Raw genomic sequence first — 144,179 nt, 5'->3', positions numbered from 1 at the left:
GTTAAAAAACAGTAAGTGTGATCATGGAAAATTAGAAAATGAAGACCTATGTAATGCTTTGTTTTACTAAAGGGAGATCATACTAAATGTGTTGTTTTGAAACTTATTTTCAATTTACTATCTCCATGTCAGTATATTTCCTTCTTATCAAGTCCGTAATCAGATTTCCCAGTCTAGGGCCAGGTTTCACATCTGGTTGTTATATCCTTAAATCTCTCTAAAAACAAAAAACAAAACTAACCCAGTCTCCTTTTTCTTTTCATATCACTAATTTAATTGAGAAGACAGGGCTGACTGTCCCACAGGGTATCTTAACTTCTAGATGCGTCTGGTTACTTCCTCAATTAATTTGTTCATCTGTCCCTCTGTTTCCTGTTAACTGGAAGTTAAATCTTAAGGCCCGAGAGATCCAAGTTAGACATTTTTGACTGGAGTATATGATAGGTTATGTATTTCTTATTATAACTTATCAGGAGACACAATTTCTGAATGAGACAGAAGTTGACCACTCATTTTTAGGTAATGATCATCTGATCCCCTCATTATAGAGTTTCATCTTTTTCTCCTTTCTACTAGAAAACGATGTGTTTGGTGTTAATTTGCACAGTGTGAATCTCTAGGTCATACTAAACATATACCTGCATATAACACTTGCCCAAATCACTAATTTTGTGAGGGATTACATAATGCTAGTTTTCTGATTTTTAAAAAAATTTCTTCTACGTTATCTGGCCTGTAAAATAGGGTACTTTATTGACTGGGGTTGTTGGTTGTTCTGAGTAATAGTTGCTGCTGCAAAGGCAAGATAAATTCTTTCACTTAGTTAACAATTTGCACCAGCTCAGAAGATTATCTAAATTTTTTTCTAGCTTTTTCTTTTTTGAATATCATTGTAATAAACTCATGGATTCTTATTGATTCAGTGTGTTTGAGTCAACTTCAGTCATAATTCTTAACAACTTAATAGGGAAGGGAAACTATCAGGCTGATTCCTGTGTCTTTTTGCTATGATACTACATTTTTAAATTATGGAAATGTTTAAACATAAAAGTTTAAACATAAATGTATAGAGAATAGTATTGTGAACCTCCAATATACCAGTCATTCTCCACTTTAGAAATTATCAGTATTTTTCCAATTTTGTTTTATCTCTTCCCTGCTGCTTTTTCGATCTCTGGATTATGATCCCATTAATATTCTAAAGTTTCCTTGTTTTCTGGCATGGCAAGCTGTCCCAGCACTAGACCTAGAGTCATTCATTTGTCTAAGAAACCCTATTGCTTTTAGTAAGGAATGGTATCAGATAACAAAATCTGGGTATAAGGGTTATTGAAAGTTTCTAATTTTAATTTTTCTTTACTTTCCCATCATATGCCTCTTTATAATGGTAGCCTTGTTCCATAAACAGGGCTAGTGTCTTTGAGTAGTGGAGAAAGGGCACTTCTCAAAGAGGGACAGAAACCTTTATATTTTCATTTTAATTGGTCAAAATGTTAGACATATCTGACAAATTACTCAAATGTTGACAAATATGTGTTTTTAATGAAGTATTTTTTTAAATAAACATTTAGTGTTATTAGTTTGCCTCTACCACAATATAAAGAAATTCTCAATTTATAAATATATGACTTCTGAAGGTTCGCTTGTAACATACTTTGGTTTTTTAGCATTCGACACATTTTCTCATATTAATAATACAGATGATAAAATGTATTATTGGGTTTCCAGTTTTTAAAATCTGTGTATGATTTTCAAGATGGGCCAAACTCAAATCTTTGCCTCCTTTCCATCTTGATGCCCCACTGAAAGGTATAGAAATGAGAAATGAAGAAACCAATAACAGTAAATAGGAGGGCTACCAAAGGATGATAGTTGAGCAGATTTCTGGATCTCTGTTCAGGTATCTGAAGGCACAACTGGACCCTCTCCTTACCTCCCCATACCTCTCTCAACCCTGCAGTTGGACTATAGATAGCTGGAGACAATCCCAGGCAGAACATCAGGCAGGTTTTCTTTAGGGAGATTGGCAAAGGCTAAGGCTTCTAAAGTGCATGTTATGTCCCCAGAACAAAAGAGAAAAAGCTGTCTTCATTTTGGCATTTAGAAGGTCTGATGGCTCCCTACCCACTCACCCTGAAGGAATACTGCCAGTAAGCTTGTGCCCAGCCCACTAAGAGCTCCCTCTTTTTATCCCCCTCAGGTGATCAATCTAGCCAAAAAACAGACCATCTTCACAAAAATAGGGGAAATTTATGTTAGCTAAGGAGTCATTCTGTCTTAAATATGAGTGTATCACCAAAGATCACCAGGCATGAGAGGAAAACTCATGGCATGAAAAAGAGACTAAACCAGAAAAATTGCCAGTGGAGAAAACAGAAGTAATCAGGGAGAACTTTATGTACTCAGAGATCCAAGAAGATACTACATTCATTAAACAAGAATAGGAGGATGCAAGTTTTAAAATTGAAAGGGGTACAGCAAGTGTTGAAATAGAGAATCAAACATCCTATCATGACACATACTCAGAAAACTGCAGAATTCCTAGGATAAACAAAAGATCCAAAGAGAAGTCATGCACAGAATGACAAGTATCAGACTGAAATCAAACCTCTCATGAATAAACTTTTAATGCTTTAAGACAGTAAAGTATTGCCTACAATATTTCAAAAGAAAATAATATGCGATCAAAGATTCTATATCCTGCCAAACTATTAATCAAGGTGAAAGCAGAATGAAGTTGTTTTCAGATATTGAAGAACTCAAAGTTTATCTTCCCTTGGTATTAAAAGAAATGAGTGAATTACACGTTCACCGTTAACTTTCTTGAGAAGCAGAAATTCTGTGTTTAGTTTTTTATCAAACATTTTCATTTTTAAAAAAAATCTTATTGCTGCCAAAAGGATTTATTGAGGGGAAAATGAAAAGGGGGGATTACCAACAATAAGTAGTTGTGGATTTACACCATACAATAAATTACAGAACCGCTGTGGTAAACAGCAATTAGACCGATACCTTTATTTTCAGCAGGCTAAAATATTCCATACATTGCACATACAACTAACCCATAATTTCCCATGTTTCCTAATGATCCCAACAACAGGCAACCCAGAACTAGCATTGCGATCACAACTGGCTGGTACACCATATGGCCAACAAGGGCAACAACAAAAATTCTTCTCCCATCAGGCCTGAAATGACACGATCTGGCTTAAATGTAAAAGCACTATTTGGACTGCTATATTGAGAATAGACTTGGGGGTGGAGTAGTAGGGAAAGGGTAGAAGCAGAGAGACCAGTTTGGATAGCACTGCAGTATTCCAGGTGGAAGATGACAGTGTCTTTGACTCACTAACAGTGGAGTTGGTGAAAAGAGTCAAATTCTGGTTATAATTTGAAGAAAGAGATAACAATTTCTTGACTGATTGGATATGGGGTGAGCAAGAGAGGAGTCAAGATTTTTAGTCTGAGCAATAGAAAGGGAGGAACAGGTTGAGGGGAAAGATTAGGAGTTAAGTTTTGGATGTTACTTCAGAATTTCAAATTTTTATTTGACCTCCAAGTAAAGATGTTAGTTACTTGGGTGTGTGTATCTGCAGTTCTGAAGAAAGGTCTGGCCTTTTTTATTTGACCTCCAAGTAAAGATGTCAGTTACTTGGGTATATGTATCTGTAGTTCTGAAGAAAGGTCTGAGCTGGCAATAAAATTTGGGGATAGTCAACATATAAATTGTATTTAAAGGCATGAGATTGGGTGAGATCACTTAGGAATCAATAGAGATAAAGAGGTCTGAAGACAGGACCCTAAGGCACTTCAGCATTGAAGGATCAGGGAGATAAGGAAGGCTCAATAAAGACAGGAAGAACAGCCAGTGGGATATAGGAGAACCAAGAGAAAATGATGCCCTAGAAACCAGGGGAAGAAAGTGTTTCAAGAAGGAAAGAGGCACTGACTATTTTATGCTGCTAAGAGGTCCAGGAGGATGAGCACTAAAAATTGACTTAGATTTGGTGACATGGATGTCTGTGATTTCCTTGAATAGATCTGTTACACTTTTTCAGACAGCTACTAAGGTGTTAGGACATAAGTACTTTAGTTGTTTGGACCTAACTACTTACAGGTATTTTGGGGGAGCCTGGGGGCATTGTGAAAAATTACTGAACTACCAAGAGGGTCATAAGCTAAGAAAGTTTGGGCATCTCTGCTTTAGAGGATTATGCTGAGCATTTTACCAAAGGGGGAGCATCTCTTACCTTTTTGGGGGGCTAAAATGCTTGGGTTAGTAATTTTAAATCTGATGAGATTACATGCAGAAAATAAAATTGTCCTAATGTGGTTGTTCATCATTTAAAAATAGCCTAATCCTGTGAAATGTCAGTAGTACATATCTGCATTAATTTTTCTTCTTGCTTCCATAGGTATGGTCTGAATATGCGTTGCTTGGCAGCTCGGGTCAGCTATAAGACTTTGATTATCATCTGTGCACTCTTCACTTTGGTCACAGTACTTTTGTGGAATAAGTGTTCCAGCGACAAAGCCATCCAGTTTCCACGGCACCTGAGTAGTGGCTTCAGAGTGGATGGATTAGAAAAAAGAGCAGCAGCATCTGAGGGTAACAACTATGGGAACCGCATGGCCAAACAACAGTCTGAGGAGGCACTCCCTCAAGAGCAGCAGAAAGCACCCCCTGTCGTTGGGGGCCTCAGTAGCAATGGGGGAAGCAAGGTGGTAGGGCTCAAATATGAAGAAATTGACTGTCTCATAAATGATGAACACACCATTAAAGGAAGACGAGAAGGAAATGAAGTCTTTCTTCCATTCACTTGGGTAGAGAAATATTTTGATGTTTATGGAAAAATGGTTCAGTATGATGGCTATGATCGATTTGAATTCTCTCATAGCTATTCCAAAGTCTATGCACAGAGAGCCCCTTATCACCCTGATGGTGTGTTTATGTCCTTTGAAGGCTACAATGTAGAAGTCCGGGACAGAGTCAAATGCATAAGTGGAGTTGAAGGTTGGTATCTGTCTGCTCCACGTGCATTTTTCTAGCCTGATTGTGGTAAGAAATAAGAAACTGTAGGTGTTAATTATACAGCAAGTACAAGCTTATTGTCAAGAGACCTTTCATTACTCAGACTTAGCAAGGAAGAACAGGTTAAGTCTGAACCTAGAGCAGCTTTCTAGATGGTATGATAGAAGGGGCTACAATAAGATCATACCTGAAAAAATAGAATTATTCCATTAACCTACCTAGAACCTAAAATTCTCATCAGTAAGGTCAAGGTACAGCATCTCCAGAAATTTTGTGTTGAAATATACAGTTATTATCCTACGAGAGGAGAGGAGAAAAGGAGAAAGACCATCCAATGGACCTATCAGTATACCAACGGAGTCTTGTTACTTGATTAGCTGGGTGTCATTTTTAGAAGGAGGTTTCAAGTACTTAAGACAATCTATAGACATTGTTTTCTCTGAACTTGTACTGAACTCCTATAGTCTGTCACTTACTTTTATTGTCTTTAAAACCTGGGACAGTGGGGGTTCCTTATGGGTATAATTAGTATGCTTTGGGAATTGCTTTTCAAACCTAGAGTTGATCAGAAAGCCAAATTGAATTTGACTTTAAACTACATCATTTAAATAGGGGAAAGAACTTAATGTGTTTTGAGATTGCTTGGTTTGTGTTTTATTTCATCTCCCTCATATTGTTACAAAGTGATATTAATATCTTAATATTTCTAAATCTGTGTTGAAACAGCTTTTAACTTAATACATTTTTGCTTTGGGAAGAAGTTTGTGCTCAGTTGTTGACTCTGAGTGTTTTTCAGACTCCCTAAGGTTTACCCATCTCTGTGAAGTTAACAGTGTGTTTATTCATTAAATTGGAAATTGGAGTCTACGTCTTCTGATGCAGGAGTTTTTTTCTCTTTTTACCATTTAATTATATATATATATATATATATAAAATAATACGTTTACCAAATGTTTAAAAGAAGGAAGGTGGCCAGGTCATCTATATTTTCACTAACTCAAGATAATTATTAACATTTTTGTATATCCTCTGGAGGTCTTTATGTACTTAACTATGTCTTTAACATAAGTACTTAACTATCTTTTAACATAGTTCTTATGATACGTATTATACAATGATTTAGGAGAGTAATAGTTTGTTAGAGACTTCAAGGATACTCATGGTCATACTTTTGTTTGTTTGTTTTAGCAATTTCAAAAAATTTATCGAAAAGTGCTTAGATTCTAAAGAAAAATTAAAAAGCACCCATAACAACTCATAATATTTTGATGTTTTTTCCAATCTTTTATTCTTGTAGATGTAGATTTTTTAAGCAAATTGGGATCATAGTATATAATCGGTTTCGTATTTTGTATTGTTTTCACCTAACATATTATGATTATTTCCACTTGTCGTTGAATATTTTTTGTACATATTAATGACTAATAATACATATTAAGGACATGTTGTGGTATGTGTAATATTTGGGAGCCTTCCTGTAGTTGGACTCTTAGGTTATTTTCAGGTTTTTTGCTGTTATAAATAATGTTGTAGATACTCATTGTTAATCTCCATTTGCTATTTTAATTTTATTCTCAGAGTAGTCTGTTTCTACTCTGAGAATATAATTAATTGCCATGTCAAATAATATCAACTCTTAATCTGTTTTTGCCGAACTGCTTTCCAAAAAGGTAGAACCTACTGATGCTTCCAGTAGCAGAGTGTGAGGGTGCTCGTGTCACCTAACTCTTGCCATCATGGAACATTGTTTTTTAGTCTTGTTTACAAAGGTATCTCATAATTTGCTGTCTTTAACAACTAGTGAGGTCAAATATCTTTTTCATATCCTTTAACCATATCTTCATGTTCTTTACCCCTTTTTCAAATGTGATCAGTGTTTTCTAAAAAAGTATCTGTGTGAACTCTTATTTATGTAGTAAGGGTAGGAACACTTTGTCACATTTGTCAAAGATATTTTCTTCCATTTGTCTTTTAATTTTACTTATGATTTGTTAGTTTTAGAAGCTTTTAGTTCTATTTACTAAACATGGATTTTTTGGCACCTTTGTACCTCTTTTTATGCTTAGAAAGGCACTTGTCACACTGTGATCAGCTCTTTACTTATATTTTTTTTACATTTAACTTTTTTTAGTCCATCTAAATTGATTTATACTCGTATTTTGGCAAATGGTACAAGGTCAGGGCCTAATTTTAGATTTTTTCCCCAACATGTATTGAATAATTTCCTCTTTTCCCCACTGATTGGTGACACAGTCTTTTATCATTATACTAAATTCTTATGAGTACTACAGTGTGTTTCTGGCTCTCTATTCTGTTCCATAGACCAGCCTCAATTCTTAATGCCAGTTGCACATTATTGTGGTCATTACCCATCTTTAATGAGATTATATAAATTTACCTTTTATTGAGTGATAATAACTCTATTTGAATTTGTGGGAGGGGGAAATTTCCCTTAGAGAAAGGATACAGATGTTAAAAAGTTTATCTGTAGCCTAGGTCTCTTAGCCTGTATGGTCCCTAAATTCTTAAACATTGTTTTGAAACTACATCAAAACACATATGATTTTGTAGGTTTCTAGACTCTGCTGTGTCCATCAGATGCTTGTTAATTTACTTTAAAACTATAAATAGTTTCTCTCTCAACACATATATGATTTAACAGTACAATATTCTGTGCAATGTCGTATTGTAGTTCTCATGTAGGAAATTACTAAAATAAACACTAATACCACACATTTAAAATTTTGCTTAGACCTTTACAAGAGGTAATCCATTATTGAATTATTTTATGAATTTATGGTTAAATATACAACCTTAATTCATGTTTTTAAAAAAGAAAACTCCTTGTTCTCAAGAATTACCTTCTGATAAGAAAGATATGAAAAAGAATTTCAAACTGTGTTTATATTTTAAGTTGCATAGTCATAACTGGCTTCTTAAGCAAACTCTTTAACCATCAGATAATATACTAGACGAGGTGAGTATGTAGTTAACTAATTTTAAGTTCAAATATTTATGAAAATTTCAGGATTGATATTTAGAGTGAAATGGTGGTGACATTATCTACATTCACCTATATTGGCCAAAATTTGAATGTGTGAAACAGGTCTATGAAACATGACATTTGTAGCTATGAGCAAAAGTAACGTACATAAAAAATCAGTCCTTAAAAGATAATTTACAACATTGCATTGCTGTCTGTCAACAAATAATTAATGAGTGAATTAATTCATGTGAACAAATATTTAGTTTTGTTTTTCATATCTGGTTGATTTGGTGCTAGTTTCTAGTAACTATGAAAGCAGAATAATAAGGAAGCTCAAAAGTTGGCTGATAACAGTATAATAAGGAAGCTCAAAAGTTGCCTATAAACCTATAATATTCCCCAGAAGTAAAACAATGGGGAGTAGTATCCAGAATAGGCTGTAAATGTCTGGACATAATTATTCATTTTGTTTCTCTATTTTATAGGTGTGCCATTATCTACACAATGGGGACCTCAAGGCTATTTCTACCCAATCCAGATTGCACAGTATGGGTTAAGTCATTACAGCAAGAATTTAACTGAGAAACCCCCTCACATAGAGGTATATGAAACAGCAGAAGACAGGGACAAAAACAGCAAGCCCAGTGATTGGACTGTGCCAAAGGGCTGCTTTGTGGCTAGTGTGGCTGATAAGTCTAGATTCACCAATGTTAAACAGTTTATTGCTCCAGGTAAGTTATGTATTTTTTGTCTGCTAATTTTATGTTGATTTATGGCATCTGCTATTTCCTTAACATTTTAATATGGCTTTAAAAAACAAATTAGCAGACCCTTTATAGTACATATATAAAGAAATAAATGGTTTCACCCAAGTGAAATCCCCTAAAGAAGGAACAGCTAAAAAATCAAGGTTACAAAAAGGAATATTTACAGTGTGAAGAGCCAGGCCATAGATTGAATGTTAAGATCCATATTACTGCACGGTATGTACCTCCCTCTAGGGATCTAAATCCCATAGGAGTGAAGTTCCCTGGTTCATTTTGATATTTTAGTACAGTATAGTTTAATTTTTAAACTATTTTGCATTAAGGTTGAAATTGGGTATTTTTTTTTATGAAGAGAGCCTTCCTTTCCTTTGCTAATTTTTTTACCAATAGCTTTTTATTTTTTCAAGGTGATACAGCATTACCAAACAGGCTGCTTCCCATATTGAATTTTGTAAATGTACAAGATTATCTCAAACTTCATATAAAACCATTTTCATTAATAAAATCAGTTATAAAATCAAATTAACTTTATGCAACATTTCCCCTTTCACTAAGACAGTCATATTAATTAGAATGTAGTGTATTTTTCTGCATTAATCAATATCCATGAGAATTAATGAGTCCACTACTTAAAAAGACAATGAAATAGTTTTTAGCACCTTAGACTTAATTTTCTATGGGGAAGTGTTGTGAAGAACAGAGCTTATTCCCTCTCCCACCAACCTCATAACGGTAAATAAAGAGAGGAAAGATTGTAAGATGTCTTCTGTATTCTCTCCTTGTCTTTTACTGATGACTGTGTAATTCACAGACCTTGAAAGCTACAATACAAATCTACTCATTCTAGATGGCCTTAAGTAATGGATTTATGAGTACTTAGTGAAGTACAAATAAAATAATGGGTGATCTTTAATTTTTATTCTGTGACTAGAACTTCTTTTCTCCCATGGCATTCTGTGGTATTCTAGTACATAGAGCATCTTTGCTTATTGTCAAACAACAGGCTTGGCTGGGTGAGAAGTTATAATGAAATATTTAAGAATATTTAGCTTGTGACCTGAGAGGTTATTGCAGCAGGAAATGATTAGACTAAGCAAAAGAACATTTGTTTTTGGCTATACCCAAGAAGGTTATTTTTGTACTAATTAATGTCTGGATTAGGGTAGAAAACAGCAGCCCTTATCTTGATCTCCCCTAGTGTCCGGGAGGTTTTCTAGAGCAATTTTTTGAACTCTATGCTATTTAGAGTAACAGATTTCATTATGCACTTTGGGGTACCCTGTGTAATAACAAAAGATAGGTCCCTACATCTAAGTAAGGGATCGTTACCTTAACCCTTTATTCCATAGCCAGTAGCTGGAAATAGAACTACTTCCTAAGGTGGTTTTCAGTATATGGAAGAGGGAAATCTGTGGCAGCCACTTGTCAGTGAGACATAGATATTCAGAGTTGGAACTCCCAGCTGGTGGAAGTGTGCTAGCTGGAATGGGACACAAGTTTTGATATCCTGACTGTGCCTATAGTTGTATACTATAAAAGTATAGGGGAGAGTGAGTTGGAGTTACACCGGAGTCATTACTCAGAGCAGAGTGGTAGAAGGGAATCGAAGAGGTGAGACTTTTGTCAAAGGAAAGGTATGAGGGATGAGCCTTTTTAGAGGATACAGATTTTGTGGGAGATAAATTCAGAGAATCACTGTTGAGAAGAAATTGGGACTTTTATATAAAAGCATAGGCCTAAGTGAGGCAAGGCTCTGGAGGACCAGGGGCTGAATGATGTTGGCTTTTTTTTTTTTTTTTTTCTTTCTTGGCCTTGAATTTTTAAGGGAAAAAAGTCATCTGAGTAAAGAACCATAATATGGGTCTGCAGCATATTTTTTATTGTTTTATTTGTTGAATAATGTTTTGTTCCTCTTCCTAATTTTAAAATTAAATGAGTTGAAATCTTATGCCTGTCCTAATCTAATAAATTAAATTAGCTTTCACTTTCCCAGAACATTCTTCATTTCATTTGTATGACCTCACTTTCATCTTTCTCTGTAGCTCTTCTTTCTCGGGCTTCTTGTGAGCTTCTCTTCTTCTGCCTGACTCTTTTCTCTCTTAGTGTTGCTCAAAGTTCTGAGTAAGGCCTCTTCTCACTTTACATAATAAACCTGTTGATTAAATCAATTAATGATAACAGTTTTTGTTGTATGTGAAAACACTGATTTAAAGACTATTCTTTTTTTCCTAGCTTTATTGAGGTATAATTGACAAATAAAATTGCATATATTTAAGGTGTACATGTGATGCCTCGATATACGTATATATTGTGAAATGATTACCACAATCAAGTTAGTTAACACATCCATCACCTCACATAGTACTCGTGTGTGCACGTGTGTGTGTGGTGGTGGTGGTAAGAACATTTAGGATCTCCTCTCTTAGCACATTTCAAGTATACAGTACAGTATTATTAACTGTAGTAACCATGCTGTACATTAGGTCCCCAGAACTTATTCATTGTATAATTGAAAGTTGGTTCTCTTTGACCAACACCTTCCTGTTTCCCCCAACCCCCAGCCCTGACAACCATCATTCTACTCTCTGTTTCTATGAATTCAACTTTTTTAGATTCCACACATAAGTGGGGTCGTATAGTATCTGTCTTTGTCTAACTTATTTCACTTAGTAATGATGCCCTCAAAGTTCATCCATGTTATCGCAAATAGCAGAATTTCCTTCTTTTTTATGGCTGAGTAATATTCCATTGTATATATGTGCCACATTTTTTTTTATCCATCACCAGACACTTAGGTTATTTCCATGTCTTGGCTATTGTGAGTAATGCTGCAGTGAACATGGGAGTGCAGATAGCTTTTTGAGATACTGATATCATTTCTTTCAGGTATATACCCTGACGTGGGATTGCTGAATCATATGTTAGTTCTATTTTTAATTTTTTGAGGAACCTCCATACTTTTTTCCATAATGGCTGTGCAAATATACATACCCACCCAAAGTGCACAAAGGGTTTTTTCCCTCCACATTCTTGCCAGCACTTGTTATCCCTCACCTTTTTGATGATAGTTGTCCCAGCAGGTGTGAGATGATATCTCATTGAGATCTTGATTTGCATTTCCTTGATAATTAGTGATGTTGAGACCTTTCCATGACCTTTTGGCCATTTGTGTCTTTGGAAAAATGTCTATTCATATCCTTTGCCCATTTTTAAATCAGATTATTTGGTTTTTTTGCTATTGAGTTGTATGAGTTTCTGATATATTTTGGATATTAACCCCTTATCAGATATATGATTTGCAAATATTTTCTCCCATTCCATAGGTTCTGTTTTCATTTTGTTGATTGTTTCTTTTGCTGTGCAGAAGGTTTTTAATTTAATGTAGTTCCACTTTTTATCTTTGCTATTTTTGCCTATGCTTTTGGTATCAAATCCAAAATATTGCAAGACCAATGTCAAGACTACTCTTAAATATTTATCATCCTTTGATGCCTAAAGTCACATATCCCAAAAATAAATGTAGTGACTCTTGGGAAAAACTGCTCAGAGAGAGAGGGTCACGAATTTCAAACAATAGAAAACCCAAAACTTTCTATTAGTAGATTTGAAGCAGGGGTCTCCAGATAGCATAATACTTCCAGTAGCGCTCAGAACCTTACTTGGTTTATTTCCAAATTGGTTGCCACAGCTATCCCATTGGCTACCATTCAGTGTTGACAGATTGTTTAACTTCCTCTGTATGTCTGTAAAATGGGAATTAAAAGGCCTATCTCATAAGATTGTTGTGAGGACTATGATTGTGGGTTGGTTAGTTTAAATTGAGGGTTGTTAGTTTAAATTGAGGATTCTCTGTCACTTTTCCTATGTGACTCAGTAACCCCCTCTGCTGGTTTTAGGAAAATTAATAATGGTTTTTTAAAAGAGTTATATATCCCATGACATTTTTCATTACTGTGTTCTTTAGACTGATCTGTTATATTGACATAAGGTGATTGATTGAACTATATTATTTCATTAAATTTGTATAAATAAAGTGAAAATTAGAATTGAGTTCTGGGAGAAAATGGGTGTTTCAGCTTCCTCCCGTTTGGACTTCCAAAGATGGATCATTGTCATCCAGTTTGGCCAGAATAGATGTCATGGTTGATAATATTGTCTGATGAATGAAGCATTACCCTAAGAGTGAAAAAATAAGTAGCACTCAAATAGTCTGCTCTGCAAATATAACTTAATCTTGAGTGATTCATAAGTCGATTCAAAATTCTACAGGTTTCTGGGATGAAGAACTGAGCTTCAGATTCTAATTCACTATAGATGCAGAAAAATGCTAGTTAAGAGAGACCCTTCCCTTGATTATTCTCATGAGGATGCCATTTCTAATATCATTTGTCTTTTCCACAGCCTTTAAACTTGGGTCCAGAAAACCTGGATCTACCACTCTAGATCCCTCCTCTACCACTAATTAGATTTTGGCCTTGGGCAAACCATTTAACTTTGCAAAGCCTGCATATCTTTATCTCTAAAATGGAAATAATAATTCCTGCCCTACCAGCATCAGAAGATTATTGTAAGGATCAAATATGATAATACATGTGAATATGTTTTGGAAATTAAAGATCAAAATAATCATATTTTCCTGTAATATTTTAAAATTTTTACTGTTTATATTTTTGTTCTTATTTTTGCTGCTACTGCTGCTGTTTGATTTTAATATGCCCAGTTTCTTTTTTTGGTAGATCTTGATGAGAGCAATACTGAGAAAGTCATCTTTCTGAGAGTCAACCATCATTATACTATAGATATACAAGAGAAATTTACTATGTAATAATAATTTGTCAAATAAAACAGCTCTTACTATTTTATTAGCCCATGAAGCCAGTGGCTTCAGTATAATAATACTCATCACTATCATTTGTTGCTATGTTCCATGCCATTATTTTTTTTAATCCTCCCAATTACCCTGCAAAGTAATTGTATCTCTATTTAACATGTAAATAAACTGAGACTCAAAGAGATATATCTCACCAGACTTCTGAAAGCTGGTGGTAGAACAAGAATTCAAATCTAAAGTTTTTAATTCCAAAGCCTATGCTTCCCCTTTGCCCCCCACCATCCCTCACTTTTTGCTATATACATGAGCCCATTGCTTAATTTCCGGAAATTTTATTCACAATTCCAACAAATATCTGAAAACTTTTCATTTTCAGCATCAAATTAAGAACATGTATTATGGAGCCAGACTAGACAACCTGGGTTCAACTCTTTGTACCTTGGACAAGTTGCTTATCTTCTCTGTGTCTCATCTGTAAACTGGAGGTAGTAATAGCACCTACTCATGTAACTGTTCAGTGGATTAAATAAGTTCATATGCCTAAAGCACTTAGAACATAGTAAATAGATATTAAATGTTAATTAAATAAAAAATTGTAAGTTCGTGTACAGACAGTCCCCGACTTTATGATGGTTTGACTTATGATTTTTCAACTTTACAATGGTGCAAAAGTGGTATGCATTCAGTAGAAACTGTACTTTGAATTTTGAATTTTGAATTGTGATCATTTACTATAAAAATTTTTTTATTATTATAAAATAGGCTTTATGTTAGATGATTTTGCCCAACTGTATGCTAAGGTAAGTGTTCTCAGCATGTTTAAGGTAGACTAGGCTAAGTTGTGATGTTCAGTAGGTTAGGTGTATTAAAAGCATTTTAAACTTAATATTTCCAACTTACAATAGGTTTATAAGGACATAACCCCATTGTAAATTGAGAAGCACCTGTATAACCATTTTTGCTTTCTTGCCTCTCTCTTGCAATATTATGTGCAGAGCCAGCTTTTGGCTATTTGTTTTCCTTTTGCAGAATGGGTATACTAAAATAGTCATTGATTTTTGATCAGCCAGTGTTAGATCTAGAAAAGACAGTTCAATCCACAGTACCTTAGCCATTTGCTCTTAATTCTCTAATGTCAACTAGCTAGGGCCAAAGGTAATAGCTTTGACCTGATGCTTACAAGCCATCATGAACTCACCAGTTCTGTCATTTATTTATGGTTAATTTAGTAAAAAGTTTTGAAAAAAGATCGATATACAAAATATTCAAGTGTTAATTTTGTATGCTCAGTGGTTATTGAGGATGAATTGCAATTAAATTTCAAATACAAAAGCACCTTTACTCTAACCAGCCTTTGTTGGTATATTCTCTTCTACAGAAACCAGTGAAGGTGTGTCCTTGCAACTGGGAAACACTAAAGACTTTATTATTTCATTTGACCTCAAGTTCTTGACAAATGGGAGTGTGTCCGTGGTTCTAGAGACCACAGAAAAGAATCAGCTCTTCACTGTACATTATGTCTCAAATACCCAGCTAATTGCTTTTAAAGAAAGAGACATATACTATGGCATCGGGCCCAGAACTTCATGGAGCACGGTTACCAGGGACCTAGTCACTGACCTCAGGAAAGGAGTGGGTCTTTCCAACACAAAAGCTGTCAAGCCAACCAAAATAATGCCCAAGAAGGTGGTTAGGTTGATTGCAAAAGGGAAGGGATTCCTTGACAATATTACCATCTCTACCACAGCCCACATGGCTGCATTCTTCGCTGCTAGTGATTGGCTGGTAAAGAACCAGGATGAGAAAGGTGGCTGGCCAATTATGGTGACCCGTAAGTTAGGGGAAGGGTTCAAGTCTTTAGAGCCAGGGTGGTACTCTGCTATGGCCCAAGGGCAAGCCATTTCTACATTAGTCAGGGCCTATCTGTTAACAAAAGACCATATGTTCCTCAATTCAGCTTTAAGGGCAACAGCCCCTTACAAGTTTCTGTCAGAGCAGCATGGAGTTAAAGCTGTGTTTATGAATAAACATGACTGGTATGAAGAATATCCAACCACACCTAGCTCTTTTGTTTTAAATGGCTTTATGTATTCTTTAATTGGGCTGTATGACTTAAAAGAAACTGCAGGGGAAAAGCTCGGGAAAGAAGCAAGGTTCTTGTTTGAGCATGGCATGGAATCCCTTAAAGCCATGCTGCCCTTGTACGACACTGGCTCAGGAACCATCTATGACCTCCGTCACTTCATGCTCGGCATCGCTCCTAACCTGGCCCGCTGGGACTATCATACCACCCACATCAATCAGCTGCAGCTACTTAGTACCATTGATGAGTCACCAATCTTCAAAGAATTTGTCAAGAGGTGGAAAAGCTACCTTAAAGGCAGCAGGGCAAAGCACAACTAGAGCTCACAACCAAAATCATATTTCAGCCTCTGCTGTACACAGAAACTACAGGCTCTGTCTCAGCAGAGCATAGGCACATTTTAAAAGGTGTGTACTAGGTTTTTGTGGACTGTATCAAAGTGATAAGTAATCCTTAAAACCAGTCTTCTGAAATAATTGCATTCCATGAGTTGGGTGTTTAGAAATGTGGGTGGCATTTAGAGAAGAAAGTGATGAAGTCAAGGGCCTGAACAAAGGTGTTTAACTTTGCCTTGCTTGTTACCCTGTACAGTTCCACACTTGGTCCAGTCACTCTCAGTTTGGGAAAGATAATGGTAAGTGGCTATCACCAGCCAACTGTCTGGCACTTACCTGAAAACTTAGTATGGAGCTCTTTTGAAATGTGATTATCTATATTTATGTTGAAAGCAGACTTTTTAAAAATTAATGTGCTATAATACAGTACATTCGTACTTGTAGCTTGGATAGAGGACTCTATTCAACTTTTTTGAAAGGTGTTTCTTTTCTATAGATTAATTTCTTGGGAGCAAATGAGCATTTGTTGCATTTGTTGAATGTGTTCATAGGAGAATATTTTGAATTATGATTTTCTTGAAATGTGTAAATTAAAAACACAACCAGTGTTCAGGCTTCACAATTATATTATGTAAGCACAACTAAAATGAAACTTGTTGACTGCACAAGATATTACAAAAATGTTATGTTTTGTGAAACTTGATCTACTATCAGTAAGAGTTTGATAATCAGTCTATCCCTCCTCCACCCCCATTGTGATGGTTTCTTCTTGTCACTATCTTGAATTTTGTATTTTATTTCAGACTACACTTGAGAGTTTTGCTCATTTTGTGGGGGGGACATTATTTGGGAAATTTATTACAAACTTAAATTTGAGAAGGAGCTAATAAGTTCCCCAACACTCTCTTTTAGGACTTTTTTTACCCTTTAAAGAAAAATACTAGGTCAAATATTACATACAAGAATCCATAGAGGATTTTTTTTTTCCTACCCAGATGATCACTCTTGATTATCAACTTTCCAAACCATGGATATGTGTGGTTTTTTTCTTTGAAATTTAATTTTAAATTATTCCAGTTATTAGATAGAAGAGATGCTATTGCATTTGCTATACAGTGTAATCAGATTTTTATTTAGGTTCTATATACTTCACATAAACAGATTTTAGAGCCCTCATACCATGGGCAGTGTCTGCTATAGGGCTTCAGGCATTTGGTTAAAACCGAGGGGGATTGATTTTGCTCTGGCTTTTGTTTCAGGGTATGACAATACACTAAATTAATACTATGACTTAAATAGTTTGGAAATATGAGACCCCGCACTTTCAGAGAACTGAATCTTACGAAAACAATGCTGTTTGTCTGTGACCTATATCAAGTGCACATTTAAGAGCCAGGTGAGTTACCTGCCTACCCACTATATCTTAATTGAATTCAGCCTGCCACCCACTACTTAGCAACCAGAAAATACATACATATATATGTATATAATATATATGTAAATTATATATATTAGCATCAAAGGGGGCAGGAGTGAAGAAGATGTAGATCTGCACTAAAGACAATATTAAACTGGCCAAAAGTAAGCTCAAACTTCCAATTTATGTGACCACAACTTTTACTTTTCCCACAACAAAAATAGTTGTGGGTTATTAGAATTTCCTCTAGCTTTTGACCTTTGTAGTTCTTATACTTTAGATGTCTCAGCAAGAATATTTGTACTCCCTAATTTTGATTTTCAGTGCCAATGTTCAAAATAAACTTTCTCCAATCTGGGAACCTTTTTTACTTCATATTTGTTATTATTTAGAATGGTCCAGACTTCTGCTTTGTGTTTACATGCTGGTCTTCAGATTAGGGGAATCAATGAAAACAGTATGGTACTGCTTCTATGGCAAATATCAGTGCCTTAACAATGTGGCTGTCGTTTTCCACTGATAAAAGACCTTTTGATCTAGAAATGGCATTGCTACTTCATTGCTGTTGGTTTTATACTGCCTTCCACATTGCAACAGCGACTTGATTTGTCTTGTGGTCCTAGAATTTTCTAGAAGAATGAATTGAACCTGCAGTAGCATTGTCAGTACAGACCAGTGATTCTGAAACTTTAGGATGCCTCAGAATCATCTGGGAGCTTATTGAAATGCAGATCCCAGATACACAGTAAATCTGCCTGTGAAGCATGATAGTCTGCATTTTTCGCAAGCATTCAGGTGATGCTGATGCAAGTGAGCTGGGGGCATATGTGGACGAACCCTGCCAGAGAATATCCATTGCATTTTTGTCTCTAGACATCTACAGAGTTTTGTAGGGTTTTAAATCATGTAAAATGTTTACTTATTCTGAGTTTAGAATGGGGAGGGCTTATTTTGTTTCTTTAAATTTTTCTTTGTTTTGAGATTACAGGTATTAGTGTTTTCCCCACTTGAGTTAGCTTTGGTATTAAATCTATTGCCACTTTATTTGTAACACCAGCCAAAAGTTTCCAGATGAAGGTCAAGTTTGACTCTTCAGGAGTTATTGTACATAAAGGCTTCATCCAAGAACCATCCAGTGTGTGTGAGCAAATGCAAAAATGACACACAAGCACAACTCTCCAGATGTGGCAGTCCTTTTCCTTTGTCAGTGCAAACCTTCACTGAAAGCTGCTATTTTCATCCTTCTTGTAATTGTTTTCTTGTTTCTCTTCCACTGTTTGTGTGAGTTATATACTATGTGTTAAATATGCAATAAAGTGTTTACTGGATGCCCTTCTGAAGGGTAGTCCTTTATAAAGCTGTACAGACTTTGCAGTTTAAGCACAATGTGCACATGTTAGTTTTATATACAGCAGAACTTCATTTTTTGCAGATGGAAAGTTATTTTGTTTCTATACAAAGTAAATGGGTTGTTTGTGCTTAATGTAAAGCCGCTTTATAAAACTGTAAAATAAAGTTTTTATCTTAAAAGGAATATACGTGGATATTTCTCTTCTCTAATTATTCTAAGACTATTTGAGCCCAGCAAGCAGATTTCTGACCATCATTTCCTCTTCAACCCATGACAATTAGTCAGGCAACAAATGTTGTTCACTAAAAGCACACCAGACCCTGTCAGAAAAATGGGGAACAAAGAGTACAGCCTATGGGCTTTAATCCTAAGGAGGGTTAGTCTACAAAGGGGAACACAATATACACAAAACAATTTCAGAAAAATAAAATGTTAAATTGTGTAGTCAGAGAATGTGTTATGGAAGAGATAGCACATAAGCTGGGGCTGCAGGGGTAGAGACAAGGTGGAGAAAGAGGAGGGAGTGACATAAGCAACAACAGGAATGCCCAGGCCAGATGAGGATGCCCTTCCCTGTATTAATGCAGGCTGCGTAACCTTTTTTTATTTAGATTTATTTGAGAGTTTGTTTCTCATATGTTCTATACTCACCTCCTTTTCAGAACAATAAGCCTTAATGTTTTTTTCCCTTCTCAGAGAGAAATGATTTAGGCTCTCAAACACACAAAAGCAGAGACCAATCTGGCTTTATGTTATGTTCATTGCACATTATTTTTTTATTATAAACATTCTGCTCCATTTATATAAAGGAATTCTAATTGATCACCAGTCAACTTTTCCCAGCTGATAGACGCACAGATTTTGACTGCTATTCAACATTCTTGGCAGTTATTTCTTCTCTACCATCCTCAGCTGGAAAATATCCATAAGGTTGCAAGCAGTCTTGGGCCGAATGAAGTCTCTGGCTGTTCTTGCTTTGATTTTGATGCTTTTATAGCCAAACTGAATACATTGGCCATTCTGCCTTAGAACACTGAACATCTCTTATTTGTCTCCCCATTGCCTTTGAGAGGGGGCCGACCTCCATACTACAGAGGACTTTTTCCTCAGAATGCCCCTTCCTATCCACAGGGCTGACAGCCATTCTGTGCCATGTGACCTGCTCCTATGGCCATGACTGTTAGACTAGGGGTGAGTCCCTCATTCAAGCTGGGATAATCAGTCTTCTCCCCAGGAATCCAAAATTATGATGAATAAAAAAACTGAAGTAGATACAGAGTGAAAAGCAGAGGTGAAAAACACAATCTTAACGGTACTCCAGGCCCTGGATCCAGTGCTTGTCTGAAGCCAGCTGTATTCCTTTCAGATCCATGAACTACCACTATATCCTTAGGATATATTCCCTATGTGTGCTTAAGTTGTCTGGATTTGGTTTCTGTTACTTGAAATAAATGAACTCTAATAAATATAACTTCCATTACAGAGATAAACATAGTGTCAATTCTGCATTTTCCTCCAATCAACGGCTGTTTTAGTCTACTAGGGCTAATAACAAAATAACAAAATACCACGTAAAATAACCACAAAAATAACCATAAAAAAAAATACTACAGTCCGGGTAGCTTAAATAACAGAAGTTTATTTTTTTATAATTCTGGAGGCTAGAAGCTCAAGATCAAGGAGTTTGCAGGTTTGGATTCTTCTGAGACCTCCTTGGCTTGCAGATGATGCCTCTTTGCTGTGTCCTCACATGGTTGTCCCTCCATCTGTGTTGTCTGTGTCCAGATCTCTTCTTATAAGGTCACCAGTCATATTGGATTAGGGCCCACTCATATAACCTCATTTTACTTTAATTAACTCTTTAAAGGCCCTATCTTCAAATACAGTCACATTGTGGGGTAGTTGGGAGTTAGCACTTCAGCATGTGAACTTGGGAGGACACACTTCAGCCTGTAACAACCATTCTTCCCCCTAAAGGCACAGAAACTGGACTATCTGGGGTTGCCATTTAATTTGATGGTAACCAGCAAAAGCCAAAATTTAAGAGATCTTTAGAGAACAACCGTTGGGCAGAAATCTGATGTGGGACTCAGGAAACAGATATCCCTGGCTCTGCCATTGGAGTTTCAAGAATTTATTTACTCTTTCCCTGCATGTGCTTCAGTTGCCTCATAGTACTGTCCAATAGACAGAACACATTGATCTCAAAATTTTTTTTATAAGCAAACAAAAGGTAACCACTACATTTAAAAGAGTGATGTTAAAATTACAGACACCAATATAAGCTGCTAGATGTTTATTCTTACCAATGTACCATTTCCATTAGCCCATTCTGAATGTAGAACTCTCAGATATTGAAAGAAAACACAAAAGTATAGATACAGTGTATATAAAAATTGCAAATTGTGAGATTTTGTTTATTGACAATTTATAATCCCAAATCTGCTTTATTGTATCTGTTACAAATAGTCAACCATATAGGGATAAAATACTGATTTTCATTATACCAACTCATTAAGGATGTCAGATTGAAAATGGATGTGAATTTAAATGTCGTGTTGGTGATGAATTTGAATGTTTGCTGCTCAATTTCTGGTGAAAAGAGATACATTTACCATCTGGTAAAGATGATTGATAACTTGCATGTGTATGCTGCGTTTCCTGAATGTTAAATAGTGACAATACTATGTAATTTTGCTAATCCTTTTCCTGGAGCAGAAGGATTTTGCAAAATGACAGGACTGCAAAGGAAGCCATTGAGGAGCAGTAGCAGAGAGAACAGCAAAACGGGTATAAAGAAACCCCATGAAGGATCAGAAATAGAGCTGCCCATCAACTGGTGTTAAACACAGTTTAGATAGGATGTTATCAGGCAACTCCAAAGCTCATTGCATCTAAACTTAAACAGGAAAAGCTGGTGCCCCTTCCTGGGATTTTGCTCTGTTCTCATCAGCACTTAGTGAGACCACTGAGATAAGAACGGTTGCTCCATTTCAGTTCAGAAAATCTAGTAAAGAGTGTCTCTTTGGGGACCAGAGAAGGAAGTAAATCTCTGTGGTGGGGTGAGGGTGAGGTCTTGTTTATAAGTAAACACATGGCAAAAGTGAATGATTTTAATTGAATGCCTGTTATTCTATCTCCTTTTTCTTTTTAACACCAGTTAAATGAAATCTCTGCCATTCATTTGAATACAGTGGAAGGTCTCAAACAAATTCCTAAGTCCTATCAGTTACTCCACAAGGTAATCTAGAGGAGAGTATCTATCTTCTCAGCTCCTGCAGACGACAGAGGCACTGTCTCTATGTGGAAACATCCGCCAGAAGAAACTACCTGTGCAACTTCTTGTGAGCTTGAATAAGTTGATTCAGAGTTCTTAGTGTCCAGGCACAGCAAATTATGGTTCTGGGTTGGTGTTTCTTGCTAACCTGTGTTTAGGAATAGGGAGAAGGAACAAGCACCATTTAGGTGCTCTTCAGACTAAATCTCACTTCCTACCCACTACCACTCTGGAAGCTAGACTCTGGAGGTAAGTGAGAAAACAACACTGCTTACGTAGCTTACTTGAGGTCATGCAGTTCTTTTCACTAAATATTTATTGGGCGCCTTCCTACCCATCATGTGCTACTGCCAAGAGCAAAGATGAGATCTGTCCCTGCCCTGAGTCATAAATAGTCGATATCAGGAATTGAGTCCACAGCTGACTGGCCTGGAGTGTTCCTCCCTCAGGTAGGCTTTGGGTAGCTCTCCCTTTCCAAAATCACAGACAAAGCATTGGTGGTAAAATCAACAGCTAAAAGTGTCTGTCTGAGTGCCCGCAGTGGTTTGGGCTCTTGCAAAAGGACTCTGCATGTGAGGAGGGGTCTTCAAAAAGTTCATGGGAACTTTTTTTTTATTATCCTTTAATTCTATTTTTCCATGAACCTTTTGCAGAACCCTCATATTGTGTCCAATCATTTTGACAATCTTTGGAGAAAGCATTATGTGAACTGTACAGATTAAAAAACAAACTCAGAGAAGTTAAACAACTTGCCAGAGACCATTCACTTATTTGACAGATGAAGGTCTTGAACCAGACATGTCTGACCCCAAACTCCATGCTCTGAACCACTGTCCCCAGGCAGTAACCAGGATCCACTATCTCCTGACTCTGCCTTCAATATCCTACACAGTAGGCTCAACTAGGGGTGCAGATCTCAGCCCCAGGCTCTCACATTCGCCAGATGAGAAAATGAGCCCATTTCGTCTGCTGACTCTATATCGGATCTGCTGAAATTGGTTCTTGCTCTACTAAATGATTAGAAGAGCTCAGAAGCAGAGGTGGGAAGTTTTTTCAGGAATGATTCTTCTTGATATGTGCCCCAATTCCTCAGCTTCCATTTAGGTTTTGATGATCCACCATTAAAGCCCCTCTATCCTCTCTCCAGCGTCCTCCTGCTGTTTGCTGTCTTCCCGAAAGGACTTCTGAAAAACTACATATATTATAGATTAACGTGTAAGTAGAGAGTTTGTAAATATGCAGATATACACATGTATGCATAAAGGTGCAGATTCACAGGGAGCAGTTACTGGGCACTGTGCTGTCTACAAGGGATGCCATGACGAGTGAAGACTAAGTTCCTGCCCTCTGTAAGTGCCTGAAGTAACAAATTTGGGAGGTTCACATTTTTTATTCTTTGCTATGAAAAAAAAATATTTCAAATATTACAAATTCTAAATTAGAGTTTGAATTAATGAGATTCTAAAGAATCTTCCTACATTATACTTTTTAGAGTCCTTTTATTATTTTATTTTATCCTCAGAGTGATTCTGAGACTAGCCAAGTGGACACCTCATTTTAGTGGAGGAACAGATGCTCAGTTATGTGGTGATAGTCTGAGGTCAACATACTGGTGACAGAGCCAAACTGAAACCCAAGTCCCAGGACTTGCCGTTTAATTCTCTTCATTTTGGTGCTTTTAGATCTTATGAGAATCTGGAAAGGAGCCCCCAGAGATGGTTTTATCTAGTATGCACTTGGGCCAGGCCACGTCTTGTTACCTTCAGCCCTAGGCTTGGCATGGAAGGCGTGGGGAAGGGGGGCACTTCTCTCTTGTTTCTGTTTCTCTTCAGATATCAGTTCTCCTCTATCTCATTAGATCTGAACTCTCACCAGCAGTAGCAAGGAAGTGACTGCAGGAAACCACCCAAAGGTCTACATGTTGCCTGGTTTAAAGCTGGGTTTTTATTTAAAGAAAATACATTTTAAGGGGGAAAATACTCTATCTTCAGGTTCCAATTATTTCATAAACTTTAAACAAGATAGTTTTACTTGTTCCCAAGAAAACCCAAGCAGGGTACTCTTATACCCCTGAGAAACTCCTCATGATTTACGTCCATGGAGCCCTGAGAAGGGCTGCATCATATCGAGGTAGACTCTGACCCACTGCTCACTAGCTGTGGCATGTGGAGCCAGTAACTTTACCTCTCCACCCCTCAGTGACTCTCCTGGCTATGTCAACAGGGGATTGCAGGGGCAGAAGTGGAAGTGGGGAGCCTGGTAAGGAGACCATTGCTGGAGCCCTGGGGAGAGGGTTGGTGGGGTGGTGAGAGGTGGCTCAACTAAGGATTGTGGGGCTGGTGCACTGGCTATACAGGATGAGGGATAATGAGGAATCAAGGACAAGGTATGGGTGACAGAAGGGCCACTGTCTGAGATGGGAAATCTGGACATTTCCACAGGGGTTTCCTAAAGCCAGAGTCCCCTCCTGGGCCTAAGAGCAGTGCCTTTTAAGGGTATTTGAATGTATGCAGAAGAAAGAGAATTTGGGATGTGTGTATGTGTGTGTCACACTACAGAGGACACTTTGTTCACCGATGGACTTATCATTCCTGCCACCCTGCAAGCCAGTGTGCATGTAGCCAGTGAAGTCATCATTTTAGAACAAACATTAGATGTTCAAAACTCTCCAGTGGCTTCCCAAGGCTTGAAAACAGAATCCAGCTGCTTCCAAGGACAGTGCAGATGTGAGGGAGGCAGTTGCAGCCACCAGTGCTGCTGCCACCCCCACAAGGTAACCCACTGCCACCAAGGACACTGCAGATGCCACAGAAGCAGTTGCAGCCACTGCCACCACTGTTGCTTCCATGAGGTAACCCCACTGCCACTGTGGACACCACAGCTGCACCGGCTGCCACTGCAGACACTGCAGCCAAGCAGGAGGCTGCTGTAACCACCACTACTGCAGTTACTACCACCACTGGCACCACCAGGCAGCCACCATTGCTGTGCAAGCAGCACACTGCCACTGCAGCCACTGCTGCCATGTGGACATCCTGCCAAAGCCACCTCCACAACCACTGCCACTGCAAGGATGGCCTGCTAACACAGCAGAAGCCGCAGCAGCCACTGCTACTGTGCAGGTGGACTGCTGACCACTCAACTGCAAGAATTTAGGGAAACTCAATGAGATACGAAAAGACACAACACAATGAACTGAGCAAAACTATCAAGGATATGAAGGAGGAAATTCACAAAGAGATTAATACTTTAAAAAAGAATGTAGTGGAACTCTTGGAACTGAAGGAGTCATTCAACAAAATAAAAAACACAACTGAGAGCTAAAGCAGCAAGTGAGACAAGCAGAAGAAAGAATTTCTAATCTTGAAAACAGTCTGTTAAAAGTAACGCAGGCAGACAAAAAAATATTTTAAAATGAAGAAAATCTGAGAGAGAGAGCAGACAGCCTTAAGCACACAAACATCCAAATCATGGGTATTCCTGAAGGGAAGGAGAAAGGAAAAGGCATTGGGAACATATTCAATAAAATAATAGCAGAAAACTTCCCAGGGGTAGGGAGAGACATGGACCTCCAGATTCAGGAGGCTCAAAGATCCCCAAACAGATCAATCCAAAAAGGTCCCTCTCTCAGACATGTTATCATCAAACTGGCAAAATGCAAAGACAAAGAGAATCCTAAAAACAGCAACAGAAAAGCATCAAGTCATCTGTAAGGAGGTCCCCATCAGACTAACAGCAGACTTCTCAACAGAAACTCTATAGGCCAGGAGAATGGAATGATATATTCAAAATACTAAAAGAAAAAGAAAAGTTCCAAGCCAAGAATACTATACCCAGCAAGGTTTTCCTTCAGAAATGAAGGAGAAATAGTGTATTTCCCAGACAAAAACTACAAGAGTCACCACTAAACTACTAGCCCTACAAGAAATCCTCAAGAGAGTCCTGCATCTGGAATCCAAAAAATGATAATCACTACCATGAATACACAGAAAGAACAAAACACACTGGTAGAGCAAAAATGCAAATGAGAAAGAGAAAAAAACTTTCCTTCAAAAATGAACAAACACCAAAGACAAATAATTAAAGGAAAAGAAAGAAACAAAAGAAATTTAAAACATCCAAATGAAAATTTATAAAATCCAGAAGTGAGACAATACCTTTCAGTAACAACTCTAAATGTAAATGGATTAAATTCCCCACTCAAAAGACACAGACTGATCAAATCGAAGGTATACCTGTTCCCCAATGTTCATCAGAGCACTCTTTACAATAGCCAAGAGTTGGAACCAGCCCAAATGTCCATCATCAGATGAGTGGATACGGAAAATGTGGTACATCTACACAATGGAATACTACTCAGCTATAAAAACAAATGAAATACTGCCATTTGCAACAACATGGATGGACCTTGAGAGAATTATATTAAGTGAAACAAGTCAGGCACAGAAAGAGAAATACCACATGTTCTCACTTATTGGTGGGAGCTAAAAATTAATATATAAATTCACACACACACACACACACACACACACACACACACACACACATACAAAAAAAAAAAAAAACGGGGGGGGGAAGAAGATATCATAACCACAATTACTTGAAGATGATACGACAAGCAAACAGAAAGGACATTGTTGGGGGGCAGGGGGGGAGGGAGAAGGGAGGGAGGTTTTGGTGATGGGGTGATGGGGAGCAATAATCAGCCACAATGTATATTGACAAAATAAAATTTAATAAATAAATAAATAAATAAAAGACACAGACTGGCTGATTGGATTAAAATGCTGGACCCAAGTATATGCTGTCTACAAGAGACTCACTTCACATGTAAAATCACACACACACACACTAAGAGTGAAGGGATGGAAAAATATATATACCATGCGAATGGAAATCAAAAGTGAATAGGAATAATTATTCTCATATCAGATAAAATAGACTTTAAACCAAAAACTATAAAAAGAGACAAAGAAGGCCACTATATAATGATAAAAGGATCTATCCAACAAGAAGACATAACAATCATAAATGTATATGCACCCAACATTGGAATGAATGCCCAGATATATAAAGCAAGCACTATTAGACCTAAGGAAAGAGATAGACCCAATTATGGTAATAGTTGGGGACCTGAATACCCCTCTGTCAACATTGGGCAGATCATCTAGGCAACAAATCAACAGAGACTCTCAGGATTTAAATCACACTTTAAACCAATTAGACTTGACAGATATCTACAGAACATTTCATCCAACAACCACAGAAGATACATGCTATGGATTGGTTGAATTGTGTCCCTGCAAAGTGCTTTTGTTAGAGGCTTAATTTCTACTGTAACTGTTGAGGGTGAGAAATCTTATTATGGTAATTGAAAGGTGGGGCCTCAAAGAGGTGATTAAGTTGACAGTTTAATGGTGATCCTGGGCATGGTTCTGGGGGCTTTAAAAGGAGAGCACTTGAGGAGCTTACTCTGCTCTGCCATTCTGCCATGAGTGACCCCTAGGTCACTGTCACCACCAACAAGGCTCTCACCAGATGTGTTCCCTGGATTCTGGACTTTCTAGCCTCTGAAAGTATAGGTAATCATTTTCTTATAAATCACTCAGTTCCAGTTATTTCTGTTATAAGCATCAGAAATGGACTAATACAATACATGCTTCTCATCAGCACATGGAACATTCTCCAGGATAGAACACATGTTAGGTCACAAATAAAGCCTCAACAAATTTTTAAAAATTGAAATAATTTCAAGTATCTTCTCAGACCACAATGGATTAAAATTAGAAATAAATTACAAGTGAAACTCTGGAAACTGTACAAACACATGGAAATTAAACAACATGCTCCTGAATGACATATGGATCTGAGAAGAAATTAAACAAGAAATCAAAAAATTTCCCAAAACTAATGAAAATAAAGACACATCATTACCAAAATCTGTGGAACACTGCAAAAGAAATACCAAGAGGGAAGTTTATTGCAATACCCACTTACATCAAAAGAATAGAAAGATTTAAAATAAACAACCTAATGCTACACCTCAAAGGACTAGAAAAAGAAGAACAATACAATCCCAAAATTAGTAGATGGAAAGAAATAATTAAGATCAGAGTAGAACTAAATAAAACAGAAACCCAAAAAATGATACAAAAGATCAATGAAACAAAAAGTTGGCTTTTTGAGAAGATAAACAAAATAGACAAACCATTAGCTAGGCTAGCAAAAAAAAGACCCACATAACAAAAATGAGAAATGAGAAAGGAGACATTACAACTGATACCACAGAAATACAAAGAATCATGAGAGACTATTATAAACAACCATACACCAACAAATTTGAAAATCTGGAGGAAATGGACAAATTTCCTATGGACAAAATTCTAGGCAAATTTCTACCAAGGGCCAGCCTGTGGCTCACTTGGGAGAGCGTGGTGCTGATAACACCAAGTGAAGGGTTAAGATCCCCTTACTGGTCATCTTTAAAAAAAAAAAACTACCAAGACTGAACCAAAAAGAAATAGAAAACCTGAACAGACCAATAACAAGCAACAAGATTAAAGCAGGAATTGGGAGTCTCTGAACAAAGAAAAGCCCAGGACCAGATGGCTTTAATGCTGAATTCTATCAAACTTTTAAGAGGAATTAATACCAATTCTCTTCAAACTATTCCAAAAAACTGAAACAGAGGCCATTCTGCCAAACTCATTCTATGAGGCCAACATAAACCTGATACCAAAACCAGACAATGACTTAACAATAAATGAAAATTATAGACCAATATCTTTGACAAACATAGATGTGAAAATCCTCAATAAAATATTAGCAAATAAAATACAGCAACACATCAAAAAAATTTTACACTGTTGAAGTGGGATTTATCACAGGGATGCAAGGATGGTTCAACATACACAAGTCAATACATATGATACACCACATCAAGAAAATTAAGGACAAAAACTGTATGATTATCTCAAAAGACTCAGAAAAAGCATCTGACAAAATTCAACCTTCCTTCATGATAAAGACTCTCAGCAAAGTAGGTGTAGAAGGAAAGTATCTTAACACAATAAAAGCCATATATGACAAACCCACCACCAATACCATCATGAATAGGGAAAAGGGGGAACAAGACAAGAAAGTTCACTCTCACCACTCCTATTTAACACAGTATTGGAAATACTAGCAAGAGCAATCAGGTAGGAGAATGAAATAAAGGGCATCCAGATTGGAAAAGAAGAAGTCAAATTGTCCCTGTTTGCAAATAACATGATCCTATATACAGAAAAACCTGAAGATACTACAAAAAAAAAAAAAAAAACTCTGAGTTGATGAACAATTTCAGTAAATTTGCAGGATACAAAATCAATACACAAAAATCAGTAGCATTTTTATAATCCAACAACAAACTAGCAGAAAAAGAAATCAAGAAAGCTAGCCCATTTACAATAGCCACCAAAAAAATAAAATACCTAGGAACAAATTTAACCAAGAAGGTGAAAGATCTCTACAATGAGAACTACAAATGACTGTTGAAAGAAATTAAAGAGGACACAAAAAGATGGAAAGACATTCCATGCTCTTGGATTAGGAGAATTAACATTGTGAAAATGTCCATACTACCTAACCAAAGCAATCTATAGATAGATTCAATGCAATTCTCATTGAAATGCCAATGACATTCTTCACAGAAACAGAAAGCACAATCCTAACATTCATATGGAACAATAAAAGATCCAGAATAGCCAAAGAAATCCTGAGCAAAAAGAATAAAGCTGGAGGCATAACAGTACCTGACTTCAAGTTATACTACAAAGCTATAGTAGCAGCATGGTACTGGCATAAAAAAAAGACACTCAAACCAATGGGACAGAATAGAGAACCCAGAAATCAGCCCACAAACTTACAACCAATTGATCTTTAACAAAGGTACCAAGAACATACATTGAGGAAAAGACTGCCTCTTCAATAAATAGTGCTGGGAAAACTAGACATCCATATGTAGAAGAATGAAACGAGACCAATACCTCTTGCCATATACCAAAATCAACTCAAAATAGATTAAAGACTTAAAGTAAGAACTGAAACTATAACACTCCTAGAAGAAAACAAAGGGGAATTGATTCCGGAAAAAATGACCCTAAAAGCACAGGCAACAAAAGGAAAAATAAACAAATGGGATTATATCAAATTAAAAAGCTTCTGCACAGCTAAAGAAACAATTAACAGAGCAAAAAGACAACCTACAGAATGGGAGAAAATATTTACAAACTATGCATCTGACAGAGGATTAATATCCAGAATATACAAGGAACTCAAACACCATAACAGTAAAAAAACAAAGAACACAACTAGAAAATGAGCAAAGGAGATGAATAGGCATTTATTAAAGGAAGATATATAAATGGCCAACAGACACATGGAAAAATGCTCAACATCACTCAGCATTGGGGAAATGCAAATCAAAACCACACTGAGATATCATCTCACCCTAGTTAGACTGGCTATTATCAAAAAGACAGAGAGTAACAAATGCTGGTGAGGGTGCAGAGAAAGGGGAACTCTCCTACACTGTTGGTGGACTGTAAATTGGTGTGGCCATTATGGAAAATGGTCTGGAGATTCCTCAAACAACTGCAGATAGAATTGCCATATGATCCTGCACTTCCACCCAAAGGAATGGAAATCATCATGTCGAAGGGATTCCTGCACCCCCATGTTTATTGAAGCTCTATTTACAATAGCCAAGAGTTGGAATCAATCTAAATGTCCATCATTGAACGACTGGATAAGGAAAATGTGGTATAGCTACACATGGAATACTATTTTGCTGTAAAAAAGAATGAAATACTGCCATTTGCAGCAACATGGATGAGCATAGAGAAAATTATGTTAAGTGAAATAAGCCAGGCACAGAAAGAGAAATACCGCATGTCTTCACTCACAAGTGGGAGCTAAAGAAATAAGCAAATGAACAATAATAATAATAATAATAATAAAAGATACAACAATCACAATACGTTGAAGTTTCAAAAGAAGAGAACAGAACTCAGGTTACCAGAGGTGGGAAACGGGGTGGGGGTTAAGGAAGGAATTGGTAAAGGGCCACAAAAAATGATTATATTGTGTAATGTTGAATATACTAATTATCCTGATTTGAACATCACATATTGCACACAGGTATTGACATTCAACTCTGTACCCTACAAATATGTACAATTGACTACTTTACAACTAAAAGAAAACAGAATCCATATTCCTTAGCAGACCTGGGAGGCCCTCAGTGAACTGTCCCCTGCCCGACCCAGCCCTCATTTTTAGCCTTTCTCCCATCATTCAATGGGCTCTGTTCTGAGCACTTCTTGGACTGCCAAGCTCCAGCCTTGGGCCTTTGTGTTGCCATTTCTTCTGCCTGGAACTCTGTTTCCTGATTCTTCATGGGGCTGGCTGCTTCTCATCATTCAGTCACCAACTCCAATGTCCACTGCTTGGCAAGGTCTTCTCTGACCACCCATCTAAGGTAGCCTCCCAGGCTTGCCTTATCAGCACCTTGCTCTATGGACTTGTTCGCATGTGGGTTACCTGTGCACTGCCCCTCTTCCCCCACTGGAATGTAACCTCCTTGAGGGCAGGGGTTTGACTCTTGGTACCACCTTATCCCTGGCACCAGCACAGAGCCTGGTACATAGAATGAACTCAATAAATATTGGTCAGTTGGTTGGTTGAATGAATCAATGAATAGAAGATTCAAAGAGGGAAGAGGGGACTGGGAGCTAGTTTTCTCTTCACAACACGTTGGCAGAATTCTTTACATCCTGTAGCATCAGTATACCAAGGAACTTGGAATGAAGAATCGCAGGCTCCATCCCAAACCTACCGAATCAGAATCAGCATTGTACCAATATCCCCAGGTAATTGATATGTACGTTAAAGTTTACGAAGCATCTCCTAGTGCACTGATTCTCAAACTTACCTGCACGTTGGAATTGCCTGAGGAGTTTTTGGATTGGGGGAGGGTTGTTTGTTCTTGATGGCTAGCCAGTAAGGAGATCTGACTGGCCAGACCAATATATATCTTTGGCGGGGGGGAGCTGGCCAGTAAGGGGATCTGAACCCTTGATCTTGGTGTTAGCAGCACCTGAGGAGTTTTAAAAAACACTGATGCTGGTAGGGGGTGTTGATAATGGAAGAGGCTACGCATGTGTGAAGGTGCAGGTATAAGCGATATCTCTGTACCTTCCTCTCAATTTTGCTGTGAACCTGAAACTCCTCTAAAGAATAAAGTCTTAAAAACAACAACAAAAATACTGGTACCTGGGCCACTTCCCTGAATTATTCTGATTTAATCTCTTCTTGGTATGGCCTGGACTACTCAGCTGATTATAATGCATAGTCAAGGTTGAGAACTAGCTGGTGTCTAGAGTTCTTTCCTATTGAGAAGCAGAGAACAAAGATGGCCAGGGCAGAGGCTTGATGAGGGTGTGATGAGAAGAAAGGTGTTTGTTTGCCCTTCTTAATTATACTTGGGCACCTTTCTGTTGGTTCCAAAGGTGCTCTGGGCCCTGTTTTCCTCCTCTTCAAGGAGCTCTCTAAAGGGAGGGCTGTGTCTCCTCTACCAGACTAGGGCATCACCCAGGGTGGGGACTGAACCCTGTCAGACTGGGACTGCCCCAAAACTTCTTCTCATTTTCCCTGTCTCCCCCAAAACAAGCCTGTTCCCCAGAGTTCTCAGCACAGAGTTCTCTGGTGGGTGCTTTGCCAAGGAGGTGTGTCAGGGTCAAGATGAGCCCCAGACCCACGTGTGCATGTGCACGCACACATGGATGCACACACATGCACTGTGCACTCTGCCCACCCCCTCGTGGAATCCAGAGCTCAGCCCAGGCATGGTAGGTCCAGCAGACTCTCAGGCAGAAATTGCAGGAAAATAGGGTTAGCAGAAAACCAAGAGAAGTCAGGAAAATCACTGGAAATGAGTGTTTGCCCATGAGGGAACCACCCAGAAGAAATGCCCCAGCTATCCTTGGGTCTCAAAGAACAATTTCAATTCTCAGTTGAGGGAAAGGCATTTGGGTCTGAGGACGGGACTCCTGCCCCATCACCCAACTCCACCTCACAGGCCCCTCCCCAAAGTTAACCTCATCCCTAACCTCAACCTCTGGCTAGCTACTTCCTAAAACAAGAGACTCAGACCTGGGCTGAACCATGATTCCAGTTAAAATGCCAACTAAACTGTAAGCTGTTTTCATCACCTACACCCTGGTGTAAGTGGAGTAACCAGCTCCTCTCTTGAGAGTGGTTTGCTGGGCGGCAGCACAGCCGGCAGGCCCCAGGGCCAGGGAGGGAGGAGGTGAGAGAGGTCTTCATGCGACACACCAGCCTAGCCCCGTGACCCCACTCACTCCCACCTCCAGGATGCAATTCTTGTCTCTCTTTCTGGCTCCTTGTCCTCCAAAGCTGCCGATTTATGGGTGGAAGAAGTCATTAACTGGAGGCTTTCTCTGTGCTCTGCACAGCCACCTTAAATCAATGTGCCCAGTCCTTTACTGACAGCCACAGCGCCTACCTGCATTGTAAGCAGATCTCACAGCATATTAATTTTTTAAAATTACTAACTGAATTAAAATAGAGAGGAAAAGATTACCAGAACTCAGCCCTGGGTCTCTACTTTGCTGATTGTACAAGATTCCTCCAGGGTCTTGCAAAGACCTCTGCCCCACCCAGCTAGGCCTCTTTCAGGAGGAAAGGGAAGACCCTTTGGAGAACTCCATGAAAGCCAGGGACTCACACCAGAAAATGCTCAGGGAATTTTAGATATGTTTCATGGCCTCGTTGTCCCTGCCCACAATTTTGGACCTCCATGTGCTCTGAATTTCATCTTAAGTTCAGGAAAGGGTCCGTGAACCCCCAGTGAAAAAATCACTATATTTTTTATATTTAAAAATACAAACACAAGCCTTCAGAATCCAGGCAGGTGAAATATTGTAAATACATAATTGGGTCAGTGGGTGATAAGGAATGGTGGGGACTGTGGCTAAACTGAAGCATTTAAAATCATTTCAAAAATTAAGTTATTACAAGATAGACCAAACAAAGTATATCTTTAGACTAGATTTAACTTATGGGTAAACTATGTATCATTTATAATTTTCTAGGTATTTGTACTTGCCCCCACCCTCCAACTGATAAGCGATAGATCTACCTAATATCTAATTCTAATCATTTCTGCAGCAGCAGGAGCCTATTTCTCCTTAGTCTTACTTGATAAGAGTTCTCTTCATTCTTTTCCTCCATGCTATTGCCAGTTCTTCCAGGGATCTGCTTAGCTCCAAGGCTCAAGTTAAACAAAACTTCTTCCATGAAATATTCCTGACAGCCCCACATGCACAATCAGACCTACATCCCTCTACGCTTCAGTTTCTAACCACGGGTGTTCTGGGACGGCCCTACAGTGAGCCATGTTCTGGGCTACAGTGCGCTCCCTGAGTCCTCTCTGACTCAGTCGTCAACACCCATTCCCGAAGCCAATGGCTCTCAACTAGGGGTTACTTTGCCCCTGGGGGACATTTGGCAACATCTGGAGACAATTTGGAGGGAGGGAGCACTACTAGCATATAGTAGGCAGAGGCCAGGGGTGCTGCTAAACATCCAGCGATGCACAGGACATCCCTGCACAACAAAGGATTATCCGGCCCAAATGTCAATAGTGCAGAGGTTGAAAAACTGTCCTGAGCTGGCCTTGGATAAATCCCTTGAGGGCGCGGCTGTGCCTTGGTTAATGCTGTACTCCCAGGACCTATGACATAGGGTCTGGCATGCAATAGGCACTCAATACAAACATGTCGGTGGGGTTTAACGGCAGAGGGGTAGGTCTAAAGAGAAAGACCCACTCGTAGCCCCAAATAGCTCTTGGCTGAGTCAGGGAGGCAAGCACGTGCACAGCAGGCTCTCCTCAACTGCAAATAACGCAGCCGAGGTCGAGCAACCATGAAGCAAGCATGCTCTGGGAGGGGTCACTAGAATAAGAACAGAAATGCACCTCGGGTTCCTTGAGAGGTAGAAGATTCGCTGCGAAGATGTGTATGAGTGGAAACACAGGCCCTGGGAAGAGCAGAAGGGCCATGGGAGACTGAGCTGGGGGCATCACTCTGGCACTTTCCATTAAGAAGATGCAGACACAGCCCTGTCCTTCTCTCCACCCTGCCCCGCTACACCCCCAGGTCCATCCAGACGTTTCTACTTAGCCTTGACCTGGGACCCTACCAGGGCCAATTTATCCCTTAGCCACAGTGCTTTTTAGGGATCCACAAGAATGTTTTAATTTTAATTTCTTTTTAGAATCAGAAGAAAAAAGAATATAATAAAGCATATTATTATAAAAGAATATAATAAAATAATGAATCTAGCCTGAATTGTATTCATCTTTATGCCAATGCAGTCACGTGATGTAATTTTTAATGTATTTTTATGGGGAGAGGGAGCCACAAAGGCACTTGCCCTCATCCCCCACCCCAGTCCTCTCCACTGCTCTCAGGTTTAACTTCCACCACGGCCCTGCTCTCCAGGTTTCTCAATGAAACTTCCACAGAGAATTCACTGGAAATACTTTGAATACAAACATGTAACTCAGAAGTACTCTGACTTTGATGAATTTTCCTTGGGAAAGGGTTTTCCGGAATAGACTCTGTTAAGTCAATTTAATTCCTTGATCAATTTTCTATAAAGCTCAGTTAAGCTATTTTCAATTTTTTTGCTTTTTCATTTCCAATTGATGGAAACTATTTTCATTGGGACCAATTCTTTTTCACTTAAATTTTACATCAGAAATTTGGTTCATAGATCAAATTTTTGTCAATATCACATTTCACTGATGATAGCTTCTGCCTTGTTGCATTTTCTTTTGTGACCTTTATTTCTACCAAGCCCGTTTTCCAGGGTCAAATTTTGTTCTAAAATTTGTCAAGAACATTTGATTCGTTCATGAGTTCTAGGAGATAACAACTTATCTAATTTAGCTATTTGTTTTTCTATGCACTGGATAAAATACTTTAGAATTTGAACTGTTTCTTATCTCAAACAAAGAGAAAATTGTGATTACATTTACAAGATGGTGGCGGAGGGCAATGCTGGAGGGGAGGCAGAGGAGGCAGGACAGAAGTGTGGCAGCACTGTTAAGTTGTTGAATGCACACCGGAGGTCAGAATGTCCTGGGGAGGATGGGAGAACTAAGCGGTAGGATCGAAATGTCGTTTTCTGTTTTAGCTCATCTTTGTGTTCTATGTCTTATGTCACAGGTCACTTGACCGCCCTTGGGTCCACTGTGGGTAAGGAGGAATCCTGTGGTTTAAACTATGACTGCCTAGAGCTGCCACTGAATCAAGCTGGAGCAAGCCAGTGTTCCTTAGAAAGCAGGTGAGGCAAAGGAAGAGAGAAAGCAGGTGTCTCCGGACACAGGAAGAACAGTTTCTATCTGCACAGTCCTCTGCATGTCATGAAGCACTCCATGTACATTATTTCATGTGATTTCTAAACAGCCTTATAAGGCAGGCAGGATCACCTTTGATTTATTGATAATGGAAGAAAATAAGACTAAGAAGGTGGGGCCTTTTGTTTCAAAACCAGTGGTTTTCCCATTATGCCTCACGGCCTCTCGAGAAAGGGAGTGAAGCTTTCAAGTGGGCAGAGGTCTGGCTGGCTCCTAATGGCTCTGGGGCCTGGAACAAACGTACAAATTCATATAAATGGAGGGCTACTTACCACTTGTCTAAATATTTAAAAGTTATTAATCAGGTGTACAAGCCCTTAAAAGAAAATGTTTTCTCCTTCTACCTTTACAAATATACTTTCATAATGACAAAATTGAAAAATAGCTGTTTTCCATGTGACCGAGAACCGGTTTTTATATGACTGAAAGTTAGTAAAATTTAATCCTTACTATGTATGTCTGAGAGTTCTGTTGATGGGCTAGTGATGTTTGAATGAATAAAAAAAGACATGTAAGTTATCATTATTCACTTATTTCATAAAATGTGTGTCTCCCTTTATTTCAATATAGTTGCTAATTATGTTGTTACAGTAACGATTTTTACGAAAATTGTGTTCTTTCAGCAGAAGTGCCAAATTGGAGGATATTTCTTGAGTCATTGTTCTTAAACAGTTTTTCATTAAATTCAATTCTCTGAGACAATAGCAACTGGAATTATCAATATATTCCTTAAAGCAGTACTTAGATTCAGAAATGAACCAAAAATTTTACATATGTTCAAACTGTATAATGAGCTTATATATAACTTATTATCACAGAAAGCATTACAGAATATTCTGATTTTTCATGTAAATTTCTATCACTTATAGTTTACAGTATCTCTTAAAGTACTATTAGCTTGGTGCTACTCAGAATGCCCATCCATAAATGTTTGTTACTGGTCTGTGATGAGATAGGGAGGTTGTTAAGGAATGTGTCCCTAAGTCCACTGTTCAATTAAGCCTCTATTTTTTTATAAAAAGACTTTCTCGATGAAGGAAGCCATATGTTGATTTACATTCTTTATGTAGCATTAAGAATCCAGGTAGCATTTCTTAAGTTCTTCTACATTTTTCAATGCTGGGGTATTATAATGAAAACCAAAAATACCAGTATTTTGTTCATTTGTTCAAATTTCTTTTCAACTGGGACTCTGCCTTCATCTATAATGGCCAGAAAATAGTCTTTATAAACAGGACTTTTTTTTTTTTTTTTTTTTTTTGTCGTTTTTTCGTGACCAGCACTCAGCCAGTGAGTGCACCGGTCATTCCTATATAGGATCCGAACCGTCGCTGCGCTCCCAGCGCAGCACTCTACCGAGTGCGCCACGGGCTCGGCCCTAAACAGGACTATTTGAAGGTGAATCTTCTTCTTAGTAATCATATTAGTGTTTCGTTTTTTCTAATTTCCTTACATTTATTGTAATATCACTTTTATTTATATTCGGGTTCTTTCAATTTACTAAAAAAAAAAAAAAAAAAAAAAAAAAAAAAACCATTTTCTCCAAACGTTTGAAATATTTTCAGACCTTTAAAAAAATGACAACCAATTTAGATCTGTTTGTTTTTTAAATTACCTTTTGCTAACAGTATCAATGGCAAGCAACACTTTACACCAAATAATTATGGGTAGCACAAATTTTAAAAATAATTTCATGTTCTGTCAAAGCCCGTGATTTTCTCATATGAGGATGTTTTGCTGTTTCACTGAACTCTTCTAGTCATCTTGTATCTTGTCCAAATACACCTGATTACTTTAAGAGCATTTGGCTGGCATTCCCATCAACTGTCTGCGAGTGGTTGTAAGGTCAAATTTGATGTGTTTCATCAGGATGTTCTATTTTGGGACCGATTCAGAAAATATCATATATAATCATTGACTATTCCAAAGGATGGCATTGTATGGACACAATTGAAGCCACATTTCCTAGTATGAATTGAAACCATGCACAGAGAATGCTCCTGCCTTTTTGGCCAAAATTCTGGCTCATACACTTTTTTCTATATAACCGTGTCAGTAGTATCCTCATAGGTTTACCCTCAATAATTTTTAAAAATCGATGGCTATAATTGAAAGCTGTTTATTCAGTTTCTCACTTAAAACCTTTACTTTTTATAAATACTGTAAAAACAATGAAATACTCCTTAATTTTGACTTTTTCTTCGTCTGTAGTTCAAAATTCATACAACAAATGTTAGTCATTCAACATGGCTTTTGTTCCTGATGCAATCTGATTGATCTGAGTAATATTTACAAAAATTTTATGTAACATTTCTTCTCTTGCTTTTCACCTACCAGATTAAAAATTTCATATTGAATTCTACATCCTAGATAGTTATTTGTTTCATTTTTTAAAAATCCATTTTACATGTTTGGCTATATGAGCACCATAATTTAAGGTTACTTCTACTAATCTTAGATTTTATTATTTTGTTTTCTGTACTTGTATATATTATGCCATTAGTGCCTCTTCCACCCCAAATAAAACATGTTTGGCTGAACATAGGGCATATAATTTTGTTCTTTTAAGAACACTCCATCAATACTCCCTATCCTTGTTTACTTTTCTTTATTGAAGACCATCCATAGATGACTATTTAGCCCCTTTTTCTACTTCTATGTGTGTTTTGGGGGTATTGTGAAATCTATTCACCTTTGTTGTTGGCAGTTTTAAAAATTTTAAGCAGGCTGCCTCTTTCAAGAGTTTCTATTTCGTTTTCTTTTTAACCTTTTTTTCATAAAATTATGATTTTTCATAATTTTACAATTGCTTTTTCTATTATGATCTCTATGTGTACTCATTCTCAATGATCCAAGTGATTAAAAACTAAAATTAATTATACTCTGAGTATAACATTTGAATATATTTTATCATAGCGATATAAATTAAATCAATTGTAAAAATTAACGTTGTTGAAAATGTATGTGAAAAATAATTTTATTTTTTCCTAAAATATTAAAAAGTATCTATTAAATGTAAAAGGTAAACTACAAATTATAAATAATAAATAACAAAACTTAAAATCAAAATTACTTAAATAAACCTGGAATTCTCAATTTACCTTTATGAGAATCTTATCAAATATTTCGTAAAAATAAAATCACCGTGATTCTAACATTCAGCGCCCATCTATTTGGCAAAGTATAGAACCTTTCCTGATTCCTGATCATGTTTGCTGAAGAATAGCTGTTAGCATTTATTAAGTGCTTGTTATGTGTTCTAACAGCCCTGTGATACCGCAGGAGACGGCCTGGGGAAGGCTGATAGTCGGCCCCAACCCACCCCATCCTCTACCAGGTTCTTGACTCCAATACAGGTAAGAATTCAAGAGCAAAGTCACAGTAGCAAGTAAAAACAGGTTTAATACAGAGAATAAGAAATACAGACTTCACAGGGAAAGTGCGGCCTAGCTCCAGAAACTGAGCAACAGCTGTAGCAAGTATGATATAAACGTAAGAAATAAACATTCACAGACAAAGTCTGGACTGGCTCAAGAGTGAGCACAGCCTGCAAAAGGCACATTTGATACAAAAAGTAAGACATATACATCTCAGGGAAAGTGCAGGTGGGCTCCAGGAGAGTAAGCAACAGACCCGCCTTCTTCCTGGATTCAACTTTTATAGCTTTGCTACTGTACATATTCATGCTATCTAATGACTATTCGACTAAAGGGGTGGTTCCCAGTTATGTAATCTGGTCTTGAACATGCTCATTGGTCAAATTCTACCACATGCACTGAATACACTTAGAATATTCTAGGTGCCCTCTAGCACCTCCAGTGGAAGGACATTCAAGGGATCAACTCGATGTTACCAAGCATTCTTGGCTACGGAGATTACACAAGTGCTTCCTGTGGTCCCGATCTCTATGTATTGGTGCCAAAAATAGGTGCTAGAGGCCACCCTAGCTTAGGACTCAGAGGCAGGGCTTGAGTCCTAGGGGAATGGTTTGAGACCCAAGGGACTGGCCTGAAACCAACCCCTGAGGAATTGAGCACCTCTTATCTCACTATGAAGTAGGAGGGATTGTTCACTTTTTCAGAGTGGAAAACAAAGAAACTAAGGGCTTGGGGTATCCTCAGGTAGTGAGGGAGCAGAACCAAGATATGAACCAGGTTTTTCTGACTTAGTAGTCTCACCCTAGGAAAAGTCCACAGGGAGGGCCCCTGACTGTCTTTGGGCAGGGAGGTGGCCCCCAAACTGAGGGTTTTCTCTGTCTTAGCACGGATGAAACAGCAGCTATCTCTGGGTCCTTTGTGTTTTGAGGCCGGGGGCCCTGCAGCACCCTGGAGGCTCTAGGGAAGGGGGGAGGTTAGGGCGGGATTGGAGTGGGCCTGGGGCAGCAGCTGCTATTGAGCACAACCGAGCCTGCAGCTGCATCCAGAATGGCACGCAGGCGCCACCCACAGGGCAGTGGGGGCCCCAAGCGATCTGCTCGCTCTCAGGGAAGATCAGCCTGAAGAGGAGTGTGGACAAACCAGCCAGGAGAGACCTTCCTTACTCTCCCCACCATCTTCTCTGTTGCTTTGTCCCCCATGGATTTGTCACCCTTCTTCCCCTGTGTGATGGAGCCACAAAGGATTACTCAAAGCCCATCTCTTCTGAGCAGTGAGAAGCCCCGTAGTGGTTATCTTCCCCGGAATCCTCAAGTGAGAGGCATCCCTTCCTTGCAAAATTAACACTGAATTGGGGTTTTCTTCCTGCATTTATTCTTCAGCCCAGGAAGTTACAGCAAGAGACATAGGTGAGGTTATAGTTTAACAATATAGGCTGATAACTTTCAGTGAAACAAGTCAGATGACATTCCATTAAGGCAATTAAGTGATCCATTAACAAAAGCTTGATCTTAGCAAACATTCCTTTTCCCTTTACAGCTTCCCAGTATCTATACATATCTTTATCTTAAACCAGAGACTTTATAGCCTGAGGAAAATTTCCTGTCCTTTGCAAGGTCAATATTTGAAACTGCAAGGCTTTGGAAAACCAGGTCCTGTGAAGTACATTTGCTTTAAGAATCCTCTACACTTCTCAGTTATCCCTTTCACTTCCTCCCCTGGCAGAGGGAAAGTTCTTTCCAGTGTCTAACTACAGTCCCTCTGACTACGATGGAAGCCCTTTTCACAGCAGAGGAATGAAATAGGGCAACCCCCAACATTTTTTGTAGCTGCTTCCTCTGGTTTTCAGAGATAGGGCTTCCTGGAAGTGGATCAAGGAGCTCCTGTCCCATTCAAGTCAGCCTGGCCTCTCCACCCACGGCTCTAGCTCAGACCATTTCCTTGCTTTAGGAAAGCTCCTCGCTTTGTATGTAACTGGAAGTGTGTGCATCTCCAGAATCCTGTTACCAGATTATACCCAGAACCCAGTAAGGTCAGGATTGTTATTACCATGTTTCAGATGAGGAATCTGAGGCCTGGGGAGATGATGTGACACATTCCAGAGAGTCAAGGCAGGCTGGAAACAGAGTGGAGATCTCAGATCTTCATTCTGTCCCCAAAGGATTTCATTTGCTTCTGTGGCATCAGCAAGGGCCAAGACACCCACATCACTGTGTCTGACCTAATCCATTTTCACAAGCTCCAAACCCTTGCTCATTCACCCATTCATGCCAGAGGTATTTATTGTGTATCTGTGGCCAGGCACTGCTCCAGGGCCTGGGGACCCAGCAGAGACTACAGCAGCAAAGGTCCTGCACTCAAGGACCTGACATTCTAACCGAGGAGTCGGGCAATAAACACATCCACAAATAAATGAGCAAGTTAACTTCAGAACCTTCATTTTAACAAGATCCCCAGCACAATTGAATGCTCATTAAAGTTTGAGACCCATTGCTCTATGCCATTTGTTCTTGGTGTGGTCCCCAACCAGCAGCTCAGCATCTCCTAGGAGCTTCTCCTAGAAGTGAAGCTTCTTAGCCCCAACCCAGACCTGCTGAATCAGAATACCTGTGAGGGGCCCAGCACCTGTGTTTAGCACACCCTCCAGAGGATTCTGCCATGTCTCATATAGGGCTACTCAAGTTTAGGGCTTCCCATATCAAGATCCTTAACTTAATCACATCTGCAAAACCTTTTTTTGCCATGTAAGGTAACATAGTCACAGGGTCTGGGAACTAGGATGTGGATGTCTTTGGGGGGCCATCATTCAGCCCACCACAGTATCTCTAGCACTTAGCACAGTGCAGATGCTCGGCAAGGATCTGTGGAAGGAATGAATGAGTGGATGAATGAAGAAAGAAATCAGGGGCCAGATGCAGCCTCCCCTCCCTCACCCTGTGAGCCCTGGCCCACCTGTGAGCATTTGATCTGGTTCAAGGTGGTGAGACCTCACAGTGCTCCCCAACACAGTGGTCCTTCAATTCAAGTGGACAGGTGCAGTGTGCAGTGGGCAGGCAAGGCTCAAAATTGAAACTCTGCCATCAGGAATGACCATGTCAGCTGTGAGGGGTCACTGGGTGCCAGCTGGTGAGCTGGGTGTCTGCGGTCCCCAAGAAAACACAGACTTTGGGCTCAAGTCCCGACTCAGCTGTTTGCCAAGTGTGTGAGCTTGAACAAACTGTTTTTTTTTTTTTTTTTTTTTTTTTTTTTTTTTTTTTTTTTTTTTTGTCGTTTTTTCGTGACCGGCACTCAGCCAGTGAGTGCACTGGTCAGTCCTATATAGGATCCGAACCTGCGGCGGGATGAACAAACTGTTTAACCCCTCTGAGCTTCCTCGGTTCCTCGCCAGGTGGTGTAGTGCACAAGTATGGTGTGAGTGCCTGGCCCTGGTGTGGTGAATGAGGGCAGAGATGCGGCTGCTGCTGTTGATGTGGGCTACATGGGGAGCTGGGCTGGCAGATGGCTGGGCACTGGGTTTCCTGATGGTCAGCGCCCCCTGAGGCCCACTGGCCCCCAGCCCTCACAGGCCTGGTCATGAATTAGGGTGTATATCTTACACGGCCCTTTCCCTCTATGAGATTTTCGACTCCCTTTAGTCATTCATTACAGAGGAACTGAGCTCAAGGAAGGGAGGAGTCATTTGGGGGCGTGATGGTCTTGGGGGCCTCCCTGTGGACCTCAAGGTAGGGCAGAAAATGCTCAGGGTGTGGGTGAGGATACCTGGGCTCTGGCACTTATCAGCTTCCCTGACCCTTTAAGCCTCAGTTTCCCCATCCATAAGCAGGGACATGCAATCCCTCCCGCCTCCTGCTTGGCCATTGGCAGGGAGAACATAGACACACCAGGGAGGTGAAAGGGTGTGCAGGCTGGAGGACAGAGGAAACAGAGTATGTGAGTAATAGAAAGCCTCTAGCTGGAGTTTTCTGATCTGAAGGTTTTGATGTGAGCCTGAGAAAGGGCTGTTTGTCATTAGTTAGACTCGGGAATGGTATAATAAAGACATTAAAGTTCTGTCATTAAGGATACCAGCTTGGGGCTAAATTAAATATTTACACAGCCCTTGATTATCTTCTCCCTCTCTTTAGCAACTCCCTCCACTTGATAAAATATTTAGCAGGGATTTCAGAAGTATTCTCAAACCTGACTGTGGTTCAGAAAGTTACTCAGTAGCGAGGAAGTTTGTGGCCACTGCTTCCAGCAGGTTCCCACCAGATACTGCTTTCGTTGGAGGCCCAGACAGATCAGATCTGCATGTTAGAAGAAAGACATTCCACTCGGATCTTTAAAAGGGAAACAAAAAAAGAAGCGTAGGGTAGGTATGAGGCAGGCTAGACCCAAAGGGACTTCCTAGTGTAAGTGTCAGAAACCGTCCCCAAAATAGTTACACAAAAACTTTTGAGGAGGAAGAAACCTCAACAGGACAGGTGGCAAATAATGCAAACTCGGCCTTCAGTTCCTGAAGTGACAAGCAAGTCACTTGCCCCTTTAGGCTATTTTTGTTCCTACAATAGCTAATAGCTTTCCATGGCCCCTTCTGGTTTAATGTATGAAATGGACTAGAAGTACTCCGTATTTCCCAAAAGAAAAGTGCACAAAATTCCTGCTCCTAACATATCTGAATATGGTAATCACCATTTCTGCCTCAAAGGCACGATCCTATGAAAGCCTCAAGATTGGCTGGTCAATCTGAACAGGAGGCCTAATTTGAATGTTAGCTGTAGGGTAGTATATGTTGCAGTGAACCTCAGAATTAACATGTTCCAGGAAAAATTCCATATATATTTAACTTTTGAAAATCTAAATGTACACTCTGACATAAGAGGAACAGTATTGTACAGCAAGTGAGAGCACAAACATTGGACCAGTCCTGATTTGGGTCCCAGCTGTGTGACCTTGTACAAGGCAGAGCCTCAGCTTTCCAATCTGTGAAGTGGGATGATAGACATGGGGTTTGGTGAGCATTACATGAGATATTGAGCCTATAAAGCTCTTGGCACCTAGTCTGTCATAAGAGCTTGGTAAACACTGGTTATTATTATCACTGAATCTTCTTGTGAAAGCGAAGCCTTCCCCTCACGCTGAATGTCTCGTGTTAATCCGGACTTCCACACCTTGAGCAGACTGGATGTTCCATTGGCTGCCCTGAGCTGCCTTGCCCTCCAGGCCAGGCCCCAGGAGAACAGCGAGAAAACACTTCCAGCTCCCACCTCTAATAGCTCCTGAGCAGGGTGTGGACACAGAACACAGCGAGGCTTCCTCCAGCCTTTCCTGAGAACACAACTTCAAAAGGCCCACATCCAGACTTTTAGAAAGCCTCGGGCCCAGTGCCAGCCCTCCTCCCTGGGGTCAGCACCCTGTCCCAGCCCTATTTGTAGAAATGTCCATGCCCACCCAGCTAAGGAGCTAAGGAGGCTCACGATACCACCGGGGCACTTCTCCCCTCCCCCAGCTTAGGGGGAAGACCCAGAAACAGAGGGGAGAAGGGCCTTGCCCGGGGCTGAGACCACCCAGGTTCAGATCTCAGCCCTGCCTTGTATGAGCTTTGTACTCTCAGCACCTTTTCCTACCCCCTCAGAGTGTCCCGATTTGACCCCATAGATATTCATATTATGGAATAAAATTGTGTCCAGAGAATGTGAGGCTCAGAGCCCTAGTTACCTGTAAGCTCTCCACGAATGTCTGTCCCCTTCCTGTATTTGCCCCAGAAGGAGAGCACACAGAGCTGGAAAGCTGTTGGTGGCCCGTGGATGGATGTGTGCAGATGGGGGTCCCCACAGGTGGCGGGTTCAGGGCCTTCCCCTGCCTGGAACATAGCTCTGCCACCCTGGCCCAAAAGCCACTGTCTGTGGAAAGCTTTGGCTTCTTTCAAATGCAAATATGGGAGAGGCAGCCCGTAGGAGGACCTGTGCTCACCTATGCCTGTGCTTACACAGGTGCATCCAAGAGCCTTCTCTGAACACAGGACTGATAATACTAATTATTATTATATACTCATGTCAAATGTTTATTGCACAGACAATATTACAACAATATCAGAAATTAAAAAAAAAAAAAAAGAAAAACTTACCCATAATTCCCCAAGCCTATCATATGGTCATTTGGGGTTTGTTTTTTGTTCCAATTCCCATCTAGCCCTTGTACATGCATATACCAGGGTACTTTGAAAAGTTTGTGGACAAATAGAATTAAAAGATAATACAAATCCTTCCCTGCATTTTCTGAAGTCCCCTCGTATAGAACTTCTTCATAGCTGGGCTCCAGTCCAATGCCATTTTGCACTCAACGCTATAATCATCCACATTTTTCTTTTTTTTTTGTCTTTTTCGTGACCGGCACTCAGCCGGTGAGTGCACCGGCCATTCCCATATAGGATTCGAACCCGCAGCGGGAGCATTACCGTGCTCCCAGCGCCGCACTCTCCCAAGTGCTCCACGGCTCGGCCCAATCATCCACATTTTTCTATGTTGTAACAAGAGTCTTCACAATTAGCTTCTTAAATGGGAATGCCGTTGTTTACTCATATTCTAGAGCTGGACATTTAGGTTGCTTCCCATTTCCTGCTATTAGATATGGTGCTGAAACTGTTCAAAGGACTTTTTACATTCTTTGAGGATTACTTCCTCAGGCTACATTCTAGGGGGTAGGACTGCTGGGTGAAGGTGATAAATATTATCGTGGCTCTTGAGAGAGAGCTGGGCATAGGTTTTGCCTGGGGCATGCAGGCAGCTGGTATCTGAGGACTGAGAGGGAGCTGGGAGTCAGGGGAGGAGACTCTGGGTTCACTGGGGCAGTCCAAGGTTTGCCTGGAGCAATCCTTAAAGGCCTTAGCCTGGAAGCAGAGGCAGTGGCTTCAGGCAGAGAACAGATAGCAGAGTCTGCCTAGGAGCTCCCCAGTGTTAACTCAGCCTCAGCATCTGCAGCATCCATGCTCAGGAGCTGGGAGGAGACACTCAAGGAAGAGGCAGGCAACGTGTAACTGATGGTGCTTATCCAAACAGTAAGTGCAATTGCAATGACTGCTGGGAAAAATCCACCACCATTGCTCTGTGCTGCAGCAATCAGAGAAGGCGTCACGTGTTCCCCACATATTTATTCGTGTACGTATTTGCTGTGTGCTGGGTCCAATCCAGAGAGCACTGTGGGGAAAAGATAATGAAGAGGAAATGTGGCGTTGGCTCTCGGGGTGCTCTGAAAGCCAAGCAGGCTGAGGGAGTTGGACTACCTGGAGTCTCCACCCTGTCTGCACCTCAGAATCTCCCACGGAGCTTTAAAAAAGACCTGGGTTGCGCTTCCAGAGATTTGGATTGAATTGGTGTCTGATGCTAATGTCTAGCCAGGATTGAGAACCACTGTATCAGATGTTGTTTTTTCTTGTTAGGGCATTTTTGGATGAAAGGATGAAGATCCTTTTAGGCTAATAGGAGAAAACAGGTTACTGTGAGTAACCAGGGTGCTTGCAGGAGGAAGATGGGCTCAACCCCCTTCATAATCTCTACAAGTGCCCTCCCTGACATCGCCCCAAATAAACCCCCCACCTGAATAAGAGAGTGTGCTTCTGTGCTAATGTAGCTACAAGCCCAGTTGCCTAGCTCTCCATGTACAAGCAGGGGACTGCCCAAGGGGAACTGCAGGCCCTCGGCTGCTGTAAAGACATTGCTTGGGCCTGGGAAGCTGGCACCCGAGACAGAGGCTACCCTGGATGCCACATGTCTGCTGGTCCCTCTCTCAGCATCTCTGCTTCTCTCTGAGCATCACCTGACCTGAAGGCCTTTCTGGATGCTGTGGTTCAGGATCTGTAACAGTCCTGAGGAGCCACCCGGCACAGGGCAGGCCCTGGGCTTCAAGTACTTGAGATGCCTGACCTTCATGGTATCTCTCTGGGGAGGCAGGTGCCTGAGCCCTGGCAAGGTGGGTCCCCCTCATCCCCTCTCAGCGTCTTCCCCCTCCACACATGCTCTCCGAGGGCCAGCCTCTCACGCTCCACCTGTTCTCAATCCTGCTCTCAGGACAGGATCAACGGCTGCGGAGGGACTGCCAGTCACAGTGTCCCTGCCCGCCCCAAAGGGGTCTGCCTGAGAGTCTGTGCTCTCCACCTGGAGTGCAGATCTTCGTTGCTCCCTGGCAGAGGGTTGTCAGGATGCCGGCATCAGAAGAGGGGCAGGGAGCACAGGGTGGGGTGAGCAGGGAGAAGAGTTGCTTCCTCTGAGCCCCTTCTCTGGAAAGGGTGTCCTTTCCACAGTTCCCCATAATGGAGAGCTGTCAGAGGAAGGGGCACAAAGGGTGCTGTGAGGCAGCCATGTCAGACTGTGCGGTGGCAGCAAAGGAACTCAAAGGAGGCAAGTCCCCCACTTGATGCCCTCAGCAAGGTCCCTGCATGGCTTTAGTCTTCCTTCTTTTCCATAATAGGACCAGGTGGGAGAAGATGCTGTAGGATGCCCCGTCCAGGCAGCAGAGATGATGCCGTGAAAGTCCAGGGAAGACTGAAAGGAGGAGACTGGTCTTGCTTGACCACCAGGTGCCACTAGTAGGAGGAAAGACACTGCAACAGGTTGAATAGTGCCCCCCAAGAAGATATGTCCATGCACTAACCACCACCACCTGTGACTGTGACCTTATTTGGAAAAAAGGGTCTTTGGAGATGTAAATAAGGTAAGGATCTTGAGATGCAATCATGCTGAATCTAATGACTGGTGTCCTCAAAGAGGAGAGGACATAGAGACACACAGAGGAGGCCACGTGAAGACGGAGGCAGAGACAGCAGTGATGCCGCCACAAGCCAAGGAATGCCTGGAACCAGAGCTGGAAGAGATGGGAAAGATTCTCCCACAGAAGCTTTGGAGGGAGCACGGCTTTGCTGACACCTTGATTTGGGACTTCTGGCCTCCAGGATTGTGACAGGGTAAATGTGTGTTGTTTTAAGCTGCTACGTTTGTGGTCATTTGTTACGGCAGCAGAAAGGAAAGCCCTGTGAGAAGCTCCCGAGAGCTACGCATGCTCTGCCTCTTCCTTTGTAAAATGAGGCAAATCCTTCCAGCCCTGATGAGATGACGGCCAGGAAATGGCCTTGTTGGCAGGGCAGCTCTGACAATGTGGGTGAGGTTGTTGTTCTAGGTCTGGTGTCTCCGGGCAAGTCCTGGCACCTCTCCTGGCCTCAGTTTTTCCATCTGCAAAGTGGGGCACTGAGCCCTGCCCTGATGACTTCATTGCAGAGGAGACAGGAGGAGGGAGTGGACTTATGGATCAGGGTAGTTGGTTACAAGAGGCCTAAGAATGCATTTGAGAGACCTGAATCTCAGGTCTTACATTGAGTGAGGTTGATGGTCTCTTCTGCACTGTTCCTGCTGTCAGACAAAGCCCTTTGAACAAATACAGAAGTCTGGGCCCACCCAGGAGGAGCTGGCGAGCCCCCTGAAGAGTGGGCACATGGCTGGGTTGGTTGAAGAACACGTGCAAAGGAAAGTAACTTCTGATATGGTGCACCCTGATGCAAGGCAAAGGAAGAGAAAGGAGATTCCGAGTCACATGGGTTGAGGTGGGACTGTTCTCCCAAAAAAGGTTTTTTGAGTTAGGTAGTAATGGTGTCAGAGGGAGACTGATATTTATGACTGGAGCTCTCCTTTCTTCCCATCCTCCCTGGGCCTCCCTCTGACCACTGCAGATCCCCTATTTGTGGTTCATCCACCCATTGCCATGAAGAGACACACGGTGCCCAATTCAACACAGGTTAGTGCCACAAATGTTTACGGAGGACTTTGGAAAAAAACAACACAACTCCAAATATTAAATTTGCTCAGCACTCCCCAGTTTATGAAGCCCTTCTAAATGCATTCTGTGGTCACCCTGATAACCCTGAAAGGAAAGAGGTTATCATCTCCACTCCATAGATAAACTGAGGGTCAGAGACGAGAAACAAGTTGCCCAAGGCCATTTGAATACAGGTTGCCTGACTCCGGGTGCTTTTCCCTATGTCACCTCTCAGCCTTCCTGACATGTCACCTGCTGACTCATTGGGTAATTTGGGGCTTGTGCCTCTCTGGGAATGTCCTGTGCCCATATCTCTCTAACTAGCGTGGGCTCAAAATCCTCCGAGGTCTACCACTCTCAGGCTGGCTTTCCAGGTCTCTGCAGAGCGCTCCTTCCAGATCCTGCCTGTGACACCAGCTCCGCCCCCTGCTGTGCAAAGTTCCTACCGCTGCACTCCAGGCTCCGCTCCTTCTCCCGCCCTTGTTAGAGTGCTCCTCCCCCACCCGTACATGTCCCAATCCTTCCCAGGCTACAAGTCACCTTGGGCTGCACAGGAGGCCTGAACCCAGCATAGAGTCCTGAAGTCCTGGGTCCACGTTCCGGCTCTGCTACTAACTTCCTATGACTATGTGACTTTGGGCAGGTCACTTGCCTCTCTGGGCCTGTTTCCTCAATATGAAATCAGCGAGTTAAACCCAATACTCTAAATTCTTCCCTATGTGATCTAAGTCCCCCCTTCCCTTCCCTTCCCCTGCTCTGATCTCCCTGTGTGCTCACCATCCACAATACCCTCTCCTTGCTCCACATCTTTCTCCAAAGGATTGGTGTTTAATCATTCAGCTAGACGTTGAACTCCCTAAGAGCAGAGGGGAATGTCTATGGCACATGCTGACCAGGTGCTCGGCCAAGACATGGTGATCTATTCACTGGTAACCCACTGGCTGCCTCTATTTAGGTTGGGAGCCTCTTTATCTTTCCTCTTAAGTTTTCCCAGGGTGCAAACAAAGATGCCTGCAGTCGGCAGGAGTTGGGGTGCGGCACTGGGCGTCTCTGTTTCTCTTGTCTGGTGGTGTTGGGTGTGTGCTTATGCTGTGTGTGCCGCAGCTTCTGCAGGGTGGGCAGTGAGACCAGCACTAGGCTTTGCCTCCCAGAGAACACCTCATGCCCTGCTCTGCCTCTGAAGCCCACCACTGTCCTGGGCATCAAAAGATGGTGTCAGAAAACCCCCTTTCAAGGGCTTCATGTCTAATATCTCATTGAGTTCCCCCCCCCCGACAGCCTTGGGAAGGCAAAGCAGGGATTCTTAATCTCTGCTTTGTAGGTGGTGAGGGACCTGACCAAAGCTACTCTGAATCCAGCATACAGCTGGGACTGGAATCCATTCTCCCTAAGCCGAGTCGTTCCTGTCAAGCTCTGGTTTGCAGGAGGTGACTGCCTGCCTGTTTGTATGATCTCAGTTGCTTTCCTTTTTACGAATTTAGGCCTGAGAGGACATGCGCTCTCTCTCTCTCTCTCTCTCTCAACAAGATGAACAGCCACAGAAAACCTGATAAAGCAAGGTGCCCAGTACCACGACTCAGGATCCATCATAAAAAGGGCCTTAGAGATAATTGACCGCAACCCACTCACTGGAAATGGGGAAACAGACCCAGAAAGGGCCAGGGACTTGCCCAAGACCAAAGAGTTAATGTAGACTAGAGCCTGGGTCTTTGGACTCCTGGTGCTGTGCTCTTTTCTCAGTCTGCACACTCAGCAAACTAGGCAAGGCAGGGAGCAGAAGGAGCTCAGAGAGCCTGGGGCAAAAGTTGGGAGGAAGAAGGCACCCCACCTTCCTCCCCGCCTCAGACTGGGAGTTTTGTGCAAGGGGTGGATTTTCCAGAGTTTCTCTGCTAGGGTGGAGGTGGGGGCCGGAAGCAGCTGCAACCTGTTCCTTCAGCACCTGGGAGTAGCCACAGAGTCCGGGTCCCTGGAGTTAAATGTTTCTTCTTTGTCCTCTGTGTCCCTTCAGCTCTTATCGCTGTGTCCACCGGGTGGCAGAGGTCCAGGCCCAGCACCTTCCAGTCTGGGAGCTTGTGACTTGGGAAACGGAGGGGGGTGGGGGGAGCTGGCAAAGGACCCACCGCTGTGGACACTCCTGAGAGAGCAGGGGCCACGAGCAGCTAGGTGCCTCTCTCACCAGGGAAGAGGACATGGAGGGTGACTGCAGTACCCAGTTGATCTTCTCTCCTTCCCAGTGCTCCACCCGTGCATTTTTCTGAGGGGTAGGCTCAGTGGCCCTGCCCTGTGGGAGGCCTCCAGCTCCCAGCCCTCAGCCCCTGGGGCTCGGGGGAGGCTGGAGTATCCGGGCCCGAGGGAGACAGGGTGTGAGAGGGCCCATGCCATGCGCGCCCCCTGACTCTAGTTGGGCGCATGGCTTTGCTTGCACCGCAGGCTGGGGGTGGGGGTGGGAGGGTGGGGGCGAGCCTTTGGCGGTCCCCGAGTCCAGGGTTGATGCACGTGGTGAGGCGCAGGCCGGGGAGGGAGGGGTGCCGGGAGGGGTGACCCCCGCGGCTCCTCCCCCAGGGCCGCCCTGCCTCGCGGATGGGGCGGGGACCCGGGAGGAGGGAGGGGTACGCGCGCCGCCCGGCCGGGCCAGGTGCAGTCCCCGCGGGTCCGGGGCCGCTGCAGCTCGGGGGTGTGTCCCGGCTCCTCCCTGTTGTGCCGCGTCCCCGCGCCCTGTCCACCGGACGCCCGTGACCCTCGGAGGCCAGGTAACCGGGGGCGGCCTCCCGCTCCACGCGCACCCTCTGCCCGCGGCCGCCGCCCGCGCTGCTGGAGCCCGGTGGCCGCTGCGAGGGCGGGTCCGGGAAGTTTGCGGCCGGACGCCGCGCCGGGGCGGCGGTGCAGGCAGCCGCTGTCGCCGCAGCCCGGAGCCCGCGCGAAGGCCGGCGGCCGCTGCCCGTGCCGAGCGCTCGCCGCTGGCGCCGGCGGGGCTTGCCCGCTCGCTTTTCCTCTCGCTCCTGCGGGCACTCGCGCCCCTCCATCCCTTAAAAAAACAGCCTCGGATGGGGACCGCGGAGTTGGCGGTTTCTTGGGGATGTTTACTTGTGTGCTTCCCGCCTCCCCGGCCGCTGCACGGGAGGAGACCGGGCTGAGCGGGCCGGGTGGGGCGGGGTCCCTGCGCGCGGGCCGGTGTGCGCCCTGCTGAAGGGGTGCCCGGCCCGGGGAGCAACGGCGCCTCCCCGCTGGCCGCGGCCCGCGCTGCCCAGCCCTCGGCTCCCCAGCCCTTCCCAAGCCCCAGTCTGATGGCGCCGGGAGGGGTGGGCACAGCCCGGCAGTGTGAGCAGAATGGGCTTCCTCCAGCTTCCGAGCGGAGGCGGCTCCACTCGGCGTGGGGACGGGTGGACGCTGCCCCTTCCCGCGCAGAGCCGGAGAGAAGAGGTGGGAGAGGTCAGTGCAGCGCTTACACGGCCACGTCCCCGACGGGCGCACACGGCTGATTTCATTTCGCCCCCACAACAAACCAGTGAGGTAGTAGGTGTTAGCCCTCTGGCAGATGAGAAAAAAGGAGGCTCAAAGACGTGAAGTAATTTGGTCGAGAAAAGTGGTGGACTTTTTATCACCCCTGACGGGTGCACCTAAAACCACAGCCTTCCAGCACCACATGGTTCCTTCTGCATTCCTGCTGCGTGTGGGTTAGTCCCCCACCGGCTTGAGGTGCTTCTTGTGAAAGGGGTGCAGCAGGAGAGGGCAACTCCAAGCAGAAATAAAGTCCCGTCAGGAACCTGCCCCAAGAGAGAGCCAGCTTCGTACTAAGCTCCAGAGAACTGCAGGAGGGCAGGGACCTGCTGCGTTCACTGCTGTAGCCATAGTACCTGGCACGCAGAAGTTGCCCTACAAGAGTGGAATGAATTAATCTGGAACAGCAGAGATTCTTTTCCAGCTGACTTATCTCTGCCCTTGGTGAGCAGAAGGGGCACTCTGAGAAGGTGGACCAGAAAGGTGCCCAGCACCACCACTGAGATTCCTTGACACCTTTCCCCACTGGGGCAACTTTTTTCAGAAAAAAAAACAAAAACAAAAACAAAAACCAGTGAGCACATCCTCAATCACATGTACTTTTCCGGACAGAGGACAGGCTTTTGCTTTACCCTCAATCCACTTCTTGTCAGACTGAGGAGAGGCAGAGGGCAGTGGGTTAGACGCCCAACTTGGTGCTGTGCTAGGTTGGAGGCAGAAGGACTTGGTTCGCTCTACATGGAGTTCTTACCTATCCATCTGGGAAATCTTATTTGGAAACTTTAATCTTCATTGCCTCCTCTCTCTCCTTACCACTCCATAGGGCAACTGTGAATTGGGAGAAGAGAACTTGCTTCCTGGGCCTCAATTTCCTCATCTGTGAAATGGGGACAATAGAACCTGCATGGTTTTATGAGAGTCAGGAGTCCAAAGGGCTCTGTAAGCTGAAAAACAAACCGTGAGAAGTGATTGCTATTTTCTTATGTGTATATGGGTTAGCCTGGCCTCCCCAGTTGGGATGGAAATTCCTTCTGAGCAGTGGCCATGCATCTTGTTTTCCCTCAGAGAGCAGGCCTCATCCTGAGCACATAGTAGGTTCACAAGAAATATTTATTGATCAAAAATAATCTCTATGGGAAGATAAATTGTAAAAATTCATGAGAAATGGGGAGTTTTAAATCCCTCTTCATCCCTCCCCATGTAAGGAGAGGGGACACCCTACCATGCAGGAGAGGGTCCAGAAAGAGAGAAGGGTGGAAGTGGAGGTGGCAGTGGTCAGTGTCTTGTTCATCTAAGGCCACCGGCAGAGTGAGGGATAGAGAAGACTCTCCATGGCAGTGTCCTAAAGCTGCCACCCACCCTGCCCTAGAAGAAATCCTCCACTCAGTCAGAACTTTGGAGGCCCAGCCAGGAATCTTGTGACCCTGGACTCCTTAGCAGACCTAGGTGTCTGCCTTTGGCTTGAGGACAGGCCAGGACACTAGAGCTGGTCAGTCTTTTTCACTGGAGGAGGCCACAGAAAGTATCTGGGGCTCAAGCCCCTGCATGAACCTATTGCCTTGTCCTACCCGTGAGAGCTGTCCCTGGACATGCACACAGTCCTGCCCTGCTTACTACCGCCTGTTCTTGGCTCTTAACAAGGACCCAGGGCCGGCCCCGTGGTGCACTCGGGAGAGTGCGGCGCTTGGGTGTGCAGCAGCGCTCCTGCCGCAGGTTCGGATCCTATATAGGGATGGCCGGTGCGCTCACTGGCTGAGCACGGTGCGGGAGACACCAAGCCAAGGGTTGCGATCCCCTTGCCGGTCACAAAAAAAGACAAAAAAACAAAAAAAACAAGAACCCAGCAGAGCTGGGGGGCTTTAGACCCAGAGCTTCTCAGCTGGAATACCTTAAAGGTCATGTCCCTCCACTCCTTCTTTGCTTTATTTTCTTTAGCACTTACCCTCTTCTAACATCCTATATATTTCACTTTTTGATCTTGTTTATCACCTGCCCTCCCCGTTAGAATATCAGCTCCGTTTGTATGTGTGTGTGTCGGGGGGAGGTTCTGTCTGTTATGTTCACTGCTCTATACCCAGGGATCAGAGCACTGCCTGGTGTGTAGTAGGTGTTCAGTTCATATGTGTCAAATAAATGAATATAATCAACCCACCCTTACTTAGTATACAGATGGGGATTCTGAGGCCCAGAGGTGATGATTGACTTTTAGAAGCAGAGCTGGAGCTTTTCCTAATTGGAATTGAGTTAATCAAGTTAATTCGAAGCTGGGTCCCTGTCCCCTGCACCAGGTTGTCAAGGCTACTTAAGAGCACCCTTGACAAGAACCTTCAGGCCAGCCACCTCCACAGTTACCCAGAGGGGCAGCTCCTAGGGTGAACAGATGGCCACCACCTGGGGCGACTGGAGAGTTCCAGGGAGGAGAGATCTCCGTCAGACCTCTATTCTCAAAAGGAACCGCCAGTGCTACGCTCCAAAGGTACCCAGTTCTGTTAGTGAGCCATCCCTTGGTGAAAATAGTGCCCTCTGTGCGCAGCATTTTAAAATTCCCCAGGGCACTGGAGAACCAAGGAGGACCAAAGCCAGCTTCTGGTGGCCCTTGAGAAGAGGTGGAGGTTCAGATGGACTGGGCTAAGGCTAACAAGCCAATCTGAGAAGTGCAACCAGAGGCCAGGGGAAGGCTTGGGACTCCCAGGCCCCAGTTAGGAATCTCTTAAGAGAACTTGGAGGCCAGGATGGTCAACGCTCCCCCCATAGATGAAGCAGCTGTTATACTTATGTTAGATCCATATGTTACATCTGTGGGGAGCTGTGGCTTTTTTCCCAAGCCCTGATATTGACCCCAAACATCTTTTTCCATTGTCATTGTGATTTGCCAGATTAAGAGTTAAAATGCAACTGAGCCTTGGAGTTGGGGAAGGAACTCTAAAAGTTGGGCCTTGGAGGATATATAGGAGTTTTCCAGTTTGTTGGAAAAATTGGGGAGGAAGGAGGCAAGCAGGTGAGGGAGCAGGGATAATGCTTTGCCTGAAGATGTGAATCTGTTATGATGCCTTCACCTATGTCTGAGGCCATTAGGTCTCCCCCCAGTCACACTTTGTGGCTGCCTTCTCCTGAAGAGGATGAGACCCTGATCTCAGACATAGCTTCGTGCATTCCTGTGCGCTGGTCTTCTCTTTATTCTGCAAGTTTGGTGGCTTTCAGTCATAGTGGATGGAAAAGTACACCCGTTGTGACATGATGTGAGTTACTCGTTCATAAATAACCGGGTTTCCCCGTCAGCTCTGATGCCCTGATATCTGGCCCACGGTTAGAGACACAGTATTGGCTCCTTGAGAAAAAGGGTAAAGGAGACTCTAGATGTCATTTTGAAATGATGCGGGATGGCAGTGAGGAGTCAATGGGTGTGAGAGATGCAATCATTTTTGGTGTCTAGAATCAAGATAGTGTCCCTCAGAGCAGTGATCCAAGATTTAATTCCCACCCACACCCTGTCCTCTAAACCAGGTTTTACTGCATACAGTTGCCCTTTCTTTTGACCTTGATACCAGGCTAGGACCCAGCATGCTCTAGACTGTGAGGACTTGAGGGGTGAGTTTTGCCTAAGCCTCAGAAATTCCCTGATTATTTGGGAGCTCTGTGGCCAAGGTGGTCAAGCTGACCTTGGTGGGATTCATCTGGAGCCTGCCAGAGACACAGAACGCAACCACGAGGGCTTCTAGATCTCAGGATCCCAAATTTAGCTGCTCTACCAGTTTGCCACAGTCTTGTAGTTGATCACTGTACTCCTGAGAGCTGAAGGCAGGTGTGGCCGGTGAGGAGCTCTGGATTCTAATTCGGACACTATTTAACTCACAGTGTGACTTTGGCCTTGTTACTTCCTGGGCCTCAGTTTCCTCATCTGTAAAAGAGACAGCTTGGATTAGATCAGGGTGCACCCTCAGCACTATTGACATTTTGGACTAGATACTTCTTTGCTAGTGGGGTTGAGAGGGGACTGTCCTGTGCACTGTAGGACGTTTAGCAGCATCCTTGACCTCGACCCACTAGATGCCATAATATCACCTCCCATTCCTGTCTTGATGACCAAAAATGTCTCCCGACATCCCCTGGGGGCAACATTGTGTCTGGTTGAGATCTGCTTGGTCAGATGATCTCTGAAGACCCTCCCAGAGACTATCTTGGGGACAGGGGAGACAGGTGAATGTGGACTGTGTGTGAATGAGGACTCAGTAGGTGGGGGTCTGGGGACTTTCAGGTGGATGGGAGCTATGAGAGAAGGGAAGGCTCTGGGCCGCTGGAGTGCATGCTGAGAGCCAAGGCCAAGTTCTCTTTGCCTTCCAGACCTTGGGTTACATAAGAAGGTGGGGGCAGGGGAGACAGTCCTGTAGTCTGGGCCCATGCACTAAGATCAGTGGCCTTCCAGCACAGGGCAGTATGGTGACTAATCATCTATCCGTGCCCTAAGGACTCAGTGACTCCCCAGCTTTCCCCCTCACGCTGCCCTGGGAGGGGACACAGGAAGTGAATCAGCCCACCCACTGGGCAGGGGAGGGAAAGGGCACAGAGCAGCGTGGGGTTGTTAGAGGCAAGAGCACGCCTACACCAACCTACCCTGGTTTTATTTTGTTTATTCCTCTCTAGTTAGCTGTTTATTAACTCTGTCCATGGAATCCCCCTTCTGACCTTGTTGCTTAATGGAAGGGCAGAAGATTTATTTTCGGGGGGAGGGATGTGGGGTGGGAGGGGTTTGTTGATGAATCTTAGAAGTAAATCACTCTTTTGGGGACAACAGGCTATGAGGTTTGGGACAGAATTAAGCCAGAACTGAAGAAACTGCCCTAGACTGTGGGCTGGATGCTGGAGGTGGAGCAGCAGATTAGATGTAGTCCGTGGGAGGACAGACGAAGGTGTCAGTCTGTAAGTGCAGCATGCTACGAATGTGCACCACGGAGGAGGCTGGGGTCAGCTCCACGCAGGATGTGTCGTAGGGAATTAGGGATGGGCGGTGGGGGCCTGCACGTGTCTGGCGAGGTGGTGATGGTGTACAGGCAAGTTCATAAGAGGAAGAGGTGGGTTTGTTCTTTTTAAAATTTTTGCCTTTCTATTATTATGGTAAAATATATAAAACGTAACATTTACTATTTTAGCCATTTTTGATTATACGCTTCAGAGGCATTAAGCACATTCACATTGTTGTGCGACCGTCTTCCCCATCCATCTCCACAACTTTTTCATCTTCCCCCAATTGAAACTCTGTACCCAATAAACACAAATTCCGCACTACCCCTTCCCCAGTCCCTGGCAACCACCATTCTACTTTCTGCTTCTGTGACTTTGATTTACTCTAGGTACCTCATGTAAGTGAATCATACGGCATTTGTCTTTTTGTGACTGGTTTATTTCACCTGGCATAGTGCCCACAAGATTCATGCTCATCGTCATCCATGTTGTAGCATGGGACAGGATTTCCTTCCTTTTTAAGACTGAATAATATTTCATTGTATGTATCAACTCCATTCTTTTTGTCCATTCATCGGTCAGTGAATGCTGGGTTGCTTCCACCCTTCTGGCTACTGTGAATAGTGCTGCTATGAACACGGGTGTGCAAATATCTGTTTGAGTCCCTGCTTCCAGTTCCTTTGAGTGTATGCTCAGAAGCGGAATTGTTGCATCCTATGGTAATTCTATACTTAAGTTTTTGAGTAATGTCCATACTGTTGAGGAAGAGGTGTTTGAACTAGGTTTTAAGGATGAATGCGAGATCCCCAGGCTTGTGAGAGGGAAGAAGCTAAACTGGTGCGAAGTCGGTGGCACGAAGGTCTTAGTGCTTGGGGCTGGTGACGAGGCTGCAGAGGGGTGGGAGTGGTTGCACAGGCTGGGGAGCTTGGGCTCTGCTCTGTGCACAGTGAGAAGCACTGAAGGGGTTTTAATCAGGAAAGGATACAGGCTGATTGTCATCTTAGAAGGACATAGCTGGGAGTGAGGTCTCAGGTGGATGGGGAGGGAAAGAGGCTTGAGGCAAGAAGACCAAGTGGGAGAAAACTGGGCAACTCTGAGGCCCATCGTTGGGGTGGGTTGAGGGAGGGGTCTCAAAGGGTGATATGCTGCTCGAGGGTGCCCAGGCTTCCAGTGTGGTGGCTGGGTGGATGGCAGTGCCTCTGCCTGGGTATACTTGCGAGAGGAGCACCAGTTTGACAAGATGAGGAGGGGAGAAGCTTGGATCAGGTGGCTTTAAGGGGCCACCTGGGTGGAGATGAATTGAGAGATGGGGGTTTGATGAGTGTGCACAGGCTGTGCAGAGCTAGGTGGTGTGGTACATGGCAAGAAGCCAGCCAGGGCAAGGGAGAGGAGTGCCTCAGATGGCACAGTGGGCCTGGTGGAGTTGGAGACCAGGACGCAGGGTGGCCTCTGTTCGGTGTGGCTCAGTCCCTGCCCTGGACATGTCATATCAGTCCACACTTTTTCACTTCCAAGCTTAAGGCTCTAAGCTTGGGGCTGGGCACTGGGTGTGGAGATACAGAGATAAATGACCCAGTGGCTTTAATTCATTTATTCATCTCATAAAGCTTAGAGAATGGAACTTGGCCAACACCTTTGCACAGTTAAAGGTTTAATAGTGATAAGTGATATGCAGTGGAAATGGAGTGCATTATGAAAGTGTGTGATGGGGATATAACTTAGTCTAGGGCAGAAGTTTTCAACCTTGGCATTATTGGCATTTTGGATCAGATCATTCTTTGTTGTGGAGGACTTTCCTGTGCATTGCAGGGTTTTTAACAGATCCCTGCTTTCTACACACTAGATGCCAGTAGCCATACACACACACACCCCTCCCCATTTGTGGCAACCAAAAATGTCTTCAGACATTGCCAAATGTCCCCTGGGGAGCGAAATCACCCCTAGTTGAGATCTGTTGGTCTAGGGGCCAGGAAAGTTTTCCTTGAAGAAAGTGTGTTAATCCGATTTCTGGAAGATGTATAAGAATTAATCAAGATAAAGCAGAGGTGGAGAGTGAAGGAGAGTATTCAAAGCACAGGTTACAGCATGTGCAAAGGCCCTGAGCATGAAGGGAGACCAGCAAGGAGGCTGGTGTAGCCAATGAAGAAGCCTTTGATTAGACAAGCAGTGGAGGGGGTGGAGGAGAGTGGATGGATTCTAGGGGTATTCAGGAGAGAACACAGCTAGGTTTTAATGATGGCAGGGGTGTGGACCTGAGAGCGGCAAGGAATCCTTGCAGGTGTGGAGAGTGAAACTGGCTGGAAGCTGGTGTTTACATTTTGGGCATGTGGATTGGAGATGCCTGGGAGACATCCACGTGGGGTCCTGAGCTCAGAAGAGAGGTCTGTTGGAGAGACACACTTGGGAGTTCCATGCATTGAGGTGATGAGGGAAGCCATGGGTGGGTGAGGTAGCCCTGGGGGCGAGTGTGGACCCAGAGGAGAAGAACAAAGGGGAGGCCCAGCAGGAAGCCCAGGAGCTCCAGCATTTAGAAATTGAGGAGGAGGAATGTGTGCTGTGGAAGGCCATGCCCAGTGTTCAAGGGGGAGGGCGTGGCCTGCTCTGAGGTCTGTGGAGCGAGAGCAAGTGACAGGAGGACTGAGAGTGGCTGCTGGAGTTGGGACTGAGGTGGCGAGGAGTGTGGCAGGAGGTGGGAAGGGAGACCCTCAGCAGACAATTTTTCCAAAAAATTATCAGCAGAGGTGAGGGCAGAGAGCGTGAAAGCCAGAAAGGGAAGTGGGTCAGAGAGGGTTTTGTTTGTTTATTAAATCTTACTTGTTTTGCCCTCCCCACTATTTTTAGAAAACAAATGGACATTGTTCAGAATTCAAAAATTATAAAAATGTCACCGTGAGGAGTTTTCATCCCCCCATCTCTGCTGACCTCCCAGTCCCTCCCTTGTCTGAGGCAGCTTCCCCGGTTTCTGCATGTGCTAACGAATGAACACGTGTGTAGAGTCTCCCCCAGATGGTGGCACACTCCGTGCGCCTTCTAACCCCGATTCTTAACTTTTCCCCTTAGCTGTCTACTTGAGATTTTGCCCTATCAGTACGTAGAGAGCCTCTTCCTTGCTTATAGCTATATAATGTTCCAATATATGGATGTCACATAGTTTAACTATCTCCTGTTTTTTGGACATGGAGGCATTTCGAGTCTTTTGCCACCACAAACAATGTCCCACAGGATCATCTTGTCCCTTAGTCATTTTGCAAATGTAGGTGGGTGTGTCTGTGGGATAAAGTCCTAGAAGTGAAATTGCAGTTCATTTGTATTTTGAAAAATACCGGCAATTTGCTCTCCAAAGAGTTTGTGACAATGTCCACTCCTACCAGCAAGGTAGGAGATGTTCATTTTCCACACCCTCCAACACTGAGTGTTATCAGACTTACTGATATTTGCCAATCTGGAAGACAAAAAATGGTTTCTTGATATAGTTTTAACTTGCGTTTTCCTTACCGTGAATAAGGTTGAAGATATTGTCCTAGATATAAGAACCACTTCTGTTTTCTTTTCTGTGAACTGTCTATTCATATGTTTTAGACATTTCCCATCAGGTTGTTGGTGTTTTTCTTATTGGACTGGAGGAAATCTTTACGTGTTAGGGAAATCAGTTTTTTGTCTGGAATATAAAAGATGAGTATTTTACCCCTAGTTGGTCAAGGGGATTTTTTGCTGTTGCTACTTTTTTTTCAGAATTATGAATGCTGATGGGAGAGATTCCCTGGCATGGAGGTCCATGAGAAGCATAGGGGAGGGGTGGAGGCTACGAGCCAGGAGTTGGATGGAGCAAAGGAGACAGTCGAGTTCATCCAGTGATGGGGCTGTGTTGATGAGATGCCAGAAGGTTAGCGGAGCAGGCGAGTTTACTGTATGAGCAGGATGGTGATTAGATTGGTGGACCCTGGAATCTGAGCTTCATGAGGGGAAGTGAGTGAATGGCTGTTCTAAGTGTGTTTTCTTAGATTGTGTATTTGGCCATTTGGCATCCGTTAGTCATACAGATGGACTGACAGCCCAAATTGTTTCCATGTCCTCTGCCATCCAGAGTCCATGCTGTGAACCACCTCTTTATCTAACTCACACACCCAGCCAATGTTCCCCTGTCCTAAATCACCCAGGCCTAGGCACCAAACAACCAGACGGCCTCCATGCCCCACAGCCCACTGAGATTGTCGGAACCAGCCACTCCTGCACTGTCCACCTGGCCCAGCCTGTCCTCGTGTGGAGACCCTGTGAAGGCTCTGGCCTGGCCTTCCCCTTGCTCCTGCTTCTGCCTCTGACCCAAACCTCGTGCTTGCCCTGTGGCCCCAGACGTGGCATGGTGTGCCCCCTTCTTTCGGGAAATGGGAACAATTCATTCTTCTTTCAGTGGCTTTGCCTCTCTGTCTTATCACTCCATCACCTCCATAAATTAAAACCTGCAAGGGATTCTGGAACAGGGACAGAGTTTGAGAGTCAGTAAATCACAGGTCCCAGGGAGGCTCCAGAACTATCACAGCAGGAGTGGTTAAATAAGAAAGCTCACAGGGAAGACTTCCTTGAGGAGGTGGGCTGGAGATGGGTTCTGAAGAATGGAGGTGAGGAGATGCCTGGTGGTGGGAATGGCAAGAGCAGGCTGGGAGGCACAGAGGAGTGTGTGTGTGTGTGTGTGTGTGTGGCGTGTGTGTGGCATGTGGTGTGTGTGTGTGTGTGTGTGTGTTGGGGGTGGGGAGACAGTGATCAGAACTGGGAGACCGGAGGAAAATATACAGAGGATGTTAATCTGACAGTGTATAGGGAAGGCAGGGCAATAGGGTCAAACATGTAGGGTGGGTGCTGTGAAAACTTTTTGAAAACATGTTTTTTTACTTCCAAGAATAATGGGACTTTGTGTTAACTCCCTCTTGGGGCTCAGGGTGGGGCTGTGACGCTGCTTATGATGCAGGACCTACACAGTGACATGTGGTCCAACTCTGCATTAGGTCCACCCCAACTCTTGTGGATACGGTAAACTCTCCTCCTCTACGTTTCTGATAACACATTAACAAATGCCATCACTGGGTGAACTCAACTGTCTGCCTTCACTCCCTCTACCTCTGGCACAGGGCACCCTCTTGAGAGGTGCCTTCCCCTGTCTGGTGTGAGCCTCAGCTGTCTTGGTGCCTTCTGCTCCCTCAATCAAAACCTCCCTCCCCTCTCACAGAGCCTCTCTCCCCCAAAGTCAGGTGCCCATACCTGACAACTGGTTCTGATCTGCCAGGGGCATTCGATTTGAGGAAAGAATTCCCAAAGAGCAAAAAGTTTTCAAAATCTGAAGAATGGATCAATAATGGTAGAGCAATTGGCAGTGGCATTGCAGTATTGGAGCTGGGGGCCCGGGTCCATGCTGTCCCAAGTTACACAGAATCTTTTTTGGGGATAGGGGTTGTCTATTCTGATAATGCTGGCCTAGATCGTAATCCTGTGTGGTATCAGTCAATAAATGCACCAGAAATTCACAAACAGTCGTACCCACTGGGTGATTGCTTATGCTATCTTGTGGTTCCTTCTTTGCTGTTGCGTAAAGAGGCATTTACCTTTGTGAGAGTAGAATTTGTGGGAACATAATCTCATGTTCAGCTAGTGCTTACTTAGATCTCAGGAACTCTAACTGGGCCAGGTGCCGAGGGTCCTAAACATCTGTTGTGTTTGTTTTACTTCCCCAGTAAAGATGCCCTGAAATGATTCTCCCAGTTACCAGTGCAGGAAATAAAGAACCCAGATGGGCTGTGGTTGCAGAGAAGACTTCTCAAAGGAGGAACTTGAGCAGACAGTGTGGGTCAGAAAAAAGTGGTGGAGGGGAAGAAAGGGAAAAGGAAGTACAGCAAGGAGGCCCCCTGTTTCTGGTATTGCACAGGGCCAAGTGTCCCCGAGGGGAGTTGAGCACAGACCTCCAGGGTGGCCAGGGGTTGGTGACTGGTCACCCTGGGGGGTGACAGGTGAGCTGGCTAAGAAGGGAAGGGACAGGAGGCAGTGGAGTTCCTGTGGGCTTCTGCCAACAGTGTGTAGGGGCTGTGAATATCACCCCCTTTTCTGCCAGCAGGGGAACCCTGGGGGACCCATGAACTGGCTGGAGGGGTGGACTTGGGGATCTTATGTTTCCAGGGGGGACTGTGATTCCTTCACGGCTGCCTTTCCAATGTCCCCACAGCAGGAAAGAGTCGTTTTCCCGGATCAGGGGCCAATCGTGCTTGTTGCCTGGAATCCTTTCTTGGTGAAAGGTGATGTTAGGGAACAGAGGACTTCAAAGAAGGGTGCCAGGAGGGCTGGCTTTGGTGTCTGATATGTGGGACTTCTGTGTTTCATTTCTTGGATGTTTTGGTTCACATCCTCTCTAGAACCTGACTAATCTTTATTTTTTTCATTTCATTTAATTTTTTAAATTTTAAGTGACCAGAAAAAAGGGAATTATGTGAAAGAGGATGAAACATGAGGCTAAGGGCGGAGGGAAGGGAGGAAGGGAAAGTGACTGCCTCCCTCCCAGTCTGGTTCTATTTCATCTTTGCATCTGTCCCAGGGACAGTTCCACATGCCTGGTTGCTAGAACGTTGCTTCTCAGCATAGCTTAACAAGACTGGGGCCGTCTGGACTTACTCTGTGACCAGCTCGCTGTGTCATCCTGAGCAAGCCGCTAACATCTCTGGGCCCTGGATTCCCACCTGTCTTCTCTTCTGAAGCATCGTTTTTGCCTTTTAGGTGTCTGGACCATACCCTCCTTCTAATGAGAAAGTCTTGGCTTCACATCCTCAGGATTTCCTCAGACGCCCAAAAGGAGCAGAGGAGAGACTGAGGAAGTGAATTCCAGTGGCCAAGCTCTTGCGGGCTGGCTGGACCATGTGCTGGGGGAGGGGAGGGAGTGCCACCTCCGGCTGGGCCTCTACCAGGCCTGGGCGTGCTGTGAACACCCCCATTGTCTGAGGGGAAAACACCTGTCCTGATAAGGTGGGTCTAGTTCCATTAAAGACAGCTTTGCTCCAATGTCCTACTAGTATGAAAAGGGTGGAGGCTGACTGGGTCTCTGGGGGTTGAATGATTCCTACTTTGAGAGAAAGGTCTGTCACAGCTGGGTGGTGCTGCTGGTGCCTTTGGTGTCACTCCCCGAGTGCTGCTGGTGCTGGGCACTCATTTGATTTGATCTCAGGGACTGCTCCCCGGGAGCAGAGCACGTGTTGTCATCTTGTTTCTCACCCTGGGATGAGGAATCTGAACGTCGTGCAGCTTGTACAGAGTCCATTGGGCTTCCCAGGGACAGCTCAAGTCAGACTTGAACCAGGTCTTCGGACCCCTTGTCCAGTGCTCTTTTCCCCCAAACTGTTCATGGTGGGCCTAACGCAGCTGGGCTCTTTCTACCTCCACTCCCCCTTCCTGCATTGATTTGTCCCCTGAAGCTCCAGTTGCTTCCAGTCATTGTGGAAATGCATTCACTGTGCAAAGAAAGATCTGGGCCTCATGAAAAGTGAGAGAGAGAAAAAAAGCCTCCTCTAATAATTTCACCTAGTCCTCATAACACCTGCCCCTCCCCCAAATATCAGCATGTTCCTTAGGCTCTTCCCAAAGAAATGAATCTCTAATGGTGGAATCTTCAGTCTCAAGGCACAGGGGTGGCCCTTGGCTCACTGCTGAGGTGACCACTTTTCTGTCTCCTTGCACAGATGCCAGCCCAGCATGACATTCCTGTGCTGAGAAATGCAAGGACCTATATTCAAGTGTGTTTTCACCTTGACCCACTTCATGTTCCCACAGAGGGCCGTGGGCACATGTGTTTGAGGGAGGCATCTTAACTGTGGAAATGATTTTTTTCTTCTCACTTTTCCTCCCTGGGCAAAGTGAATCATGTTCCACAAAAAGTAGCAGCAGTTGGGGCTTTGGGGCGCAGGAAGGGACGACTTACGTTTAGGGACAGGTGCAGTAAGAATGTGCCTCACCCCATCCCCCTGTCCCTCGCTCACTGATTCCATGCTGCTTCATCTGGCAGGTCTCCTTGGCTTATGGGCAGACCTTGGGTCAGGAGCCCAAGACCAGCCTGGAGCCTAAGAGGTGGTCCTGTGCTGCGGAGGCTCTTGGAAGGCGGGGGTTACTGTTTCCTCATTCCCGAGCTCAGGCTGCAAGTTCTTGGGGGCTGATTGAGAGGCTCATTCTTCATGGGTTTTTGAATAATGCATTTTGCCTCAGCCCTTAAAAAAAAAAAAAAAAAAAAAAAAAAACCCTGTGCTAGAATAATGACCTTGTGTCACATTTCAGCCACTGAGGTTCTTAATCCACTGTTGCATTCAAATATTGTGGAATGTGTTACTTATGACATTGGGTTAGCAGGAGAAATACCATCCTAGCAAGGAGGAAGGATGATAAATTTTGCAGTCAGTCTGTCTTGTAGCCTGGGGCAGGCCAGAGAAGGCACGTTGTCTGTCACGACACAGTTATACAGCAGTTGTTCTTTATTGAACACCTACTATGCACTGAGCACATACATAAAGGTGCTTATTAATGCTTGAATCACACTGAAGAGGCAGTCAATCTGGGGATGATAAAAGTGCCCACCTGGAGGGATGGTGTGAAAATTAAATGGGATATGAAATGCCCGTAAGGGGCTTGGAATAGACTGAGTGCTCAGTAACTGGAATTTCAAGTCAACATCATCACCCTCATTTGTGGAGGAGGAAGGAGAGGCCCAGAGAGGCCTTAGGGCTCAGAGTCAGGTGGAGCTTCCTGCAGAACTCAGATTCCTCACGTGACCAGTGGGAAGAGCCATGTTGTATGCAGGCCAGGCACCCTCCTCATCTGAGCTCCACATTGACCAGGGGCCATCTGGTGTCCTTCTCTGACCCCCAGGGCCCTCCATTCTTGGCTGAGGGTCTGGGTACATGCTGGTGCCCTCACCCCAATCTGTGTGACTTTCTTTCCTCTGCCAATTCATGCCTCCTTGGCTCCTTGGCTGCCCCTCACCTTGTGGGGTGTGTTCTTTGGGTAATAATTATGCGAAGTGACTCACGAACCAGGGTTATCTGCTAACAATCCTCCCAGTCCCAGCAGGTGAAACTCCGAGTTAATCATTGCCAGGGAAAGCTTCTCATGAATGCCAATCTTCTGAGGAGGAGTTGCAGCCATCCGCCTGAATGGCCACTCAGAGCTTGCTGGCCTGGAGTTGGAACGTACCCAGTGCCCCTCTTCCCCGTGCTGGGCTCCCACCTCTGCCTCTCTGAACTCAGCACCAGCCTGCCTTCCTGCTTGGGGCCTTTGCTCTCCCTGGGGACACTGTTCCCTCCTCTGCCGCAGCAAGTCTTTGCCTTCTTATGGGACCCACCTCAAGCACTGTCCCCTACGGCAGCTTTCCCTGACTGCCTGACATCCGGGCCCTGGATGCCTTCTTTGAGCTCCTCTGAGCCCCTGGACAGATCTTTTCTCAGCACTCTCCAGTGTGTCAAGTGCTGTACTTGGTTCCAAGGACCCAGCAGTGGAGGGAGCTCTGTGAGCACCCACCCAGTCTGGGGTGCAGGAAAGGAATGGAGGCGGGGGCACCTGGGACTGATGCAGTGGGGCTGAGATGGAAGGATGAGGTGGAATTTCCCAGGCAGGTAAGGAATGTGCATCTCACAGCAGAGGGAGCAGCGTGTGGGAAGGACAAAGGCAGGATTTGGTGGTTGGACAATGACTACTGTGGATGTGCTGCTTTTGAGGCACCTGTGAACCAGCCAGGTGGATTTGTCCAGGATGCAGTCTGTCTCCCTCCCTCCCTCCGATTGCTTGCTCACAGCTTTACTGGGTCTTTCTGTCTCTTCAGAAAGAAGGACACCCATGATTTCTGACTTCCTGCCCAGCAAGGACCCAGCACTGAGCACAAACTCAGTGAGGAGATGTGGATTGAATCTAAAACTCTCCTCCTTCAGTACCCACCACCCATTCTGCCCCTCTCTTGGGTGCAGCTTTCCATCTTGCCCAGCTAGTACTGGGCCCTGGCTCCTTGTGCTGCTGCTGGCCTTTGGTTGTGTGCCCGTATCCCAAGTGGATTCCAGGAAAGAATAAGCACAAAAACCCAGGATACTTGTTCCCTACCTGGGCCAAGCATAGGAATCACCACTGGAGCTTGATAAGCAGATAATACCCAGGCTGCACCCCCCGGGGGCTCTGAGATAGGCCCACTTAGGCGATTCTGGGTTTTTGGCAAGCCTAGATTATTTGGATGCACAGTTGGGTTTGGGATTTATTGCTAGAGAGGTTTTCCAGGTCTCTGTCTCCACCTTAACTTTAACCCACCGACCCCCAACCAGTGTTAGACCCCAGACTTGATCTGAACCTTTTCCGGATGGGGAGCTCAGTGCCCATGGAGCAGCTGTCCTAGCTGGGGGACAGTGCCTCTGTGGTTTGAGTTGAAGCCTGGCCCTCAGAAGCTCCTGTCTGAGGGTCTTGGTTCCACCCTCAGGGACTGCATGGCCTCCCCCAGGTCCCCAGCCTGCTGCTCCCATGAAGGAGTGTGAAGGCACTTGCCCTCACTGTAGGTCTTCTCTGGTCTCCCTCCCTTCCTCCTCTGTGGTCTGGGCTCACTCCCATGGGCTGGCAGTCTTATCTCAGACTTTAACTTTCTGATCAGATTAGAAGCTTGAGAGGCGGTAGAGATAGGATCAACCTTCCTCAGCAGCCAGAAGTTTCCCTGTGGGGGTGAGGGGAATGTCAGCAGTGAGGGCCTGCAATCACCCTCCATCAACCTGGCAGGGACTTCACCCTTTCCCAACCCTGAGGAAGGAACTTGCCTGTTGCACTCACCCTGGAGGCCAACTAGCTGGGTGGCCAGAAAGAGCCCAGGCTGGCGTCGGGTTCCCTGGTTCTAGATCTGTGGGGCTCAGTGGCAGGCCGGCTTGAGTGGGCACTACTTCTCTGACCTTGGACTAGACTCAGCTGTCTCAACTCTGTGATTACAGTCTTGTGGGCCCCACCTCCCCTCACCTGACCCCTGGAGAGCTGATTTAACTGAGCTGGGTGGGTCTAGGCATCATTATTTTTAAAAACTCTTTGGGGTTTCTGATATGCATCTGGAGCTGAGATGCCTGGCACCCACTCTTCCAGCTCTGACAATGTGTGCAGGTAGTCATTTCACACTAGAGAGAAATAACTTAGGTATCACACAAGGCTGAAATAAATACTTGTATTTTACAAAAAGGTATTTAAAAATGTAAAACAAGGGGCCGGCCTGTGGCTCACTCGGGAGAGTGTGGTGCTGATAACACCAAGGCCACGGGTTCGGATCCCATATAGGGATGGCCGGTTAGCTCACTTTGGAGAGTGTGGTGCTGACAACACCAAGTCAAGGGTTAAGATCCCCTTACTGGTCATCTTTAAAAAAAAAAAACAACAAAAAACCAACAATTGTAAGACAGTAAACTCAAATATTTAATAATTTTAAATGCAAAAATATTTTAGAGCACCAAGTAAATGTAAATTTATAAAAATATACATTCTTGTTCTTGTCTATGTTAGCAGGTAAAATAAACAAAAATGAAGTATTTAAAACATTGAAATTTATATACTTCAAAACCACAAAATTTGGTCATGAAAAATTGAAGACAAATATTATTTGATCCCCTTTAAAGCAGAATCTTAAAGAATGTTGGCAGTATTGTTTCACAAGAATGTTTTTTTCTGTAAAACTTTCTAGAAAAAGCTTTTCCTGACTCTCTCCTAGTTGGAGAATGGTGAAAAGATATATTTGTGTGATATCTTCAAATATTTTCCGCTGACAAGGCCTTTTGGCTTTTTCCCCTGTCTTTTATTTATAAGGAACCATAGTTTTTGATTCTAAAGCATTTCTGGTTTGTCTTTAGTTTAGTTTTATCTTGTTCAGATGGAGATTCTGATGCACGCTTCCTGTGTTGTTTTCAAAACTGTCATGTTGATATTCCACATGTTTGGAAAGTCTGTAAATAGAGTAATAGTTCTTGCAACAGAGTTTTGCTTTGCTGCCATGTAATGTCTGAGTAGGACTCAAGACATATTTCACATTTCAGGGTTTTTTATTTGTTTGTTTGTTTGACGTTGTTATTGTCTCCTTTTCAAAGCATATGCAAAAATTGAGAGATTAGTATAACGAACTTTCATGCCTGGTTTCAACAATTATCAACTTATGGCCGATCTTGTTTCATTTATACACATAACTTCTCCCAGTCCCCCTGCTCCCAACTGGGTTCTGTTGAATCCAGTCTAAGACATCATCTCATTTCATCTGTAATTACTTCTGTATGCATCTCTAAATGAAAAGGGCCCCTTAAAGCATACCCATGTACCTTAAGAATTGATAGTTTCTCATTTTCATAAAATACTCAATGTTTAGATTTTTCCAATTGTTTCATACATTTTTTTTTCCAGGCTCAATAAAAACTTTTAATTACACTTCAAAGACTTTGTATAGTGCAACAGTGAATATTCGCTGTTAACATTCTCAAGAGTCCATTTTATCAAATGTAAAGTGAATCTGTATTTTCATTCCCCTGTCCCTCAATACTCCAGCTGGCTTTCCTGTCTACTCCAATCTCCCAGAAGTACTCTCTAGTTTTGGTTACCAACCAATACATCAAAAATTCCAGCTGCTTTGGTCTCCAATTTGGGGAAGACAGAGTCTACTGTCCCATACCCACCAAGACCCAATCACAGTCCCTAAACTGTTAGATGGGAAAGTAGGGGCTGGGAGTCCCTTTAATTATACACACATCATCCTTTAAAATTGTGTGTGTGTGTGTGTGTGTGTGTGTGAGAGAGAGAGAGAGAGAGAGAGAGAGAATTGATAATGAAGAAAGAGGTGAAAAACTGTGAAATACTGTACAAGAAAATAAAAGAGAAGGAGAGGAATCTTGGAGGGAGAAATACCCTAAAACATGAGAGACAGAAGAGTACCCCCTGTCCATGATTCTTTACCCATTTTGGTGTAGTGGGGCAGGATTAAAAATAAGTCTCTAGGCGGCCAGCCGCAAAAACAGAACAAAACAAAAAAACACACACAAGTGTCTAGGGAGAGGAGGGTGTGGAGCTGAGAAAACCAATTTCCAAAGATCTCACTAGGGTGAGCTTAAAGAGAGAAGAGGGGCGCTTTGCTTCCATTATATTGGTGGTTCTTAGGGTAAAGAAGTGAGTGAGGGGCAGGAAGATTCAAAAAGACGTGTGGACCCAAACTTTTGGGTGACCATATGCAGATAGAAATTAGAGGACTCTCTTGACAAAGTGCAGGAAGGGACAAACAAAAAGACTAGGGAAAGGGGAAACTACTAAAAGATAGAGACCAAGATGTGCAGTGGTGGTGGTGACGGTATAGAAATACGTTTTTCAAATTCTGATCTGGCCAGGGTGGAAGAAGGTAGGGCAGCCATAAGAAATATCAAGGCTTCAGGTAGCTAGCACCTTTCAAATTGGATCCATGGCCTTTCCCAGGGGGTGGGACCAATAAAGTTTAAAGGGTCATCTAGGCCAAATATCTTGAGTAGAAATGCAGAGTTTGACATGCCTTCTTCTCATTGCATTTGCCGCACCTCTCCACCTGCAACACAGGGTTGGTGGAGGAGGTGGGGGGAAGGAAGGATGAGACAGGGAAGAAGGAATGTTTATCTCCTAGCTCCTGAGGAGAGCTTCAACTGATAATCTCAGTGGCATCAGACTGGAAAATGCAGTGGTCTTGGTATTGGGTGACTTCCGGAACCGGAACCATTCTTTATTCTCTCTTCCAAGCATCCCTCCACAGGGTACCATGTCTGGGATGACTCTTCCCATCTGGGGAGAAGAAAAACACAAACAGTTCTATGTCTCAGAGATTCCCATTGTGAGACAACATCTGTTGCCATAAGTCCAAGTGATTGGGGTATACATGTGTATGTCATAGCTACTTGGGGCTGAAAACCTCCACTGCCCTCTCCTAGGCTTGGCTCAGCTGGCCTGGGGAGATGTGCTGAGGAACACGCATCCTCTTGTCTCTTTCCAAACCAACTACTCTCTCAACCTGACTTTTCAGGGTAGTGCTCTAAGTCCAGTGTACCCTAGATGGCCTGATCTGCTTAGAACTGTGCCCACCACTGTCGTCATCTGGGCCAAGGGAAGGCAACAGCTTATATTGTCCTTGGGCTGCTGGGACTGAAGGAACACTGAAGGGGTAGGGAACTGGGATTAAGAAAAAAGCTGCATTGTATTTTTCCACCTGTCAGAGGAAGGAGTGGGCTCTGACACCAGGACTAAGACAACAGCCTTAGATGTTCACAGATGTTAAAAAAATACACACAAAAAATAAAGTATCAACATTGCTCTACAGCCTAATAACTCCTCCTATGAGAGGATGAGTGCTCTGGAGAACCAGAGGTTTTTGCTGCTTCGGCTCCCTGTGCAAAAGTGCCTGGCACCTTGCCCCCAAGTGGCAGGTAAAAGCAGAGTAGTCTGATGGGCAGCTCAGTACCAAAATAAAAAAAGCCTGAGAGATGAAGTGAGAGAGGACTGATGGCAGCTGCTTGGAATCTGGATTGGTGGTAAGCAAACTCAGTATACAGCTCTTCTCAGGATCTCAAGGATGCAGATGGAGTGGGAAGACAAAAGAAGAGTTGGCAGGGTGGGAGTGGGGTCCTTAGGCCATGGTTGAGTGGAGGGACTGAGTGAGAGAGCCCAGTTCAAATGGAGAATTAAAAATAGTGGGGGCAGGGGATCCAGGTGTGGAACCTTTTCAGCAAGAGCAGTTCAAAGTCTTTGTCCCTGTGCCAGACAGGTCACCTGGCCCAGGGCAGGGCTGGGTATGTGGTAGGGGCATATGGAGAAGGTGCTATCCTCCCCACTCTGCCCCCAACCCAGAGTAGTGTGGGAAACAGCAGGCTTCTCTCCCAACCACTGGTTACTCCTGTCTCGAGTCCACCAGCTCTGGTCGGAAGCTGAGTTTCTTGAGGCTCTCTTAGCCTACCACAGTGACAATGGTGGATGGTGTAGCTGAGATGATTCTGGCCGAGAGGCCCTTCATGAGGCCCCAAGGCCCCTCTTCTGCCATCAGCTGTCTGAAGGTCAGGATGATGGAGTTCTTGCCCTCAATCTGCACGTGGGTTTGGATGACATCCATGGAATTGGTGAGGATGGAGGCAGTGGCTGCAGCCGGGGGCCCTGAGATGGCTTGAAAGACTATGTGAGGGCACTCCTTAGGACTCAAGTAGGAGAGCTGCTCCTTGCACTGCATCATCAGGTGCTGGGAGACTTCATCAATGGGCACCGTGATGCTTTGGGCCATAAGGGAGGCTGAGCCACCAGCCACCAGTGATTTGACTGTGTTGCTCTGGCTGTAGTTAGCTACAAACTTCCGGGTGAGTTCGTAAGTGGTGACATAGCACTGGCCAGAGATGAAGGTACAGGTGTTGACCAGGAACTCCCTGTAGAGGCCAGTCACACCATCTGCTCGCAGGATCTTGATGAAGGTATCAAAGGTCCCATGGTAGAGGCTCTTGCCCTTCTGAAGCTGCAGTCAGGTGTTGATGAGAGTGAATGGGTGGACGCTGACACGGATCATCATTGTCATTGCCACATCAAATACGTAGAACTTTTTATTGTCCGGGTATTCCCACTCGATGATCTGGATGTTACGTTTGTCCTCCATTGTGCCTGGAGACCTTCTCAGACTCTAGCAGTTCCACTGTGTCTGAGACGAACTCCAAGGCTGGACCTCTAGGCCGCAGCCCCCACTCTATCCTCTGTCCCCAGCGCTTGCTGGCCTCCAGCTGCATCTTCCTCCATCTCGATTCGGCTCCCAGGAAAGGCGGTATTCATGAATGTCTCATGGCAACCACTGGATGGAGAATGCTAGACATGGAGCCAGGCCCTGTCTCTAGGGGTCAGAGTGCAGCGGGCAGCAGAAGTCCTTCACTGCCTCTGCAAACAACCACCCATTGACCAGTAATGCTGTGCCCACCTGACAGGGCAGTGCACAAGACAGACTCAGTCTGAGGGACCTAAGGGAAACCAGAACACTGGCATTTACTGCCACGTTTGCACATGGCATGATATATACCCTTGTAGTGGAACCTAGAAGAGAGTGGAAACTAATTTTGCCCTAGAAAGTGTTATGGAACAAGCGATGTTTGAGGTTAGCCTTGAAGAATGGGTAGCAGTTTGTTAAGAAGAGAAGGTGGAGGAAGAGGTGTCTCATCCATGCAAACAGCAAGTGCAAAAGCATGGAAGTGAGAGGCTCCTGGTGTGTCGAGGACAGACAGGAGGGATGGGCTGGCACATGGCAAGGCTGCTGAGAGATGAGGCTGGGGCTGGATGGACTGTGGAGGGCTTGAGGATAGGCTAAGGAGTGGGGTCTTCCAGGACCTACTGGAGGAGATGGCATGATTCTCTTCTGCGACCATGAAGCAGGGGAACAGAACAACGAGGGTTATTTGGATTTTCAGGCCCTCCCTGAAGCCCCATATCCACTGGACCAGGAGTCCCACGGGGGCAGGCCTCTGTCTGCCCTGTCTCCACGAATCTCCAGGGACAACGCAGTGGCTGGTGCGCAGCAAGTGCTCAGCAGTGGTCTCCTGAATGATGGCTTCTGCAGTGTTCCCAGTGCAGGGCGCTCCTGCCCACCATCAGCTTAGGGAAATGTGGTTGCTTTTCCAAATGCATGAGCTTTTAAGCATTAGGACGTGGGCCTCAGCTCTGCTGAATGGGGTTCCCCTAGGCCAGCCTTGCCCCTGGGCCAGCAGGCAGGACAGGGCAGTTGGAGGAAGGCTCAGGTGTGACCTTCTCATGTGTGTGTGTGAGGAAGTGCCAACATTTGCAATCCCTGGGTGGGCTGACACAGTTAACTCCCCCAAGACTGGCTGAGGTTGGAGGACTCATTCATTTATTTCCTTTTAATAACATTGTTGCTTTGGTGAAATAATAATAATAATAATAATAATAATAATAATAATAATAAAATACACATACTCATTGTGGGCAAACTCTAGTGATACAGAAAAGTAGGAGGAAGGGAGTAAATCAAATCCCTAGGTTTGCTGACCTACCACTGTCATCTAGAATCATGGAGAACACTTTGGAGAACAGCCTTCCTAGCATTGTTCTGTCCATAAATACAAGCAGTTAAATGTAGCACAGTTTTATGTCGACGGTATTACAAGATTCATGCTGTTCCATAACCTGCTTTATTCACTTAGCGACTTGTTATGACACTGTTTCCTGTCAGTTACTACAGATCTGTAACATTTTAAACAGCCACACAGTACCGTTTTGCATGGATGTTCCATAACTTGCCCAGCCAGCTCTCTCTATTGTCAGAAATTTGGTTTGTTTCCAAATTTTCTCTGCAATATGCTGGAGAATATCATTCATCTTTTTTTCAGATGTGCAATAAATGCCTGGCAGTAAATATTTCGAATAGCTGAGGTAGCTCTAGCTGGGGCTAAAACAAGAGTTCCGTTCACTCACTGAGTCCTAATGCCAAGCTGGGGGGTCGCCATGGCAACCTCCTCCATCCTCACACGGGGAGTGCTCCTAAATCACAGCTCCAGTCTGGGAGGAGAGTCAGCTGGAGGGAAACTGTCTGTTTTCAAGCAATTTTATAAACCCAGGGCAGAGGGACAGGAGAGAACATTGATGCAGAGCCAAGATGGTTTAGGGTGCAAAGGTGGTAATAGACACCATTTTTAAGCGCTTGTTATCTTGTTGATATCATGGTTGTCCACGCTCACAAGAGCCATTGATACTTACATTGTCTTCATTCAACTGATAAGAAATCAGAGATTAATTAATCTGTCCAAGGACACACAGTAATTCATGGAGCCAGGATTTGAAAGCGGCTGGCATGCGCTGCTCAGAATTCTCCTCACTGCCTGGCTGGGGGTGTCCAGCCTCTTCACGGCCATCCCTGGGACCTCTGTGCCTGGGTCCCCAGCCCCCTAGTGCATTCACACCTGCCGCATTCAAGTGGGGTGCACACTGATTCTTTATCTGGCCACTTGGCTCTCCATGCTCTACACCAGCTCCTGCTGAACTACGGACAGTTCCCTGAATTGTATATTCTCATCCTACCTCCATGTCCTCGCTGTGGCCGTACCCTCAGCTCTCCCCAATGGCTGCTGCACTCCTGTTTATTCTTCAAGACTTACCCCAAACTTCATTTCTTCAAGAAATCTTCCCTGACTCCTTAATGTGACGTCCCTCCTCTGTGTTCCCCTAGAAGCATCTGGTTCTAACCACTGTTTTACCATTAGATGTGCTGTGAGCCAATCCACACCAGAATGTGGGCTCTTAAGGGATGGAACCTTTGTATCTGCTTCTCCATCCCCATATCCTTCCATAGCCTCAGACATACAGTAGGTATTCACTGAGTGAACATGAATAAATGATCGAGCATATTCCTGTCCATTCTCCAGATCTGCTGCCAGCCCTAGGGCAGGAGAGGAGAACGCAGATACTGCATTAACCCAAGCACACTGGATGAGTGCCCGGCCCACCAGGAGCTGCTCCCTGCTTCCCTTCCTCTCACCTGGCTGGTCCCCAAGCACTGCCCCCAACATCTGTGCCCAACTTCCATCTTCCTTAAGCCTGGTCCACCCTGTCCTCCCACCACAATTCCTATGCATGCCCTGCCAGGGAAACCAAGGTACTGGGTGAATCCTGTATCCCACTCCCACCCCAAATTTGTTTTGCCCCATCAGTCCTTTGAACCTGATTTTTCTTCATCCCTTGGGATCCTCTGTGTGTGCTGCTGTCCCTTTGGAAGAACTCAAGTGCACCCTGGGTCTTGAAAGTCACCTCTCTCTGACTTCCAAATCTGTAGCCAAACTTCTCCTTCAAGACATGGTCACATATTTTAAAATTGCAAATCTGTGCCAATCAAAGTCAACCTATGTGAAAACTGCCCTGGTCTTCTCCCTTCCTTCATTGGTATCATCATTTCCCAGCCCCTGTGAAAAGGTGGTCTGAGACCTGCATGCTTGAGACCCTGGCTGAATTTGCCTGAGTTTCCCCTGTGATCAGGAACCTGACTTTTATCACCAGGGCCCCAAACTCTCCAAAGCCCCTGCCAAGCCTGGCAGGAGTGGTGGGGGCTGCAATAAACCCAAGAGCAGCGGCTTGAGGGGTGTAGCCAGTTGTCACATGTGCAAATTCAGCCCAGGGCTACAGACATTCAGAGTTGTCAAAAAAAGCTGGGAGTCCAGGTATTTATGTGAAGTCCTTTGATTTTTTAATGCTGGTCCAGGACTTTTGCTTTTTGTTTTATTCTTCATAGACTTTATATTTTAAGCAGTGTCAAGTTTACAAAAAATCTGCAGAAGGTACAGAGTTCCCATAGACTGCCCCCCAATCCCCATTCCCCCTATTGTTAGCATCTTTCATTAGTGTGGTATGCTTGTTAAAACTGATGAAGCAATGTGGATACATTAACTAATGTCCATAGTTTACATGAGGGTTCACTCTTTGCATTGTGCATTCTGTGGGCTTTGTCACATGCATAATGTCATGTAACCATCATTACTGTATCATGCCAGTTATTTTGAAAACACTTTAGAAGCCAGAAGTCTCTGCTGTCCACACTCATCCCACTGTGCCCCTGCTTTTCATAGTTTCAACCCCACCCAGTATTCAGCCCTTTTCACCTCTCTCTACTCCTTAGAGCTTCTTGTCCCTGGACATGGACAGTTTTCCATCTGTCACATTTCTCTATAAGACTCTAAGCTCCTGAAGGCACTCAGGGGTTTAATGTAGAAACCTTAGCCTCCCCAGTGCCTACAGGAGGGCCTCGAGTGCTTTTGAGATTCACACTCTGTGTGTTGAGTAGATGCCTGCACCTGTGTGTGTGTTGGGTCTGAGGCTTCCAGGGAAATTGCTTTGGAAGCAGTTGATGGCATGTGTCAAGGGATGGAGAACTGGCAAATCTCGAGTGGTGGTGGCTGTGGGGAGGAGAAAGGATGTGTCCCAGCAAGCACAGTTTAAGAGAGAGGAGAGTTGAGGACAAACACAGCTTTGAGGGGGAGGAATGCTTGAATCCTTAAGGAAGAGTGAGGGGAGGTCCCCAGGGCTAAAGGAAGGTGCTGCCCCCATAGAAAGCCCAAGTTGGGGTCTCAAACTCCTCTGGTCCAGGGCCCTCCATCTACCAATGGAAACACTGAGGCCCAGAGAGGGGAGATGAGTTTACCCAACACCGCTGCAAAGGACTGCAGCAGAACAAGACTCAAGCCCAATGCTCTCTCTGCCTCTTGCAACTGTAACCTAAGTTACAGAGGGAGGCTCTCTAAGAGGAAAGGGCATTTAATCGGGAGTAGGGCATCACAATGGGAATACGTGTGCCATAGTGAACTATGTGCATATTCAGGGCGGTGAAGGAAGACAAAGGGTTTTAATGAAAAATATGATTACATAATTGCTTTGGGATAATTATCAGTGGCTACAAAGATCAATAGCAAGGTGACGCCAGTCCGAGGTTGGACAGACAGTTGCTGATGTCCTTGCAGAAGTATTTTTTATTAAGGTTGTGATGGCTTCTTTGCAAGGCTGTGGCTTTGCAGAGTCCTTTGTGATAGTTTTTGTTATCAGGCCTAAACGCTTCAGAACTACATCCTTCATGGCCTTTCCCTGGCTGTATTTGTCAGGGGTTTTAATATAAGTGACTCCATTCTGATTCTGAAAACTTTCACACAACTGTCTCAGATGGAGACTGCCCTACCCTTTCACTTCCACCTTCTTGAAGAATGACCTCAGCTCTATGCCCCAAGCAGAGCGGGGAGAAGGCCAGGGTGTGGCTGGCAAGCTGCAAGCGTTGTGTGCAGACCTGGGTTGTGGCCTGTGGTGCAGGGGGAGGAGGTGAAGGTAGGGGGTGGGGCCACAAAGTCCACCTCTCCTCCCTGTCTGTCCTCAGCAGCTCCTCCTCCAGGAAGGTGGTCTAACCAGCAAGTGTGGGATAATGCTTGAGAGGGAGAAGAAACTCAAACTCCTCTTCCCTACTGGGGTCCCTCACCCCCACCCCCACACGCACAGACTCCCTCACCTCTGTCCCCAAATAGCCAAAAGAGGACACACACCTTCTGCTCTGCTGCAGGAGCCCCCAGAGGGGTGGCATGCCGCATGTGGTCATGCCTCTGCTTCTTTGCCCAAGCTGTACCTTGTGCCGGTCATGCCCTCTCCCTTTCCTGGCCAACAGAATCTTCCTGATCTCTTGTGTTCCGTTCATCTCCTCTGTAGCGCTGGTCATAACCCTCCACTGCCTCTCCCCAGACATGAAGGCGCCCCTGCTGGGATGTTTACTGGTTTTCATGTCTTTCTTCTTTTGTGGGGAGCTCCTTAAGACTTGGGATGCGGTTCTGCTCTGTGTCCAGCCGTGAGCAGAGTGTCTGGCACATGGATGGATGGACAAATGAATGCATGGACTGCCTCTGAGTAGAAGAGTTGGCAAGTTTTTATGGAGTCTCTACTTTTATCTAAAAATAGACCCAGCTCCTGTCTTCAAGCCCTAAATCATGGCTGCCCAAGTGGGCACACCTGAAAGAATCAGAGAACGGTATATAATCAAGCTAACAGAAATAATGACCATTTACCGAGTTGCTTCCTCAGGCCATACTCTGTGCAAAGAGCCTTATGTCCATGATCGCATTTAAGCCTCACGCAACTTGTGAGGGAGGAATGGAGACCAAGGGTGAGACAGCTAAGCAGCACGTTCAAGGGCACCACCTAGAGAGTAGAGAAGAAGGGACTGAACCCCAGAGCTGTGTGGCCTCAAAGTCTGATTTCAGCCTTCTCACTACACCTAGAGGGGTTCCAGGAGGGAGAGAGCAGCCAGGAGGATGGGGAAGGTGTCCCTCTTGGAGGAGGCAGACTGTCCTGGAAGGCTGCCAGAGCAGTGAACACTTGGTGAATCATCGAGGCCTGGGGACAGACCTGAAGCCTAGACAGAGGAGAGAGACTCCAGGGAGTTGCAGGGGATGGGGTGAGGTGGCCATTACCCCAGCCTGTGCCCACCTTGAGTGGACCATGGTGACAGTGTGCTGGCTGCAGATCCTCAGGGCCCTGGCTCGGTAGCTTGCTCATGTCCCCTGCTGGGTCCCTGTTGCCTTCCTTTCTTCCCCTCCCCCTGACCCAGGGTTCCCCGCAGGTGAGAATCAGGCCCGTTGCCTCCTGGGCCATGCTGATCACCTTGGGTGTGGACATTTCCTGTGTCAGAGGGCAAGTCCAGTGCAGCCTGCAGAGCCGGCTTCTCCCCAAAGCGTGCTGCTGAGGGAATGCCTCTCCCAGCCAGTGGGGCCAGTTTCCAGGGTGGGGTGGCGGGGCAGGAACAGGTTTCTGCAAAGGAACACTCCCTTCATTCACTGACTGGTAGATGTGACCATTTCCTACCACTTGGAGCTGGCCCAGCAACCTGGATTGGGGATTCCGTCTGGGTTCCAAGTCACCTGGAAGATGCGGCTTTACTCTTGTTCACCAGGCACTGCAGGGACTGTGGTCCTGAGCCTTTCTTGGCTCACAGACACCACTTAAAATTTGATGGAAGCCGTGGTCCCTGTCCCCAGTGACACACACACACACACGACCACATACATGCACACATGGACGTGCGCACATAAGCACACACATGAACCTGCACACACACGCATAATGTTACCTATAATTTGATGAACTCCCTGAGGCCCATCCATGGGTTTCCATGGACCCCAGATTCGAAACCCCCTCCTAGGTGCTGTTGAGGCTGAGGGCCCACTCTCCTGACTGTGTTCTCTGTAGTAGTGGCGGCACTGCAGAGTGCTGCTCTACTCTCATACTTTATTAACTACAAATGAGATAATTTGTCGTTAATAAAAATTATTAACTAAATAATAGTAACTAAAAACAAACGAAAAATACAGAAGATAAGTGTTGGTTGGCAAGGATGTGGAGAAATTGAAACCTTCGTGGAATTGGAAAATGGTGCAGCCACTGTGGAATAGAGTATGGTGATTTCTCAAAAAGTTAAACATAGAATTACCATATGATCCAGCAATTTCATATGCACTTATGTACTGCTGGCATTTATGGAGCATTTGTAGTTAATAAAGTATGCTCACATCCATGATCTCATTTTAGCTTCCTTTAACACTGGCCAAGTGAGCAGTAATATCTTTATTTCACAGCGGACAGAAATGAAAGTCAGGTGGAAATACTCAGCCCAGCCAAGTTCATACCTAGGTGATGGTGAAGGGGAGACCCAACACCAGCTACCCTAAGTCCTGAACCCTGTGTGTCTGCTCCTGTCACACTTCTTCAGAACATTCTCCAAGCTCAGGCAGTCCAGGGTGTGTGTTAGAGTAGACCAAGGAATGTTGGGAGAGGCTTCTCGTCCAGCCATTCTCCTGTCTGGATACCTGGCAGCCTTGGTCCCCCAAACTCCTTAGATATACCATAGCGTGTGCAACTGTAGATGAAAAAAATTCATGGCTCTTCATAATCAATACAGGTGACCTGTGACATTAGCACACCCCTTCAAATGTTTTTGACTGTGGCCTTCAGTAAGAACTACCTTTTATGTCATAACACATGCACACATACAGTCATACGTAACAAATAATATACATCATGTACATAAATATCAAAGCAGTACCTACATTAACTCTATGCAATACTGTTATAATTTAGGATCTTTTAGATGGAGAGCATCCCTTCAAGGATTAGGAAAGACACAAGATGGAAATAAAGATTTTATTACTTATAGGTCCTGGGGGGTATGCAGCACACTGGGAAGCCACACGCACAGAGATCAGAGAGTGCAGGCAGGGAGAGAGAGAAAGAAGGACCCGTGGATCAATGCCTTTTTTGGGTCCAGGGTGTTATCCAAACCAGTTTCCCAAGGGGAGTTTTAATTGGCGGGTTTTAAGCAAGCAGGCACAGTTCCAGGAGGTCACACTGAGGAGGGGATCACTGTGGCATATCTGCACAGTCCATGTGGGGTATGGGGGTCAGCAGGGCCAGTCAAACAGGCTGCCACTAACTGTCCCCTAGGGAGGTGGACACCCGGGAGAGTTGTATGAGGCAGATATCTGGATCGATCACATTGAGGAACTGTGGGGAGGGTGGAACTGGAAACTGTGTCAAGAGTGATTGAGGCCTGCATCTGGTATGAGAAAGTCCAACTTACCTTGAAAATGCGTGTTGAGGCAAAGCAAAGCTATAAGAATTAACAACAAATACGCTGATATTTTCTGTTCTGTTATTTCTGATACTATTCTATTTTTAAATGCTAGTCGTGACTCACTAAATTAATTTGTGATCTATTGACAGGTTGTGATCTGAAGTTTGGAAAACACCGTGTGAAGAGACATAGTAATTGTGGTTTTAATGAATTGTGAGCCTACCTGGAAGTTGTTTGTGACTTTGCTGAGAGAGGCATTTGACCCTGGCCGCAGTGCATGTCATTCGGCTACGGAGTGACCTCAGCTGCTCACGCACCTGTGAATTGGTACTTTTCTCCCTGGGGTGAGTTCATTGGCACTGGCAGGATGGGGCTGCTGGTCTTTCAAGCCGTATTGTACATCTGTGCTTCCGTTTCTACTGTTAGTTACAAACCTTGTTTAATCTTGACCTTGCCAGGCCCTTGCCTAATGACCTCGGACAACTTATTTCCTATCTGGGGACCTCATCTGTAAAGTACAAAGAAGAGTGGATTGAATTAGCCTGTACTTCTCACAGTAGGAGGGTTTTTGCAGCAACAGGATGTATATATATATTTTTTTCTCTAAGATTTGGAGAAAATAAATTTTTGTTTTAAAACAACCATAGCTAAGTTATGGAGCAGACTACAAAACTCATATGCTTGTTTTTTTAGGTACTTTTTTAAGTGTGGTAAAATACATAACATAAAATTTATCATTTTAATCATCTCTAAGTGTACAATTCAGTGGCATTAAGTACATTCACAATGCTATACATCACCACTGTGCATCTCCACAATTTTCTCATCATTGCAAATGGAAACTGTGTATCCATTCGATAATAACTCCCATCATCCCCCACCCTGGCCCCTGGTAGCCTCTAGCCCACTTCCTGTCTCTATGAACTTGCCTATTCTGGGTACCTCAACTAAATGGCATTATAAAATATTTGTCCTTTTGCATCTGGCTGGTTTCAGTTAGCATAATGTTTTCACAACTCGCCTATGTTGCAGCATGTGTCAGAATTTCATTCTTTTTTAAGGCTGAATAATATTCCATTAATGTATATACTACATTTTGTTTATTCATTCATCTGCTGATGGACATTTGGGCTTCCACCTTTTGGCTATTGTGGATAATGCTGCTCTGAACATTGGTATACAAATATCTGTTTGAGCCCCTCTTTCACTTCTATTGGGTATACACCTAGAAGTGAAATTGCTGGATCATACGGTCATTCTATGTTTAACTTTTTGAGAAACCACCATACTCTATTCCACAGTGGCTGCACCATTTTCCAGTTCCATGGTTTCAGCTTCTCCACATCCTTGCCAATGCTTACTTTCTGTGTTTTTTGTTTGTTTGTTTTTACAATAGCCCTCCGAATGGGCATGAAGTGGTATCTCACTGTGGTTTTGAATTACATTTCCCTGATGACTAGCAATGCTGAGCAACTCTTCATGTGCTTGTTAGCCATTTGTATATCTTCTTTGGGGAAATGTCTGTTTAAGTCTTTTGCCCATTCTCGAATTGGGTTGTTTGGGGTTTGTTCTTTTTTTTTTTTGTTCAGTTGTGGGAATGCTTTATAAATTCTGGATATTAATCTCTTATCAGACATATGACTTGGAAATCTCCCATTTTGTAGGCTGTCTTTTCACTCTCTTGACAGTGTCCTTTGATACACCAAAGTTTTAAATTTTGATCACATGCATTTTTAAAGGTAAAACAGGAGGCTAGTTCAGTCCTCTGTGGTGGTGAGGACTAACTGCCAGGGCCATTCTCGCACAGGGATGGGATCGAGACTCTGCCTCGATTATCTTCTGGGCTTTATGCTGTTTTCTGTCAACTGCGATCCCATTAAACTCAAAGTTAAGGCAGCCACCTGGCCACTTTGGGCTCCTCATGCCTCTGAGTCAAAAGACTAAGAAGGGAGTTATGGTGTTAGCTGGGGTGATTGATCTGGACTACCGAGGGGAAATTGGACTACTACTCCACAGTGGAGGCAAGGACAAGTGTGCCTGGAATACAGGAGATTCCTCAGGGCATCTCTTACTATTATTACCATGTCCTGTGATAAAGGTCAATGGGAGATTACAACAACCCAATTCAGGAAGGACTATGAATGACCCCAAATCTTCAGGGATGAAGGTTTGGGTCACTCCACTGGTTAAAGAACCACAGCCAGCTGAGGTGCTTGCTGAAAGCAAAGAGAGTACAGAATGGGTAGTAGAAGAAGGTAGTTATAAATACCAACTATGACCATGTGATCAGTTACAGAAATGAGAACTGTAATTGTCCTGAGTATTTCCTCCCTATTGTGTTAAGAATACGTTTATGTGTGTATACATGTATATTAAGCAATATCTTTGTTTTCATTCCTCTCATTCTTTTATCATATAACATTAGATTTATTGACATTGTATCAGTATTTAAGTATTGTTAATGTTACATCATAGTGTTTAAGTTGTGGGATATCAGGAGAAGTGTAAATATCACCCAAGGACTTTACCTCCCCTTCTGGGGAAGGAATTAGTGTGTTTTCAGTTGTATGCAGGATAGTTGAACCATGTTAAGCAGAACTGTTACCCTGTTGTCTTTATTTGGAGATTAAGTATGGTTTAAGGAGATGCATATGGGTGCCAGGTTGACAAGGGGTGGACTTGTGATGGTGAACTTTAGGTGTCGACTTGCCTGAACTAAGGGATGCCCAGATAGCTGGGAAAGCATTATTTCTGGGTATGTCTGTGAGGGTGTTTCCAGAGGAGATTAGCATGTCAGCCTGAGTGGACTAGATGGGGGAGATCTGCCCTCAGTGTGGGTGTGCACCATCTAATCAGCTGGGGGTGTGGATGGAACAAAGGCAGAGAAAATGTGAATTTTCTCTCTCCCTTTCTTCTGGAGCTGGGACACCCTTCATCTGCAGCCTTTGGACTCCAAAACTTGTACCAGCTGTCCCCTGCCCCCCAACCCCCCTGTGTTCTCATGCCTTTTAGACCACTGGCCCTCCTGGTTCTTAGGCTTTTGGATTTAGACTGAGCCATACTACAAGCATCCCAGGGGCTCCAGTTTGCAAATGCCCTGTCATGGGACTTTTCAGCCTCCATAATTGCTTGAGCCAATTCCCCTAATAAATGCCCTCTCACAGGTCCGTATCTATATATACCCTATTGGTTCTGTCTCTCTGGAAAACCCTGACTAATAAAGGTGCATATTTGTCTCATTTCTTTTTTTTTTTTTTTTTTATACATTTCTTGCAGACAAAGGACTGTCTTACTCATTTCTTTCCCTGTGCAGTGAAGGAATAGAATGATATGAAGAATGCCTACTTCCCTCCACTCTGTGTAACACAAACCTACACAATTTTTTTTTTTTTTTGGCAGCTGGCCAGAGAGGGCTCGAACCCTGGATCTTGGTGATATCAACACCACACTCTAACCAACTGAGCTAACTGGCCAGCCCAACTATACAATTCTTATATCGGTTAAATTCTCAGGTTTTCCTGAAAGCTGCTGCAGCCCACAGAGAATAGTCAGCTGTTCATTTAGCCCTTACCCTTACTTTCCACGTGATTAAAATGCAGTAAACAGTGGCTGAATGGAGAAATGGATGAATCCTATGCTTTTTTGTATCCCCCTAATTTTTGCGTGGTTGGACTGGTCGTCCTACCTAGATGGCGTGTGCTGGGACAGTAGGGACCATGTCTTTCATTTTTGCCTTTGGTATTGATACAAATCTAGGGAGAACCAGGGGATCAGATAAGCAGGTCTGTGAAGACCCAGCCTTGGTTCCCATTATTATTTGAAGTTTTTCTGGTGTGCTTGGGTTTCCCTCAGTCCTGGACCTTTGTCCCTTGTCCTGATGCTGGATGAATCAGCAGTGCTTCTGGGAGTATGAGAGGCTTGGTGATTTGGACATGGAAAGCTAAGGGTGTGCCATGGCCCAGTTACATCAGTGTTGTCTGTTTGCAAAGTATTAACATTTATGCATTAATTTGTTTTTGGCAGCTGGCCAGTACAGGGACCTGTTCCCTTGACCTTGGTGGTGTTAACACTGTGCTCTACCAAACAAGCTACCTGGCCAGCCCCAATTTTTTTTTTTTTTAACTTAGGTAAAATGTACATGAGCTTTAAAATCATTTTATTACTCTGTAATTTTGAAATATTTCATAACTATTTTTTTTTAATTCATAACTATTTTATTGTCCCAAAATATACATAACATAAACTTTACCATTTCAACCATCTTTAAGTGTACAGTTCAGTAGCATTGAGTACATTCATGTTGTTATGCAAACAGCACCATCATTCGTCTCCAGAACTTTTTTTATTATCCCAGAAACTCTGTACCCATTAAACACTAACTCCGCATTCTTTCCCCCCAGCACCTGGCAACTACCATTCTACTTTCTGTTTCTATGAACTTGACTGCTCTAGGTACCCCTTTTAAGTGGAATCGTATAATATCTGTCCTTTTGTAAATGGCTCACTTTGCTTAGTATAAGTTCTTCAAAGCTTCATCCTTGTAGCATGTACCAGAATTTTTTTTTTTCTTTTTAGGGATGAATAATATTCCATCGTATGTATAGACCACATTTTCTTTATCCATTCATTGGCTGATGAACACTTGGGTTGTTTCTACCTTTTGACTATTGTGAATAATGTTTACATCAGTGTTTTTAAGAAAGAAGCATATTTGTGACAATGAAACATAAACAGATTGTATTTTGCTGCATAGTTCCAAATAATAACACATAGAACATAAAGAAATATAAGAAGCAAAAGTAAACAAACCACAAGAACAAAAGCCAATTTCAGTTCAAAGGATAAGCAGCATTGCTTCATTAAATAAGCATTTGCCAAAGGCCCCAGATGAGCCAGGCATACGCCCTGAGTTTCCAACCAGCCACAGGAGGATCTGCCCCAACAGAGGCAGACAAGGCCTAGGGAGTTAGCTTTGACTGTGGGTAGAATATGGTTGGTGCCACAGAGGAGGTACAAGCAAGATCTTCAGGACTCCAGAGGCAGGGAAAGAACCCTCTGATTGATGGGGTCTATGAGGAGTGCTCTAAGGAGATGGTAGACTTTGCTAAGTGAAGTGGGGTAGGGGAGGTGTTGACTGTGGGAAGTTCCTTCTCTGCTCTCCTTTGCTAAACCCAACTTGTATTTTTCTGTTTCCTCAGCCTATCCTGAGGGCTTTGGGTTTCACATTACTCGTAGCTATTAAGCAGTTGTAATCCTGCATTTAAGCAACCTTGTTACTCACTCTGAGTTGTCTGTCTCCAACAAGTGGCTGGATTTATTTGCCTGACCTGGTTCTTTTGGGTGTCTAAGGGCAACCAAGTTCCGGTCAGCCTTGTGGAAGAGCCGCTTCTCTTCCCGTGGTCTGGAGCACAGCTCCTGGTTCTCTTTTGCTCACTGGGTGGGCGCAGACTTGCAACCCCACTGTCTGCCCAGGGGCAGCCTATGGTGGAGTAGAGAGTAAGCAGCCCCAGCTCTCCCCCAGCTATGCAACCTTGGGGAAGTTACTCCACCACTCTGATCCTCGTGTGTATCATGAAGGGATAGGGTGACCACTAAGGCGCTTTCTAGTTCTACAATCTTATGATTACTGTCCTAGTCCATCCAGGCTGCTATAACAAAATCCCTTAGATTGGGTAATTTATAAACAACAGAAATTTATTACTTACAGTTCTGGAGGCAGGGAAGTCTAAGATCAAGGTACCTGCAGATTCAGTGTATGGTGAGCGCCCGTTCCTCTTAGATGGCACTTTCTATGTGTCCTCACTTGGTAAAAGTGGTGAACAAGCTCTCTCAGGCCTCTTTTATAAGGGCACTAATCCCATTCATGAGAGTGGAACCCTCTTGACCTCACCTGCCAAAGGCCCCACTTCTTAATCTCATTAGAGATTAAGTTTCAATATATGAATTTTGGGGGGACTCAAACATGCAGAACATTGCAATCACTTGCATTATGATTTTATTACCTGTCTGCAGCACTGTTGGAGTGGTTGACTCAGCAGTCTGATAGTTTTGATATTGTTAAGGAAGCTTGATTTTTTTTGCCATCACTAGCAAGTGTATGGCCAATAGTTGAACAATCTGATGTTCCTGATGCAGATGGAGTTAGGCTGAGACTGACCAGATTTCTTCCTGCTGTCCTCTTTCAGGGACGCAGCCCGGGCACCAGCTGGTTAGAGGAACCCCAGGCCGAGTCAGAGCTTGAGTGAGGCCTGGGAAGGGGGCCAGGCTGTCACCCACTGGCCTTGCCAGCCCAGCTTCAAGATGCTTAGCCTGAAGCTCCCCAGGCTGTTCAGCATAGACCAGATACCCCAGGTATGTGCTCTGTTTGTTCCAGTGGTTGAGTTTCAGGGTGGCACCAGGGCATGGCTGCTGCAACAGGGGACTGTTTGTCTTCAACTGATCTGTTCTGAACAGGCCATCTCTTCATGGATTCCTTCACGGACTCCCTGAGGGCAATGAGAGCCTCCTGCTTCCCCACCTAAACCACACCTGGAAATGAAAGTGATCCCCAAACTGTTTAAGTTGTAACCATTCCCTGTGACATCTGTGTTTTATACAGAAGCAAAGTCATTATTATTTTTTTAACTTTTGTTTTCTTTTTGGCGGCTGGCTGGTATGGGGATCTGAACCCTTGACCTTGGTTTATAACACTGCACTCTAACCAACTGATCTAACTGTCCAGCTCCAAAGTCACTGTTGAGGTTACAGATTCAAGCTAAAGAGATGAAGCTGGCAGCAGCCATCTGGGTAGCACAGGTTTTCTGGGACCCTCCTATGGGTGATTGAAAGCAGGCCAGAAGTGAAGTCATCTTAGGGCCTGGCTTTGCTGTCTTCCTCATCACTTGCAGGAGGTCCAGGCCAGGCCTGGGTTAGGATGATGGGGAGGGTTGTAGAATGGGCCTTAGCACCACCTTTTAATGGACTCCTGGGCCTGGGCGCTCGCCGGCAGCCCTGAGGTATACGGGACTCACTGGCAAAATGCTTTGATAAGCCTTAGGTGAGGTCACTCTGGTTGTGTGTACCCCCTTCTTCCATTGCAAATAAAACATCATTTCGTTGCACCCCTGTTTCAATTTCGACTATCCTTCTTTTTTGACTGAAGAAGAGTGTTATTTCATGATGGGAAGTTTTATTTGGAGGATATCATGGACTGGAGGAGAGCCCCTCTCTGCTCAGCTGATTGTCAAGCACTTACAACTTTTCCCAAGGAAAATAATTCCTAAACTAACTCAGTATCATGAATGGAAGATTAAGAGAAAGCAAACTGCCAAGCCCTCACACCAAAAGGCCGTGAAGGTAGGCTGTTCCAGGAAGACGGCACTGCGGGAAAACTGTAAACGATGAAGAAGGTGGCAGGGAACAGGCAGGTAGAAATGAGGCCTGTCCCCACGGCACTGGGGAGCAGAACACCTGCCGCAGCACTCACTGGGCCACGTGCTTCTCTTCCTGGTGCGCTTCACCGGGTGGGTCTGCCTGAGGAGCCTCAGGGGCCGTGGGAGTGGGAACCTTTGTGATTCTTTGACTCATTCACTCCTGAACTTTGTCCTGACTGCCTACTCTGTGCAAGGTGTTACTCTGGGCGGGATTCAGAGAATAATCGCATGTGAATCCTGTCCTCAAGTAGCTCATGTGTTGGTTAGGAAGATTCGTAAATGTGCATGAGCAGTTCTGTTGTAAGGTAGGGTAGGGGGTGTCTGTCCTAAGAGAGGGACAGATAGTTTTAGAGGAGGCATCACTTCGGTCATGTGGAAGGAAGGGATCAGGGAAGGCTTCATGAAGGGGGTGATCTGAAAGATGTGTTTTGAGGGGTGGGTGCATTTGAGGGGTGGAGAGAGCATTCCGGTGGAAGGAATAGTGTGAGCAAAGGCCTGGAGGTGGGAAATCATGGGCAGGTGAGGGGACTCTTGGGGGTGGGGATTATGTGCGTCTGCTTGGATGTCTCCTGGGTGTTTTGGTCTAGGGTTGGGTTCAGAGCACATCCCCAGGAAAGAAGTGAAGGAGGAAGAGTGGTATCAATAGGATTTTGGGTAACCTGAGTGGATTCTGATTCCGAACAGGATTCTGGAGATTCTGGAGGTTGAGACCAGACAACCCCAGGAGAGGCTGAGAGCTAAAGATGAACATGTCCTCTGTCCAGTTTTTCATAAATGAAGGGATGACGGTATCCTTTTTAGAGAAATGGCACAAGTTGGAGGCAGAGAACCAAAATCACATCTTGCATCTACCATTTGCTTCAAAACCTTCCTTGGGCTCCAGCGTCCCCTATTGGGCTTCCCGGCATCATGCCCAGGGTTCATGAAGCCACAGAGAAGACACAGTACTTCTGCCTGCCTGGAGGGTAGTTTTACTTAAGGATTTGAGAGAAAAGCATTTTTTGGTATTAAAACAGGTGCAAGTGTATTAAGAATAAAATGCACAGTTTGCATGAATACTAAAATAGGAGACTTCATACAAATGTTAAGCTTACTTGTGGTGGGCTCTGTGGGTTCCATTACTTGGTTTGCAGAGTGACCTCAGTCAAAATACTCAGTCTCTCTACCTCAGTTTCTGCATCTGTAAAATGGGAGTGATAATAGTATCTGCTTCCTATGGTTGTGAGAATTAAATGAAATAACCCATTTGAAGTGCCAGGCACATGGTAAACAATAATTTTGCCTGTTTTTATTATTATCAGCTCTCCTGTGCCCTCCAAGGCATTTTGAAGGGTAGAGCATGTCAGCAGGAGGCTTTGAGATGTCCCATCCCCAGACTCCAACCCTGGCTCCCCAGCCTGGCATCTATCACTTTCGCCAGCCTGACCCTTCCCCACCTCTTCCACCATTTCCCTTCCACAGACCCTCTTTTCCAGCCATACCGATGTTGTCTTTATTCTCCCCAAGAGATTCGACACTCCCTGCTCTTGACTTCTGTTTGAAGAAAGCTTTTCTCTCCCCCACCCTGTGTTCACTCCTTCTGGCTTCCCTCTCCATGCATCTGCAGGGGCCACTCCCTTCCCTGAGCTCTTTCAGCTGCTGGCTAGACCGCCCTGTACAGCAGCCTCTCCTTGTGTATATCAGACAGCTGTGTGGGCTGGGCCACTCCACTACCCTCTCTGGGACTCATTCATCAAGAGGGGGTGGCATGCCCACCTCTCTGCATGGTCAGGGTCATAGTCCTGGTGCATTCCTGGCTGACAGACATTTCACAGGAAAGGGCAGTTTCTTCCTTCCTTAGAAGGCAGGACTTGTGCATATTCCTCATAATTTGTAGTCTCCCTTGTACCTAAGAATAGACCTGGGTATTTTAGGGGGTCATTAAAGATTTAAACAAACACCACAAGGAATGAAATATCTAGATGTTGATTCCTACACAGACCCAATTTAGATACAAAACTGAAAGGTCTAGATAGCAAGATCATATGCAATATTGCATGAAACATTGCCAGGAAGCAAGGGAATTTTGTGTCAAATTGCTAATTTTTTGTTAACTAGAGACTTGACTCATAGGCAACAGGCAAATACATCCCATAGTCCCAGATGCCTTAGTTTTGGAGCACAGGCAGGAGCATTCCCTGTGGTGGTGGCTCTATGCAGAGAGGAAAAGCAACACAATTCCCAGGCTTGCACTGCTATGCTGCCGCATACTCATAACCTCCCTGGGCCTCAGTTTCCTATCTGTAGAATGGAAGTGATATCTGTTAAGTTGGTCTCACAGGGCTATTGTGAAGTCCAAGAAAAATGAAATAGAATAATGGGATTATTATTATTATTTTTTGTGACCGGTAAGGGGATCGCAACCCTCGGCTTGGTGCCACCCATACCGCGCTCAGCCAGTGAGCGCACCGGCCATCCCTATATAGGATCTGAACCCGTGGCTGCGGCGCGCTGCTGTGCTCCCAGCACCACACTCTCCCAAGTGAGCCACAGGGTCGGCCCCAGAATAATGGGAGTATTATGAAAGAAAGAAAGCATAGCCAGATAAATGGCTGGGAGTGGTGTTAGGTAGGTGGGCTTGGGCACCCGGCAACAAGGAACCATCTCAATAGGCAAATGGTTTCTCCAGCCCAGTTTTTCTCAGATGGGTGCTTGGATCACCGACCTCAGACTCACCTGGGAGCTTAGTAAAATACAAGAGGAGTTGTGATTGCAGACATCCTTGTATTGTTCTTGATTTTAATCAAAAGGAATGCTTTCAACATTTCACCATTTAATATGTTTGCTCTGTGTGTGTAAGTAGTCTTCATCAGGTTAAAGATATTCCTTTATATTCCTAGTTTGCTAGGGTTTTTTTCCCTTTACTTATGAATTTTACAGAACCCTTTTTTCCTATCAGTATATCTTTTGAGACGATCATATATGAAGATTCATTTAAGTATTCATTTAAGTATCATGTATTAAGCAAAATACATGAACAAGAGGTTCATATATAAGAAAATAAAGACATATGGCCAATACACATATGAAGAGACATACAATTTCGTTAGCGGTCAGCAAAACTCAAACCGAGATCACAGTAAGAAACCATGTATATTCATTTAATGGACAAAAATTAAGAAGTCTGACAGTACCAGACACTGGAGAGGTTGTTTGGAAATCAACAACTGATTGCTTTGGAAATCAGTTTGGCAGTAAGATGTAAGGTCTAAGTTTCCATACTTTATGACCCATTATTTCCACTCTTAAGTGTGTACGCAGGAGAAGCTGTTGTATGTGTGCACTAGGAGAAGAAAGGACATCACAGGTTTGTTCCTGATGGCAAAAGCCTAGAAACAACTCAAGTGCCCATCAACATGAGAATGGGTAAATAAGTTATTGTATATTCACACAAAGAAAAAAATTTTTTTTTTTTTGGCAGCTGGCCAGAACCTTTGACCTTGGTGTTATAACACTGAGCTCTGACCAACCGAGGTAACAGACCAACACAAGGAATATTATTAAAACAGAGGAAAACAGTATGGACATGTTTAATGTGGATGAATCTAAGGAGTACAGGGTAAAAAAAAAAGTCATTACTTACAGCTTGATACCCTTTTGATTAAGTTAAAAACAGATAAAATTGAACATGTATTTTCAGGAGTACCTACAGATGTGATAAAACTATTGTGTGTGTGTGTGCGTGTGTGTATACACACACACATAAATAGGTCTTATGGCCTATAATTTTTAATTTTTATACTGTCCTTGCCTAGACTTGGTGTTCACGTTATGCCAACCCCAAATGAGTCAGAGATAGTTGCATATTTATTCTATGGAAAAAAACTGTATAATACTAGAATTACTTGTTCCTGAGTGGTTGGTGGAATTTAGTTGTCAAATTGTCTGGTCAGGGCCACTGTATTGCCCAACTCCAATGGACCACCACTGACCTTTCAGTCTACATAAATGGCAACCTCTGGAGTTGGGCAGGGAACAGCTTGGCCTACAGCTGAATTTTCTTGGTGGAAAGATTTTTTAATAACAGCTTTGTTGAGATATAATTCACATATCATAAAATTTATCCTTTAAAAGTATACGATTCAGTGGGTTTTAGTATGTTGACACACACAGAGTATGTTGCACAAAACCATCATCACAATGAATTTTGTCACCCCAGAAATAAACTGTACCCACTAGCAGCTATTTTCCACTTCCTTCACTCCCGGGCCCTGGCAACCACTAATCTTTCTGTCTCTATGGATTTGCCTATTCTAGATATTTCATATAAATGGAATCATAAAACATGTGGCTTTTCTGAATGCCTTCTTTCATTTAGCATAATGTTTTCAAGATTCATCTATGCTATAGCATATATCAATATTTTACTTGGGGTTTTTTTTGTTATTTTTTTGGTGTCTGGCTGGTACGGGAATCCGAACCCTTGACCTTGGTATTATAACACTGTGCTCTAACCAACTGAGGAACTGGCCAGCCAGTACTTCATTTGTTTTTATTGCTGAATAATGTTCTGTTGAATGGATATACCATGGTCTGTTTATCCATTTGTCAGTTGAGGCACAGTTGAGTTGTTTCTACTTCCAAGCGTATGGAGTTTTTGTGCTATTGATTTAACTTATTATTATTTAGTAATAACATTTAATAACATTTATTATTAAATAATATAGTATGTTTTTATTATTCCAACTCTTGAATTTTGTTCAAACTAGCTTTATGGCCTAGTACATGATCAATTTTCATAAATCTTCTAAGTGTGCCTGTAAATAATGTATAGTCTCCAATTGTTGGGGGCAGTATTCCATATATGTCCATAAGACCAAATATTTTATATTTTTACTAATTTTGTTCCACTTTATCTATTATTGAGATGTGTTAAAATCTTCCACTGTGGTGGCAGATTTGTGAATTACTCCTGTATATAAGTTAGTTTTTGCTTTATGTATTTTCAGCCTGTGTTTTTTAGGTGCATCCAAGTTTATACTTGTATCTTCCTGGTGAAGCAGAGTTCTTATTATTTTTTAGTGATTCTCTTTATATCTAGTAATGCTTTTTGTCTTAGAATCCATCTGATATTAATACGGCGAATCCAGCTTTGTTGTTTTGTTATCACTTGTTTGGTTTATCTCTTTTCTCTTTTAATCCTTTCCCATCCTTATATTTTAACTGTGTCTTGTGTAAACAGCACATGGTTGAGTTTTACTTAGTTTGAAAATATTTGTTTTTTAGCTGGACAGTTTAGACTGTTTGTATTTATAATGATTATTGATATATTTGCATTTATTTCAATTGTCTTATGTGCTTTTGTTTGTTCTGTTGGTCCCTTCCTTCCTTGCTTTCTTTGGATTGAGTTTTACGTTCTTATTTACTTTTTTTTTTTTCATATTCTACTCTTCCTCTCCACTTGTTTTATAATTAATGTTAGAAATGTGCTCTATACCTATTAGTTTAGTGGTTACTTTAGACACTTTAACATGAATAGCTGTGCTGGGCAGGAAGGGTTAGGCTATGCCGAGTTTAAAAATTACCCAGATGACCTCAATGACTTAACATAGCAAAGGCTTATTTCACATCACGTTACATAGCTAAGTGACCAGTGGGGGACTGAGGGACCCAGGCAGATGGAAGATCCACCATCTCGTAGCTGCACCATAAGAAATTGTGGCTTTTAAGGTTGCCACAGAAGGGGAATAGAGAGAGATGTTAGATTGGGTTCCCCAGAAATAGACTCTGAGACAAAGATTTACTTGTGGGAAATTATCCTACACCTGTGAGCATGTGAGGGAAGCGGATTGGGCAGAAGGAGAAGTTGCATCAGAGGCCTCTGCTGATCACACAGGGAGTGATCGGCTTGGACTTTCAGAGTCAGCTTGGCCTTCCAGATTTGTCCCAAATGAGGGAAAGAGACCGGGACTTTGTATTCCTCATCAGGGGATGTGGACTGCCTCCTGGGGATGGAGTATAAAGTGGGCAAGGTAGTGCCCTTTGGCCAAAAGCAAGACCCTTAGAGGGATGAGTGACTCAGTTCTGAAGGGGGTGTTCCCTCCGAAGCACACTGTGATGTCTGCTACAAGAAGGCATGCTGCTTTGAACTGGCCTGGCCTAGAAGTGACGTTAACTAGTAGTCAAACGGCCCCAAATGTAACTGCAAGAAGGTCTGAGAAATGTAGTAATGCACGTGAAATATTTGGTGAGCACCAACTACCTAACTTCTTGGATCTGAGGATGGGTGACTTTCAATAATTCTAGAAATTTATCAGTTATCTCTTCAAATACATGTCAAATACCACACCAAAACCACTGCATTTTCTCCTTCTGCAGAAGCAATTCTCCATGTCTCTTCTTTACTTTTTAATATTTTCTATCTCTCTCTCTTTTTTTTTTTTTTAAAATATGACCAGTAAGGGGATCTTAACCCTTGACTTGGTGTTGTCAGCACCACGCTCAGCCAGTGAGTGAACCGGCCATCCGTATATGGGATCCGAACCCGGGGCCTTGGTGTTATCATCACCGCACTCTCCTGAGTGAGCCACGGGCCGGCCCTATATTTTCTATCTCTTAATCTCACTGGACTACATTCTGGATCCTTTCTTTGGATCTTATTTCAGTTGACTAATTTTCCCTTGAGACAAGTCTAGACTACTATTAATCCTTTCAATGTCTTTCTAATTTCAATTACTATTTTTCATTAATTTCTAAAATTATATTAGGATCTTTTCAAATCTGCTTGTTTTCTGTTCATATTTTTAAGCTGTTTCTTTAAGCATGTTGAACATAGTTATTTTATATTTCAGTATCTGTGCTTTGAGTGCTATTTCTCATTCATGGTGTTTTGTTTCTATAGGTGTGCGTGCTTACAGTAAAGCAGAAATCCTTCAGAGGGACTTTGTATTTGCTTCTGTCACTTACCTGAGGGAACACACAACTCTGGCCTCTTTCTATTTGTAGTCACTTTATCTTTTTCACTTGAGATTTCTTGGACCACAGAGGTAGCTGGACTTGGAGTACAAACCCATATGAAAACTGGTTGATGGTTCTGAATTTGTGGGAGAGATTTTTTTTTTTTTTTGAGAGACAACTTCCTTATTGTCCCCTCATGCCTGGTTGGATTTATTTCACATTCAGTTACCTTTAGAGTCCTAGCTTTATTGGCGTGGTCTCCTCTTAGATTCCCTGCCTTTGATGGTCCTTAGATTTCATCTCGTGTTTGCAGCATCTGACAGCAGAAGCTTGATGGTGCAGACAGCTTACCTTACACAGTTCCTGGTTTGGGGCTTTGTGACCTCCTTACTTTTGTGTCATCTTTCTGATACATTTATCTGGCATATGATGCATACTTCATCTAGCATATTGTTTTAGTCAGACAGATCCTTCATGACATCTAATTGACGATCATTCTGCCAAGACTGGAGTCCCCAGCCATTCTTCTAAGTCCTTCCTTCATCATCCTGGGTCCAGTGATCGCTTACTTCTGGAAACTTAGGACACTTGGAATTTCCATAAGATATGTTTTTTTAAAAAATTAATATTATTTTTTTATATTCTATGAAGTTGTTGCAGAGCAGTTGGAAGTGGGGGGAGAGGGCAAAGGGGAAGGAAATGGGATGGAAGAAGGAGGAAGGAGGAGGGGTGAGATTGAGGCCTGTGGCAGCCCCCTCATTCCCACAGGGGAGACTAGGAGACTTCCACCAGTGGCTTGGTCATTGCTGGGCTGGATGCAGATGTCAGGGGGGTGTGGTAAAAACCCTTGCCCCCCACCACCCTACCTTGGGAACCCAGGGCTCTTCTTTTTTATTTATTTATTTATTTATTTATTTTATTTTTTTAAATTTTATTTTGTCGATATACATTGTGGCTGATTATTGTTCCCCATCACCAAAACCTCCCTCCCTTCTCCCTCCCCCCCTCCCCCACAACAATGTCCTTTCTGTTTGCTTGTCGTATCAACTTCAAATAATTGTGGTTGTTATATCTTCTTCCCCCCACCCCGGTTTGTGTGTGTGTGTGTGTGTGTGTGTGTGTGTGTGTGTGTGTGTGAATTTATATATTAATTTTTAGCTCCCACCAGTAAGTGAGAACATGTGGTATTTCTCTTTCTGTGCCTGACTTGTTTCACTTAATATAATTCTCTCAAGGTCCATCCATGTTGTTGCAAATGGCAATATTTCATTTGTTTTTATAGCTGAGTAGTATTCCATTGTGTAGATGTACCACATTTTCCGTATCCACTCATCTGGGCTGGTTCCAACTCTTGGCTATTGTAAAGAGTGCTGCGATAAACATTGGGAAACAGGTATACCTTCGACTTGATGATTTCCATTCCTCTGGGTATATTCCCAACAGTGGGATAGCTGGGTCGTATGGTAGATCTATCTGCAATTGTTTGAGGAACCTCCATACCATTTTCCATAGAGGCTGCACCATTTTGCAGTCCCACCAACAATGTATGAGAGTTCCTTTTTCTCCGCAGCCTCGCCAGCATTTATTGTTCATAGTCTTTTGGATTTTAGCCATCCTAACTGGGGTTAGATGGTATCTCAATGTGGTTTTGATTTGCATTTCCCGGATGCTGAGTGATGTTGAGCATTTTTTCATATGTCTGTTGGTCATTTGGATATCTTCCTTAGAGAAATGCCTATTTAGCTCTTTTGCCCATTTTTTAATTGGGTTGCTTGTTTTCTTCTTGTACAGTTGTTTGAGTTCCTTATATATTCTGGATATTAATCCTTTGTCAGATGTATATTTTGCAAATATTTTCTCCCACTCTGTTGGTTGTCTTTTAACTCTTTTAATTGTTTCTTTTGCTGTGCAGAAGCTTTTTAGTTTGATATAATCCCATTTGTTTATTTTTCCTTTGGTTGCCCGTGCTTTTGGGGTCGTATTCATGAAGTCTGTGCCCAGTCCTATTTCCTGAAGTGTTTCTCCTATGTTTTCTTTAAGAAGTTTTATTGTTTCAGGGTGTATATTTAAATCCTTAATCCATTTTGAGTTGATTTTAGTATACGGCGAGAGGTATGGATCTAGTTTCATTCTCCTGCATATGGATATCCAGTTATCCCAGCACCACTTGCTGAAGAGGCAGTCCCTTCGCCAGTGAATAGGCTTGGTGCCTTTGTCAAAGATCAGCTGACAGTAAGTGTGTGGGTTGATTTCTGGATTCTCTATTCTATTCCATTGGTCAGTGTGTCTGTTTTTATGCCAGTACCATACTGTTTTGGTTATTATAGCTTTGTAGTATAGCTTAAAGTCAGGTAGTGTTATGCCTCCAGCTTTATTTTTTTTGCTCAGCATTGCTTTGGCTATGCGTGGTCTTTTATTGTTCCATATAAATGTCTGGATAGATTTTTCCATTTCTGAGAAAAATGTCTTTGGAATTTTGATGGGGATTGCATTGAATTTGTATATCACTTTGGGTAGTATGGACATTTTCACTATGTTGATTCTTCCAATCCAAGAGCATGGGATATCTTTCCATCTTCTCGTATCCTCTCTAATTTCTCTCAGCAGTGGTTTGTAGTTCTCATTATAGAGATTTTTCACCTCCTTGGTTAACTCAATTCCTAAGTATTTTATTTTTTTGGTGGCTATTGTAAATGGGCAGGCTTTCTTGATTTCTCTTTCTGCATGTTCACTATTGGAGAAAAGAAATGCTACTGATTTTTGTGTGTTGATTTTGTATCCTGCTACTGTGCTGAAATCATTTATCAATTCCAAGAGTTTTTTTGTAGAGGTTTTAGGCTGTTCGATATATAGGATCATGTCATCTGCAAACAGGGACAGTTTGACTTCATCTTTTCCAATCTGAATGCCCAGGGCTCTTCTTGCTGCTGCTTGGTGGTTGTCACTGGGCTGGTTGTGCATGTCAGGGGGGTGTGGCTGAGGCCCTTGGCCTGCACCCTTGGGACTGGTTGTGGGGCGTGGCTGAGGCCCGTGGCCCTCCCCCCTTTCTGGCTTGGTAGCCCAGAGGACTTCCCGTCCTTCTAGGGGTTATAGGTGCTCTTTGGTGAAATGAGACCTTTACTAGTTAATATTAAACTTTGTCTTTGGTTGTGGGTACTTTGTTTTTTCTTTCAGTTCTGTGTCGGATTATTTGGTGTTCCCACTACTTAAACTCTGCATTGGAACTAATTTGTTGTCCTGTGCTTTCTTCCAAAATGGGGGAACTTCCTGTGGGGACCAGTACTTGAGCTCTGTGGCTGAGCTAAATTGCTGCTTTGCTGCTGATTCCCTGGGGAAGGCTTTCTGTGCAGCTCAGACTTTTTTCTTTTTTAAGATAACCGGTAAGGGGATCTTAACCCTTGTCTTGGTGTTGTCAGCACCACACTCTCCCAACTGAGCTAACTGGCCATCCCTACATAGGGATCCGAACCCGTGGCCTTGATGTTATCAGCACCACACTCTCCCAAGTGAGCCACGGGCCGGCCCTTGCTGCTCAGGTTTTAATGGTTGACTTCATAGGTACTTCTGGCTCTAGTGAGATCCAGTGCCCCTGGGTTTTGTAGAAACTCCAGTCTGGGCCTGAGTCTTTTCAGCAAACTGCATCCCCTGCAGTTCTATATTCCTGACCAGTCTCCACTGAGTGGTCCTGTGCTGATTGGGGTGCAGATCAGCTGTCCTTGCTGTGCCCCAGTGTTCTCCCAGTGGGCCTGTCTCCCCCACCACCCATGGTCCGAACACTTCTCAAGGGACAGGCTGTATGCTGGTTCCTTGCAATGACTCACCAGCCTCTGAGTGGCTCCTTTTTTTCAGTTGTGGTGGCTCTTTGCTCCTATGTGGGTCCACAGGAACCTTGTTAGTGGTCTTGCTGGCCTGGGGTCCACAAAAGAGCTTTTCTCCCCTGCTACCTCCAAGCAACTTCATCTGAAGGGCACAGCTGCGGCTTTTGCCAGTGTCTGCTCCATGCGCTCAGCAGCTCCAGTGTGGAAGTGGCCAGGGCTCTAAATGGTTGGAGTGGTTCTTTCTTTCTCTCATTGTGGCTTCTGCTGCCCTCGTGCACACTGTAGGTCTTTCCTCCTCTTCCTCTGAGTTCTAGAGGCCCCAGTTTGGCTGTTGTTGCTTTTTTGTAGTTGTAAATTGGTTGATTTGTGATGCTGGGGACCATCTATTCCACCATCTTGACTGGAAGTCTCCATAAGGTATGTTTGTAGCAATCCTTAGTTCTACTGGCTGGATACAGTAAAGCACACATGGGCTTAGCAATCCAACAGACTAGGCTTTGCATCGTGTTTCTACTTTTTATTATGGCCTTAGAAACTTCATCTTACTGAGCTTCAGTTCTCTCCTCTGTAAAATAGGCTCGACAACCTGTACCTGGCAATGCTCTCACAATAATCAAATGAAACCAGACCTGCCCCTGACATGCTGGGTCTGATCAGAAAAATAGATGCAGGCCGGAGTTTCAAGATGGCGGCGGCTGCGGCGGCTGGCGCGGAGTAGCTGAGGTGGAAAAGGTGGCCACTGGGCCTCAGGCAGCTGGGAAACTTGTGGACCTTCCTCTGGCCATCTCTTAAGGGAGGACTGCTGCTGCTGGCCGGTCGTGGGGGCTCAACGCCACTTTGCCCCCGGCAGGAGAGGCTGCCTCATTTACAGGCAACAGCTTTGAAGTGTGGAGCAGGAAAAGAACTGATTCTTAGCTGCAAAAGCGAGTCTTGAAACAGGGAACACGGCGCCAGGGCTGCTGTGGATGCAGCCAGGATCCCGGAGGCTGGGGCCACACTGAAGGCGGCCAGCTGCCCTATTCAGGATTCGAGGTTTCAGGCCGGCATTAAAGAAGATTCCTGGGAGCGCCCGAGTGGCGCCGCGACTGAACAGCCCGAGGCGGCAGCGCCGAGAACACGGAAGGCAACAAACCAGAGACAGAGCGAGCGCCCGACCTGGCACAGCACTGTGAGTGATCCCTGGCACAGCTCTGTTCGGGGGGTGGATGCCCACGCGGCTCCCGCCTGCGCCACCAGACCACTCACTGCCCCAGTGCTGCCTCCATTTTCCCAGGTGCGGGAAGCTCTGCCCTGCTCGGCCATCACTGAGCCCATTTGCTTGGCCTGGTGTGGGGCTTTCCGGACCCTGCCGGCCGGCCTCCTCTCCCACTCCCTCCGCGGTTCTCTGGCGGGGCTGGGGGTGTGGGGCGTCCCGACCAGTGTTGGGAGGGCTAGGAAGTACGGGCGGGCCGACTGTCACTCCACCACACCCTGGACTCCGGCCCCGGTAAACTTCCTGTTACTGGGAGGCAGATACCATCTCTGCGACCACCAGTTTGGAAAAAAGCCTAACGAATTTCTGGTTGGGAATAGTGTGGTAGGAGAGTTCCCAGGTCCGCTTGAACCTGCCGGAGAGCAGGCTGCAGGCGGGCACTAGACTCGGTTTATACCGGGGGGATACAAAGGTGAACAAGACCCGAGAAAGATCTACACAGTGCTACAAAGGCACCCAGAGAGACCGGTCGTCTGTGCCTAGCAGAAACCTGGTAGACTTCCTGGGCGAGGCGGTGCTGAGCAGGGTCTTGAAGGCCCAGCTGATAGACGAGGGTTGCAGAAGACACACCCCAGCCCAGCACAGTGTGCACAGACGGGGGAGACGTGCGGCCAGGGAGGCGGAGACTCGACAGAAACCACACACCCGGTGGGGTCGCCACTGCACGATCTAACAGCCTGGGCCAGAGCACACGGAACGGGGAGAAGTCCTGTACAGAAAGTGAAAGCTCAACAGAGATCACACACCCTGTGGTACGTGATCCACCAGCCCAGCAGAGTACAAGCTGACCAGAAAGGTGGATCCCCGGAGAAGCCCAAGACCCGAGGCAACCACACACACAAGACACTAGAGGCCAACTGAGCAGTCACGGCGGGAGCCATACCAAATTGGCAACCACAGCAACATCCTAGTTAGTCATTAGTCTCAAACCGGTGGACTGTGAAACCCCCTGCCACAATGAATAAACACCAAAAAAAAGACATCAGAAATACAAAAAATCAAGAAAGTACACCACCAAAAGTTAATAAATCTCATACTCTAGATCCTATAGAACAAGAAGCCCTTGAAATAACTGACAAGGAATTTCGAGTGATAATTCTAAGGAAACTGAATGAGATACAAGAAAACTCAGCTAGACATCATGATGAAATGAGGAAAAGTATACAGGATCTGAAAGAGGAAATATACAAGGAAATCAATGTCCTGAAAAAAAATGTAGCAGAACTTGCTGAACTGAAGAAGTTATTCAGCGAAATAAAAAACACAACGGAGAGTTTAACCAGCAGGCTTGTCGAAGTTGAAGAGAGAACCTCTGAACTTGAAGATGGGCTGTTTGAAATAACACAAGCAGACAAAAAGAAAGAAAAAAGAATCAAGGACATGGAAGAAAATCTGAGAGAGATATCAGACAACCTTAAGCGCTCAAATATCCGAGTCATGGGTATTCCAGAAGGGGAGGAAAATGGAGATTCCATTGAAAACATATTCAACAAAATAGTGGCAGAAAACTTCCCAGGTTTAGGAAAAATCACAGATCTTCAGATCCAGGAAGCTCAACGATCTCCAAACGTATTCAACCCAAAAAGGCCTTCTCCAAGACATGTCATAGTCAAATTGGCAAAACTCAGAGACAAAGAGAGAATCTTAAAAGCTGCAAGAGAGAAGCGTCAAATCACCTATAAGGGAGCCCCAATCAGGTTAACATCAGACTTTTCATCACAAACCCTAAAAGCTAGAAAGGAATGGGATGATATTTTCAAAATACTAAAAGACAAAGATTGCCAGCCAAGAATACTCTACCCTGCAAGGCTATCCTTCCGAAATGAGGGGCAAATAGTATATTTCTCAGACAAACAAAAACTGCGGGAGTTCACTACCACAAGACCACCCTTACAAGAAATCCTCAAGGGAGTACTGGGTTTGGTTCCTGAAAAATAACTACCACTGCCATAAAAACCTAAGAAAAATCTAAACCCGCTAGTACAATGAAAATGGCATTCATGAAGAGAAAACAAGCTAACAAAAACACTATCTACAACCTAAGGAACCAACAAACAAAGAAACCAAACAGTAAATCAGAAAGCAAGGAACAAAAGACACCTAAGACAACCAAACAACCAATAAAATGCTAGGAATAAATCAACACCTTTCAATAACAACTCTTAATGTTAAAGGCTTAAATTCCCCAATTAAAAGACACAGACTGGCTGACTGGATCAAAAAGCAGGACCCAACTATATGCTGCCTACAAGAGACCCACCTCACCCATAAAGATTCACACAGACTAAGAGTGAAAGGATGGAAAAAGATTTACCATGCAAACAGAAAAGAAAAACGAGCTGGAGTAGCTATTCTTATATCTGACAAAATAGACTTTAAACTAAAAACCATAAAAAGAGACAATGAGGGACACTACTTAATGATAAAAGGACTGATCCATCAAGAAGACATAACAATCATAAATATGTACGCACCCAATGTTGGAGCAGCCAGATTTATAAAACAAACGCTATTAAACCTAAAGAAGGAAATAGACACTAATACCATAATAGCAGGGGACCTGAACACCCCACTGTCAATATTGGACAGATCATCTAGGCAAAGAATCAGTAGAGAAACACAAGATCTAAACAAGACTCTAGACCAATTGGAATTGGCAGATATCTACAGAACATTCCACCCAACAACCTCAGAATGTTCATTCTTCTCATCAGCACATGGATCATTCTCCAGGATAGATCACATATTAGGTCACAAATCAAGTCTCAATAAATTCAAAAAAATTGGAATTATCCCATGTATCTTCTCAGACCACAATGGATTAAAACTAGAAATTAATAACAAACGAAACTCTGGAAACTATACAAACACATGGAAATTAAACAGCATTCTACTTAATGACATATGGGTCCAAGAAGAAATCAAGCAGGAAATCAAAAAGTTTATTGAAACTAATGAAAACAATGATACATCATACCAAAACCTGTGGGATACTGAAAAAGCAGTATTGAGGGGAAAATTTATCGCATTAAATGCTCACTTCAGAAGAATGGAAAGATGGCAAGTGAACAACCTAACACTTCACCTTAAAGAACTAGAAAAACAAGAACAATCCAATCCTAAAGTTAGCAGACGGAAAGAAATCATTAAGATCAGAGCAGAACTGAATGAAATTGAAAACCAAAAAACAATTCAAAAGATCAACGAATCAAAAAGTTGGTTTTTTGAAAAGATAAATAAAATTGACAAACCATTAGCATGGCTAACAAAAAAAAGAAGAGAGAAGACTCAAATAACAAAAATTAGAAATGAAAAAGGCGATATTACAACTGATTCATCTGAAATACAAGGAATCATTCGAGACTACTATAAACAACTATACGCCAACAAATTTGAAAATCTGGAGGAAATGGATAAATTTCTGGACACACACAAGCTCCCAAAACTGAACCGTGAAGACGTAGAAAATTTGAACAGACCAATAACAATAAAGGAGATTGAAGCTGTTATCAGAAGGCTCCCAACAAAGAAAAGCCCAGGACCAGATGGATTCACAGCAGAATTTTACCAAACATTCAAAGAGGAATTGACACCGATTCTTTACAAACTATTCCAAAAGATTGAAACGGACGCAAATCTCCCAAACTCATTCTATGAAGCAAACATCATCCTGATACCAAAACCAGGTAAAGATATAACCAAAAAAGAAAACTACAGGCCGATATCCTTGATGAATATAGATGCAAAAATCCTCACTAAAATACTAGCAAACAGAATACAGCAACACATACGAAAAATTATTCATCACGATCAAGTGGGATTCATCCCAGGGATGCAAGGTTGGTTCAACATACGCAAATCAATAAATGTGATACACCATATTAATAAACTCAAACACAAGGACCATATGATCATCTCTATAGATGCTGAAAAAGCATTTGATAAAGTTCAGCACTCATTCATGACAAAGACCCTCTATAAGTTAGGTATAGAGGGAAAGTATCTCAACATAATTAAAACCATATATGCCAAACCCACGGCCAATATCATCCTGAATGGGGAAAAGCTTAAAGCTTTTTCTTTAAGAACAGGAACTAGACAAGGATGCCCACTCTCACCACTCCTATTCAACATAGTGTTGGAAGTACTAGCCAGAGCAGTCAGAGAAGAGAAGGAAATAAAGGGCATCCAGATTGGAAAAGATGAAGTCAAACTGTCCCTGTTTGCAGATGACATGATCCTATATATCGAACAGCCTAAAACCTCTACAAAAAAACTCTTGGAATTGATAAATGATTTCAGCACAGTAGCAGGATACAAAATCAACACACAAAAATCAGTAGCATTTCTTTTCTCCAATAGTGAACATGCAGAAAGAGAAATCAAGAAAGCCTGCCCATTTACAATAGCCACCAAAAAAATAAAATACTTAGGAATTGAGTTAACCAAGGAGGTGAAAAATCTCTATAATGAGAACTACAAACCACTGCTGAGAGAAATTAGAGACGATACAAGAAGATGGAAAGATATTCCATGCTCTTGGATTGGAAGAATCAACATAGTGAAAATGTCCATACTACCCAAAGTGATATACAAATTCAATGCAATCCCCATCAAAATTCCAAAGACATTTTTCTCAGAAATGGAAAAAACTATTCAGACATTTATATGGAACAATAAAAGACCACGCATAGCCAAAGCAATGCTGAGCAAAAAAAATAAAGCTGGAGGCATAACACTACCTGACTTTAAGCTATACTACAAAGCTATAATAACCAAAACAGTATGGTACTGGCATAAAAACAGACACACTGACCAATGGAATAGAATAGAGAATCCAGAAATCAACCCACACACTTACTGCCATCTGATCTTTGACAAAGGCACCAAGCCTATTCACTGGGGAAGGGACTGCCTCTTCAGCAAGTGGTGCTGGGATAACTGGATATCGATATGCAGGAGAATGAAACTAGATCCATACCTCTCACCGTATACTAAAATCAACTCAAAATGGATTAAGGATTTAAATATACACCCTGAGACAATAAAACTTCTTAAAGAAAACATAGGAGAAACACTTCAGGAAATAGGACTGGGCACAGACTTCATGAATACAACCCCAAAAGCACAGGCAACCAAAGGAAAAATAAACAAATGGGATTATATCAAACTAAAAAGCTTCTGCACAGCAAAAGAAACAATTAAAAGAGTTAAAAGACAACCAACAGAGTGGGAGAAAATATTTGCAAAATATACATCTGACAAAGGATTAATATCCAGAATATATAAGGAACTCAAACAACTTTACAAGAAGAAAACAAGCAACCCAATTAAAAAATGGGCAAAAGAGCTAAGTAGGCATTTCTCTAAGGAAGATATCCAAATGGCCAACAGACATATGAAAAAATGCTCAACATCACTCAGCATCCGGGAAATGCAAATCAAAACCACATTGAGATACCATCTAACCCCAGTTAGGATGGCTAAAATCCAAAAGACTATGAACGATAAATGCTGGCGAGGCTGCGGAGAAAAAGGAACTCTCATACATTGTTGGTGGGACTGCAAAATGGTGCAGCCTCTATGGAAAATGGTATGGAGGTTCCTTAAACAATTGCAAATAGATCTACCATACGACCCAGCCATCCCACTGTTGGGAATATACCCAGAGGAATGGAAATCATCAAGTCGAAGGTATACCTGTTCCCCAATGTTCATCGCAGCACTCTTTACAATAGCCAAGAGTTGGAACCAGCCCAAATGCCCATCATCTTATGAGTGGATACGGAAAATGTGGTACATCTACACATTGGAATACTACTCAGCTATAAAAACGAATGAAATACTGCCATTTGCAACAACATGGATGGACCTCGAGAGAATTATATTAAGTGAAACAAGTCAGGCACAGAAAGAGAAATACCACATGTTCTCACTTATTGGTGGGAGCTAAAAATTAATATATAAATTCACACACACACATACACACACACACACACAAACCGGGGGGGGGGGGGAAGAAGATATAACAACCACAATTATTTGAAGTTGATACAACAAGCAAACAGAAAGGACATTGTTGGGGGGGAGGGGGGGAGGGAGAAGGGAGGGAGGTTTTGGTGATGGGGAGCAATAATCAGCTACAATGTATATCGACAAAATAAAATTAAAAAAAATAATAATAAAATAAAATAAAAAATAAAAAAACAGAAACAAACAAAAAATAAAAATAAAAGAAAAATAGATGCAGGCCCCAGACTACAGGTCTAAAAACTTAAAAATTACAAATGATGCTAGCAAATAATTATGTAAAATGGTTGTATTCTACCTCGACAAATATCCCTTTATAATGGCAAAATATATATATATATATATATATATATATATATATATATGTATAAAGCTCTGACTTTTTATATAGCTAAAGTTAATAAAATATCAAAGACAAGTGAATTTAATTATTATTGCATGTGTCTGGATGTTATGTTGATGGATTAGTGATGTTTGAAAGAGTAATAAAACAAACATATGTAATTCATAAATTATTACATATTTATTCTATAAAATTTATTTTTGTTGCTTTCATTTCAGCAAAATTATGAGTTATAGTGTTGTAATCAACATTATCACGTAATTTGTGTTCTATTGAGAGTGATGCCAAATTAGATCACTGTTCTTAAATCATTGTAGTTCTTAGTTTTTTAAAGAAATTAATTTTAATTGGGAGAGACTTCTGCTGAGTTCTGCTTAGTTCTGCTAAGTTACAACAATTGGAGTTACCAAAAAATATTCTTAAACCCACACTTAGAATCAGAAATGAATCATAAATTTTACATATCAAGTTCAGACATTGTAATTAGGCTGCATATGATAATTATATTAAGCAGAAAATTCATCAAATATTTTAATTTCGTATAGGTCAGCATATCATATTGCTATTTTTATTCTCAAAGCCATAGCTAGATTCATACAGTACTTGTTTGATTATTTTGTTAAGAAAAAAGATAAAGAGATATAAAGAAAACTGAAAATAGCAGGATTTTGCTCAGTCAAAATTATACCTCAGTCTATAATGTCCAGAAAAATAATCTCCACAGAAATTAATTTTAGGATTTGTATGTGAATCTTCTCTATTATAGTCTCAGACATTTTTGCTTTTTTCAATTTTATTTTATTGGAATGTTACTTTTGTTATTACATGTGGCTCCTTTGGTTTGGAAAAATCCTATACGTATTTAAAATAATAAATACTCCATGTATTTTAATCCCTTTAAAAGTGAAATAGCCAAACCGAGAGTTTTTGTATGCTTTTGCTACCAATATCTGATAACAAATATTCATTGAAAGCTCAAATTCAAAGTTAATATCATTTCTCACCAAAGACAGAATTCGCTGTGTATTTGAGGATCTTCTGTTTCATTGATTTTTTCCCAGTCATCTTTATCTTGTTTAAATCAAATCTAAGTGTTTAATAACATTTATTTGGTATTTTTATTGGGTGAATAAGAGTAGTTTATGTGGTGCTTATTAACAAAAAGGTCAAGTGTTCGGATCCCCTTACCAGCCAGCCACCAAAACGAACACAAATAGTAGTTTAAGATCAAATTTGATATGTGTGTCAGCAACATGTCCCATATTGAGGGAGATTCAGAGAATATCATATGTAATTTTTGAATTGTTCCAAAGAATGTCATCAGTTAGTAAGCAGTTCAAACCATGTGTCACCATACCCAGCATTAAGAATGCTTTTGTAGTTTTGGTTAAATTCTGACCTTATATTAGTTTTCTGTTACTACTGTAATAGATTACCACAAATTTGGTGGCTCAAAAAAAAAAAAAAAAAAAAGAGAGAGAGAGATAAATAGATTATCTTATAGTTCTGTAGGTTAGAAGTCTGATATGGGTTTCACTGGGCCACCATCAGGGTGTTGGTGGAGGCTGCCGGGGAGGAGTTGTTTCCTTTGCTTTTCCAGCTTCTAGAGGCCGCCCGCATTCCTTGGTTCCTGGCCCACTTCCTCCATTGTCAAAGCCAACAATATTGCATCTCTCTGACCTTCTATAGTCACATCTACCTCTGAGCCTCCTCTTCTGCCTTCCTCTACCACTTTTAAGGACTTTGTGATTACACTGGACCCATCCAGATAATTTCCCTATTTTAAGGTCAACTGATTAGCAGCTTTAATTCCACCTGTGACATTAATGCCCCTTTGCTGTGTAACTGAACATGTTCACAGATTCTGGCAATTAGGATGTCGACATCTTTGGAGAGCCACTACAGACTCACCAGCCAGGTTACACTGTTATCACAAGCTTGCCCGTGGCAGCTTTTTCAATCAATGCCTAAAATTGAAAATAGGTTTCCTAGTTCTTAAGTCAAAAACTGTACTTTTACAGCAAATGCAAAACCAATGGAATGCTCCACTATTTAAACTTCCTCACTTTCTTCTTCTGTAGGTCAACACTCTCTATAATGCTGGTCATTTAATGGACTTTTTCTTCTGGTACACGCTACCTGAACTGAATAATGTTTAATTTTTAAAAACATTTTATGTATCCTTTTTTTCGTTTTATTGTCCATTAAATTACCATATCCTTTGGATCCTCCATCCTTGATATTGCTGATTTGTTTCATCACTTTTTATCCATCTTATGTGTTCGGGCAGAAGAAATTTACAATTGTCTTCTGTAAATATTATGCTGCATGTATGAAAAACATATTTATGCTTGACTGAATATTGCACATGTATTTTTTTTAGAGAAGATCACACCAATGTTCTAAATTGACATTTATCTGTAATTGTATAATACCAGCAATGGTTGGATATTAATTTAACCTATTTAAGTGTCTAGTAATTGCATGTGCGTTGTGTGCAAGTGATGTTTTATGTTCTTTTAATTGAGAACCTAAGTGTTCTCTCCTGCTGGGACTGAGCATCGTCCTGCAAGAGACATTGGCTTATTGTCCAACCTGGTGCCAGGCACACTTCAGGCACTCACTAAATGACAGCTTGTAACTGATGCTGCAATTCATGGGCTTCCCCCTTCCCTGCCCATTCTCCCCCTGCCTTCTGCCCATAAACACCTTACCAGACTCCCCACTGGTTGTTGTTCCCACTGGCTTTGTGTTCGTCTTGTCCCTCTCACTTAGAGGGAACTTCTTGGCAAACTGGATTCTGGGCAGGGAGGTGACAGCACAGAGCCAAGGCAGGAGCTTGTTAGAAATGCAGACTCTCACCAAGGTCACCAGATTGCAATAAGATCCCCAGGTGGTCTGCAGACACCTCAGAAGAAAGTTTGAGAGATGCTGGCTTAAAGACTTTGTCCTCCAACCTCTCAATTTGTATTAGTTTGCTAGGGCTGCCATAATAAAATGCCATAGACTGGCTAGCTTAAACAACAGAAAATTACTTTTTTGTAGTTCTAGAGACTGGAAGTCTGAGATCAGGGTGTCGGCAGAGTTGTTTCTTCCTGATTCCTCTCTCCGTGGTTCACAGATGGTCATCTCTCTATGCATACCTGCCCCTGGTGTCTCTCTGTGAGTTCTGATGTCCTCTTCTTATGAGGACACTGGTCAGATTGGATTAGGACCCACTCTAACGGCCTCATTTTAATTTAACCACCTCTTAAAGACCTTATCTCCAAATATGGTTACATTCTGAGATACTGGGGATTAGGACTTCATTGTATGGATTTGGGGGACAGAAGTCAGTCCATAAGAGCACTTTAAAGAAGAAGCAACTGAGGCTCAAAGAAGTATGGGATGGTCCAGAGTCACACCACAGGCCAAGGGATGAGAGTTTCATTTCTCAGCAGGGCCCTTGTTGGCAGCAGTAACGCGTGACAGAGCATGAGAGGCTGGGGAAAAGGAGTCTGATATTTGCATTGAAGTTTCAGCTTTGTTTCCACTACTGGGAACTTGGATACACACCCTAACCTCCCCAGGCCTCACTTTCCTTTTCTGCAAAATTAGGACAATGAAAGGCTCTTCCTCTCAAGGAGGTTGTGCAGGTTTAATGAGATTTGGACAGGAAATGCAGAGTCCGTATTAATAGTGTCTGCCTGCCTCCCCACCCCTCTCTGCCTCTTCTCTTTTCCTGTTATAAAAATCAACTCTTATTTACTGCTGGCCAGAAATGCCCAATTATTTTCCCCAGGTGATTTGCAGTTTAATAGCTAGAAATACCAAAGGTTTAAAATTGTCGCGGTGGAATTTCAGGCACCAGCTAGCAGGTGCGCAGGGAGGTCATGCAAGGGATCCTTCCCGGATGCTGAGCCCATAGCAGGTGCTAAAAGGAAAAACTCGCTGCTGTGCCCTTCCACCCTGAGTGCCTGGGGGTTCTCACTTCTAAATAATAGGCTGCCCACAATTTGATTTCATTTCACTCTAAGTTGCCCAGCCTGCCACAAGGGATGCAAGGTAGAGTCCTACAAATCAATTCCGCTGTGCAAATGAGCAGGTGCCTGCTTACTTGGGGATGCTTAGAAATGAGGTCGAGCTGCACAGTGTTGAGGCAATGCTTGTAATTTGCCTTTGGGGTCAAACTGGGTTTGGAATATAAAATCGTTTTCAAATGTTTAATTTGTCGTTTAGATGTATGGAGCATGTGTAAAAGATCAACTCGTCGCAAATCACTTTGCTAAGGCTAGAGTGGGAAGATGGAAAGAACTCATCTCCTTTCCTGTGCTCAGAGCAGCTCAGAGCAGGAGCACACCAGAGAACTCGCCATGTGGTCCAGTAGACAGAGCTTTAAGGTGGGGAGGGCAGGGGCAGGTCAATCTTCTTATTCCAGGTTGGAACATCACTGTCTTGGGATAGAGGGACTCCTTTTCCTTTATTCGTCCTTTATCCATCTGTCATAATTTTGGAGGGGTTGCTTTAAATCCTGCCCCTATTTATAGCATGATTAACGTTGGGCTTCTCATCCATGTCTAGGGTCAGAATAGCAGGTCACATGGAGGCAGATTCTTTTAATCTGGGCCTACCCCTGGCATTGGTGGCAAAATATCCTTCCCAAGTCTGGGGCCAGATTCCTAAATGTGGTCAGGTTATCCAGTTTATGGATTTTCCAGCACCTCTGTTCCTGTCTGGGTTTTGACTATGTCAGTCCCCCACTTTTGCCCACCAGAATGCCAGGATCCAAAGACAGAAGGAGAGTAGTCATATCCTATGTCACCCTGGGCAAATGTGAGTGGTCTCTTCCTCCAGTGCCCATCCAGCCATTGCCCACTGTGGCTGCCACTGTGTTTGGTCTGCCCTGCAGCTCCGCCCGGCCTCCTCCCTGTGGGCCACACACCGTCACATGCCCAGAGCTCTGTGAAGTTTCTTCTCTCACCTGCCCCTTGTCACAAGATCTCCTGTTACACAGGACCTGCTAAATTAATTCATATGAAGGACTGAATAGTTAGTAGTAATTGCTCCTTTCTAGAGTCTGCATTTTAACAAGCAGCCAGTGCTTTAATTAATTTTTTAAAAAATTAAAAAGAAAAATTGAAACTTGAAAGATAGAATGATAGACACAGTGAGAGGCTCCAGGGGGCCAGATTTTTGCAGGACCTCTTTCCAAAAGCCCACCCAGCACGCGCCTCCTCCCGCTTTGGTGGACCAAAGGCTGAAGGCTGTGGGCTCATTCATCTCCTTGTCATCAGCCCCGGTGGGGTGGGAATCTGCAAGGCAAGATTCCTGCTGCCCGTTATAGGAATCTGTCCACCATAAACTGGGGATGTCAGCAGAATTGAATGGTGAATCAAAAACTGGAACAAATCGCTTTAATTACCTAAGACCCAAACCTAATTCAAATAGTATTTCTTCATTCGACCGTGAACCAACTTCATTTCTCTCTTCCTGCCTCGTTGACCAGTTTTAGCCAGAATTGAACTAAGAGTTCTCTAAAACTTGGAGCCACTGCTGGAAGGGAACATTCTGACCATCCAGCTAGCTAACTCCCATTTTACAGGTAAGGACACTGAGGCACTGAGACCTGTGGCCCAGCTCAAGGTCACACGGCACCTCAGGGACCTGGATTTGACTCTTTACTCTGGTATCCACTCACTTTCTCCAAAGTTCAATAGGATCTCTTGACTTGGAACCTCTAAAGATAGCACGAGCTGTGTTAGATACTGCTTTATTTTTTAATGCAGAACTTCTCTTACCTGAGAAGTTGGTAACCCAAATGAGAGATGGGTGGCTAGATTGGAATTCTACCAGCCTTCTGTTCTTCGCACAGTCCTAGAAAACCATGGGGGAAGCTTTAAAATTGTTTGTGACCTGATTCATATTGTGATCGCTAACAGTGATTGTTATTATTTGCCTCAATGACCTACTCACTTATAATTCACCTCTCAAAGGTTATAACAACATTCGTCTAAATCAGTCGTTCTTAACTGGGGACATTTGGCAACATCTGGAGACATTTTTGGTTGTCACAACCTGGGGGAAGGGTGCAGACCCGGTGTGGGCTACTGGCATCTGGTAGGTAGAGGCCATGGGTGCTGCTAAACCATGCACAGGCCAGCCCCTCCCAGCCAAGAATTATCCGGCCCAACGTGTGAACAGTGTCAGGATTGATTGGTCTAAATTAACACAAAGGGAAAAAATATCTCCTGCAATCCTACGACTTCGAGAAATTAAATTCTTCACTCTTCTATATTCCTGCCAGCCTTGGCCCCACCATGTGTACTTAAGTTTCTATAGTTCTTATCATCACGGTAGGAATACAGTTTATATTTCTCTTTTCTGCACTTAATATTGCATCCTGAGCTTCTGTCCCTCTGGCCTCATTGTCTTCTCAGTTACCATTTTTAATAGATATATAATACTCCAGAGAGGTTGACAACCCCTATTTTACCTGATCAATCCAAGTGTTTCATTGAGGGTATTTTGGAGGGGGGTCTTGCTGAGTGGGCTGTGTGGGGTGGGGGTGGTTTGTGCGGGCTCTGCTACAAGCAGGCCAGCCTCCTCCTCTTCTTGCTGCCCAGACATCAGCATCATGGTCCTCATCATCAAAAGGCCTTTATGAAGTGCCTTGGTGAATATATCCTGGCACTGGGGAGACCTTCTGCAGAGATTTTCCCACCAGCCCCTGACATCTGGGGCTTGCCGGCTCAGACAAACAGCACATATGTCAGCCAACCACAAAGGCGTCCAAAGACCGGGCTGTAGGCCCCAGGCAGAGGGTGCGAAAACGGGTTCTTAGGCAATATCCATGCCAAGTGTAAGTGCGTCCAGGAATGCAGAGATAAGGCTGGGTCCCAGAGGGAGCCTGGCCCTTGAATTCTCTCCTCCAGCTGGCTGGGGTCTTCTTGGAGGAGCCGCTTGACAGATCAAGGACTTGGGGGTCAAGTGTTCTGGGATCACAGTGCACAGCCTGGGAGAAAACTCGATCCTGTCAGAGATATTCCTCCTGAGACCTTCGTGCCACCCTCTTGTCTCACCTGGGTGCCCATTTTTCTTCCCTCTGCAGGTATTCCATGAGCAGGGCATCCTCTTTGGCTACCGGCACCCACGGAGTTCTGCCACTGCCTGTATCCTCAGCCTTTTTCAAATGACCAATGAGACCCTCAACATCTGGACTCACTTGCTGCCCTTCTGGTACCTTCCAGCTCCCTTGACCAGCCCATCTGATTCAGGAGCCCTGGGCACCAGGGCTTCTTTAAAACACAGCTAGGGTTGGGAGGGCTGAGATTCTGTGCTGGGACTTGGGGATCCCCCACGGGTGCATGGGTGTGAGGTGAGTGTGTGGTTGAGGGGGGAGATGTTGGATCTGCCATGGGGATGAGCTTTAGGGCATGGATTGTGGTGGGATTTGAGGAGCTCCCAACTGCTCCCCTAGGCTTCCCTGCTCCCCTGCTCCAGTGCCTGATTTGATAGCATTTAGCTTTATCTCCTTCAGTCTTGTAGGCTTTCTGAGTCCAGAAGCTCTGGTTAAAATGTCACTGACTTGAGTGAGTCACTTAACCTCTCTGAGCTTCACATCATCCCACCTGCAAAGCTGGCAATAGTGGGCACCTTTCCTAGGGTTGCTGTGAGGATGTGGGGAGAAGACATTGGTAAAGGCACTGGGCACAGAGCTGTGGGTGCTTCAAAATCATCCTAGGAACCACAGGTCTGGGAGGTACTTGGTCAGGCAGCACTTTAACAGAATTAGCTAAGAGCAAGGCTCTGGGACGTGTGTGTGCAGAAATGGCAGTGGCCAGGAAGGCAAAGGGGGGCCTTGCTGAGAAAGGGGAGCACTGATGACCAACTTCACACACTTCATGCCTTTACTTAATGAGTGGAGAGTGGAGACAGGGTCAAAACATCAAACCACAGTGTGTCACAGCTGGAAGGACTCAGAGGTCATCCAGGCCACTGTCCCACTCAGACCACCACTGGCTGACATAGACACAGCCCAGAGATGGGGTGGCTTCCTTACATCACACAGCAGAGCTGTGGCACAGGCCAGTCTCTGGACACCCTTCCAATCATGTCGAGATGCCAAGAGCGTAGCAGGGATCCCAGAGTGTGCCGCCAGTGGAGATGGGCCCGAGGAAGGCCCCCGTGCTCCTGCATAGGAGCAGCTAGCCTGATGGAAGTGAGCAAACAGACCCAGGGCCAAAATGCAGGGAAGGATGTTTGGTTCCACACCACCCCAGTGGAGAAGAGAGCCCCGTGTCGGGGTGGAGTAGGGTGATCTGTAAGAAAACGTGACAGCCTTGGGGCCTGCAGACTGGGCAGGGGTGGCAGCAACCACCTGCTCGAGGAGGCTGTTTGTTTTTTTAGATTTTTACTTAAGTAAAAAGTATACATGCTAATAAATGATAACATTGCAGAGGGACTAGAGTTTGTCTCTTCCCCGGCCCCTAGTTGTTCTCCCTGAGCTCATCTGGGGATGTGTGAGCATCTGTGACAGGTGTGTGTCCCCAGCCCCTGCTTCCTTTCTCCCACTGCTATCTCCTTGCTTTTCTCCCTCAGAGATCTCGCTCTGTCAGGAGCTACAAGTCTCTTGGGCATTTGAACACTGCCTGGTGTTCCATTTTATGGATGAACCACAATTGATTTAGGCTGTTTTAGGATTTGTGCCACTATAAAGAGTGCTGCACTGTCCATTCTTATTTGTGGGAGCTCTGTGCAAGGATCCCTGTTGGATGACTCTTTAGCTATTTGACAGCTGAGCCAAGCTGGCTGAACCCCTGCCCCCCACTGCCTACGGCACCCCTACAGCATGCCAGGCTCTCAGAGACTATCTGGATTGAACAACAGAGTGGTAGGAACGGCTTGGGAAAGCCCAAATCAAAACTCCTTAAGGAAACAAGGACTACAGAAGAATCTCCAGATGACAAAAGGATCGTTTTAATGAACAGCAGATAGCTGAAGCTTTACTTCTAATGGGACAGCGGGGGGAAAAGACCACAAATGTAGCCAGAAAGATTTAGCAACATCCCTTCAGAAGAAGCTTTGTAGCGTGTCCCCTCTTTGGATGAGTTAGTAGGAAAGGGAGCCAGCTCTTAAGGAGTGGTTTGTGGAGGCAAGGTGGTCTGTCGGCAGGACCCCACACGGGGGGTATAGGTCAGACAGATCTGACCCCAAACTGTGCAGTGTCTCTGTGTAGGGTTGGCTGAGAGCCAGCGATGGGAAGTGGCCACTCAGGAAAGTGATTGCAATCTTAGTGGAGGAAGAGTGTGGAAGAAGAGGGAGAAAACAGTCCTCTTGTCCTCTGGACTTTCAAGTCTCCACCTGGGGGATTGCTTCTGTTTGAGGAGCCTTCCTACAAGAGGAACAGAGACAAGCTAGAGGGGACAAAGACAAACCATGGGGATGGTGATGGCACCAAATTTGGATCCTGAAATGAATGGTTGAGTGAACTAGGGTTATTTAATGTGAAGTTCAAAGAGGTGGGAGGAGGGGAAGAAGACTGCCTTAAATGATTTGATGGGCTTGTTTTCTATGATCCTGACAGGGAGAACTAGGGTCAATTAAATGCAGATAGATTCCAAGGAGGCAGATTTGAGCTCAGTGAAGAACTTTCCAGTACTCTGAGCTGCCTTGGTAGGTGGTGAACCCCAGTCCTTGGAAGCATGCAAGCTAAGGCTGGAGAATCACTTAGGCAAGGTGCTGTAAGAGGGATTCCATCACTACAGCGAAGGAGGGGATTGGACTAGATAAACCTAAAGGCTCTCTTCTTACCCCACCTGCCCAAACCCAACTTACTGCCTCCCAAGCAAAAAAAGACACCACCCCCCCCCGCACATGGCATTTCACCAAAGTGAGAAGACACAGGGATTGGGCATCCCAGGAGAAAGGAAGGCAGAGACAGGTGAAGAGTGTTAGAGGAGCCCCCACCCCAGGGGTTGAGCGGGCCATGCTGTGTTCTAGGTTCTTTGTGTGGAGGTTTGGGACTGCACTGTATGTGACGGACATCCAGAGTGACAGCTACTCCTGGCCTATGCTCGTGTACATGTGCACCAGCTGCGTGTACCCCCTCGTGTCCAGCTGTGCCCACACCTTCAGCTCTATGTCCACGAATGCCCGGCACATCTGCTACTTCCTGGACTATGGCGCTGTCAACCTCTTCAGCCTGGGTACGTGAGGCCCTGCTCTTGCCTTCCCACCCTGTGACTGAGATACTTGTCCCTTTCCCTCCGAGCTGGGGTCACCACGAGGCTTTGATGAGTTTGCAGAAGAGTCATGGGAATGCCAGTGTCCCATCCAGGTTCCTGATGAGTGTTTTGTAGGAAGCTTGTCCACAGACGTGCTGGTAAATATTAGCAACTGGCTCTCTGGGGACAACAGCTCTGATCTGTAGTGTCTGCCGATTTCTGTGGTATAAATGCCCCCAGTGTGGCCACCTTGAATCTGCCAGTGTGACACCACTGAACGCAGAGGTGGGCTATGGAGTAGCACACAGTTACGTAGTAATTCCACTTTACAGACACGTTTTCAGTGAGAACTTAGCATTCTTGTTAGTGTGATTTATGTAATTGTGAGTTTATGTAACTTCACTTTTAATGACAGCTGTGTTTAGCAACAGGCTGGGATGGGTCAATTCCAGCACACACCTGCTGGAGAAGGAGGATGCGGTCACAAACCTCCTTTGTCTGGGAGCTTAAAGCAGTCAGAGATTTGCTCAAAGTGCCACAGGGACAGAGCGGCAAACCCAGAGCTGGTGAAGTTGGATGTTGACATCCCCGCCCTCCTTGTCTTTTTCATTGACTATGGTGCCCCTCCTCCCGCCTCCTCTTCTCTCCCACTTATGGGCATCCATCTATCCCTGTCGATCCTACTTCTAGCCTCTTCCTCGCTCCAGTCCCACTCTAGGTGTCAAAGCCAGTCCTTGTCTTCCCTGGCACAGGAGGCTGTCCACGAGGAGTCCACCTCCAGCCTCTTTCCTCTCTCCCTTCTTTCACAAGCCAAGCGCACAGTCCCCACCGCCCACTTCTGTGCTCTGCTATTCAGTCCCCCCATTCACTAAAACTGGCTGCTGCGGCCCCAACCTCCCCTGCCAGCTTTGGCACGGCCCCCCCAGCCCCCTCTTTCTCTGTCCCTTTGCTTCCCTCCCTCCCAGTTCTCCCATCCTGCACATTCACTAGTCTCTGCTGGTTCCCCTTCCTCTGCCTCCTTCACAGATGGGGGACAGGAGGGTGGTCAGAATCAGTCCTTGGGCCTCTTCTCTTACCTGTCTAGCTCCTGGGTGATCTCCGTGCCCACACCATCCCCCAATGCCTCTGGTCAGTGACCCCCCCCCCCCGGCTTAAACACTCACCTGAGGTCCACGCCACCTCTGAGCCGGGAGACCGCACAGTCTGTGTCCTCCCACCCCGCCCCAACCTCTGCTTCCCTTCTGTAATGTCCCACCTGGCTAGTGGTGCCACTCCTACTCATCCTCCCAAGTCAGAAATCTGTAAACAAACCTCAAGTCCCCCTCCGCCCACCCCCACTCCCTGCCCACCTGTCTAATCGATAATCTGTTATCAAGTTCAGGGCGCATCTCTCCCAGCAGTTCCTCAAATCCTCTGGACTTGGCTCAGCCCCGCGCCTCTCCCCTGCCCTCTTCCTCCTCGCTGCCCTGCCCTGCCCCGCCCTTCAGTTCCTCTGGCAGCCCCCGGGAGGTTTGCAACACCTCCTACCATGCCACCCTCCCACTTAACACCTTTCAGGGTCCCTCATACCCTGGGGTGAAGTCCAAACTCCTCAGCTGGGGGCCCTGCGTGGCCCTCGCTTGCCTGCCACAGACATGTTTATGATGAGAGCAGGGATCTGGGGGGACTGCCACACCTGGCCCACGTCCCTGAGGAGCAGCATGAGGTGGTGCCTAAGGTCCGGAGCCCACCACCGCCACCGCAGCAGTTCTGTGCTCCTGTGCAAGTGTCCTAACCTCTCTAAGCCTCAGCTCTCTAGCCAGTGGAATCGGCATGACACCTTCCTCATAGGAGTGTTATGATGACTAAATGTTTTTTAAGTGAAGCCCTTAGGATGGTGCCTGGCACTTAGTCAGCATTAGAGGATAGCCATCACCACGATCCCCTCGTCAAGCCTGACGGCAACCCCCTGAGGGGTACTATTATCACCCTGTGCTGCAGGTGAGGATAATGAAGGTGGGTTACCCAGGCTCACACAGCTTGTAAAGGATAGAGCCAGGGGTAGGTGGCCAGGCACCACTGTGCACTGCCTTCCTCCATCGCCTGGCTCACTGTCTGTCAGTGTAAGAGTTCCCCTTGCCACCAGGGTCTCCTTTCTCTGTACCCTCACATATGCCATTTCCCGGAACGCTCTCTTCCCTTCCCTTCAGGGTCTTCAAGGCTCCGCCCTGGGAGGGTGGGGGGCTGCCCTGTGACCTCCTCCAAGCCCCCAGGCTGGGGTCCACCTCCATCGTAGCTCTGATCCCCAGTCTGGTCCCGATTCCTTCATTCCTACTCCTGCTGGGAACTACTCTCTGAGGACAGGAGGTATGTCTTTTATGCTTGGTGTTCTAGCCCTGGCCCAGTGCTGGGTGTGGGGAAGTGCTCAGCAGACATGGAAGGAGGGTGCAGTCAGTTGAGGAGCCTATTGATTTTTCTCCGGCTCCCACTCCACCTGTGCAGCTGCCCTCATGTCCCCATTCTCCTTCCTCTCTCAGTCCCTTGGGTGTGGCCTTTGCCCCAGCTGTCCCTCCCTCAAGGCCATCCTGTGCACTTTCACTAGGTTTTTGGTCCTACTGAAAAACCTTCAGTGACTCCCTATTGCCTGAGGAGGAAGTTCACTTTCCTTGGCCTGGCACCCAGAGCTGAGTCTGCTCCTGTTCATGGAAAGTCCTGCCTCCCGCAGGCACCTGTCAGGATCCCCACCGACTTTCCAGGCTGTTCCAACACTGGTATCTTTGCCTGATCTGATGCTCCATCCAGCCTGAACACCCACCTCGCACTGGGACCCCCTTGAGGCTCCCATGCATTTTGCTTTGTGCTGACGTTTTGGGCAGGGGTGAGGCTCCCTCACGGTGTGTGGCCCACGGAGCTTGGCATGCACCTTGACCGCGGTCAGCATCTGCTGAGTGAATGCACCCTGGTCCAGGTGGGAGCCTCCTTGTAGCATCAGGCCTGGGAAGGGCTTGTCTGTCCCCCAGGAGGCAGTTCCAGGTGGAGTGGAAGCATGGTGCCAGGAGAGAGATTCTTGGCCCTTTTTGCCCGTATGACCAGCCTCACTCGATCCATCTTCCAAATAGGGTAAAAGGCAGAGGTTGAACCTGTGTGGCCGAGCTCGGCCTGTTTCAGCCTTGAGCTAGGATTCAAGTTTCTCCATGTCTTTGGAATAACAGGTGACCTTAGGTATGACCTCTCAGGCCCTAGGCTGACAAGCTGCCTATCCCAGGGTGGGCCTCAGTAGGTGAGCGTGCAGGTCTAAGCCCCTTTCTCCTGCCTCTTTGAAAAGGACAGTGATCTCCCCTGTTCTTCCAAATAAAAACCTCAGCAAACAGGTGTCTAGAAAGTTCTTAGATAACCCTTCTCTCACAAACTCCAAAACCTAAAACATAAAATACATGGCTAACCTCTTAGACCCAGCCTCTCAGCTGGCCTGTCCCCCAGCCATTGATAAGATATGCCTTGCCTTAAAGAAGGCCCTCCCTCCAACACTGATCTTTCCACAAGGAGCATCACCGTCACTGGGCAGGTGAGATGTGTACACTCTTAAGAGTAAAGCTGAGCGCACAGGGGCTGTCAATGTGGGCAATAGCATGTGGTTAAATGCAGGGACTTTGTTGCTAAACTGCCTGGGTTTGAAGCTTGGCTTTGCTACTTTCTAGCTATGTGACCCTGGGTGAGTTACTAAAACTCTGTGCCACATCTGTAAAATGGGAATAAGTGCGAGGGTTATGTGAGTTAATATGCGTAAGGCACTGGAGCAATGCTGGGCTCACAGTAAATTCTCAGGATAGGATTTGGGTGGGTGGAGAGGAGAGGTACATTCTGGGGGTAGGGGTAATGGCACAAGAAGGGTGTGGAGGCAGGACTGTCCGTGGGTCTGTGGGGATGATGGGAGCTAAGCTGGATGCTGGGGACAGGTTTCAAGGGGTCCATACGGTGCTAAGGCCTGGCTTCTTTCCCAAGGCTGCTTTTTCTTCCCCAGGCGTAGCCATTGCCTACTCTGCATATACGTTCCCGGACGCGCTGGTGTGCACCACCTTCCATGACTACTATGTGACCCTGGCCGTGCTGAACACCATCCTCAGCACCGGCCTCTCCTGCTACTCCAGGTACCTGCTGCTGTGACCTCAGATAGGAGTGGGAGGGAGGGCCTCGCACACAGTTCCATGGGTGGTTGCGGGGAACGGGGTAAGAGGCGGGCTCGGTGGAAAGGGCGCTGGGGAGCCTGGCACTCCGTTCCAGGTTGACTGCTGTTTCTGGTCGGGACGGGTCTTATGGCTGTGCTGCCTTCGTGATGGCTCAGGGCTTCGTGCTCAGAAGAGCCCCATCCCTGGTTTAAGGCTCTGCTTCTTGAAATTCTTAATAATTTTTGAACAAGGGAGTCCTACACTTTGATTTTGTACCGGGCCCTACAAATTATGTAGCTGGTTCTGTTGCTGGGCATCCCACATCCTCCTTGGTACTTATCCAAAACTTCCGTTTGCTCGTCTATGAACTGGGGCCAATAGAGGTAAAGATTACAGGTAACGTACCCAGAGCGTCTAGCCCAAGCCTGGCACAGAGGAGGTGCCCCACAAATAGGGCTCTAGGTGTGTGTGATGGATGACGGATGGTATTTAAATGTCCAGCACATCGCCACAGCCATGAGTCACACCCAGTTCAGTGTCTCTGATTCCTGCTTTTTTTTTTTTTTACTTTCACTCAAGAAAACTCATTGGAGTGTGAGTGCAGAGGGCGTTGTTCTGGGGATGACTACACTAGTTTATTCTGCTCTTTGTAAAAGTGAACTGCCTGAAAGCTCTGGTTCCCTAAATTACTTAGGAAACCTCCCAAATGTTTGTGCTGGGGTGACAGCCTGTGTGGATAGTACCAAGGTGCTGGGTGTTTTCCGGGCTGGGGATCTTCAGTGGCAGCCTCCCTGGCAGTCTGTGCCCCCTCCCGCCATCTCCCGGTCCCAGTGAGCCAGTTTAAGTCTCGCTGCTGGACCACGCAGCCCTCCATCCTTCCCCGCCCCCCCAGCAAAAGACGGGGAGGGTGAGATGTGCCCCTGTAACTTCTCCAGAATGATTTTGGCTCCATCTTCCTTCTTATAAAAACTTAGGTTTTGTGGAACTCAGGGAGAGTAGATTAGTTTCACACGCTTGAGAAACTGGTTTTTAAAAAAGTATTAGGATAGATTCTTCAACAGCAAGCAGCAGGAATACTTGGCCCAACTTGCCTTCCATTTACCTGTCCCAAGACAGGTTGGGCATGTGGAATTGCTTTCCGTGGGAGTGAGAGTCTCCTTTCTAGGTGCAGTCTCAACCCAGGATTTTGTGTGGTTTCATTCCTTCGAAGTTCCTGGGGACGGGATTTGGGGGGCTGGGGGGACTGTCTCTTCCCTACTGGAAATCACAGAGTTCCCCTAAAGCTGTGAGGAGATAGGGTACACCCATAGGGGCAAAAATAAAATCAGACATCTGGGGTTATTACTTCTTTCTCCCCTAACACTTCAGGGACTCTGGCAATTAAAAGCTTGTTATTAAGTGCAGCCTCTGTGCCAGGTTGGGAGCTGTGAGGACTGTGCAGATAATGGACAGAGAAGGAGACTGGGCCCCTGCCTTGGGTAAGACAAGGCATAACACACATAGAAAAGTGATAATGATGCTAAAAACAGCCCAGAAGAGATGAAGCGTGCCTTGGAGGCACCGTGCTTGATGCGTGGACAGGCCCTGGTCCAGGAACCTGGACACAGCTGGACCAGCCACTGCTGGTGTCTGGTTGGCTCCTACAGGGCCACGTGGCTCTGGAAGCAGTCTCAGAATTAATTCTCTAAGACTGCTTCCCCGTGAACTCAGAATGCAAATTCTTTGTACATTTGCTGTTTTTTATTTATTTATTTTATTTTATTTTATTTTATTTTATTTTATTATTATTATTTTTTTAAAAAGATGACCGATAGGGGATCTTAACCCTTGACTTGGTGCTGTCAGCACCACACTCACCCAGTGAGCTAACCGGCCATCCCTATATGGGATCCGAACCCGGGGCCTTGGTGTTATCAGCACCGCACTCTCCTGAGTGAGCCACGGGCCAGCCCTTGCTGTTTTTTCTTTTTAAATAAAAGGTCCATGAATCACCTGTAAGCCACCAGGGCAGATTTCTTTCTTCTAGGCAGGAGTCCCCCCTGATTGTTCAGATATAGTGGATGGGTTTTTTGTATGTGGCATGCCTGGAGCGTTTGGATGAACTTGTTTGGTTGGGCAGCTTCGCCAGGAATCTACTGAGTGCCCAAGTTTGGGGCTTCTCTCCTTGCCAATGAAATAGATTAGTCCTGTTTATTTATGGAGCATGTCTTTGGCTATTCCACCCGTCTACCCACCCACCCAACATTCCTTAAATGCCTGCCATGCTCTAGGTACCACGTTAAAAGTTGAGGATTCCAGGAGTGAGACGTAGCCCTTGCCATTTGAGAATGCCTAGTGCAGTAGGAGAGGCAGACTGCAGATTCCCCAAAAAGCCCAGGATGGAGAGACTATTTCCTTTAGAGTGTAGCATGACTGAGTGTAGCATATGCAAACAGTGATGATGCAGAATGGCACCTGCTTGGACACACGGGGTTCTGAGTAGTGGCATTAGGATTGAGCATGCAGGGAGGTCAAACACTTAAGCTGGAGAGGAAGGAAGGGCCCAGCGAACAGCCCGGACAGGGAGGAGATGTCAGAGGGGATGGGACAGATCAGGAAGCAGCAAGGAGCCCCAGCGTTGCCAGGGCTTGTGAGGGTGGAAGGGGCAGAGTGGCTGGAGAGGGGTTCAGAGGGTGGTTGGGGGCTTGGCGTGCATCAGGTGTCCCATGAGGACTGGCCCTTTGCTCATGAAGGCTGATGATCTCCTAAGAAGAGAATTCCATGGACTCAGCTTCCGTGCCTCAAGGGGCTGCCAGGTGTGTTAACCACCACTGCAGTGAGGGCTGTGGGGGACTCTGCTGGAACAGAAAGGGAGGAAGGGGGCACATGCCACATTCCTGGAGCCAGGAAAGTGACCATCCCTTCTGTGGCCCTTCCGCTTCCCTTCGTATCTCGTCCTCTTTCCGCGTTCCCACATTGCTGGTTTCCCCACTCCTATGAGGCCGGTCCTCCTCATTTTCTTTCACTGACTCTGTCTTTGGTGTCTGGAGAGTGAGAAAGATGACTCATGCACAGGAGTGACGCTGGCCCTGAGTCACTTCAGGGGAAGTAGGTACAAAGGAGGACCTGGCCATCTGGGGGCCTGGATTTTCGCTCTGCTCCCCAACAGCTGTGTTACTGGGCTGCGGTGTCCACACCTTCAACAAGGGATCTGAGAAGATGCCATCGGGTTCGTTCTGGCTGGGCATCCTGCAATGCCAGCACTTCAGAGTCTCCCTCCCCTGGCCCCACCCCTGCCTGTCCCACCTGTTTCATCAGCAACGGTATGGCAGGAGCAGCAGAGAACCGCCTTCCCCTTCTCGGAAGCTCAGGAGACCAGGAACCCCAAAGTTAGACTGTTCGTTGTTCACACGCTTATCAGAACATCAGGGTTTAAATGGCATTCATTCTGTTACAATACAGACCATTAAGGTCCATCTCAACATAGAGAACTTTGTAGTCCCCTGAGTGGTTTTTTGGCTCTTATGAGCATGGAATTTAGTTCAAATGAACATGTTCCAGAAAAGTGCCCTCTCATTCTTTAGCCTTTGAGAGGGGAAATGACAGAATGCCATGTCCTCTCTGTGGGTCTTGGAGCAAAGTGGGGGTAGCCGAGGCCCCACCTGCTCATGCCTGCCGACCACCCAAATGCCCAGGAAGGGGTCGCCACTGCCTTTAGGAACGTTAGTGATACAGTCTGTATGTCACAAGTCACTTTATTTTTTTATTTTTCATTTTATTTTTATTATATGGTGGCTGGCTGGTATGGGGACCTGAACCCTTTACCTTGGTGTTATCAGCACCATGCTCTAACCAAGTGAACTAACTGGCCTGCACCTGCAGGTCACTTTAGATCATCCACCCAATGCATCCAACAGCTGACTTTTTGACAAATGATTGCTGAGTGACATCCCCATGGTCAGTGCTGTGCGGGGGAGAGATTAACATTCATCCTGGTGGAAAGTGAGCTGCCCTGTGGGAGAGATGCGGGTGTTCAGAGGGGCATGAGCAGGTCTGAAAGAGGGCTTAGAGGTCAGCACTGGAGGTAGAAGGCCCAGCAGACATGGTTCTCACTCTTCTGGAGGTCAGGGAGGCACAGCTGGATGACAAAGTGCTGCTAGGGCCAGGGGCCGGCACATGGAAATGTCCATATCCCTGTGAGTCTCCAAAACTGGACACGACCCACACACAATCACAAAACAACCATAACTTCTCTGCAGTACAGTGATTTTTCCAAAGGCTCACTAGTCTCAAGCACTAGTTCCAGAATTCTGGGTTTTAATCTTTCCACCTTCGTTGCAACAAGATTTATCATGTTTTGGAACAGACTAGTATTGAATCCACCCTCTTGTCATGGAGGCTTCATTTCGAAATCCAGTGTTTCCTGCCAACCTCGTTCTGGGCAGAGGAGGCCTGGCTCCCCAGAAACTAGCTCCTCAGCCCTTGGGTGCAGGGACTGCCATAGTAGGCTGGGCTTTGGAGTCTTCCGGGCCAGGGGGCTTTGGAGGATTCTGCCGTCCTGGCCCCTCACTCCTGGAATCGCTGGCTGTGGCGACATCCTGTGGCCTGATGTGTAATTGCACCTCGGTGGTGGGAGGCCCCTCTCTGTGGCTGCTGGCCCTTCTGCCTTTTTTTTTTTTTTTTTTCTCTGCTGCTGTCTCTCTCTCTCTGTTCTGCTTTTTCTCCTTTTCCCCCTGTAGACTCGGCTTTGCAGCTGGAGAGGCTGGTCCGTTTACCCTTGGGAAAGCACTTTATCAGGCCGGGCGGAATGTTGTCTCAAGTCACAGGAAATCCATGCTTTGGGGGATGGCCCTCGCCAGCCAGAGCCAGATTTCTTCGTGTGTAAGTGGCCACATGGAGCGCATTTAAGAGCAAGGCTCTCAACCCAGAAATGACAGGCAGTGGCAGTGCCCAGGGCAGAAGGGAGTGGGCCTGCCATGGTTGGGCAGGGTCTGCGAGTGTAGATGAGAAGGCAGTTGAGGCAGGTGCCCTGGCTCTTGGGATAGCAGGAGTGTGTTCTCTTTGCCCCTTGCGGCAGAGGCAGTGTAGGGAAGGGCGAGAGCTGGGTGGTGTTCTGAGGCCTATGAGCCTGCTTGCTACGGGAAGGCAGGGGGAGTGTGAAACTTGGAGGCTGGACAGCCCCGGATTTAAATCCTAGCTTTGCCTCTTAACAGCTTATCTGACTTTAGTAGTTCACCCAGAACATGTCTGTTCCCTCCTGTGCCTATTTTCTGGTCCAACAGTTACAAGATGAGGAGGGGGAGAGAATGGAGCCCCACAACACATGTATTTTTTAAAAGCTGCCATTTAAAAGTATGACTCTGTGCTATGCACAGTTCTAAACACCTTGCGAGCATTGTTTCATCAAATCCTTACAACAACCCTGTGAGGGAGGGTCAGTTATTGTCCTATGTTGTACATGAGGATTTGGAGACACACAAGGGTTAAGTAACCTGCCAAAGTCACACAGTCCTGAAGGGCAGAGTCAGGATTCAAACCCAGCTGTGCAGATCAAACACTCCACATGAAATCATGCTGTGGTGCTGCCTCTCCTCTCCTAAGTTTGTGGTTTCATCCAAGGCTGTGGTTCTTGTGTTGGGAGATGATGAATTGAAGTCCCCTCCTGCTCTTTGAGTTTATCTTCCTTCCCCACCCAGTACCTGCCATGTGCTTCTTTGATGTATGGGCAGGGTCAGGAAAGAAGAAGAAATATGTCAGTGAACTTGAGCGAGGCTGGAGCTTGTGACTGGAGGCTGTGGGGCTTGTCAGACCCACAGAGGTGTCCTCTTACCCTGGCACAGGAATCCCCATGCACGCCATCTTGCTCGGCTGCCCTGAGGACTGTGCGGAACACAACAGACTGGAGAATGTCCACGTCCTCAGACCTGCTTCCGGGCTGGGCGTGGGGGCTCCAGGTCTGATCAGAGCCAGCGCCTGACCTCGAGGAGGGTTCCCCGACTGCCCAGATGTGGGAGTCTGTGCCGTATCCCACTCCCGGGCATATGAAGGAGAAAGTCAGGCTCGTGGGCTGAGACGAGGGTATGAGGAGCAGAGGTGGGGACGATGGTAGGGCGTAGACCCCACGCTGCCAGAGTGCACGATGAGCGGCAGGACTGACAGCTGCTGTAGACTGCGTCAGAGCAGCCATCCGTGCTGGCCTCCAGGGAGGACCCAGCCCCCCACAACACACTGTGGTGTTGAGTGGGCATCTGCCCCTGCCACCTGGCTTTGGTGGCCTAGCCAGGGCACATGAGCACTTCCTTGCCCAAGCCTCAGTTCAGGGATGTGTTTTTGTGTGGAGATTCTCCTCACCCCTCTATGTCCTCCTGGTGTCCAGCCTGCCACCTGTGCCGCCCAGCTTCTCCCACTCTCCACCGCTGCCCTTGCCCCAGCCTGGGCCCAAGCCAGCAGAGGCCCTGTCATGTTCTGTCTGGAGGGCCTGCCTCTCCTCGTGACAGTCAGCATCACTCATTTTAATGTTGGCTTCATCTGTCTCTGGATTGGAGGTGGGGTGGGTGTGGTGATGAAGGAGAGAAGGGAAGACTTCACGATTACTCAGTTTCCACAGGCCGCTGTCCCTGAGTGTAGTATAAATCTTCCAGAAACCTCTCCAAGTGATCAAACACCTACCTGAACCCAGACCTTCTGCATGGTAATCACCTGGGTGGCTCTGACTAGCTGGGTGCACCTTGGCCTTTGCCGCATGAGCTCCGCTGGGGGTCTGTGCCAGTGGTGTCCCCTGCACATCCACACATCTCCCTGTCGTGCTGGTAATTGGACTTTAATGGGTTCTTTGTAGTTAAATAACTTGGCCCTTGAACGGTTTCTGCCCAGTGCTTCCTCCCTGGCTTGGTCTGGGTACCAGTGCTTATCACGGTGTCGGGAGATGGTTTCTCCAGAAATCTTCTCACGTCTGAGGTTTTATCACTTCCATTGGGATGGGAGAAATGGAAGAGGCTGGTGGAGAAGCTGCTGGCCACAGAGCGTTGTGCAAAAATGCCTGACCTCTGCTGACCACCAGACCGTCGGTTGTTTTCAGGGTGTGAGTGTATGTGTGCTCATATGTGTAACCTACCAAAACTCTTCTCATTCCTGTTTCTCCCCCTTTCCTTCTCCGATTTAGGTTTCTTGAAATCCAGAAGCCCAGGCTCTGTAAGGTGCTTCGTATCCTCGCCTTTGCTTATCCCTACACCTGGGACTCCCTCCCCATCTTCTACAGGGTAAGGGCCTGGCTGCACCTCCTCTCTGCTGCGGAAACTCCAGGGAGTCCATTGTTTCCTGAGCTTCTGGGGGTCAAAGCACTGCTCTGGGCACTGCAGGACATGCAGGAGTCCCAAGTGCTTGATGGCACTTGTGAAGTGGTTAGGAGACCACTCTTAACCATGTACACAGAGGTCCTGACGGACAATGTGACTGGGGGCTCAGGAACAATCCCCAGGCAGGGCAGGCAGCCTGGGTTTAGTAGAGTGAGCAGGAGAGTGGGCTCTGGAAGTAAATCTGTAATATTCACTGCCAGTCCTTGGACAGGTTCTCTACACCTTGATTTTCCTCATCTGTAAAATGGGTGTGGTAATAACACCTCTCATTGGGCTGTGGGGAGGATTACATGAGATAACAAGTAAATTGCTGGCTGGTGTCAAGAGTTCAATAAATGCATTATTGTATATTACCAATTAATGTATTATTAGTATTAAAGGAGAAAATATGAATGAAGGTCTTAAAGGATAGATGGGAATTAGATGGAAGGCACAAAGGAAGAGGGTGTAGGAGAGATGACAAGAAGGTCAAGAAAGGGAAAGTCCATGCACCCTCAAATCACATGGGCCTGAGTTCAAATTCTGATAACTGTTGAGGCTCATACGAAATGGTGCATGAAAAAGGCATAGTCCTTAGGGTGTGGCAGCTACTGGCATTATTGACAATAATAACACAAAAGCTACACTAACTCTAAAACAGTGTAATGTTCATAAATAATACATTTTGATGACTCAGAAGTCCTTCCAGGGATTTTTGGGCCTTAAAGCCTTAATTAGGAGCATCAGTTCAGTGGACGTGCTGGTTAAAGGTGAGTTTAAGTGTGAATAGACCACTTTTTACTATACTTACATTTTACCCGTAGAAAGAGTAGCAATATATCTAATATGGTTTTTCTTTTTCCCTCCTTTTCTTTTCTTTCCTTCCTTCCTTCCTTTCTTTTTTTGTAATTAAATAACACAAAAGGCTCTCATGAGCATTTGGGGGATTAAAATACAATCGTCTTGGGTCTACTGATCACACTCAGAATAGGAATTCTCACATAGTCCCTGAGAGTTCCCTCTTCCAGGCCACAGGCCTGAGGAGGTGAAGGCCTTGGCCTCTGGAGTCCCCACATGTGTGCCGAGATGTGTGGGTGTCAGAGCCTCCCACAGTCTCAGCTGTAGGTGTCAAGAAGGAAGAGGGCCGGCCTAAGGCCAATCCTCCTCCCAAGGCCTGATGTTTCTCTAACCACCTGCAGCTATTCCTGTTCCCAGGGGAGAGTGCACGAAATGAAGCCACCCTGTACCACCAGAAGCACGTGCTTATGACCCTCCTGGCCTCTTTCCTGTACTCTGCTCGCCTGCCGGAGCGCCTGGCCCCTGGACGCTTTGACTACGTTGGTGAGTGGGCAGTGGCCTTGCTGCTGTGCTCGTTGCCCTCTTGGCTGATGTTTTAGTCTGTTTCTGTTGCTTGTAACAAAACATCTGAAACTGGGTGATTTATAAAGAAAATAAAATTTATTGCTTATAGTTTCTGAGCCTGGGAAGTCCAAAGTCCATCTAATGGTGGTGACAGTGACCCAGGGGTCTCACATGGCAAGATGATGGAAGCAGAGAGAGCAGAGAGAGAGAGAGCAAGAGAGACAGACTCTCTTCTTTTTAAGCCCTCAGAACCATGCCCCGGACCACCATTTTTAATCCATTCACTACTGCACTGTCCTGCAATCCAGTCACCTCTTCAAGGCTCCACCTTTCAATTACCGTAATAGGATCTCCCACCCTCTTAACAGTGGCAGTGGGGGCCAAGTTTCTAATACGTAAAACTTGGGGGACACAATTCAAGCTTCAATGAGTTTTAGGGGGGACATAATTCAGTCCGTTACAGGAGAGGGGTCCCATTCCTAACACCAGTGGATGTCATTGCAAAGAGGCAGGCCGGGGCAGGGAGAGAAGCAACTCTGCAGGAAGCTCACCAGGCACAGGCCAATGTGAGTGACATTGCATGGTGACAGAGGCTAGGATGTCCATAGTCAGTACATTGCTAGGTAGGATGGGAAAGGATGGAGAGCAGGTGGCTCTAAAGCATTCTGATGGGGTATTGGGCCGGGGAAGTCCTCCTATTACATAGAACATGAACATTGGGGGCAGCTGTGGAGAAGAGGAAAGACAGGGTTCAGATGGCTCTGAGCTACCAGGCAACAGGGTCGTACAAAGGAGGGGAGATGTCTGTCTGCTTGTGCATGGTGGGTGGGAGGGTCCGGGAGTGGTGGTGAAGCAGAGGTTCTCAGGGTGTGGTGCCCAGACCAGCAGCATCACCTGGGCACGTGCAGATTCTTGCCCCCCACCCTCCCAGACGTCCTGAACCAGAAACCCCAGCTGGGGCCCAGCACTCACACAGAGGCTGTGTGATTCTCCAGGTGGGCCTGAACCTCACTGAAGTTGAGAAGTGATGTGGTCGAGAGAAGGTGTCTGAGTCACTGCCGGCTGAGTTCGTTTCCTCTGTCTTGGGAAGGGCTCGGGGCTCTGTGGAATGTGTTTACCCCACTCTGGCTCTGGGACTGGCTGGGAGGAGGGCACCCTTGGGTCACTTTTGATGAAGGTGACAAGTCTTTGGGATGAGAGTTCCTTAGATAAGTCCATGGGAATCAGAGGGCCAGTCATTGTCCCCACCATGGCAGGAACCTTGGTTCTCCCCAAGCCCATTTTGTTCCCAATTTTCCATCTCCTTTATCCTGAGATGTGGCCATATTTGCTTTGTTTGATCTGATTAGAGTTCCATCTCCTTTTCTTCTTTTATCCTGCCAGAAAGGGTTGCAACTAGCAAGATATTTAGAGGGCAGATTTCCAAAAAGGAGGAGGATGAGAAGCTGGGGAATTGGAGGTCCCAGGCCCTGCCACCCTGCCCACTCCCCAGCCCCACCTGAGGAAGTAGAGGTGGCTGTGTATGAAATCTTGGGAGCTGCAGGAAAAATAGCCTTGGTGAAAGGAAGAGTCAACACCAGTTGACAATCCACCAGAGAGAGCCCGTTTATTAGGCAGCACACACACACATATATAGGGCTTTAAGGGGAAAGCTGATTGGCTTAAAATACAATCCCTACTTAGCATACTGCATGGGGTTTGGGGGGAGCTGATTGGTGTGTAATTCGCGCCGGCGGGAAGGAGAATACGGAAGAGAAGGGCAACCAGCGCCATGATGGGGTGTGGCCGAGAAGGGCTTATGTGATCGGGGTGTGATCCCTTGGGGCATTTGGGTCCCTACACTTGGGCCTTCTTTTGCCGACATTCTGTCTTCTTAATAACATTTTATTTATTCATCTTCATCTTGTCCTCTTGGGTCCAGGAGTACAAAGCAAAAAGGCAGCCCTGGTGGAATGGGGGAGGATTTGCTAGACAACAGTTTATGACAGATCATTAACAGACATTTGGGAAGTTCTCAGTCCTTGAATAACGGAATCCGCCAGCGGTGAGCATTGCCCTCCAGCACCAGCTGTGAGCTGCAGGCAGTGTGGGAAGTGCTGGGCCGGCATGGCTAGCACTGGCCTGCAGGAAGCTCATCCCTGCATCCATTGGGCAGGATTGCTGAAATCACTCTTCTGCTGCAGCCACACCTCAGACATCCTGTGTTTGTGGCTGTCTTTTGTCTCATGCCTTAATGGAGACAGGCTTGAACCTCAGTTGGTGAATGCTGCTGGTCATGGCTCTCTGCATGGCTCTTGGGGAGCTCAGCTCTCTGTTGCATCACATGCAGATCTGGAAATCATACACAGCGCATTAGTATAGCTTGAATCAGGTGGGGTGGCACCTCCAGGCACATCTTCTTCCTGGGGGGGTGATCTTCGTGAGGAATGCACCACAGTCACTCAAGAATCTTCAGCCCTCCTACACTCTTATTCGTGACTCTACTCCTGTTTAGTAGTGGAGGTGGCCAGGCTGGTTTTTTCCTAGGACACGTTCATTGAATACCTTCTGGGACAGGTCCTGGGGGTACAACACTGATTTTTTTTTTCTTTTTAAGGGAAGGAGAATCCTTATTCAACTCTCATGTTGTGTTAGTTTGCTAGGGCTGCCATAACAAAGCACAGTAGACTGGGTAGCCCAAACAACAGAAATGTATTTTCTCATGGTTCTGGAGGCTGGAAGTCTGAGATCAAGGTGTCGGCAGGGTTGGTTTCTTCTGAGTCCTCTCTCTTTGGCTTGTAGATGACCATCCTTTCCATCCATCGTCACATGATCTTTTCCTCTGTGTATGTGCACGTCTGTGTCCTAATCTCCTTTTCTTATAAGGACCCCAGTCATAATGGATTAGGGATTATTTTTACTGAATTATCTCTCTGAAGACCTTATCTCTAAAATAGGGGCACATTCTGAGGTGCTGGGGTTAGGACTTTAACGTAGGAATTTTTTAGGGACATAGTTCAGCCCATAATATGTGGTCTTCTCATCTCACTCCTGCCGTCTGAGGGTTGTCCCCCAAAGCAGTCCCTGACCCCAGCATCGGACTCTTCTCACCAGCCGCCGAATCAGCTTGCCCCTGCCCACTCCCACCACCCCCTGCTGGACTCCTACCCTCTCAGGATGATCAACGGATGAGCAGGGTCCAGCATGGTATCAGGGAGGAAGAGCCGCTGGTTGTGTCTGTGATCGCTCAGCCACAGGGAGAAGACCACCTGGTAACCGGCCAACAGAAAATTCAGCTGGCTTCTCCTTTGGCACTGAAACCAAAATTTGAGCTGATAAACGCTGGCTCTCAAAAGATGACCTTTGGTAGAACGTGGTGCCTCACTTTTTCATTTGGAAAATGAGACTAGTGGAGAAGTTGTTTTTAAAATGAATTTGATTTGCTCTGATGGCCTCTTTTTTTTTTTTCTTATAACGCTTTTTAGAAATAAATTAAGGTATATTTTACATATTAAGTAATTTCCCAGCGTCAAGTATAGTCACGCATTGCTTAACAATGGCAATTTTGTTGTTGTGCAAACATCATAGAGTGTACTTACACAGACCTGGGTGGTGTGGCCTACTGCACACCTAGGCTGTGTGATATAGCCACTGTCTCATATGCAGTTTGTTAACTGAAATGTTGTGTCGCACACGACTGTATGCAATTCAGTGATATTTTTAGTAAATTTACCAAGTTGTACAACCATCACCATAAGTCAGTTTTAGAACATTTTCATTACCCCAGTAAAATCCCTCATGCCCATGTACTGTTAATCCCATCCCCACCCCTGCTCAAGGCAACCACTAATCTACTCTGTCTCTATGGATTTGCCTATTCTGGACATTTCATATAAATGGAATCATACACTATGTGGCCTCTTGTCTGGCTTCTTTCACTTAGCATTATGTTTTTAGCATACATGCCATTGCATGTATCAACACTCCATTCCTTTTTATTGCTGGTTCTGATGGCCTTTTCTGTATTTGCCGCAGGTCACAGTCATCAGTTGTTTCATGTGTGTGTGATCCTGGCCACGAACATGCAGATGGAAGCCATACTTCTGGACAAGACTCTGAGGAAGGACTGGCTTCTGGCCACCTCCAGGCCCCTCACCTTCCCTCAGATCGCTGGAGCTGTGCTTCTGTGTGTCATCTTCAGCCTCGGCAACATCATCTATTTCTCGGCTGCTCTGTATCGGATTCCCAAGCTGGAATTACATAAAAAAGAAACATGATTCAGACCGTAAGCTGTTCATGCCAGATGTTAACATTATGCTGCAACACCATAACCACCATAAACTGGTGGCATGGCACTGGCTTACAATGGCCTGAAATATTTATAATGATTGGTGTCTTGGAATTTTTGAATGGGTTCATGTCAAAAAGGTATTTAACTAGGGAAATCTTTCTAGATGTGCACTGATCCTATATGTGTGATTTAAAAGGGGAACGTGGGTGCAATCAAGTCCTTGTTAAGGCAAATTATTGATATTTCATTATGTTTTAAACTTATTTAAATTGAGGTTTTCAGTTCTATTTAAATAGTTGGATTAAGTTTACTACCCTTGTAGTTTTGAATTCCGCTTTAAAAATGGAACTTGCTTCATTTGATGAATTCCATGTCGCAAAGCTTCTCCCAAGAGCTCCTGTAGAGACCTGTCAACTGCTTTGGGAGATTGACCTGGAAAGGTCACTGGGATGATTTGAGAAAGAGGATGCTGGGTCTTTGGGAACCCTGGGGACTAAGACAACATTCCAGATTGAGGAGACCCAGTTTGGGGAGGGATCTTCTTCCCTTCCCCACTTAGTGAAGGAAATGGACAGAGGGAGAATCCCCTTTTCCCGCAAGTCCATTCTGCCTTCAAAGTGCAAGTTCCCATGTCATTATTAAGGATTTGGAGTTTGTAAGTTTTTTTTCTTAAGTCCACAGTCTACGGCTGGGTGTCATGTGTTCTGTGATGCTCTGTTTTCTTGTTTCCAGTTTGATCTGCAAGGTATTACGCAGTGCAGGTACAATTTGTCAAATAAGGGAGGTTGGCTGAGTTAATCCCAATTGGTTGTGCTCATTTGTCACCTTTTAAACCAATGAAAGTGCTCTATGGGAGGATGTTACATATTTAATATTGCCTCAGCATTTCAAATATGCTGCAACATTTAGCATTCATGTGCAGAGGATGTTAAAGACCTTGCCAACAGGATGGTCAAATGTAGTGTTCTCAAGTTTTACTGTGATCAGAAACACCTGGTAAGCTGGTGACAAATGCAGACTCCTGGGGCATACCAGGGGATTAGGCTTACTAGGTTAAATGTAGGTTTTGTTTAGGAGATCTGCCTGGTAGCCAGTCCCCCAGATGACTCTAATGCCAGAGGCCTGGGGCTAAACTTGAAGAAATGCTGGTGTCACACATTCCAGAAGGCATTGAGCCTATCAGCTTTGTTTTCATTGATCTGAGTTTCAGCAACTCATGACCTGAAGGTGTGTGCTTCCTTTCTGTTCCAGAATTTTCTACAGTGAATAGTACTAAAACACTGAGCATCTTCTCATCTGTTGCACGAGTAAAGTTCAGTATTTCATGGTGTTTTCAGGGAGTACAGAAATGCTGATGCAAAACAGTTTCTAACAGAGACCTATCAACCCCTGATCTGCACTTGGTAATGACTTAAGGGGCCCTTCGTCATGATGCAGGACTCTTTGCTGACTCGGGAATACCCCCATACCTTAGAATACTGTCTCTACAGTTAACCAGCCCAGACATTTGAATGACCTGGTAGGTAGCCCATTGTCTAATCCTCTGAGGACAAGTAACAGTTTATATTGGATGAGAGTGGTCAAGAAATATGATTTCATTAGTTTTATTATCTGTTTACTTCCTCTGGGGAAGGCAGACTGATAAAATTATATGGGCTGGTAAATTTTTAGAACATTAATTGCAAGCTGCATGACAAAATCTGTTTTTTTGGCAACAATCTGACATTGTTAGAGAAATTTCACACCAGCAAGGTCTGTGGGCTTCTACTTCATCTTACTGTAACTTCGACTTTATGGTGAGAAAAGGTACAAAGTTTAAATGCCCTTTTCTGGTAATGCCAAAGACATAAAGTGTTTTAAGTTTTCTTGTTTAGAGATAATAAAATAATGTTCTCTGTTTAGCTCAGAAATAGTTGAAAGATAATGGGTAATCCATCTGAAGGGCTTTTAGATGATTTAATGTTTGCTTATGTTGCTTTTTTATCATGCTTAATGATGAAAATGAAATGTTAAATTAAAATAAGATCACGTGTTTTATAATGTTTTTATATGTTTGGTAAACTTTAGTCCCATTGTATACTTTTGGACAGTGTTAAAAATTAAAATTTTATAATAGTTTGCAGTACACTGATTTGGACGCTTCTAATGTGAAATGAGACTGGGTTCAAATATGTTAATTATCATTAAGTATTAAGTAATAGACATTAGATGTCTAACGTGGGTATAGTTTTACTCATGCCTTGTCAAAAAGCCAAAGTCAAAAAGGTTGCCAGGAGGTCAGTGGAAGACCTCACTGGAAAGAGGTCTTTTAGGGGCTGGCCTGTGGCTCACTCAGGAGAGTGTGGTGCTGACAACACAAAGTCAAGGGTTAAGATCCCCCTACCTGTCATCTTTTTTTTTAAAAAAAGAAAGATCTCTTTTAATGCATTAGTTCTCAGTTTTTATAAAATGTCTCAATACACTTAGGAGCTGTGACATACTGCCACTGGCAACGATTACTCACCATGGCACTGACTCAAAGAAATTGTGGTGGGGCAGGGCACACTTCTAATGGGATGTACTTCTTCCCCTCCCCTCGCTTGAGCAACACTACCCTACAGTTTACCAGATATTACAGTTGTGATGAAACTTGAATGTTTGAATGAGGCCATTTAATCAACTTTACCTCCTTTGCTTACTGAGGGTTTCATTTTCCATTGTTCACGTTTTAGAGAATAACTCTTCATCTTTTTTCTATAGAAATGAATTTGTAATTGTCAGTAGAATGCTGTGGGAAATTTAGGGGCCTTTTGAGTACAAAGTGATTTAAATATATGGTCTGCTCCAGTATTTCTCAAAGTTTTTTTTGTGGAACCCTGCTCATAGGAGAGGTTCTGAGAAGGTGGAGTGGAGTGGTATTGTCAGATATGTTCAAGAAACCCTTTATTTGAATTTATTGTATCCTCAGTGGTACCCTTTTTATATGAAACATCTATTAATGCTGTACAACCACACTTTACAACTTATTAGTTGAATACCTGATTTTCTAGTCAACAATCTGTTACGATAAAGACCCCTTTCCAAACTCAGAGATGTTCTTCCGGCTTACATTAATGTTGGATTTTCTTGAACTATGTGAGAGAAAAATAAATAGAATTTATTTATTAGCATAAAGGTGTCCTGTTTCCCACTTTCTTTAGTTGTTTCCCATACTATACTGCAGATTGTTCATTCATCACAAGAAATAGATTTCTGTACATATGTACATCAGTAAATCATTCATTGAAGTTAGTGCTTGGTATATATAGAGCGGACACTGTCCTTACGAACTGGGGCTACAGAAGTGAACAAAACCTACAATGTCCCTCCCTCATGGAGCTAGCATTCTGGTCGGGCAGGCAGACAAGACATATAGATACATTCAGATAATGGTAAGTGCTGTAAAGAAAACAAGCCTGGTGAAGGATTAGGGAGAGGTGGGGTAGGGTGGGTGAGCTGGATGGCCAGTCTGATAAGCTGACATTTGAGGAGAGACTTGATGGGCCAAAAGGCACCGGCCTTGCCAGCATGTGGGGGGGAAGGCATTTCAGGCCCAGGCAGCAGTGAGACAAAGTCTCCAACGCCAGCAAGTGCTTGTCCTGTTGGGAGGATGACAGTTGGGCCACTTGTTCCTGAAATGTATAACTCCAGAAGATGTCTGGTTGACCAGACTTTTGAAGAATTCAGAATTTTTCCTGAATTTTCTTCCTGGGAGATTGCCTAAAGTGCTTTCCTAAGTTCTCTCGGTACTTGTGTAGAATGCTTCAGTTCAGTAACAAATGTCCTTCAGATAAAGAGAGGTAGGTGGTCACTTTCTCTCTTCATGCCAAGCAACAGATTTCTAAAACTGGCTTAACTCAAAGATCATTTAATTCAGCCTTTCTAAAATTTGTTCAGTGATGTAAAATGCACATTCTCAGTCCCAAACATACTGACACAGAATATCTAAGGAGGGGGAGGAGGTCTTGGAGTTTTGAAATTTTAGCAAAAGCCTCAGATGATTTTTAATATGAGGAAGTTTAAGCTGCACTAATATAGTCCAACTTTTTTTTAAACAGTATTTCAGACTTAGAAAAATGTTGCAAAATAGTACAAAGAATTCCCAGGTACTTTTCACCCTTCCCCCTTTTGACATTTATAACTCCCTTCTCCAGCAGTGAGAAACCTGGCTCCCACTAGCCACAATATATTTATTTATTTGCTCAGTCCTAGAACATACAGAATGTTGTTTCAGAATTACCCATGTCTGTGGGAAAAAGAAGCCTATTAGTCACAATATGTTTTAAGTTCTTTTTGTCTTGAGCCTGAAGACATACAATCTAAATAATCTAAATTACTTGGGTTAGTTATTTCTTCCTTTCTGTGTGAGTATGTTATTCATCTGAAATATGGTTCAGATCACTTGTTTCCTTTTGTGTGAATTTTAACAGCTGCCCCCCCCACCAATCTGGTCGATTTTATTTATGTTTTTTGAGCATGTAAAACATTAACATCTAACCAGTTATTTTACAAATGGCCTGGGGAGAGAGATTCATATGGTCTGGGAACGTGAGACAGTGTTGCCAAGGCCACCGAATGAACAGCAGGGCCAAGGAGGGAACAAGGTGTGTTGATTTCCAGCTCCCAGGGCAGTCCTATCTCCATTTTACCACACTCCCTCAAACACTCTGGGCTTATGCAGTTTCTCATCATTGGTGCTTCTCAGGTTCTTACAGCTGGACTTGCTTATCTGGGTGTTTGGATTAATATACGTTTTCAAATCTGTGTAGTGTCAGCCCCTCTTCAGAGATTTGCATAAGATGCTCCCAGTCCAGTCTGGCAGTGTCTTATAAAGTTAAACTTAACACTTACCAAAAGACCTGCAATCAACACTTACCATAAGACCTGCAATCCCACCCATGAGAAATAGAAACATGTCTATGTAACAGTTTTTATGCAGTTAGATTCATAATTACTAAAAAATAGAAACAAACCAAATGTCCATTAACTAGTGAATGGATAAATCATCCTGTGTTCATACAGTGGCATACTACTCAGCAATAAAAAAAGAGAACAAATTACTGATACCTGCAGCACATAGATGAATCTCAAAAGCATTATGCTGAGTGAAAGATGAGACATTCTGGGAAAGGCAAACTATAGGGAAGGAAATGAGAAAAGTGGTTGCTTAGTGCTGGAAGTCGATTCAGTGGGCAAAAAGGAAATAAATGTTATTTTTCAAAGTAAAGCAAATTTTAAAAAGCCGCAAAAAAGAGGGAATCCATATCTGAATATTACTTAAGGTGGAAATAGTAATGAGACCATTTTGTACTTGAAATATACATATCTTTTAAGTATTTAAATTATTTTAATTCAAAATTAATCAGTTACAATATCAAACTGCATGAAATTAATTCAATTTTAGCTACACATTATTCATTTTAAGACTAAAATAATTTTTCTAGCTGAAAAGCAAATTATTTTTGTTTGCTTTTTAAAAATTTTCCTCCTGGGGCTGGCCCGTGGCTCACTCGGGAGAGTGTGGTGCTGATAACACCAAGGCCATGGGTTTGGATCCTATATAGGGATGGCCGGTTTGCTCACTGGCTGAGCGTGGTGCTGACAACACCAAGCCAAGGGTTAAGATCCCCTTACTGGTCATCTTTAAAAATAAATAAATAAATAGATAAATAAATAATTTTCCTCCTGATGAGAGTAGGGGAAAGTGATTGACTACAAAAGGGCAGCACAAGGGAATTTTTTGGTGTGATGGAAATACAGATTTGATTGTGGTGTGGTTACAGGATGGCATACATTTGTCAAACACATGGAACAATGTAACTAAAAAGGGTAATTTTTACTGTATGAAATTACACCTCAAAACATGAAAAAAAAAAAAAAAGCCTCCTGGCTCTACTTCCTCCCTCTCTCCTGCCCTCACCCCTAGTCTAGATCTTTAATTCAAGGGGAAAATACAAATATTTTATTAACTATGGGGAGCCATTTTTGAATAGAGAAATGATATTAGGAATTGGTATTTGTGAGAAAATAAGCCAGAGAGCTTTAATATGGGTAGAACTGAGAAAGGAAGATGCAACTACCCTGAAGAAAAGTTGGAGCTGGTACAATGCAAACAGGTCCTCCACTGGGGTGTTCTTTGAAGGGATGGATTCATTCATTCCTTCAAGACATTTATGGAGCACCTACACTTCTATGCACTCTGGGCATCCAACAATGCTGTCTGTGAGGTCATGGGATAAGCTGGTAGAGGAGACAGGAATAAACAGTGACTGCAAGTTGAGCACTGAAGCAAACCAACAGGTACAGTGAGTGGGGAAGGGCAGGGGGGTGTGGGCACAGGGGGTCCAGTATCCACAGCAGGGTGGTTGGCAGATCTGTTGAGGAACTGAAGATGAGGTGTTGTCAGAGGAGGGAGGACAGCATGACAGCAGAGGGAATGAGGTGCGAGCCCAATGTGTTCAGGGCACTGTAGTTCAACATGGCTGGAGGGGTTCAGGGGGGAGTGATGGGTGATGAGCGTGGAAAGGAAGAGCTTCAGGGCCCTGTTGATGATTTTGAGCAATGAGGAGCTACCACAGGGTTTTATGCAGGGGTGTGATATGATCAGATCTATGATTTAGAGGTAAGCTGGCTGCAAAATGGAAATTGGATTGGAGCATGGCAGCGGGGAGGCCTGTTAGGATATCCTGTTGTAGTCATTCAGACGAGAGATGGTAGTGGCTGAGGGCATGGTAAGAAGTAGAGAGGTTTGAAGACTAGCATGTAGAATTGTCAAGATTTGGTGATTGAATTTGGAACAGGAGAGACAAAAGTCAAAGATGGTGCCTTAGACTCTGGCTTGGGTGATGCCATCCACTGAGGGGGAGCAGGCTTGGGAAAAGAGATTAGGATGTGTTAGATATGAGATGACTGTGGGACACCCGAGTGGAGTATCCAGAAGGCAATTGGATATATGGGTCTGGAGCTCAGAAGAACAAATGTGAATTGTATGGAGTGGTTAAGAGTGCCTGGGAAGAAGGCACAGCTGGTGACCAGCTCAAAACCCTGAGCCACCACACTGAAGGGAGAAAAAAGAACTCACACATGAGACTCAGAAAGAGGGGCTAGGAGAAAAAATAAAGACATGGGACATAGGGCCGGCCCGTGGCTCACTTGGGAGAGTGTGGTGCTGATAACCCCAAGGCCATGGGTTCGGATCCCTATATAGGGATGGCCGGTTAGCTCAATGGGAGAGTGTGGTGCTGACAACACCAAGTCAAGGGTTAAGATCTCCTTACCGGTCATCTTTAAAAAAAGAAAAAAAAGACATGGGACATGAGGAATGGGCAACATTTTTTAGTGTTGTTGAGAGGTCAAGTAAGACAAGGATGGGATGGGGAATGTCAATTAGATTTAGCATCAAGGAGGTGGTGATCTTGCTGACAAGAGTTCTAGTGGAGAGTATGAGGCAGAAGCTAGACTGAAGAGCTACAAGGGGTAAGCAGCAACCAAGCCCAATTCCTAAATGATACAGATCCAATCTCTTACTTGACAACAAAGCCCTAATGGTTTGAAGACTTCAACATAAAAAACAAAGCAATAAAAGCACTAGGAAAAAATAGGGAAAATTAAAACAAAACAAACAAACAAAAAAACCAACAACCTGAAAGTGGGGAAGACTTTTCCTACTATGACACAAAATAGAAGCCATAAAAAGAAAGACTGATAAATCTAGCTACCTAATATTTTTCTGATGCTGTCACAAAACGACATAAATAAAAATAAATAAAATATGAACTATAAAAATATTTGAACTCAAATTTTGGATGAGAACTAATTTTCCTTCTTTAAAATTTTTTGTTCTACTTACAGATAATTTTCTTAATATAAGAAGTGATTTTACAAATTAATAAGAAAAACTAACAACCCAACGGCACAATGAGACAAAGAATATGAACACAGTTCATGGAGAAGGGAACACAAATGCCTCTTAAATATATGAACAGACACCCAACCACATTCATAAGAGAAACAAAAATTTAGACTACAATGTGATTTTTTCATCTATTAGATTGATATCTATTGGAAAGCTTGATAATACTTAGTTAATCTGAGAATTGTGGAGAAACAGGCACTCTCATACAGGCTGCTGGGAGTGTGTACATTTGGACAAATTTTATGGAGGACGATTTGGTAATATCTGTTAAACATTACCCATACATATACTTGTATTCTTTGACTCAGCAATTCTTCTAGGGATTTGCCGTATAAATTTACTTGCATTGTAGTAAGTGATCTATTCCAAATTTATTCACTGTAGCTGTGTTTGTAATAGCAAAAGTCGGAACCATCCTAATGTCCAGTGTAGGGGTGGAAAAGGTGTGATACATTTCTTCATACACCATAATGGTCATAGCTAACACTCATAACAAATGACAGGTTAACAAGGAAAGCATAACAAATTTATTTAATCAAAGTTTTACATAACATGGGAGTTTTGGGAACTGAAGACCCAAAGACCTGGGGAAAACTGTCTATTTTTATGCTTAGATTTAATGAAGAATGGATAGCCCTGTAGAAGTGTGATTGGACAAAAGGGGTATGATCTAATGGTAATAGACCGAGAGGGGAAACCCAGCAATGTCTGTCTCTTCAGATTCTGCATGGTCTCTCTGTGTATAACTTCTTCCTCCCAGGTATAGAGCAGGATGCCCTGACACGAGGGTCTTATTACCTACTATCAGACAAGGTAGGTCAGAGGATTTCTTTATGGCTACCTCATACA

At 44.4% G+C, this 144,179-nt stretch overlaps 2 protein-coding genes and 1 pseudogene across 2 annotated transcripts; 2 read left to right on the top strand and 1 right to left on the bottom strand.

Annotated features, from left to right (window-relative positions):
• The first annotated feature begins 4,428 nt into the window (after positions 1-4,428).
• GLCE (glucuronic acid epimerase) lies at positions 4,429-16,425 on the top strand. The gene is made up of 3 exons (XM_063090480.1): positions 4,429-5,014; positions 8,504-8,749; positions 14,995-16,425. Exons 1-3 carry the CDS (start codon positions 4,429-4,431, stop codon positions 16,017-16,019), a joined length of 1,857 nt encoding a protein of 618 aa, XP_062946550.1. The 3' UTR covers positions 16,020-16,425.
• Positions 16,426-73,137: 56,712 nt separating this feature from the next.
• Positions 73,138-73,839, bottom strand: LOC134372569 (solute carrier family 25 member 44-like; annotated as a pseudogene).
• A 721-nt stretch (positions 73,840-74,560) lies between these two features.
• Positions 74,561-135,383, top strand: PAQR5 (progestin and adipoQ receptor family member 5). The gene is made up of 8 exons (XM_063090030.1): positions 74,561-74,723; positions 114,838-114,905; positions 115,193-115,320; positions 118,084-118,289; positions 122,308-122,434; positions 129,594-129,690; positions 130,965-131,106; positions 135,142-135,383. The coding sequence occupies exons 1-8, from the start codon at positions 74,561-74,563 to the stop codon at positions 135,381-135,383; spliced, it is 1,173 nt and encodes a 390-aa protein (XP_062946100.1).
• The last annotated feature ends 8,796 nt before the right edge of the window (positions 135,384-144,179 follow it).

The sequence above is a fragment of the Cynocephalus volans genome, chromosome 3 (genome assembly GCF_027409185.1).
Source record: "Cynocephalus volans isolate mCynVol1 chromosome 3, mCynVol1.pri, whole genome shotgun sequence".
In the NCBI taxonomy this organism is placed as follows: domain Eukaryota; kingdom Metazoa; phylum Chordata; class Mammalia; order Dermoptera; family Cynocephalidae; genus Cynocephalus; species Cynocephalus volans.
This window is presented reverse-complemented; position numbering and strand designations above follow the sequence as displayed.

What these genes read in the sequence shown, in the direction of transcription:
- GLCE (XM_063090480.1), top strand. Translation starts at nt 4,429, where the DNA reads ATGCGTTGCTTGGCAGCTCGGGTCAGCTATAAGACTTTGATTATCATC. An exon ending in ATGCATAAGTGGAGTTGAAG is followed by an intron (nt 5,015 to 8,503) that starts GTTGGTATCTGT and finishes TCTATTTTATAG; the next exon opens with GTGTGCCATTATCTACACAA. An exon ending in TAAACAGTTTATTGCTCCAG is followed by an intron (nt 8,750 to 14,994) that starts GTAAGTTATGTA and finishes TCTCTTCTACAG; the next exon opens with AAACCAGTGAAGGTGTGTCC.
- PAQR5 (XM_063090030.1), top strand. Translation starts at nt 74,561, where the DNA reads ATGATTCTCTTCTGCGACCATGAAGCAGGGGAACAGAACAACGAGGGT. An exon ending in CTGTAGGCCCCAGGCAGAGG is followed by an intron (nt 114,906 to 115,192) that starts GTGCGAAAACGG and finishes TTCCCTCTGCAG; the next exon opens with GTATTCCATGAGCAGGGCAT. An exon ending in TGTCAACCTCTTCAGCCTGG is followed by an intron (nt 118,290 to 122,307) that starts GTACGTGAGGCC and finishes TTTCTTCCCCAG; the next exon opens with GCGTAGCCATTGCCTACTCT.